The following is a 121,896-nucleotide window of genomic DNA, read 5'->3' on the forward strand; positions in this document are numbered from 1 at the left end:
CTGAATTAGAGTTGAAGACATCAGTATGAATTCATGTCAACCTTATTAGAGATACAGAAATAATTATATGTGCACACATGGGTTAGTATATATACATGCATGTCCTGGCTCTGACTGTGGAAGTGACCAACAACAGTAACACCCAACTAGCAACAAAATCACCCAGCACCCAATATTCCCCTAAATATTACCCCCTAAATAAAAATATATTTAGAATAATATTCTAAATACTATTCCCCAATAAAAGGAACCAGGATTCTGTAGAGAAATGGCTTGTTCTAAGGATGAGGCAAAGGAAAAACAAGATGAATCTGGAGTATCTTGTAGTGCCAGAGAGTAAGAAAATGTTCAAAAAATAAGAGAAAAGGACATGTCAAAGGGGCACAAGAGGCAGCTGAAGGAGCTTCCGATGGCCAAAGTTGGAACCATATGAACAGTGAGACAAATATCATAGTACTGGGTTATAATCTAAAGTAAATCATTTCATAAATAAATAAATGGTAAAGAAGGAGCAAATCTTCCTTACAGAAGAATTCCAAATAATTTATGTAGATGATATGCCCTCCCAGCGGTGGAGTTTAATCAACCATTCTCATCTTTGCCCCCACCTCCCAGACCCCAGTGTGGACTGGATTTATGACTTGATTCCAAAGATCAGAGTGTGGAAAGGGGCAGGTGGGGGTGGAGAGACAACTCAATACTGAAGAAACCAGGCAGACACTACCTTGATCAAGGTTAACACGACCCATGATGAGTCATGTTGATATTGTGTACCTTGTGATATGATGTGACAAGAATGCTTCACCTCTTTGGCATTCTTCCCCCAAACCAATAGTCCAACTTGATCATAAGAAAAACATCAGACAGAATCAAATTGAGAGTCATTTTGCAAAATACCTAACCAGTATTCCTCAAAACTGTCAAGGTGATGAAAAATACAGAAAAGCTTATACAGAACTGCTATAGACTGAATGTTTATGTCCCCCAAATTCATACGTTGAAATCCTAACCTCCATGGAGAGGGTACTAGAAGATGGGGCATATGGGAGGTGACTAGGTCATGAGCAGATCCTTCATGAATGGGATTAGTACCCTTATAAAAGAGACCCCACAGAGCTTTCTTGCCCTTCCATCATGTGAGGACACAGCAAAAAGACAGTCATCTATGAATGAGGAACTGGATCCTAACCAGATGCCAAATCTGCCAGTATCTTGACCTTGGAATTCCCAAGAACAGTGAGAAATAAATTTCTATGTATGTTATGTTACCCAGGCTATATTAATTTGTTAAAGCAGCCCGAACAGACTGAGACAAGATCAGAAGGGGACAAGATCAGAAGAATTAAATGTAATGTGGTATATCCTGGATTGGATCCTGGAACAGAAAGAGGGTATTAGTTTAAGACTAATGAGACCTGAACAATATCTAGACTTTATTTAATAGTAATGTGTCAATGCCGGTTTCCTAGTTTTGACAAATGTATCATTCTTTTTTATTAATTATTTCTTTTTTTAATATAATTTATTGTCAAATTGGTTTCCATACAACACCCAGTGTTCATCCCAACAAGTGCCCTCCTCCATGCCCATCACCTACTTTCCCTTCTCTCCCACCCCTCATCAACCCTCAGTTTGTTCTCAGTCCTTAAGAGTCTCTTATGGGGGCGCCTGGGTGGCGCAGTCGGTTAAGCGTCCGACTTCAGCCAGGTCACGATCTCGCGGTCCGTGAGTTCGAGCCCCGCGTCGGGCTCTGGGCTGATGGCTCAGAGCCTGGAGCCTGTTTCCGATTCTGTGTCTCCCTCTCTCTCTGACCCTCCCCGGTTCATGCTCTGTCTCTCTCTGTCCCAAAAATAAATAAACGTTGAAAAAAAAAATTAAAAAAAAAAAAAAAGAGTCTCTTATGGTTTGCCTCCCTCCCTCTCTGTTAACTTTTTTTCCCCTTCCCCTCCCCCATGGTCTTCTGTTAAGTTTCTCAGGATCCACATAAGAGTGAAAACATATGGTATCTGTCTTTCTCTGACTTACTTCACTTAGCATAACACTCTCCAGCTCCATCCACGTTGCTACAAAAGGCCAGATTTCATTCTTTCTCATTGCCAAGTAGTATTCCATTGTATACATACACCACATCTTCTTTCAATCGTCAGTTGATGGACATTTAGGCTCTTTCCATAATTTGGCTATTATTGAAAGTGTTGCTATAAACATTGGAATACATGTGCACCTATGTATCAGCACTCCTGTATCCCTTGGGTAAATTCCTAGCAGTGCTATTGCTGGGTCATGACAAATGTATCATTCTTATGTAAGATGTTAACAATAAAGGTAACTGGATGAGGGGTAAATGGGGACTTTCTGTATTAGTTTGGCAATTTTTCTGTAAGCCTAAATCTTTTTCAAAAGGAAAAGTTTGCTTAAAAAATCAATCCAATGTTTTTAGTTATTTTCAGAAACAGAGTTTGTCAGAATAATCCAACTAACCTTAATTTGAAAATGGAAGCCCTTCCCCCAGATATTCACATAACTGACTCCCTCATTACCTTCAGGTCTCTGCTCAAATGTCACCTAATTGAGGAACCTCTCCTTGACCACACTATTAAAAATAGCAGACCCTACCTCACTTAGTTACTCTAACCCGCTTTGTTTTTCTCCTTTGCACTTATACACCCAAAAATAGTTTATCACTAATACCCTATATATAGTTTATTGATTTATTTTCTTCCTTCCTACTTCCTCCAAACAGAATTTTTCATGAAGGAGGAACATTTTGTTCACTGTTGAATCCTCAGCACCTAGACGGGTTAGGGTACCATTAGCACCCAATAAACATTTTCAAATGAGAGAATGAATGAATGTCATCTTCTTTTAAGCCATTTCAATAGGTTTTCTATTACTTGCTGACAAAAGCACCCTAAAGCACATGTACAGTCATTTAAATTAATGGAGGGTCAGAGCTACCCTAAACAGGCAGGACCATCAAAACTTTGGGCTTCCAAGAATGAAGATTTGGTTCACCCTACTGAGAGACAAATTCCAGTCAACTGAAGTGCTAGCTGACAACAAAGAGAAGAAGGGATGGATGGTGCTGTAGAAGGGTGGTCATAACTCTCAACCTCAGCTTCATGAGTAATTTAGAAACAAGAACTATAACATCTCTCCATATCTTCTTTTCTGACATGTCAAATAAACATTCTGCATTTTAATTTTACCCTGATATCCCTCTCCCTTGCCCTCATCAACTATATAGGATTAGTAGTAGGTAGACTACAAGAATGGCTTTTATCCCAAGATCCTAAAATGGAACTAGATGTGATCATTGATGAGTATTTGAGTCAACCCTCTTTGATGGATGCATTTTCTATTGTACTACTGCTATATTATGTGAGGCTAGAGCTCTTAAATTTACATTTGGAAATATAAATATGGGAAGAAAGGTGTGTGTATATGACACTGGACAATCAAAATGGTGGACTCTGATGGACATCCAATTTTTTGGCCACACAGCATTTGAACTCCCCATCTTTATAGCTCACATTTATTGAGTGCTCATCATATGTCAGGCACTGTTTCAAATGTTTTATCTATATTAACTAATTAAATCCTCATGGCAACCCTATGAGATAGGTACTATTACTCTCCACCTTTTACAGATGAGGAAACTCAGTCACAGGGATGTTGTATAATTTAACTTAACAGTTAGTAAGTGGCAGACCCTGAATTTGTACCTAGAGAGTTTGACCCCAAAGTCCACACTTTACTACTCTCTATTGCCCTCACTCTATTAACTATATTCAGAACATTTGCCATCTTGCAGTTTCTGGTGGAAGGCAGAACCCAACTGCCATTTTAGAAGCATTTAGAAAATTTCAGAAATTTACTTCCCAGGACCCCCCTGCAGTCATGGGCACAGAATCTAGACTCTACCAATCTGAAGCACCTGCCCCAGACTTCGAGCCAGGTGTACTGTGCAAAGAAGTGAAAACCACGGAGAACTTGCCTGGAGGCAGTGGCATTGCACTGATTGAGCTCCTGAGCCACATGGCAGCCATGCTATTGCTCTATCCAAGGTCAAAAGTGTCAACCACCTACACCTGAGTGCTTGATGGTGGAGTCAGCAGTGGGAGTCACAGATAGATCTAAGGCATAATTTTGATCATGATTCCTGGTTGTATGGCCTCCAAGCCTAGTTTTCCAAACCCTTCCTCAGCCAGGGCTTCTGTGAGCTACCCAATATCTTTTTTTTTTTTGGAATTATCATTATTTTATTATTTTTATTCTTTTTTATTGAGATATAATTGACGTATTACATTATATTAGTTTTAGGTGTGCAACATAATGATTTGATATATGTATATACTGCAAAATGATCACTATAATAAGTTTAGTTAACATCCATCACCCCACATAGTTACAATTTTTTTTCTTGTGATAAGAACTTTTAAGACCTACTGTCTTAGCAATATATTCAAATATACAATACAATATTATTAACTATAGTCATTGTGCAGGAGATTATATCCCCATGACTTATTTATCTTATAACTGGAAGTTTGTACCTTTGGACAACCTTTACCCATTTCCCTCACCCCCACACCTACCCTGTGCCTCTGGCAACTACCAATCTGTTCTCTATCTTTGAGTTCTGGTTATTTCCTTTTTTCAGATTCCGCATACAAGTGAGATCTTTCAGTATTATCTTGCTCTGTCTGAGTTATTTCACTTAGCATAATTCAAGTTCCATCCATGTTTTCACAAATGACAGGACCTCCTTTTTATGGTTGAATAATATTCCAGTACACCACATCTTCTTTATCCATTCGTCCATTGATGGACGTTTAGTTTGCTTCCATGTCTTGGCTATTGCAAATAATGCTGCAAGGGACATGGAAGTTCAGGGATCTTTTTGAGCTAGTGACTGCTTTCTTTGGATAAATATCCAGGAGGAGAATTGTTGAATCATATGGTATATCTATTTTTAATTTTTTGAGAAGTCTCCATACTGCTTTATAGCGGCTGCACCAATTTACATTCCCACCAATAGTACACAAGAGTTTCCTTCCGAATATCTTTTTAATAAATGACTTTGCCACTAACATCAATCAGAATCAATTTCTGTTGCCTGCAGTTAAGAACTTTGACAGACCCAGGATGAGAGATCCTGAATGAGGATGAAAGATCCAGAAAATCCAGAAAGATTCAGGCTCTAGGCACACCTAGAAAGTTGATGGCACAGTCACACCAGAAGTCTATTAGTGCAGGAATTATATGGGCTGTGGTGCCTCTTGGAAAGAAAATTTAAGCTCTATTCTTTGCTGGACTTCATCATACCTTTTATGGCAGGCTAATGGAATGGTCACACATAATCCTCTGTGCAGGAGGACTGAAGACCTTGTGATGCTTAATTTTATGTGTCAGCCTGACTGAGTCATAGGGTATCCTGATATTTGATTAAATATTATTCTAAATTTGTCTGTGGGGGTGTTTGGTAATAAAATTAGCATCTGAATCAGCAGACTGAGTAAAGCAGATTGCTCTCCCCAATATGATGGGGGACCTCATCTGATCCACTGAGGGCCTGAATGGAACAAAAGACTGAGTAAGATTTGCTTTCTACCTGATAGTTTTCATGCTAGGACATCAGTTTTCTCATGCCTTTGGACTCAGATTTGAATTTACACCACTGACTCCTGGTTCTCAGGCCTTCGGATTGTAGATCTAGGGACTTCTCAGCCTCCATAATCATGTGAGCCAATTCTTAAATACATAAATAAATAAATAAATACATAAATAAATAAATATTCTATTTGTTTTGTTTGTCTGGAGAACCCTAATACAGACCCATTTGCCAGAGAAATGATCCTAGAAGAATAAGGAAATGTACTTGACCCAGTAAGGAATGGAAGGGCAATTCTTCAGGAGCTGTTACATTAAACTGGGACTTCTCTGACTTTGGGCATCCACAGACCACTTAACGGGCCAAATTTTAGGTCATTTCTAAAGAGAGTCATCATAATTTTAATAACAAAAATTAAATCCTTTAAAGTCAATACTGTTTGTTTCAGATCAATTGAAAGGGGTGACAATTTGAACTCTTGTACTTTTTGGCTTGATGACCTAGTTTGTGCCACCAGATTCTACATCCAATTAGTTTCTTTTATTTCCACCAAATTATAAAATACTAAGTTTCAATGATGTTATTGAGCAGGACAGCAAGACTTTGGCTCTGGCACATAGTGCTAGATATTTGGGTTGAATAGGGACACAGAAATCATGAAGAGATGAGTCACTGAAGTCTTTCAGCTCTCCATCAGATGCTAAGTCAGTAAGCATATCACACTCAAAGGCTGGATGGATGACTCTGAATTTGGGAATTGGTGCTGAATGGATTCCTAATCTACTCTTTCAAAAGTAGCTTTTCATGCTCCATTGCAGCCCTTGGAGGTAATTTTAAAATATGCCCAATAATATATCATTGATTTCTTTCTCCCTGAGAAGAAAATCAGCAAGTGCTAGAAAAAAGACAAACTTTCTGCAACTGAGCTATTTGTACCACGGACAAATTCTGATATCTTATCCTCCATATTAAAATTCATTATTATTCAACCCTTAGGCAATAGGCTCAGGCTCTAAAGACCATAAATACCTTGCTGAGATACACAGTTGAGCAAAACACTTGAAGTCTTAGAAATGGAGTTTATGACATTATCGGTGTCCTGAAGAAATGTTTTTATTTCATTCCTAATTTCAAAAGCTCTTGAGAGCTACCTTCTCTCTGACAGCTAGGGTACTTCCGTGTATAAAACGTCTTGTACTAGATGTCCATTTCTTGACATACCGTGTTGAAAAGATATACTGCCGGTGGGCATAATTCGGATGGGTTTACAACTTTCACTATTTCTATTAACCTTGAATCAAGGTCAGATTGTGTTTGAAATGTAGACTTTATTATTATTCAGGTATGGTGAAGCCAACAGAAGCCAACAGAAAATTGCCATTAAAAAGACAGATTGTTATATAGATTATACAGATACCAGGAGGTAGGAGCACACCACTTCGTGGGAGTGGGGGAGAGCACATGAGGAAGCACCAGGGTCCGTCCTGAGGCAAAGGTGAAGGAGGAGAAATGTGGGCAAGAGCCTTTATTGTGGTTTGAACGGGAAGGAAGAGGTGAAGCAGGGTAAACCAGGTAAGGATTGGCTGGTTTGGATAATTTCATCACGCTCTGGGGCACAGGGGCTGTCACTAGTGGTCTGCTATCTGGTCCTGGAGTGATTAGTAGATGGATACTGGCCCCAGGGTATGAGACCCTTATAAAGTAGGTGGAGTATGGGCTGTGGATTGGTTGGTTTGCATATGAAAGTCACACTCACATGGGGATCATTTTCTGTCTCTAAGAATTGGCCAACCCTGTGACAGGCAGTCCCTCCAGTGTTTGCAAGGACTTAGATGTCAAAGCATCAACAAACAGAAAATAAAAGACATGCTTAATACAGCATGAATACTGCTGGCCACCAACTGTTCTCAGTGAATAGGGCAATAAGTGGAAGACATTATGGAGCAAATTCTTTTCTTTGTAGAGCAATGAATGCCCCTTCTTGCTCTACACCTAGTTAAGTAAGTTCAGAGAAGATCTCAACACTTAATTTCCAATCTACACCAACACTCATGAGCTAATTAGCAACAAAATGAAAAATCTCTTCTGCAGCATGTGCTTTTCAAATGATAAGCAAGGCAAAATGTCTCAAAGCCCTTCTCCCTTATGTATATATCACACCTATACCAGAGCTATTTCATACTCTATACATCACTAGCTTCGTCCAAACTTACCTGATGGTAATTGCTCTTTCATATTGCCTATGATGTTCAACAGCATTATTTTTTTAATGAATTTTTCAATAACTTGTTATGCTTTCCTCTCCAAGCATATTTATCATCACCTTTTGGTTGGTTTTACAAACTTCCCATCAACAATGTAACTAATACCTTTTTATTGCTATGGGGATTGCAACTCTGAAAGATGCCGCTAGATTTGGCGTCTCTTTTGCTTTATGCATCAAAATCAATCAGTTGGAGGTTTACTGAAGAGGTTTCTGTGCTTCATTTGCAAAAATTTTGGTGGCTCTATACCACTACTTGACAAAGTTTCATAGCAGACAGCGTATTAGAGACGAGGGGGGAAATGGATTACCTGTCCAACAAAATCCAATTTCTAATTTATTGTAATACTTCTTACTTGCACTTCTTTTGACAAATTGTGCAGTTTTACTTGTACCAGCACATTCTACATTTGAATTGTAGTGTTTACATTATTGTTTTCACCTCTATTTTTACGCTTCATTGAACCACTTCCAAGCCATCCATTCTTCTTTGTAAACTGGGCAAATACTACACTACATTTTAAGACAAAGATTCCCTTACATGTTACTTTCGCTGTTTCCAATTGGTTTTGATATAAAAATGTTCTCCTGTTCTTCATTCCACTGGTTTTCCAGACATTACAATACAAAGTAACTGTGATGGATGCAAAATCCAACAAATGTGTACAATAACATACAAATGACGTAAATATATAGACCGAAGAACTAAACTGAAGAGCTGAATCTATTCACTGAAATGTTACAGGAGATGACATCGCAAAATACAACCCATACACAACCTTTGAGAAGGTGAACAACAATGCAGTAAAGTTTTAGTTAAAATATAATTGGGCTTCATGATCTCACATTTGTAGGTTTGAGCCCCGCATCAGGGTCTGTGCTGACAGCTCAGAGCCGGGAGCCTCCTTTGGATTCTGTGTCTCCATCTCTCTCTGCCCCTCCCCCACCCACACTCTGTCTCTCTCTGTCTCTCAAAAATAAATAAATACTTAAAAAATAAAAAAATAAAAAAATATATAATTGGGCTTATAAATTTGTAAAATGCATATGCATAATATGGCCCCATTGTTTCTACCTTTGAAAATCCCTGGTAATCCCTTGATAACTGAGCAGAGATCACAATTATCTATAGATTCAGTTCTCCTTTTGATCTTTCAGATTACTAAATCATCATGTTTGTTCCATTTTTTCAGGCATTCTGTTCACTTTTTTCAACTGAGAAAGAATTTTATATTTCTAGAAACATTTTTGGCTCTCTGACCATCCCTTTGCAATATAGTTTAATATCTCTGTAAGATTTATATAATTTTTTTAAATCTCTTGTTTCTTGCTGAGTCTTAACCAGAACCAAATCAGGTTTTAGTTAGATTTGCCTTCAAGCTACTTTCTTTGCCTACTTGCATCACTTAATACAGGTTAGGATGCTGGGCTCTTACAGGCAATGGGGAGCTGGCTGCTTAGGAAGGAATCTCTGACTCTCAGTCAGAGTCAAATGGCCTGGCATGCTGGGATCTCTTGACTGAGGCACCTGAAGAGACACCCAATTTCACAGGAACTACAGAGGGAAAAGTCGTCTCGCAATTACATGGAAAGAAAGCAGTTCAACCAGCAAAGAAGTTCCCAAGGACTGGTGGAACCAGTAGTCCATGCCCTTTGGATCAGTGGGCTCTGGCCTAGCCTTGGCCAGAAAGTCTGGCTTCCTCCCAAGTCCTTTGGCTTTTCCCCGAAATTGCAAATAATGGTGCACAAATGTAACCTTCTACTGGTCCATACCCACACTTCTCCCACTCAGAGCTCCAGATGTGTTGGGGATTCCCCTCCATGCTCCAGCAGTGAAACACAACTTTCTTATTAGTTGATGATCCCAGCAGAGAAGAGGATGGGGGACCATAAAATTGTGCGCTCCATCCAACCTCTCCAGAGTCTCTGCATCCAGTCCTATGTCCACTGAATTTATCTTTCAAATAGTCTCCAGAGGGATGTATCTAACACATAAAAACATACCTGATGAGAACCCTCTGTGATACTCCTTCACACAAAAATGAGGTGCAAGCTCTATACCAGAGTTTACTAGTTTTATTCTACCAATCACAGATGCATATTTTACACCTGAATAGGACAGAACTGCTTGTAGTTCCAACATCCATGTACACTTGCTGATGCTGCTATATCTCATTTCCAAGTTTTCTTGTTCTCAAGATAAGCTCAGGTGTCACCACCTCTAAGAAGCTGTCCCTAAACCCCTAGGTTGGGTTGAATACTCTTCATCAGTACTCTCATAGCACTTTGTGAATGCCTCTTTCATAATGTTTACCACACATTTTATTGAACTTCGGTTGCGTTGTCTCCTTCTAAGTGTTAGCTCCTCCTCAAGGTGAAGGACTTTGTCTTATTCATTTATGCATTTCTAAAGCCTAGCACAGTGCTGACCACTTGGCATGTCCACAAAATATTATTTATTGAGTTAAACAGTTTCCAACTGAACTGAAATTTCTACTTTTTTTACAATCCTTCCACAAATATTCCATAACTATTGCTATAGATTGAAAGTTTGTGTCCCCCAAAATTCATATATTTGAAACCTGATCCCCAATATAATAGCATGAGGAAGTAGGGCCTTTGGGGGGTGATAAGGTCATGAGGGTAGAGTCCTCATGAATGGAATTAGCACCCTTATTAGAGAGAGCTCAGTGAGTTTTCTTGCCCCTTCTGCCATATGGAGACGCAGCAAGAAGATGGTCACCTATTAACCAGGAAATTGGCTCTCACCAGACACTGAATCTGTTGGTGCCCGTATCTTGGACTGCTAAAAAATAATTTAAGACTGTAAAAAATAAATTTCTATTGTTTATCAGCCATCCAGTCTATGGTATTCTGTTATAGCAGCCCTGCAGGACTAAGACAATTACTTAATGAATTTAAGTATTTAAACTTTATTATCATGTGCAACTCACATGATAAATAATTTTCTATTATTTTACATGTAATACTGGATTTTAAGAGCAATTTGAGATTGGAATATTACTTGGGTTTCTGTACATGAATATTTTGGCCAAAATGATACCACACTGTATATCCAAACTTGACACTTTTGTTCATCTAGACCAGAAGAACTCATTCATACTGCCAATGTCACAAAATTCTATAATGAACCATGTGAAGAAGGCCAACATGTGCTATCGGCAGTGAATGTATGATTCTCACTCTGGTAAAAGACTTGGCTGCTTTGCCAGAGGATTTCTTCAACCAGACCGGTGTCAGTTTCTCTTTGAAGAAAGAGAAACATTTTCTGGTCCATTACAATACATTCTTTTTGAAACCCCTTTTTATCTGGCCTGATTAACAACTGCCATATATCACCACCATATAATTTCCATGCCCTACATCCTGTAGGGAATTAGATTTGGCAACAATTCTCACTGTTCACTCATGCTCTTGTTGAGTGAACACTCAACAAGTTGAGGTGAAAGCAACTTGAAAAAAAAACACTTTTGAAGAGAATACTCATTTTCTAAGTTTGAAGGAAAGGAAAGGAAAGAGAAAGAAAAAGAGAAGGAAGGAAGGAAGGAAGGAGAGTAAAGCAGCATAGACTAAATTTTAAAACGTAATAAGAAGATGGATTTTATATCAGTATGACAAAGAGCTACCACATGATTACCTGATTTTTCAAAAGATGAGGATTTAGTAATATAGACACTACTTTAATCAGCAATATAGACACCAGTACTGCAGGCCACTGTCAGAGAATATAACCTTGAATCACATACTCTGGCTCTTTTAGAAAGCCTTGTTAAGAGATGTGAGGTTTAAAGAAAGCCTAGAGTCATCTGTTGCTAACTTCAATCTACCGATTGTTCATTCAGGTCAAACCTCCAAAAGGATTTATACTTGGCCCCCATTAGCCTGAGCTACAGAAACATCTTCACTGAAGTGCACTTAAATGTTTTAACACCAACTCTTATTGCGCATCACTACAAGAGGTGGTATATGAAATGTGATTCTGCTTTTGCTAAAAATCTTGTGATTAAGGAAATTATTCAGCAGTTCCAATAATGAGGACAACAATACAAACCCTGTGTAAAGCCTGAGAAATTCACAAACCAGAGGAGACTAGAGAAACCAGATAACAAATTCAATGTGGTATTTAGGACTGAACATTAGAACAGGAAAAAAGATATTAGTGGGGAAACTGGTGAAATCCAAATTAACTCTGGAGTTTAATTAAGAATTGTGTACTGTGAAAATGAATATAGAAAACCCTATTTAAAATGGACTCAGGAGCCAGTAAGGGGAGCTCTCACAACTTTCCACATGTTACAGCCCTTTGCAGACCCAATAGGAAGAAGCCTGTGCTTACACCTCAGCAGGAGGAAGATTTTCTCTTTGCCCAGCTACAGCCCAGCCAATGAGAAACTCTTACAAATCAGCCAATGAAAAGCCAGTATACTTCAAGTTCCTAGGTTAGTCCAATGGATTTTTTTGTTTACAACACTCATCCCAACCTCCCCCTTTCCTCTGGGGAGGAGGATTCCTCTTTTGTTCTCTGGACTTGCCTATGGCTTCTCCTATAGCTTGCTTGCTCTGAATTGCAATTCCTCTGCTATTCCCAAATAAACCCACTTGGCTGGTAAAATAGCCGTATTGCTTTCAAAGTCAACATTACTTGGTGTCAGAGAATCCAGAGAAGACGCCCCAACAGCTCTGGGGCTGAAGAGCAAATAGGTGCCTGTACCCACTGATCCCATTGAGCTCACTTCTTTCTCACAGACTCTTGAGTTTGAAGGTAATTTTTCTCCTGAACTCAAGCTCTACTCTCTTTGCACATTGAGCTCTCCAGGATTTTTCTGGGACCTGTTTGGGAGGGTGGTGTTTAAAGGCTTTGTCCTTTTTGTGAGTACTCATTTGGTATTGGCCTGACTCCTTTGGAATCAGGCTGTTCCCCCTGGAACTGTGCATTTGGCCCAAATGCTTTGGAATCAGGCTGTTCCTATTTGAACTGTGCTCATTTGGCCTCACTCCTTTGCAGCCAGGCTGTTTAGTTTTTCTTTTGCTCTAGAGAAAAATCCTGGAAAACCCTAGAGAAAATCCTAGTCATCTAAATGCTCTAAGGGCAACCCCTTTCAGGAACATTGGCTGGCTTTATGTTTAAAAACTATGGTTCTTCCTCATGTTCATTTTTAACTAAATGGACCAACTTGGCTAAAGATAATTTAGAACCTCAATGGCCATTATGGGGAACTTTCAATCTCCCAAAACTTATTTTTCTCAAAATTAAATTAGAAAGCTCCAAAATTTAAATTAAAAAAAAAAAAACTTGAATGGGATGCCTATTTTAATTGATACAATGAGGCTTCCAAATGTTTTCAGGATTTTAAAATTGCCTCTTTGCAAAATACTATTTCTAAATTAACTGAGGCAAATAATCAAAAGAAGTCAAAATGACTTCTGAGGTCTCCCTCCCCCCAACCCCCTAACCTCCCACCCTGTCTCGCTTGCAGCAACCATCTTGTGCTTAAGGCCCCATCTGGTGCCATTTTCTCTGTTCCTTTTGCAGGGTCTCACTTCCTCTCCCACTCTCTCATTCTAATCCTTTTGCTCAACTTCCCTTTTCCTCCCACACTCTCCCTGCTCCCTCCTTTCCTGAACCTATTAAAACCTGTCCCTTTAAAGTTAAGTCTTCTGAGGATCCAAATAAATCCCAAACTTTGCTCCCTGGACTCAAGCTGAAGTGTAAGCCATAGTTAAAGAGTATCCTAAGGTAACTGAGGACCCCCACAGGTTTGCCGAAGAATTCAACATAGTCATTCAAATTTACCAACATGGTTTCTTAGATCATATTAATTAGTCCACATGCTTGTTTGTGAGGGTCAGGCCAAACATTGGATGAAACTTGCCCCACTGGGAATATCCTCACAAAGAGATTTAGAGAAACAGACCCCTAACTTTTAGCAAAATGCTAGAACACTCACTGGAAATCTCCACCAAGCAATTACCATAGCTTTTCCTAAGCCTGTTGGTTGAAACAAAATTCAGACTAGCATACAAAAGCCTGATGAACCTGTTCATGACTATTATAAATCTGGTCTTTCTTTAGATGTTGAATCCACTCTGGTAGCATTTAATTCTATGTTTATTAAGAGGCTAAACCAGGATCTTTCTCTTTCAGTTAAAAGGACCAGGATAGAATGGGAAACTATATCCACTCCAGATTTAGTTAACTTGGCAAATCAGCTTACCCACTCCCTAGATGATTCAACTTTTAGTTGATGATTCAACTAAAAGGAAGACCACCACAAGTCTTAAATTTCAACTCTGGAAAATGGAGGCCCCAAAATAAAACCAAAAACCTCATGGTCTCCACTATCACAAAAAGCCAGTACATTGGGAAAAATATTTTTATAAACTGAAGTGCTCCAGGAGCCTTAAGCCCCCTAACCAGCCTTTCCAGTATCCTTCTAATTGGAAGTGATGGGGCTTTGAGGAACAACAAGGACTTTTCCCAATCTTCCCTCTTAATAAGCTTGGAAAAACAACTCTCCAGACTGGGAATTGATCTCTCTCTTATCTCTTGGTGTCTTATTGCCACTGGAGCTACACTCTCAGTGCTCAACCCAGCTTCTATAAAGCAGCCCCTGCCTTGGAGTACTAAAATGGTCCAAATAGTGGGGGTCTCTAATAAACCTCAACAGGTTCCATTCTCTGAACCTATTCCCTTTGGTCTAGGCCTTTTGAGAGATACCCATCTTTTTCTCCTTAATTCCTCCTCTGCCACTATTCATTTACTGGGTCAAGATTTCTTAGAAAAATATTATGCTGGAATTTCTTTCTCCCAAAAGGGGGTAACAATTCTGGAATTTGACAGTAACAATCAAAATGGCCAACCAAATGAATTAAATGACCTCCAGACATCTTGTGTTTGTCCCACCTCTGGCAGCACTATGGCTGAGTCTAAGGATACTGATCATTTGTCCCTATTGGATCTGCTACTATCCTCTTTATGGAACAAATCTTCCACCAATACTCAGCTGATGTTTTGCCACCTCAGCAAAAGGGAAGAAGATTTTCTCCTTGGCCAGCAACAGCCCAGCCAATGAGAGACTATCACAACTCAGCCAATGAAAAGCCACTATATTTCAGACTTCTGGTTTGTACCAATGGGCTTTTTGTTTATAATAGCCCCTCCCAACTCCCTGCTTTTGCTATAGCTTGACTGTTCCAAATTGTAATTCCTCTAATTCCAACTAAACTAATTTTCCTTGTAAAATAACTAGCTGTTTTATTTTTTTTTAATTTTTTTTAACGTTTATTTATTTTTGAGACAGAGAGAGACAGAGCATGAACGGGGGAGGGTCAGAGAGAGGGAGACACAGAATCTGAAACAGGCTCCAGGCTCTGAGCTGTCAGCACAGAGCCTGACGTGGGGCTTGAGATCAAGACCTGAGCCGATGTCGGCCGCTTAACCGACTGAGCGCCCCTAGCTGCACCCAGGCGCCCCTAGCTGTTTTATTTTTAAGGTCAACAGTACTAATTCCTTACTTTGGGCAAACAGGCCATGGTTGTGTAAAATGTTAACGTTAGGAGAAACTGAGTGAGGACTCTGCAGAAACACTGTACTATCTTTGCAACTTTTCCATGAATCTAAAATTATTACAAAATTAAGTTCATTTAGAAAGAAAAGGCTTGTGTGAGAAGCTTAGAGTCATATATATATATATATATATATAATCTCCCAAGAGAGTTATGTATTATGCTTTCTTCTTTTTTAACAATAAGTACCCACAACTTATTGTCCTTTTCTTTTTACTTTTGCTGTTCAGATGCTCAGAGCCAAATGCTACACTGGATTACATCGATTTCATTAATCCTTAGAGTTCTCATATTGTTTCCTTCATTTTCCCTTATCTTGGTTTCTCTTTAATATAAGGAATAAAGCCAAACCTTGTTGCACTTTTTCTCTTGTCATCATAAACCACCTCTAATCCTTTTGGGAAGGATGCTCTGCATTAATTATAGACCCAAAAAAATGTCCAAAGGCAGGGAAGCAAGATTATGAAGTCTCAGGAAGTCATGGGTCAGAATGAACAATTAAAGGGATCAGGCTCCTTTGGGCAGAAAGATGACTCGGGGAGAAATGATGGTTGTCTTCAAATAACTGAAAGATTGCCCTTGAGAAAGCAGGGAAGACCTTGTTTGTGTGGCACCAAGATGCCAAACTCCAACCAAGGGGTGCACATCACTTGAGCAAGACTTAGATTCAGTATAAGGAAGAACTAACAAAACCAACCAATAGGGGAGTAGTTAGAACCCCTTCCCTAGTGATACTTAAAGGTATAGAGATTGTTTTAACAGGATCTCCTATTTTTAAAAATCCTATTAAAATGCAATAGTTCTGATTAAATGGGTAGCAAGACTCCAGTCTACACCATCTGTCAGGAATTCCGCCTTGAATAGGTTAAACTAGATCTCCAAAGTTTCTTCCAGCTGAATATTCTGAGATGATATAAAGGTAGTTCACGCTACAGTTCTGGAATGTGGAATGAATAAACATAACAACAGTGGGTGACATTCATTAAATGCTTACTCTGTGTTGGGAGCTGGGGTGTGAGTTTCGAACCTGTTATCTCTTAACTTTTGCACCAACTCTCCAAGCCGACTCAACAAGAAAGTTAATGTCTTCCTGGCCATGCATTTTCACACTGCTTTTGTCCATAATGGCAACATTTGTAAGCTAGCTTCAGCATGATACCCCAAAGGCAGAGTCTATGTTTGGAAAGAGGTACAGGTGAGTCAGGTGACCCATTTAGTCAACAGCCATGGCCTCAGCAATCAACATGTTGAGAAGATGCCAGGTCTATCTGTTCAGGAAGGAAATCTTCCCTTTAGCTAGCTTCAATCAGGACTTCCTTCTCTCTGTATTTGGGTTAATGCTGTGTCATGTATATAATGCAGCACCCACTAGCTGTGTGACCTTGGGCTAGTTACTAAACTTCCGTCCACCCCTCACACTTCCAGGGGGTCAGACAATTCTTCTGAGGACCCTGAATTCTAACATTATAGGTGATAAATGGAGGTTAACTAATACTTTCAACGACATCCAAAATACAAACAATGAACAAAGGATCATCTAAGTGTTTTATCTTGAAGTTTAAACTTTTATTTACCAGTGCTTGTTTGCCCACTTTTGATTGTTATCCTTAATACCCCTTGAGAAGTAATTATTGACCACTATTTTTAACATCCACAAAATGAGGCCAGGGACCTTGCCCAGTGATTCAGCCCTTCTGACCCTGATGGGTTACCATGTTGGGACAGGTAAAATGAATCTGATGTGAGATCACGCTTCTGCCACAGGAGTGGGGCTGAAAATATAATGTTATTATATATCCAAGGGAACATTGGGAGCAGAATAGCATTGGTACTATGGAGAATCAAAACCAGGACTTTGGGGAGGGGATCTTGGTCCCCTAGAGGAATAGCATGTAGGACGAGAATAAATGATTCCCACAGTTCAAGGGAGAGAGTAGTAACAGTTACAACAATTTGTCCCTGAGTCTCCAGGTACCATGTGGCGCATACAGATCAGTCAGGTGCCACTCCTGCCCTCGATTACCAGCAGTTCACAAGAAAGACAAGAAAAGAACCAATAAATAAGGCAAACTGGGTTACATGCAGTAAATAATAGTGCTAGGGTATCAGAGGAGAAAAAAAAGACAGATTCTGCCCAGAGAAGCTGGTCAGCTTTTTGGGCAAAGTGGCATCAGAAAGAGGCCTTAGGGATGGTAAGAGTTCTATAGCTGAGGTTGGGGTGGGGGAGAAAAGGAGGTTCTAATCTGGAGGACAAGCTATAAATAAGCACACAAAAGCAGCACAATTAAAATTCACTTTCTAAAAGGTCGGGGGGAGTGGGGAGACAGGACATAAGAATTAAAAAGCAAGCTAGAGGGCTTAGTGTTTGCTAAGGAAGTCAGCCACACTTGGAGGGGTTGTGGGGATGCAAAGAGGTTTTCAGCCAGAAGAGGGGATCACAGCTGTGTTTTAGTAAGACTGCTCCAGGGCACCTGGGTGGCTCAGTCGGTTAAGCATCCAACTTCGGCTCAGGTCATGATCTCATGGTCTGTGAGTTCGAGCCCAGCGTTGGGCTCTGTGCTGACGGCTCAGAGCCTGGAGCTTGCTTCGGATTCTGTGTCTTTCTCTCTCTGCCCCTCCCCCGCTCATGCATTGTCTCTCTTTCTGTCAAAAATAAACATTAAAAAAAATTTTTTTAAAGACTGCTCCAGATGCAGTGAAGGAGTCATAACCAGAAGGAGAAGAGATAGAGGCAGGAAGCCCAGGTAGGAAGCTCTTATAATAGTCCAAATTCACATTATTAATGGGCTCGATTAGGGGCAGGACAGTGAGATTGGAAATGATTCACTGTGGAGCTCTTTGGGATATTACCAGGGTTTCAGGTCCAGGTTTATAGAGTATTGGTGGCATTAAGCAAGCATTTGTGCAGCACTTTGGAGTTTCCACACCACTTTCCCTTCCCTTTTCTCATAGCTGGGTTACACCAGTCTCCCTCGGGTGCTGCTCCCCTGCAGGTCTGTCTTTTCCACACGGTGATCCATTCCCAAGAGGCTACTAGAATCACGCCGCCAATGCATGTTCCCACTGGCTCAAGAACCTGAAGTGGTTCCCACTTCAACCTCTCAGATTCCTGGCATAAAATGGAGAGGAAGGACTTCTGATTACTAACAGTCATCCTATTTCATCTATGTAGTGTGCCCCCTTGAGCCTGCTGCCAGCCAAGGTCTGTTTTCAGACATGCATGAGTGACTGGCTGGGTCCTGCTGTCAGTGTCTCTTCATGTCACTTGTCTGACTCCCCTCCATTCATCTATACCCCTCTTCTTCAATATCCAGCCAGCAACTCACCTCCAGGAAACCTGGGATTAGCTCACAGATGACCATTATCAACTGGATAAACCCCCCAATTTTGGTTCCCTAGCTCCCCTGTCACTGCTGAAGACCAGCACCATCAAAGGTGGTCCTTCTGCCAAAAGGGACCCTTTCTAGTCTCCCCAACCTGGCAGAAATCACAGCCCCCTGAACCTCTCCCCAACAGAGCTGCACACGCTGCAGAGACTTCCATTTCCCAAAGTCCCCAGGCTCCCCTTTATCCTCCACCTGTCCTCAGGGGAGTCAGGGGGCAAAATGTTCTAAGATGCCAGGCAGGGCTCCCACCTCAACCTCATTTAAACCTGACTGCCCAGAGAACTCACAGGTCCCAGAGTGACCTCCATCCTTCCTACCAGCAATCTGTCAGAAACAATGAAGGTGCCAACATTTCTTCAATGAAATGAAAGAGGATGTTCAGCCACACAGAGAAAGATAAAAACCATAGATAACTGGATGAAGCGCTTGAAATCACTCAATGGCCAGCCATCTTTTAATTACCTTGGGAACAGGAGATAAGAATAATCGAAAGCTGAAGATAATCCATTAGTTTCAAAAGAAACCTTCCACATCAAGTGTGCAATTTAAAGTTGGTGCTCACAAGACACAAAAGAGGCCAGTGACAGGTTTTCAGGAAGGAAGTAAAATCCAAAGAGGAGGGAAGACACAAAAATGTTCTCCATAAATGCTAAGGATGGCACACTGCAGTTATTAACCACAGTTCTATACTCTTTCCCATTAATGGAAAGGCTAAATCTTTTCCAAGTGTGACAAGTGGCATCTGATCACTCCCTAGGGATCCTCTGTTCTTTAGCCACTTAACAGTCACAATAAATTTTCTGTACTTCCATTTAAAACATTATTCTCCAGGGGGTATTCTAGTTTACTTTCAACAGCCTGTGACATATATCCCTAACCAACAGCAAAAATGCTTCATTCAACCCACCGTAGGAGGCAGAAAAGTCTGCCTAGCCCAGGTAACTTTGAGCTGGGAAGTGCCCTGCTTGGAGGCTGGCTCCAACTCTGGGCTCTCTCACTTTTACAGGTGGGAATGGGGAGTCCGGGGAGAGGCAAAGACACGTCTGGGGTCACACAACTAATTAGTAGCAAATCTGCACCAGGATCTGCAGCAGTTCTGGATCTCTTAAATGTGAGACTGTACCTAATTTACAATAGAAATTTCTCCCTATTTTTCTGTTCTTCCTATAACAGCCCAGGGTAGACATAGACATGCACCACCCAGACTCCCTCCCAGGAAGGACTGTGGTCCACTGTGGGAAGCCTGGTCTGCACACAGCCTACAGCTCTCCGCACCATGAGGGTCTGCCTCAATTGTAGAAGTGGACTTGTAGAAATGTCACCCAAAGTCACATCCTTCCCAGGGAGCCTGTATGCATTGACTAAATAAGCCAGGATATAAAGACCCAGACATCTCTGCCTAATAGGGGCAACACTGGCAGGCAATATTCACTCCAGAGCTTCCCACTGGGCTAGCCAGGATTTTGCCAGACCTGCATCACACTGTGACTTCTTCCTGTGCCCAGTCTTGTTTCCCTCCTTTTTCTTTCACAGATGCTGATTCCTAATAAACATCTCCCATCCCACACTCCTTAGCATCTGCTTCTGGAGCACCCTACCTGCCGTACTTGCCTCTCTGGGCTATGCCACACCCACACTCAATTGGCAACCACCTTCTCCTCAATATTGTTCATCCTTGACTTGCCCACCCTAATTCTAGGCTTGAGCCCTCATTCTAGGCCACCCATTCAGGGCAGCCTTCCTTTCTTACCCATTCCCCAAGTCACCCCCTTTACCCTCACATCCAACACTCAAGATTGTGGTCTTCCTGCCTCCCCAGCCAACAATGCAACACAGCAGAAAAGAAGCCTAGGACAGCTGGACAGTCTCCCCACAGGCCTCTGCCCATCAATCCAAACCTGTACTGTGGCCTCCACTCATATGGGATGAGCCAGGTCCCAGGAATTGATCGAGCAGTTGCATGTAAGTGTGTAGGTGCCCCTGTGACTTATACGGGGAAGCTGTAAATCACTCATACGCTGATGGCTCTCTTAACAGTTGCAGGGTTTGCTTTAAGAGGTAAGAAGTTGAATAATTATGACAGGAATTTGGTGGAAATACACAGGACATAGGTTACAATGCAGTTTGACTATGTGGATAGGGTGACCATATGTCCTGTTTACCTGGAACATTTCTGATCTATGTCCGTCATCACTGTATAATTATTAGTAGCATTGCCTTTCACTCTCAAAGTATCCCCATTTGGTATAATGTTATCACCCAGTATAGAGGATATGCAACTTCAGAGCAAGTCTGTCTGGCTGTCCATCAACCTCCCCAATCTTAGACATGCTGAGAGAATGAGATGTGGTGGTGCTGCGGGTAGTAAGAATATGGTCCCAGGACAGACTTGGGTTAGAATAACCTCTGTACCAGGCACCAGCTACAGATGAGTTCCTTACTCTCTTGCTTTATCTGAAAAAAAAAAACTGAAGTAATGAAATATGCTCAGTTTATTATACATGGCTATTGAGAATATCAAGCAAAAAAGGTAAATGATGCTTTGAAGCAATGAGGCCCCATTGAGATGTCAAGTATAGACAAAATGCCAACATAATAAATATTTGCTGAATGAATGATTGATTGAATGGAAAAGAGAGAGAGATGTTAGGTATAATTATTGCCAATATGTGGTAACGACAGTTAAGTCAATGAGCCTCCTATGAAGAGGTAGAATCTAATTCCCCTGTCCTTGTATTGGGCTGGACTTAGAGACTCACTTCTAATGAACAGAATGGGCAGAAGTGGCATTGTGTGACTTCCAAGGCTAGGTCATAAAAGATGCTCTTTCTCTCTTGGGATACTCTTCAGTCCCAGCCACCATAATGTGAGAACGCCCAGACAAAAATGGAGAAGCCAGATCCTCAGCCCCAATCTATGTCCTAACAACCAGAGAGCACTAACAGCCTTTGCAAGGACTCCAGCTCCAGTCATTATCTGATTGCAGCCTCATGAGAAACCCCAAGTGAGAACCACCTCCTAAACCCAGTTAAAAATAAAGGATTGTTTTTTTAAGAGAGAGAGAGAGATAAAGGAAGGAAGAAAAAGAAAGGGAAGGAAGGAAGCAAGGAAGGAAGGGAAGGAAAGGAGGGAGGGAGGGATGGAGGGAGGGAAGGAAGGGAGGGAGGGAGAAGGAAATTGGCATGTGTTCTGAGTTTCTCCTCTTGGTGCAGACTGACTCCTAAGAATGTAAGAAGGGCCATACTAGGTGTGATTCAGCCTAAGCAGCTAGAAATTATGGCCCTGACAATAGCTTCTAGGGGAGTACCACTCAGGGCACTTGGGTTTCTTTAATAGCCAATTATGGCTGTCATCTCCACATTTATCTTAATCTTTGAAATCACTTTTTCAGGCACTACCCCCTCTTGGGATAATGGTTCCATAAGCTTCTTCCCTACGAAACTCTTCCAGAACTGGAAAAACAAATGCATGTTCAATTCATGTACTGCACTTACCATTTCAGAACTTACAATCATATTCACTCAAACTTCACCTTTCCAAGCTGAACCGTCTAGAATTTCTCATCACATCCCCTACTGGCAAACCAGTTCAGCACCTAAAACATTCAAGGCCTATGGAGTCAGCATAAACTCCCAACGAAATGGGAAATTTATTTGTTACAATGTGTATGGTTTTCATTGGCTTTTAATTGGACGAAAGCATACGGGTTTTTACTTTGTTTAAAAGAATGAAATACATGTTGAAGGACTAGAAAATAAATACGTACGGCACTGAACTGAATATTAAGGTTCTTATGTATGATTTTTATTACATGTTCAAAGTTAAATTTTTTCCTTAGGAATAAAGCTTGACAATCATAGTAGAAAACAGCCAGAAAATGTTTGCACACATCTTGCCACCCCTGCTCAAAAGCTTTCAGAATTACTGTGCTGTGCCTTGCAGAATAGAGACCGCATTGCTCAAGTGGATGGTAGCCATCATCAGCCCCCCACTTTCCAACAAAATATCAGCTGTGATCAATCTCATCTACTCACGGACTCCCATACACACAGTGCTGTGTTGCCTCTCCCAGTTGCGTGTTTTGCCAACTCTGCCCCACACAGCTGGAAGTCCCCTTTTGTGTTTCTTTTCTGAATTCCAACTGTTTATAAGGATTGATATTTATGACTTCATCCTTTCCTAGAGGTCTTCCAAAGAACAAAAGGAGAATTTGCATTTTTTAATATGTTTATTTTTGAGAGAGAGACAGAGCATGAGCAGGGAGGGGCCGAGAGAGAGGGAGACACAGAATCCGAAGCAGGCTCCAGGCTCTGAGCTGTCAGCACAGAGCCCAACACCAGGCTAGAACTCACAAATGGTGAGATCACGACCCGAGCTGAAGTCGGATGCTTAACTGACTGAGCCATCCAGGCGCCCCTTGAATGTTTTTTAATTACACAAAACTTATTTTAGCTTGAAATCACCGTATGAACCATTTTATCGAAGGGCAATGTGTCTAAGGTGCAATGTGGGATCTTAATGATCTTATTTTTTCCTATATCTTCAAACATGTTACTGTTCCATTACCTGGAATTATTGTTACTCATCATCCCTCATCACTACTCATCAACTGTCCCCAACTATACTAAAAAATGATAATAATTATAGCTTTTAGGTGGAAGAATGATGGAATTGTCTGGAAAGATGAACCAGTAGTGAAGAAATCACTATCTTTCGGTTTTCCTATCGCTAAAAGAAATATATCATCTCTCAAGGGGCATAACAGATAACAGAAGGCGGGACATGCCATCTTTGTAGTCTGCATTCAGCCTTCATTGGAAACAAATGACAATTCAGAATTTTTCATTTTCTACTCTTAAAGGCAAAGAAAAGAAAATGAACGGGAGAAGATATCTCAAATTATTAGACAACCAGAAGATGAAATGAAAAGAGACAGACAACAGCACACTAGACCCAATTAATATGGTAAAATGTATCCCATAAATGAAATCTCAGACAGTGAGTCCTCAAATGACACTATTCTCGTGATTTTTCTCAAATTTAAGAATCAACATATGAATAATGTGCTTTTAAGGACAAAAAGGGAAGATGGCATTTTCTTCTAGTTAGTCAAAGGAAGAACTTCTTCATGCAATAGGTTGTGACAGAACCTGGCTTATCCCATTTTGCTAAAAAGACATGTGACACCATTGTTTCATTTTTGACAGTGTTTGTGCCTCAAAACTTACTTGATACAAAGACGTTTGCCTTGTTTGGATTCTTATTAAAATTATAATCAAGTTGTTTTTCATTCTCTTTATTTTCACTTCTGTATTCACAAAATGACTTCAAATATAAAAGATCAATAAATAAACCATTGAGCCTTCCTGATGGTGACTATTTTTCTTTGTGTCCTGAGAGTTCAGGTCCAGCTGGAGCTCCACCTACCTTCTAGAATCTTCCCTCCTGTTCCAGCCCACCCTGAATTTTCCTTCCAGAATTACCATCCCAAAACCCTTCTCCATACCAGGGGTCCAATGTGAGTTATGTATTTGCTTCACTTCTTACCTTAACCAAATCATAAAGCTCTTTAGGGCAAGCTTATTTAGTCAGCAAACATTTGAGCACTGTGACGGGTGCTGTAGCAGCCCATACGGACATAACAGTAGGCAAATTAGACATCATCCTTGCCTTTATGGCGCGTACTTCAGCTGCGGCAGTGCCCAAACGCAATCAAAGGAGAGTGCAGTGAAAAAAAGTCATAGCTGCAGTGTGAGACAGCCCTAGGTTTGAATTCTGCTATCACTACTTCGTATTTGCAGGAACTTAGGAAACTTTCTTTGCCTCTCAGAACCTTGTTCTCTTTGCCTGAAAGGTGGAGGTCCTATTGCCTTCCTTGAATGGGTGTGCATTGGCTTGCGCGGGCTGCCATAACAAAATACCACAGACCGGATGCCTTAAAAAGAAAATTCGATTCTGGATGAAGAGGTACAAACTTCCAGTTACAAACTAAATGAGTCACAGAGATGAACGGTACAACATAGCAAATACAGTCAATAACCCTGTAACAACGCTGCACGGTGACTTTGCTTATCTTGGTGAGCGCTGAGTGTTGCACAGAATTGTTGAATGAATATGTTGTACTCCTGAAACTAGTATTACACTGTATGTTAATTACACTTCAGTTAAAAAGAGGGTGGAGTATCTAATTATTATTAAAGTCTTTTGGCTCCCAGGTCAAATTTTTTTTTTTTTTTTACAAAACTCTTACAAGTTGAAATAACATAGCATGGTTGTTACAGCATCCATTCGTTAGACATTCTTATGACACTTTTTTCACATTGGGTCCAGCTAACCTGCACTTATTTCTTTATATGAGTCTTTCTGTGTGTGTCTCCCCTCACTCCCAACCAAAAGTATAAAGTCCTGAACAATGGGAATCATACCTTCTGTTCATTTGCTACATTAATGAATTTAACACTGCACACAGTCAGTGCTTAACAAATGATATATCCTTGCACATGCCTAATGTAGCGGTGAAAACATAATAGGTACTTAGGACGTACTTGGTGATTGACTGTATAAGGGCACCAGGTTGCTTTCACATACAAGGTTACAAGGAATAGGAGATACCCACATTTGGGGTCTGAAGAATGGATTCAAGCCTGGACCCTGCCACTTACTAGTATGCGACCTTAAGCATGTTACTTAACCTGACACTCCTTCCCGTGTGTGTAAAATGAGAACAATAGTATCTAGTTTGCATGATTGTTTTTAGGTCTAAATGAGATGATGTCTGTGAAATCAGCTATCCTGGAATGTAGTGGAAGGATCAGTAAACATTAGCTGAATTTCTGAGAGTCTTTCTGAATGTGGCTCTCCAGAGGTGAGGAGCCCAAATAAAACTGCTGTGTTCCCACCAGCATTTTCTAAGAGGTGAAACTTGGTTCAAATGAACATCAGAAGTAGATTTAAAGTGGAACGATGTGATAGAGATGTCCCAAAAGGGTAACGTGAGAAAATCTTGGTTTAGTCACTGGCCCTAGTCTTGGTGTCATGGAATATTAAACCTTCCAGATTTTTCCAGCACCCACAGGCATCCCCATTCCCACCAGACACACACACACACACACACACACACACACACACACTAACACACTCATACACAGGTAGGAAGGTTTGTTCTGTGGGGCTCTTACCCCCTACCCTACCCCTCTCCATAGCCACTGGGGTCAAAGGTGAGGGGTAACAGATTCATGTTAAGCCATTTACATTCTCTCTTTTTGTTGATTCTAGATATGGGGCAAGGAACTGCAAGATAATTCTGGAACATATTGTGCCAGAAAACACAGTGTTCAAAGATTAATAGCATCGGCTCAGGACACAAAAGCCAACTTGAAGGACTCTCACTGGCCAAATTTGGGAGCAATCTGAGTATCAAAAAAGAAAAATTACAGTAAGTGTTTCTAATACTTTGAGGTTGAGTTTTTTTTAAGATATACATTCTATAGCTCCCCTAAAGATGAGGTTGGGGGCAGGGGCAGGGGATGGAGAAAACTCTTCTTTACAAAAATGCCACTTAAAAATAAAGAAGGAATGATAGAAAATTATTATTTTGCAAACTCCAAAATACTAATTGATTCAGGCAAAGTTCATTAAAAATATTAGATAATTTTATAGGGAAACAATCTCAAAGTTATCACCCACAGATTTCTTACTGATTAGAAAGTCAAAATGTATCATTACAATGGAAAGACTTTGTAGTTACTATATTAACCAAGTAATCAAACTTAATATCACTAGGAGTTATCCCCTCATGTGATTAAATGAGCAGTACACAACATCACCTAGATAATTGATTCACCAAAAAATATATTTCATCTTAACCTAATAATGAAGAAACACCAGTCAAATCCAGAAGGAAAGACATTCTATATGACAACTGGCCAGAATGTTTCAAAACAGTCAATATCAAGAGGGGTGCCTTGTGGGCTCAGTCAGTTGAGCGTCTGATTCTTGATTTCAGCTCAGCACATGATCTTACAGTCATGAGATCAAGCCCTGCATCAGGCTCCGCACTGGTATGGAGCCTGCTTAAGGTCCTCTCCCTCCCTCCCTCTCTGCCCCTCCCCCACTGTGTATACTCACACTCTCTCAAAAAATTTTAAAAAAGAAAGAAAGAAACACAAAAGAAAGGCAGGATGACTGTTATAGATTTTTAAACGACCAAAGATATGCAATATAAAAATTTTGATTGGATCCTTGATAAAAAAAATTATAAAGGAAAATGTGGAACCCTTGGGAAATTTTAAATATATACTGGACCTTAAAATTTTATTAGGGGCACCTGAGTGGCTCAGCCAGTTAAGCGTCTGACTTCGGCTCAGGTCATGATCTGGGTTTGAGCCCGGTGTTGGGCTCTGTGCTGACAGCTCAGAACCTGGAGCCTGCTTTGGATTCTGTGTCTCCCCCTCTCTGCCTTTCCCCTGCTCATGCTCTGTCTCTCTCTCTCTCTCTCTCTCTCTCTCTCTCTCAATAATAAATAAATGTTAAAAACAATTTTAAAAAATTTCTTAATGTTTATTTATTTTTGAGAGAGAGAGAGAGATAAAGAGAGACAGAGCACAAGCGGGGGAGGTGCAGAGAAAGAGGGAGACACAGAATCTGAAGCAGGCTCCAGACTCTGAGCTGTCAACACAGAGCTGGATGCAGGGTTCGAACTCCCGAACGGCGAGGTCATGATCTGAGCCGAAATCAGATGCTTAACTGACTGAACCACCCAGGTGCCCACTATATACTGGACATTAGATGATATTGTTGAATGGTGGTTAATTTTCTTAGGTGCAATAAGGGTATAGTTGTTCAAAAGACATCTCTACCTTAGGAGATCATGCTGAAGGATTCAAGTATCATGACTTTCAAATAGTTCAGCAAAAAAAATAATGTGTGAGTGTGTATGGAGAGAGAGAAGGCACATGAACATGGAAAAATGTTAACAATTGATGAATTTCATGAAAGGTTTATTGTTCTGTTCTTTCAACTTTTCTACGGGTTTGAAATTTTTAATTCTAATAAAATCCAGCTTATCAATTCTTTCTTTCATGGACTGTTCTTTTGGTAGCATTTCTGAGATGTCATCTCCATACTCAAGGTCATCTAAGTTCTCTCTCATGTTATTTCTTGGAGTTTTATAGTTTTGTGTTTTACATTTAGGTCTACGATGGATTTTTGAGTTAATTTTTGTAAAGGGTGTAAGGTCTATGTCTACATGTATTTTTTTACATGTGGATGTCAAGTTGTTCTAGCACCATTTGTTGAAAAGACTATCTTTGTTCCATTGTATTGCCTTTGCTTCTTTGTCAAAGATCAGTTGACTATATCTCTGTGGGTTTCCAGATTTTTTATGCTTTCATTTTTATGCTTTTGGGGGGGTATAGTCTATTTTTTTGTTACAATGAGCACACATTGCTTACAGAGTCAGAAAAATAACTATTTTCATTTTGGGGGGAAAACACCATTTCCTATTCCATAAATTGTCTTTCCATCTTTGGAAATGGTGGAGATAATTATTTGTGTGATGAAATATTCATTTAGCAAATATTTCAGTGTGAGAGAATACTGAGTTGCTTGCAAAGACTCCGGATATATCTTGAATATCTTCTCATCTAAACTTAAGTGTTTTCTCCCTATTTTACCGCATAAATATTACAGCAACACATGAAACAAAATTCTGAAAAGAAGGAAAAATCACCATGTCAATGATTTCTCTCTTTCCTGTTTCCCACCAATCTATATCCATGTCATTTACCCAGCTGTAATCATCTGGCCTTCCTTTACTGCTTTCTTCCGAATCTTCTGTTCATTAATTTAAAATCCCCTGCAATCCATTCATGTTTGGCAGATATACTGCTCTGTGTTAATCCTAAATGCATTTTTCAAGCTTCAAGGGCTACGGTGTGCTGCAGCCGGGATCCTGTCTCATTGTCATCTGTGTGCCCAGCTCTTAGCACAGTGCCTGCCCACCGAGGAGGCCCACGGTCTGTGTTTGCTGAATGAATTAACCGGAATATGTAGTTATGCTGGCGGGGAGGGGATGGTCGGTGTGCGTTTAGACTGTGCACACACACGAAGCCATGGAATGCAAATAAGAATGTTTCCACCCCACCCCTGAGCCCTGACTCAGAGCCCTCTGGTGCCTTTTGTCTCCAAGCAGCAAGGAATCCAAGCAGAAAATTCACTATTAATGCTTCAATAAAACGTTCAGGTCCTGGATGCAGCCCCACGGAGGCGGCGTGGCAGCCTGGAACACAGATGTGCTACCTCGGGGGGGAGTCCCATTCTCATTTAGTCTTATCTGTCATTAGGATAGAAGCCTGAACTCCTGCGGCCTAGGGCTAGATAACTCTTCCACATTGGTGGGCAACGGGACAAAAAAAAGGCACAGCCAATGTTTGGCAAGCACCAGTTCGTTGCTGAAAAAGTTCCTCTCCTGGCGGTCTGCTCTCAGTTTTGTTATTACGTGACACAAGAGGTTAATCACCTAGCTTTCCCTCGGAGAAACAATTTCATTATCCTAACCAGCCAAGTGGCTTTGGATTTTTTTTTCTTTTAGGCGCTGTGCTCTTATGATTCAACAAGACACATTTTGCAAGTAACTCTAATGGCACCGGCTCATGCGGGTGCTGGTAAAAAGCTCTTTGATTGTAATGATGGTAGACAGAGCCGGAAGTACCAGCTGTATGTGTGTGTGTGGCCAGTAGAGACCCAGGGTGGGCAGAGGATATGCAGGAGGGAGAAGGTTACAACAAGGTTCTTAGGAAATATCTTTTAATTGAAGCAGAAAAAAATTGGACTTGGAGATCCGTTATTTTACTTTGCAAATGACTGAAATAATTTTCTTTCTCAAAAAAAAAAAAATCTGTTTTTATATTTTCCCCTTCCAGAACCATGAAATGGCTCTAGGAAGATAGTCATCTTGCATGAACAACACAATTTCGTGAAATGTCATTCTACGATTTAAGCCAGCCACTTTTTGAACAGAGGGAGGAAGAAGGGGTCCTTCTTTGCTAGGCACAGGTTCAGACTGTCCCTGGCTGTTAGGGCTCTGATCGTGATGGTGAAGAGAGGTGGGAGTTGGTCTAGAAACTGGAAATGTCAAGAGGTTAGGAGATTTTCATGTGACATTATTTGCTGAAAAAATAGGAAGCTTTCAGTGCAGTTGCTTGACTATTTGTCTATTTCTTGTGGGAGTTTGAGGCTTCAGTCATCCAAACAGAACCAGCCACAGAGACTGATGAACACCTACACAGGTGGATACTCTCCTGCTTTCTCCAATCAATAAGTACTTAGTGTCAGTCCTAGCTTCACACTCCCAAAAGACCTCCTTGAACATTTCACCCCTTGTGCAGAAATCTTCAGTCTCTTCTGATTGCCAACGTACCAATTACTGAGGCCACCATTCAAGACCTTCTATTTCTCATGCAGACCGAATGTCCAGCCCCTTCTCCTACCACTCTCTTCTGCAAAGGCTCCTCTGTTTCAGTTCACCTGTCCTGTCCACTCTCTCCTACAATCCTCCCATCTCTACTTATCCAGATACCACCCATCTTTCAAGTCCCAGCTCAAATCTTCCCTTTTGGCCAAGCCTTTCCTACCATCCCAACCAGAGGGGAATTCATCACCCTTAAATGCCCACCCATCCTGTGCTAACAGTGTAACGGCCTTATGCAGTTCACCCTTGAATGATACAGATTTGAACTGTGCAGGCCCACTCATACATGGGTCCACTTACACATGGACTTTCTACAGTACAGTACCATAAACATATTTTTCTCTTCTTTATGATTTTCTTAAAAACATTTCCTTTTTCTATAGCTTACTTTACTGAAAAGAATACTGTATGTAATACATGTAACATATAAAATACGTGTTGTTTATGCTATCAGTAAGCCTTCTGGTCAACAATAGGCTATTAGTTTTGAGGAGGTCAAAATTACACATGTATTTTCTTTTATTCTTTAAAAAAATTTTTTCAATGTTTGTTTTTGAGAGAGAGACAGAGCACAAGCAGGAGAGGGGCAGACAGAATCTGAAGCAGGCTCCAGGCTCCGAGCAGTCCACACAGAGCCCAACGCAGGTCTTGAACTCATGAATCACGAGATCATGACCTGAGCCAAAGTCGAGTGGATGTTCAACCGCCTGAGCCACCCAGGCACCCCTCCATGTATTTTCCTTTCCATGGTTGGGGGGGGGGGGCGGAGGGGGTGGTTGGCACCCCAGCCCCCACGTTGTTCAAGGGTCAACTGTACATCCTTTTTAGCTCTTGCAGTTTATCTTCCAAGCTAGACTGTGAGCTCTTTGAGTGCTGGGATTTTTATTATATTTCATTCACTCTCTTGCCTATTAATATGTTCCTTGTGCATATCAACAAATAGTTGTTGTTCAACACATGCATGTGGGATTGGTTGACTTTGGTGTGCTTGGCTCTGTGCTCAATGGAGAGAAATAGGAGAGAATATAAATTGCTTCCCTCTGGTGGTTTACAGTCTTCCTGGCCAGGCAAGATATCAACCCCCACAACCACCCCACAGAGAACAGCAGGGGCACACTATCCAATGCAAACTGCAAATCTGAATACAAAACACTGTCCAGAAAAGTGCTATGGAAGTTCAGGAAAGGAAAAGGCCAATTTTTAATTAGTTATAAGAGGTAGTGTTATGCCCAGAATTCGTGATCCCCAAAGACCACTAGGGAGCCGAGTCCGATGCAAAAGCAAAGAGCCTTTATTCGAGCTAGCTCGAGCTCAATCCCCTACCTGCACCGACGCAGCGGTGAGATACCAGGGAAAGAGAGCGAGTTTCAAAAGGACAAAGGTTTTATTGGGGCCTGGGGGCAGTTGGTGAGGTAATGGCTATGGCCTCAGCCGATTGGCTGGGGAGGGGTCCTGGGAAAGGGTCCGGCAGGTGAGGGAGGGTTTACTCAAGGGGAGGAGGTGTGGTCAAGGTGAAGGACACAGAACAAGATGGAGTCAGCTGGCGTAGGCCCGCCCTTTCATTAGTGTTACTTGAGATGGTCTTAAGGGATAATCGTTGTGTTTTCTATCTGTGAGGTAGCTCAGAGTTTTCAAACCCCTTCATTTACATTAACTGTATAAATTTTACACCACCACTGTTAGGTATTACTATGTCCCTTTTTAAAGAATAAGAGTAGGTCTGGGGCACCTGGGTGGCTCAGTCAGTTGAGCGTCCAACTTTGGCTCAGGTCATGATCTCACAGGTCATGAGTTCGAGCCCTGCATCAGGCTCTGTGCTGACAGCTCAGAGCCTGGAGCCTGCTTTGGATTCTGTGTCTCCCTCTCACTGCTCCTCTCCCGCTTGCACTCTCTCTCTCTCTCTCTCAAAACTAAATAAATGTTAAAAATTTTTTTAAAAAATGTATAAGAGTACAAGGTCCTAAAAGCAGGTGTGACTTGGCCAAAGTTACATGGCAGGAAAAGGGCTGAGACTCCAACCCAGGTCTTTAGAGTTCAAGTCCAATGGGCTCTGTAGTGCACCTCCACTATCTTCCAACCCTATCACTCTTTGCCTTTAAATTGGAATCTTGGAGCAAGGGATTGAAGAAATCTGAAAATGCTGCTTAGAAAATATTATGCAAGCTGCTGTATATAGGAGAGATTGAAGAAAGATGGAGAGCTGGAGCTCTAACAAATGGCAATAAAGATGAAATGATTACATTCGATAACACCCTGGGTACAGGATGTGGAAAGAGCAAGAAGGAAGACCGCTCAAGACAAATTTCCTGCCCACATTTCCCAGTGTCAGTCCAGTACAGAAGTGTTGGACCCCATTCTAGGGGGTTGAGAGGGGTGATACCTGTAGGTGGCCAGCAGCTTCCTAATTCTGGAGTCAGAGCAAGGCTTGAATGATAGAAGGCTCCCAAGAAACCTGCGAAGAAAAGCACTTCTGAAATACTGAAGAGCATCATCCCATATTGTAGGCCCTTTTGAACGATAGGTGTTTGGTGGCCTTGGAACATGATTTCTCGGATGATGTCTCGTCATCATTGGCATATGGTTAATAAATTGGTTGTTATTCCTAGAGTTAATAGTATTACCGAGTTGTAGTGAAATCATATTGCTAATCCTGAAGTTATTAGAGGGCTGAAAGAGCTCCTGTGAGTGGTCATGGACTCAGGTTAACTACGTGATATGCATGGGTTTGGTGGGTCATTAAGTATTGTTGTGTAAGTATAGGCTCACTAACAAGGTGAAGACATAAGCTTGAATAAGGGCTACAGCAAATTCAAGGACTGTTAGTAAGACAAGAATGATGAAGGTGATCAGAGTGATGGAGGTGCTAATACTTATTAAGGCTAAAGCAGCCCCTCCAATCAGATGGGGCCTGCAGTGATGTTGGCTATTAGTCGTACGGCTAAGGCTATTGGTTGGATGAAGAGGCTAATAGTTTCAATAATTACAAGCATAGGAATTAAAGGAAGAGGCATTCCCTGGGGTAAGAAATGAGCTAAGGATGCTTTTGTTTTATAACGGAATCCAGTAACAACAGTACCGGTTCATAGAGAGATGGCCATCCTTAGTTTTATTGATAATTGAGTGGTAGGGGTGAATGAATGTGGTAATAGGCCTAGCAGATTTCGGCAGGAGTTAGTTAAGGGGGCTATGACAATATCCTTGTGGGCATCAATGTGACATCTGGGTATGAACCTCCTGAAGGTATTGGAAATATGGCATCCAAAGCTCAAGGGGAGATGTGGACAGGAGCAGGACCTAAGAGTCCCCACAAGGGGTGGAGCTGTGGAAGAAAATGAGCTTGCACACAAAACTCATGCCTAATCTGACAGAGAAACAAGCTGGAGAGGGGTTTGTGTCTACAATGTGGAACATGCACTTATTTATAGGGAGTAATGGAATATTAGGATATCGGAGCCACCCCCTGGCATTCAGATACTGACCCCACAGAGAAAAACCGCACCATTCTACAAACTTCTCAGCAACCATGGTCTGAAGTGCCCAAAGTGGCTAGATGCCTTCTTACTCTGAGCATGGCATGTCTGAAGTTGCTCTGTTCTGCACATTCCAAGTTTCAGGATACACCTCCCAGTGGTGCTGAGACTCTTAAGACATAGCCATGAAAACTGCATGGATGGGGGGCACCTGGGTGGCTCAGTCGGTTGAGCGTCTGACTTCAACTCAGGTCATGACCTTGGGCTCTGTGAGTTCGACCCCCGCGTCAGGCTCTGTGCTGACAGCTCAGAGCCTGAAGCCTGCTTCAGATTCTGTGTTTCCCTCTCTCTGCCCCTCCCCTGCTCATGCTCTGTCTCTCTCTGTCTCGAAAATGAATAAACATTACAAAAAAAAAATTTTTTTTAATGCATGGATGTTCCAGGAACACTGTGATATGTCAAAGCGGGATGTACATTATCAGCTTGGTGTCTGGGGATACAAGTGCCTAAGCCTGTGGGCCAGAGGGTAGAAAAAATCCACTGTGCACACTAGTCACCCACTAACACATAGTGATCTTTAGTTCCCTTTCTGGAACAATTATCTAATGGCACAGTATCATTTCCCTCCTGTTATAGGCTGAACTGGGTCCTCCCCACCAAGAAAAATTCATATGCTGAAGTCCTAACCCCCAACACTTCAGAATGTGACTGTATTTGGAGACAAGGCCTCTACAGAAACGATTATGGATAAATAAGGCCATTAGGTGGGCCCTAATCCAATATGGCTGGTGTTCTTATAAGAAGAGGAGATTATGGGGTGCCCGGGTGGCTCAGTTGGTTAAGCATCCAACTTCAGCTCAGATCATGGTATCACGGTTTGTGAGTTCAAGCCCCACATCAGGCTTTTGCTGACAGCTCAGAGCCTGGAGTCTGCTTCAGATTCTGTGTCTCCCTCTCCCTCTGCTCCTCCCCCGCTTGTGCTCTCTCTCTTTCTCTCTCTCAAAAAATAAACATTTAAATAAAAAATATAATAAAAAGAGGAGATTAGGACACAGACATACAGAGGGACGACCATGTGAGGACATAGGGAGAAAATGGCCTCTCCTGCAAGCCGAGGAGAGAGGCCTCAAGAGACACCAACCCTGCGACACCTTGATTTTAGATTTCCAGCCTCCAGAACTGTGAGAAAATAAGTGCCTGTTGCTGAAGACCCAGTCCGTGGTACTTTACTATGGTAGCCAGAGCAGACTAATGTCCCTGCAGTCCTCATACTCACCCACATTGAAGCCCTGCTGTCAATTTTCTCCCACTCAGATCCTGCTGTCGATCATCTGCATCTCAACATTTCACTCAAAACAGAAGATAGACATCATGCCCTCTCTCCCTTCTCACTTGAACTTCTCTTTAACCTCTAGTCTGATCTACAATGAGCACCTTACTGTGTGCTTTCTAATTCTTTTTTTTTTTAATGTTCATTTATTTTTGAGAAAGAGACAGAGCACGAGCACGGGAGGGGCAGAGAGATTGAGAGACACAGAATCTGAAGCAGGTTCCAGGCTCTGAGCTGTCAGCACAGAGCCCGACACAGGGCTCGAACTCACGAGCTGCGAGAGAGATCATGACCTAAGTCGAAGTTGGATACTCAATGATACTCAACTGACTGAGCCACCCAGGCGCCCCTTTCTAATTCTTAAGTTGTCTGAGACACTACGTCCGAGCCACCATTCATTATCATAGATCTTGTCCGCCAGGCCAGCTTCTTGAGGCAAAGACACCTGTGTCCAGGTCCTTCTTGTTCTCACATCGCCTAGCATAGCACTCGAATAGATACTCTGAGTAGTCAAACTTACACTTGTAAAGGTCAAACTGGTTGTTTGCCTTAAAATTATATTTGACTAGCTCTTCATTTAAAACCCATCTCTTACTGATCACTAAAATTCAAGTTTCCCTCAATAGCTCAAAAATCCATTCATTGTTGGAAGCAAGGTTGTAGAGAAACATGGGTTTGTTTTAAAATTTTGTCCAAAGCAACATTTTTCTACATATGTCTCCTAAGGGGGGAAAAAAACAAGAGCAAAAATAAACTACTGGGAATACGTGCAATGGAGGAAATTATCAACAAATGAAAATATAACCTAATATATGAGAAAAGATACTTGCAAATGACATATCCAATAAGAGGGTAATATCCAGGGGCGCCTGGGTGGCGCAGTCGGTTGAGCGTCCGACTTCAGCCGGGTCACGATTTCGCGGTCCGTGAGTTCGAGCCCCGCGTCAGGCTCTGGGCTGATGGCTCGGAGCCTGGAGCCTGTTTCCGATTCTGTGTCTCCCTCTCTCTCTGCCCCTCCCCTGTTCATGCTCTGTCTCTCTCTGTCCCAAAAATAAATAAAAAATGTTAAAAAAAAAAAAGAGGGTAATATCCAAAGTATGTAAAGAACTTACACGACTCAACAACAACAAAAAAACAAATAATCCAAATAAAAATGGACAGAGAACCTGAATAGACACTTTTGTAAAGAAGACATCCAGATGACCAACAGACACATGAAAAGATGGTCAACATCACTAATAATCAGGGAGATGCCAATCAAAACCACAATGAGATGACACCTTACATTTACCAGATGGCTAGAATCAAAAAGATAAGAAATAGCAAATGCTGGTGAGGATGTGAAGAAAAAGAAACCCACATGCACTGTTGGTGAGAATGTGAATTGGTGCAACAACTGTGGAAAACAGTATGGAGTTTCCTCAAAAAGTAAAAATAGAACTACTCTATGATCCAGTAAATTCCACTACTGGGCATTTACCCAAAGAAAACAAAAACACTAATTCAAAAATATATATGCACCCTTATGTTTGTTGCAGCATTATTTACCATAACCAAGATTTGGAAGCAACACAAGTGTTGGGTTAGATAGATGAATGGAGAAAGAAGAGGTGGGATTTATATATGCTGGAATATTACTCAGCCAAAAAAAAAAAAAAAAGAATGAGATCTTGCCATTTGCAACAGCATGGGTGGACCTAGAGGGTATTATGCCAAGTGAAATAAGCCAGAGAAAGACAAATACTACATGATTTTACTTATATGTGGAATCTAAAAAAACAAATGAAGGGGCATCTGGGTGGTTCAGTCAGTTGAGCTTCCGACTCTTAATTTCAGCTCAGGTTATGATCCCAAGTTTTGTGAGATCAAGCCCCACATCAGGCTCCATGCTGAACATGAAGCCTGCTTAAGCTTCTCTCTCTCTCTTTCTCTCTCTTCCCCTCTCCCCCACTTGCAGGTTCTCTCTCTCAAATAAAAAAGTAATAAAAAAATAAAAAACAAATGAATAAACTAACAAACAAAAAGCAGAAACAGACTTATAAATACAGGGAACAAACTGGTGGTTGCCAGAGAGGAAAAGGGTACAGGGTTGGGCAAGATGGGTGAAGGGGAGTGGGAGATACAGGCTCCCAGTTATGGAATGAATAAGCCACAGGGATGAAAGGTACAGCAGAGGGAATATAATCAGTGGTATCATAATAGTATTATATGGTGACTGATGGTAGCTATACCTGTGATGAGCACGGCATAACGGACATGTTGAATCACTATGTTATACACCTGAAACTAATGTAACACTGAGTGTCAACTGTACTTTAAAAAAAAGGGGGGGGGGGAAGGAAAACAGACTTAATACTTTAAAGTTCTCTGTTGATAAGATAAAAACAGACAGGGAGGCAAACCATAAGAGACTCTTAAATACAGAGAACAAACTGAGGGTTGCTACATGTAGGGGAGGGGTGGGGGGTGGGGAGGTTAAATGGGTGATGGGCATTAAGAGGGCACTTGTTGGGATGAGCACTGGGTGTTGTAGGTAAGTGATGAATCACTGGGCTCTATTCCTGAAACCAATATTGCACTGTATGTTTGCTAACTTGGATTTAAATAATATTTTAAAAATAAGTGAAGATAAAAATGAATAAAAATAAAGTTCTCTGTTGCAACAAGCAGGGATGTTTTTCTCTAAAAAATAAACAAATAAATAAATATAATAAAAGTCTGTTTGTGTTCCAACTGGAGGTGTTTTAAAATGTGAAGAGGGTTCGCCCTCTTTGGAAATAAGAAGCAGCTTTTCCAGCTGGGACCCTGCTAGTGTGGTTACTAAGGAGACCAGTTGGCTGTAGGTGCTGTAATTAATCAGTAAACTCTGAGCAGCCAAAAACCTGATGGTGAGAGGCTCTTTACGTTGAGAGGGGAAAATTGCTGGGTGGGTGGAGGTTCCAGGAGTTCACTGTGGGAGCCTAGCTATGGCTGCCTTCTTCCCCTTATACTCTCTTTACTGAAATTTTCTGGTGGCTGTTTTAAAAGCTTCCAACGGCTGCCTCAAAACTTACCCATCTGAACAGAATGGAGTCTAATTCTTGCAGCCCCTTTGGCTTGGGTGTCTCTATTGCAAGAGGATGGCAAGATGGTACAAGCAGAAGTGAACGGCCATTGCCTCATAATCGCTAGAGATAGGCTGTGTGACCTTTCCTCACCAATGATTTTAATAAATGTACACTGTCAGAAAAGCAGAGGACAGCGTGCTCTTCAATGACCAGTTATCACACCTAAGGGAAGGCTATGGACCGGAAGGTGCCATGATTCAGGGGCAAAGTGCCCAGGAGAAAGCCTTTATGTGATTGTGAGTATACCCAATTTGCACCCTTTCCAATCTTCTCTGGCTTTTGGTTCTTATACCCCCCACAGAACAATGGTTGTAAAGTCCCGTCCTAGATTCATTCCTGCCCTTCCCCTCCGTGCATTATAGGAGACGACCCTATCAGAATATGTAGCTTCATTCAACCCAAAGAGAACTTCTGGGTCATTTGGCTCAGCTCTTTCATTTGGTATGAGGCGAGAAGAGTTCAAAGAAGCTGTGACTTCTCACTGTTGTGCTTTCTTTCCCTCAACTGCATGGGAAGAAAAGCACTTGGCTACCAAACACCCTGGGAATGACTAGGTGCTCAAAGGCAGGTATATCATTCAAGATGATTTTCTTACTGTATGTGACAGAAAATCCAAATAAGTGGCTTAAACAAAACATGGTAGATTAGAGTTATCAATGGCTCCAGTGAATAGCCTCTGTAGAGCCACCCCCTTCGCCCTATGACTTTGTAGTTTCCACCCAACCTGGCTCTGGACTGGCCTTGAGTCACTGCCTTGAGCCAGTAAATGCAGCAAAAGCAGTGGAGTGCCAGGTCTGAGCTTAGGTCTCAAGTGATACTACGTGCATCTGCTGGTTTCCTTGCTTGATTATACTTGCTTGGGCTTGCACCTCAGCCTTGCTATGAGACTATGCCAGACCAGCCTGTTGAAGGGATCCGAAAGACACATGAAGGAAAAGACAAATGGAGGAGAACCAAGGTGCCCCCGGTTAACAGCAGCCAACTTCCTGAAGCCAACACACAACTGACTGCAGATTCATGAGGAAGCCAAACTGAGATCAAAAGAATCACCCTGCCAAAAATGGCCAGTTTGCAGTATCACGAGCCACATAAAGGATTTGTTTAAGCCTCTCACTTTGGTGTGGCTTGTTATGCAGCAATAGCTAACTGAACTCTGACTGATACTTAAAATAAAAATCTCAGGTTTTTCTCTTGAAAAAAAAAAAAAAGTTGAGGTTGGAAATCCAGGATGCATATGGCACCTCCATAGTCATCAGGGACCCAGAATTCTTCTGTCTTTATGCATCACCATCTTTAGTTCATGGCTTTCATCCTCAAAGTTGTCTCATGACCCAAGATAGCTACTAGAGTTCCAGCCATCACATTTGTGTTCCAGGCAGAAAGGAAGGAGAGCAAAGAAGACGTTTTGTCTAGTTGAATTGGCCCCCTTTAAAAGAGATTTCCGGGGCGCCTGGGTGGCGCAGTCGGTTAAGCGTCCGACTTCAGCCAGGTCACGATCTCGCGGTCCGTGAGTTCGAGCCCCGTGTCAGGCTCTGGGTTGATGGCTCGGAGCCTGGAGCCTGTTTCCGATTCTGTGTCTCCCTCTCTCTCTGCCCCTCCCCCGTTCATGCTCTGTCTCTCTCTGTCCCAAAAAAATAAATAAACGTTGGGAAAAAAAAAAAAATTAAAAGAGATTTCCTGGAAGCCCCACCCAATGACTAGCAGCTTGATTCTCATTGGCTACCTTTAGCTTTGAAGAAGGCTGGGTAGCAGACCTCATTGCCACCTAGAATACAATCAAGGTTACTGTTTAGTAAGAAAGAACAGAAGAATGAGTATCAGGAAGGCAACCAGGAATATCTGCCCCATTATGTGCAAAATCAAACTCCATGTCTACATTCCAACATACATCAGGATGCAAAACTGACCACATATCATGCTAATTGTTCAGAGTTCAGAGTGGTGGCTTTGACCTGTAATAACAACAAAGTGTAAGTTTCAGGCACTAGAGATCTAAAATCAGGGTATGTTGGTCTCCTGGACCCTTTTGCTATGAATACAGATGGAAGGGAAGTTGTCTTCTTAGAACTTGTTGATCTTAACTTGGCGCAGGTGCTTCCTTGCTTGCTTTCTATTTTTTTTTATTGAGATGTAATTTACATAACATGAAATTCACTGTTTTAAAGGACATAATTCCGTGGTTTTCAGTATATCCACAATGTTGTGCAACCATCAGCACTATCTAATTCCAGAACGTTTCAATCACCCACCCCCTAAAAAAAAACCATGCCATTAGCAGTCAAAGCAGATGCTTTCTTTCATCCTTCCCCACCGTTCTTAGGTCCATGAGAGAGCCAGATTTGCCACATGAGAGGGTGCTTGAACTTCTTGAATGACATAGCCTCATGTCTTGGGATTCTGGAATATTTTTGCATCTTCTCAGGAGAGCCAAGGAGGAAGTCATGGTGCAATTCACCTAGGGCCAAAGAAAGGAGGGATCCCCAGGAATGCTGAAGATTTAAACATGGCCTGCCTGGGCTGACCATGATCTGCCTTCCCCGTGGGAAGGGAAGGAGGCTCCACACTGAGAGGCGGGGGCATCTCCAACAGCTTCTGAGACTCCAAGGCACTCGGGGGCAACGCCCAAAGGTACAGCAGCAGCTCTGAAAGTACTCTGTTGTGACACTAGCTGTTGACAGGGAATTGTCAGATTCAGTTGGTCTTATTTAACGTGAAGAGGACGAAGGGGGTGCAGCACTCATTTATTAAAGGTCTCCTATGTTCCAAATAGAATCTCATTTTTCTACTCACAATCACCCTGGGCAGTAGCATACCCATTTTACAGAAGAAGGACCTGAGGTTCTCAAAGAGAAGTAACTTGCTCTGACAGAAGCCAGAATCTCAGACACTTCACTCTGAGTTGAAAGGCTCGGCATTTTACATTGTGCCATGCTGTGGGCACCTGCAAAATGCCTCCTGACTTGACCCATCGCAGGTAGAACCACTCCCTGGAGTGGCCTCATAGTTGCCGCCCGTGGGGCATTTGCAGTAAAGGGGGCTTGGCTTAGCCCAGCTCTGGGCTTCCCTGTGCCGGTGGGAGCTTCGTGTGAGATTCCCCCTCCTTCTGCCCGCTTCCTACTCTTTACTCCTTGTGCAAAAGTGTTGTTCAAGGAGACTCCAGGATTGGGGTCTGCCTCATCACTGTCACCAGGAGTCTTTTTTTCTGACTGACTTGCCAGAGCTCCCCATCAGCCCTCGCCGTGCCTCTGGAAGCAAAGGGAAGGCAGCTGTGGGATCCTGGCTGAACAGAGTCCAGGTAAAGCAGGCTTGAGAATGGATGGATGGTGGGGGGAGGCTGGGGTGTCACAGGTCTGATCACAGAGCCAAGGGGGCGGGGAGCAGCCAGGGAGGATTGTAGGTTCTGCTATTCGCTTGATTAAGGGGGTCAGCGTGTGTATGTGTCATCGAGGTGGGCAGGGAAGGGGAGGGCTGAGCGGGTGGGGGGAGGATATATATATGCTGGTGTGGCTGATACGGCGGAACCGAGCCTCACATCCGAAGGAGCCAGGCTACTGACAGCTCTCAGGTAGGCAACTGCATGCGAACCCCAGCCCCAAGACAAACAGCTGGGAGCCCGGGGCTCTCTCCTCACCCTCTCTTTGTCCAGGGTGGATGCCGCTGGCCTCCTGGGGAATTATTTCTTCGTTCGTCTTAGTTTCAGTGCTCAGATGGGGGGTAGGAGGGGAGGGCTGAGGTTTTTATCCTGAAGAGACGCAGAAGAAGAAAGAGCTGAACTTGGAAATGAGAAAAAGTTTTGATTCCCCAGATGCGGCCCCTACTGAGAAAAGGTGGATGCAGGAGTGGGATTAGGGGAGGAGCAGGCACTGGGGCAGGGGACTTGCCTTTCAGGGCATCCTTGTGAGTGATTTTTCTCTGTGGCTGACTTCCTTTCTTTCCTTTCCCTCGTAGTGTATTCAGGCTGGTTTTCAACATACCACTGAACTTGATTTGGGTTTGAGTTTTTCTGTCCTGAGGGAACCCTTCTCCCTTATGCACTGAATAGAAATTGCTAGTAATGATCTGGGGAAAAGTGGGACCCGGGGCGCCGTGCTCGACCAGTACAGTGCTGAACACGGCCACTGTGTGTGAATCCCAAGTAGATTTCTGCAGGGATGACCTTGGACTCCCAGACCCTGAATTATGTGGCGGTTTCTTCTCTTTCTTTGCATGTTTCTCCTCCTGCCCATCTCTCCCACTAAAAGGTCTCTGAGGGTCCTGATGAATATAACGTTCAGAAGTCATCCAAACTCTTGCTCTTTCTCAGCCTCCTTTCTGTCTCCTTTGTGCGCCTCTCTCTCTCTCTCTCTCTCTCCCCCTGCCCCATGTGTGTCTCCTTCCCCTCCCTTCAGTACCCCTCCCCCCATCTCACTCTGAACATGGGCAAGTTCTGGGGGAATTTCAAGTAAAGCAGGATGATTCGGGAAATGGACTATTTAAAGCAAGCTGCTTTGGACTTGAATACCCTGATCCTGGGCTTAAACATCTGTGTTTCGCTTCCTCGAGCAGCCCATAATTGCCCCAATTATAACCAATAACATTGTTCGGCAGACTAACAAAAGATGAGCTTTGCATGGCATTTGCCAGCAAGCCTAAACCAGAGTTTTCAACATAGAAGGGGGAAAGTAACTGCCTGGCTTCTTATCAAAACCTCCCAAAGAAATTGCTGCTTTCTCATTGCCTGTGGGTGGTTGCTCCTTTTTCGCATTTATAAAGTATGGCAGGGAAATATTCAATATACTTCCACTGATGCTGTGATACCTTTAACAGAAAAGATTAGTGTTCCTTTGGGCTTGCTGAGTCCTCTGCAGGCGAGGGTGCCTGGAAAGACTGTCTTCAACCACCGCCCTAGTAAAAGAGGCAGCTTCCACCGTTCTGCATGCTGCCGTTCGAGGGCACTGTGGCCCATCCTGGGGCTGTTTTGGGGGTGCAGCTCTGTTCTCCATGGGGCACGAGCCCCTGCTTTATCAGCTGAAGGCTGAGGGTACTCCAGGATTTAGAGGATGCAGGAGATTTTGCATTGTCAATGAAGGGAGTAATTGCAGGATTAGGCTCAAACCCGTGCTCTCTGGAGCCTATGACAGGAGCTGTCACAAAGCTATTCTGTATTCAATCAATCAGGTATTTATCATCTACACTCCACCAGGCAGGGAAGTGCATGGCGGGGGCCGGTGGATTCAACAGAGGCGACAATAACAGCCTTTTCCATGCGTACAATGATTTACATCTTCACGCTTTCACACCCATTATCCCCAGCAACAGCCCTGTGAGGTAGTGTCATTATCTCCTTGTTACAGTTGAAGAAATTGAAGCTGAGAGGCTAAATAATGTGTTCAGGACTGAACTGGACTGAGCCCTGTGAGGACTGAGCCCAGCCCTCCTGGCTTCTGCACACCACCCCCTCAGGGCCCAGGGTGCTTACCAACTAAGGGGGGGGGGGGGGGCGGCGGGGGGGAAGGGGACAAACAATTAGAAGACAATGCAAGGCTGGCTGTAATTAAGTCCTAAATTGCACGGTCCAGACAGCAAGTGCTGGAGGGATTTGGAAGAAGGAACACATGCTCCAGAGATTCCAGGGGCAGGCAAGGAGGTAAAATTTGGATGGGTCAAGGGCTTTGGAGAGGGGGGTGGCAGCCAGGACAAAGGCACAGAAGGAGGGCAAAAGAATTCATTTTTATTGAAACCTACTATGTGCCAGGCAGTGAGCTAAACTTCTCTACGTGCTTATTCCTTGCTAATAAACCCTACGTTCCCTACACACAGTAGGGATGTGAGGTTTAGGGTGAGTGTTCTATGTTTTCATCAGCATGGTTCAGTGAGCCCCACCCCATAGCCCCACTGCTCCCAAAGCCCATGATGGAAACTTGCAATCTACCCATCACCCCGCATCTGGAGCTACATCCTTGGGAGGGGGTGGGCCCTTCTCAGAAAATGGAGTCATCATGACAGCATCTTGCAGTGGCTTGAATGGCTGAGAATTCATTAAGCACACTGGATTTTTCTAAACACTTTTATTTAAATGCCTATAGGTGCTCCCACTGTCTAACATGAAGGTTTCCCACTAACCACAAACCGTGAGATTTGGGGCGCATCAAATTTGGGGGCAAGCTGATTTTTTCTGGGCATTTCCCTAGATAGGCTACTATCACATTCAGTCTTGACTTTCCGTGATCCTGTGGTTTTGCAAATATTGGCTGCTGCCTCAGCATTGCAGAAACAAGTTTTGCCAGCTCTGAAGGGCCTGGCTTGGCAGGTGAAGTGCAAAGCTTGCTTCCAAGGAGTCCAAGTCCCGGTGAAAATATCAGTGAATCACCACACAGCGAAGGCTCAGAGCCAGCCTCTCCTCTTTCCCCAACCCCGCACGCCCCATTCATCATTTCATTCATTCAGCCAAGAAACATGTGATGATCCTGACAGACGCTGAGTAGTGCTAAATGCGGGAGGAAGACTGTCAAACTGTCCTCTGCCTCCTTGGAACCCACATCCATGTAGCTGAATGCTAACGAGTGTAGGCCAATGGTCTGCAAAAGGAGCATGGATGCCCAGCAACCCACTGGGCTTTGGGATATTAAATCCTTATTTTTTATGCTATTGCTCTTACTTTGCAGTGTACTGGGTTTTATAATGTATAGAACTTATAAGTTGGGAATGTGTGCTCAAAACGGATTGCTGGAGGTACAAAGTTAAAGAAGTTTGAAGATGATAGGTCTAGATTCATTGCTCTTTTGCTTATTTGTATTTTCGAATCTTTTTGAAAGACCATTAAGTGATTTTGTTATAAAAGTACATAAAAGCCTTTTAAAAATCCATTTACATTATTTTGACAGTGTATGTGGAACCGTGGGCAATTCAAAGTTACGGGAGATCAAATTTAAGAGCAATACCTTTCCAAGGGCATCTGGGTAGCTCAGTCGATTGAGCTGGACAACTCTTGATGTCTGCTCAGATCTTGATCTCAGGGTTGTGAGTTCGAGCCCTGCATTGGGCTTCAAGCAGGATGTGGAGACTGCTTAAAAAAAAAAAAAAAAAGCGTTACCTTTCTAACTTTGTGGCAGCTTTGACAGGAAATGTGTCTGTTGCCCTGCCCCCGGTCCTCTCCTGAGCCCCAGCTGTGTCCACCTCTGTCCCGTGCTGCCCCGAAGCCACTGCCTCATGAAACCCTCATCTTTCCTCCCTGTTCCCTCCTTCCTTCTTGCTTCCTCTTACCAGGAGAGCACAAATATCTGGGTATTTATAAAATAAAAAACATTAACCTTCTAACCCAATTGCCTCTTTCTAGAGAAGGGGAAACTGAGGCCCACAGAAAGAAAAGGTCTTGCTCAAGATCCCACTACAACAAGATCCCTTCTACAAAGTAGAAGTTGGAGCCCAGGCCTCTTGCTTCAAGGCACAGGGCTCTCATTCATTGTTCACCAGCACCAGGCACACTTGGTCTCTGTAGGACGGGAGACTTGCTTTGCTCTCCACCTCCTCTATGCTCACTGCCTCCTTCCAGGTGGAAGCTTAGAGCAGAAGAAGGACCTTTTGGGATGTAAGTGCATTAGTCAGAGGAGGAAAAGACATTACAGATGCCTTCCTCAGTAATAGCTGGTAAACAAGCAAAATCTCAGTGTAGGAGTCCTGTCTGCAATGGGTCAAAGAAATGGGGGGTGTAGAAGATAAACCCTGTGCCTGTAGGCAATGAAAAATTCTTCTACGAAGGGGAGGCAACAATAAGGATGTCACAATCAGAGAGGGGAAGCCTAGGGTTCAGGTCCTTAGAATGAATTCACTTACATGGAGACAGACAGCTGCAGAGATCAACAAGTAGCCTAGTGAGAGCATGAGCTTGGAAATCAGAGGGGCTTGAGGCTCACCTCTGCTGCTCCAAGTTACTTCTCTTCTTCCAGTCTCAGTTTTCTCAGCTGTAAAGTGGGGATAATAGCACTTATCCCATAGGATGGATGCTTACAAAGCAATTAGGACAGCACCTGGCACATCGTATTATGAATATAATAGTGATGGGATTACTGTTAAATACAAAGAGAGACTATTCCAGTGAGATTCCACCAGAATCTGCCAAACTTTCTGAAGCAGAATCGGAATATAGAATTTATGGTTTCCCAGAACACACAATTTGATGTTCAAACACCTGAGGTTAAGCCCTGGCTCTGCTATTTATAAGCTGGATAATCTTTGGCAAGTTGCTTAACCCCTATGAACTTATGTGCCTCTCAAAAAGAGGTATATTGGGGCGCCTGGGTGGCGCAGTCGGTTAAGCGTCCGACTTCAGCCAGGTCACGATCTCGCGGTCCGGGAGTTCGAGCCCCGCGTCAGGCTCTGGGCTGATGATGGCTCGGAGCCTGGAGCCTGTTTCCGATTCTGTGTCTCCCTCTCTCTCTGCCCCTGCCCCGTTCACGCTCTGTCTCTCTCTGTCCCAAAAATAAATAAACGTTGAAAAAAAAATTAAAAAAAAAAAAAGAGGTATATTATTTTAATTCTTTTCATGTTTATTTATTTTGAGAGAGAGTCAGAGCACGAGCAGGGGAGGGGCAGAGAGAGAGACACACACAGAATCCGAAGCAGGCTCCAGGCTCTGAGCTGTCAGCACAGAGCCCATCACGGGGCTCGAACTCACAAACTGTGATATCATGCCCTGAACCGAAGTCTGCTTAACCGACTGAGCCACCCAGGGGCCCCAAAAAGAAGTATATTATTAACCCTAGATGATAGGGTTTTATATGAATATGAAAAGCATTCGTTACCTGTAGAAGAGCAGTATCTTCACACACGGTTGATGAGAACAACATCTACACATATGTGCCTCTATCAGGAGGCCCCTCCTCCCTTCTCCACTAAAAGATCCAAAATTACAGGCTTTCTCATAGGTCACGAGACAAAACTCAATTAACTTTTCGCTTCATACGTAATCCTCCAAACAGATAAGCAACTAATTATATTGCCCTTGGAAGATTACATGCAAATAGATTAAGGCTAACACACAGTGGTATTTTGTCTTCATAAACCGTGAGTCACAATTAAATTTAGGAGGTGTCACTACTGAAATAAAAGGTAATTAAACATTTCTTTATTCAATAAGAGATGTCCAGATTATAGTATCACCACATGGACGTGTTAGCCTGAGCGTGGGTCACCAAGTGAAATACAAGTAAATACAGGTAAAATTCCAACATATTCCGGGCAGTTTTATCTTACTGACTGTCAGTACTGTGCAATAAATGACAACCACCTGTCATGATCCCCACTATGCAGGTGAGAAGACAAACACTCTCGGGGGTAAGATAATTTGTCCAGAGTCGCACAAAGAGTAAAGATGAAATATAAGTATAACCCATGAATTAACCAATTCCTCACCCTCATTTTATTTTTTTTTATTTTTTTATTTTTTTATTTGAGAGAGAGAGAGAGAGAGAGAGCATGCACACACGAGTGGGGGAGGGGCAGTGAGAGAGCATCCCAGGCAGGCTCCATGCTCACATGGAGCTTGATGTGGGGCTTGATCTCATCACCCTGGAATCATGACTTGAGCTAAAATCGAAAAGTCAGACGCTCAACCAACCGAGCCACTCAGGAGCCCCACCTGCCTTCATTGTAATTGACATGAACTTGTACACAGAGCTACAAAAAAAAGCATGTAGATGTTGTTCTGACAAATGAAAAACTTCTACTGAGTTTTTAATACAGTTCAAAATCTAACTTAACCTAGAATGCAATTGTACTAGGTGTTGTGAGGAGTATACCAAAGGGTACAAAATATGTTCCCCTTTGTAAGGATTAATTAGATTTACTGTGAGCTTTCACTTACACTGACGTCACTGAAATATCACAACCAGGATAGGCCTGAGATGGGCATATGTGGTCGGACCCATTTTAAGGATTCTTTGAATTGGAGGGAATAAATAGCTTTGTGTGTGGAAGGTTTTTGCATAAAAGGTGGAGTCACTTTTTCAAAATGAGGAGTGGGAAGGACACAGAGGGTAGGGTGGTTGGAGACTGGAAGAGCGACGGATCAGGGACCAGCCGGAGGGCCAAGCTAATGCCAAGTAAATTCGACAAGGTTTGCCAAGTGCCAAACCAAGGACAGCTCATATTTTACATGCAGGGAGGCTCTCAAACACATTTTACACGTTAAATGTCCCAGGAGCTCATCTTCTTTCTTCACCTCACCCTAAAAACCCATTTACCCGGAATTTGAGATAACAAACATCAATCAATCCACCAGGCATTTCCTGAATGTACAAGTAGCCGCAGTTAATGAGGTTCATGAAAAACCTCAGCTGGAGAGCATTTCATTAACATCTGTCACAACTTATCAGCTCAGCCTATGCAAACATTATGTATTGCAATTGTGTATTGGGAAGGAAACAGTCCCTTTTCTCCTAGCCTTCCCTTTCCTCTGTGACGTACAGGCACTGCCATCACGTGGCCATAGAGGGCACAGCCATGCCATTCTGGACAAGTTCTACACAAATGTCCCCTTAAGTAGAATGACTCAAGTGTAGTAGATTAAGGAATGTAAAGGCAAGTCTCAAGTTAAACAAAAGACATATGCAAGCAGTCCTCAAAAGAGTCTGTAAGTGTGATGAGCTTCTGTGGCTGGCGTACCAACACCTATTTAACCTGCAAATTTACCATACAACACTATTCCAACCATGCCCTCACAGCCATTTGTAACCAGTCTTCTGCCACAGCAGGCATGGGGTTCCAGATTAGGATGGCATCTTGCCTTGCTCTGGAAACAACGTGGTTCCCACCCCTCCCCGGGGGTCTTGAACTGAACAATTAGCTAATGGACATGTTGTCAGTTACACGGGTCCTGAAGTGGCTCCTGTGCCATTAGTGGGGCCGATGCTCCTAGACACTCCTCAATTCTATGGTAACTAAGAACAAAAAGTGTTCCTAAAAGTCTCCACTGTCATTTATCAGACTTTCTGAGCACCTCTTAGGTGCCTGTTCACCCTGTGCTGGGTGCTGGAAATACAGGGAACCATAGAACATGGTTTCCACCCTTTAGGAAGTCTCAGTCCAGTGGGAGAAATAAATACCTAAGTCGAAGTTTACAGTATAATGTCATAAGTGCCATGTGAGAGACAATGATAGTGTTATAAAGTGAAGGCTACGTACTGGGGCTCTTTCTTTCTTTTTCTTTCTTTCTTTCTTTCTTTCTTTCTTTCTTTCTTTCTTTTTTTTTTTTTTTTTTAAGTAGGCTTCATGCCCAGCACAGAGCCCATCATGGGGCCTGAACTCACGACCATGAGATCAAGACCTGAGCTGAGATCAAGAGTCAGACACTTAACCAACTGAGCCACCCAGGTGCCCCTGGGTATAGTTCTGATTATGTGCCAGGTGCTATTTTAACTGCTTACAAACATCAACACATTCATCATCATATGAGATAGGTACTATTATTGTCCAGTTTTTACAGATGAGGAACTGAGAGGTTGAGTTGCAGGTATGGAATCTGAACCCAGTCACTCTGCAATGATGAGCAGGTAAGAAAATCACAACTCTATCACACAGGTCTGTTGTGCCTGTTTGACAGGCCCCTGAGGCTCTGTGCCTTTCCACTGTGATATGTTTCACGATGCCATAGAAGCAGAGGAGATTCATCTAACTCAGACCAGGGGTTAGAGATGGCTTTCCAGAGGGGATAACTCTTGAGATGTGTCAGAAGTATGAGGTGGAGACAACTAGTCTGTGCAGAAAGAAGATCATTTGCCAAGATACAAATGCATTAAGGACAGGATAGAATTGGGAGCTATACATGATTCGCTAGGACCAGAAGAGACAGTAGGGTGAATGATAGGAGAGAACGCTACAAAAAGCAGGCAGGAGGAATACTAAGTCCCATTGGAGGTTACAGATTTATTTTAAGTATGAAGTGATGGCATCAGATGTGGAGATGGCTTGGTGGGAGGCCAGATCATTAGGTGGACTAATTAGGGGTCATCACAATAACCAAGGCAATAAGTCTCAATTACAGCACTGGCCCTTGGGATAGAGAAGAAAAATGCGTATGATATGTTTATTTGTATAGGTGTTTGTCTTCATTGTTCATTAGCCCTGGACATCCCATCACCTGTAGGATAAAGCCCAAACCCTTTTGATGACAAACAAGACCTGGTTCCATCTGGACCGAACCTCTCTTTTTAGCAGGAAGCTTCCCTCAGGGAGTGTGGGCAGGTGGCCCCAGTACATCGGCCTGTTTGCCTCACAGGCTGTGAGCCTGACTCTGCCTCTCCAAAGGCTATTTCTCGGGCCGCTCAGACGCCCTCTTCTTTGTCCTCTTGGAAAACTGTCATTCATTCAAAACCCATCTCAAATGTCACCTCTTTGACTTAACAAACACTAGGACGCCTGGGGGGCTCAGTTGGTTAAGTGTCCCACTGCGGCTTAGGTCATGATCTTACGGTTCATGAGTTTGAGCCCTGCATCGGGCTCTGTGCTGACAGCTCGGAGCCTGGATCCTGCTTCCGATTCTGTGTCTCCCTCTCTCCCTGCCCCTCCCTTGCTCACACTCTGTCTCTCTCTCTCAAAAATAAAGAAACATTAACAAAATAAAAAACAAAACACTGATTGAGCATCTTTTAGTGGACATCCTCTTGGTAGGAGATGCTTGGATGACACACAAGAAGGGCTGGGGGAGTCTCCCAATATGGCCATTGGGTGAATTCAACTGCAGGATCCCCTTCCTTCTCTTATTGACCCTCTCCATTCCACATCCATCTTCTCCCAGGGCTTCCCGGACTTTAGCATGTGTATGGATCCCCTGAAGATCTTGCTAAAAAGGCAGATCAAATTCAGCGGTTCTGGGTTCGTGCCTGAAATTCTGCATTTCTAGCAAGACCCCAGCTGATGTTGATGCTGGACTGCAGACTGCATTTGAGTAGCAAGGCTTATACATTTTCTTAGTTTTGTCTGATGAAAAAGCAATCAAGGCGATAATTTTTATTTCTCTACGCTGGACTCTGTTGAGGTAAAATTTACATATAGGGAAATGCACACAGGTTTTGGCAAATGTATACCCCCCCTGCGACCTATACCTCAATCAAGAACATTCACAACATTGCCAGAAAGTTCCTTTGTTCCCTTTCCATTTAATCTTCCAAATACAGATGTTTCTACAGGGACCCAAAATGATGCAGTCTAAGGAAATAGCTTTTTGATTCAGGAGGCTTGCTCACAGGATCAATTTAAAGAGGAACAGGAATGGGGCGCCTGGGTGGCGCAGTCGGTTAAGCGTCCGACTTCAGCCAGGTCACGATCTCGCGGTCCCGGAGTTCGAGCCCCCGCATCAGGCTCTGGGCTGATGGCTCGAAGCCTGAAGCCTGTTTCCAATTCTGTGTCTCCCTCTCTCTGCCCCTCCCCCATTCATGCTCTGTCTCTCTCTGTCCCAAAAATAAATAAACGTTGAAAAAAAAAAAAATTTAAAAAAAAAAAAAAAAAAAAGAGGAACAGGAAAAACCGCACATCTTTCAGGCCATCCTACATAAAAATTATACACTACTGGTCCAACTAATAATAATTTGAGCTATTATCTTAGTGTCTTTGTTCATTTTTCAATAAATAACTCCACATACCTGGTCCTGTGTTTTGGATGGCCTCGCAGGGTGGATATACTGGCCCTGTGCTCAGGAAGCAAGCTCACCTCTCGTAGGGGAAACAGACAAGGAATCTGGGAGCTTCCTGGAAGAGCAAATTCTGGGATGTGGGGCTTTCCTGGCTGAGGCAGGGAAGGCTGGGGAGGAGGAGACAAAGGACACGAGTCATCCATGAACCTCACTGCACACGTCTCACTCATGCACGGCACTTCGCCAAACCTCCTTACGGATCTCATCTCTTCGCAATGGCCCTATGACGAGACAGGTAGCACTATCCCCCTTTTACAGACATGAAAACTGAAGCTTGGAGAGGTTGTCTTACAGCCACAAGTTAGTAAGTTGCAAAGTGAGGTCTGTAGCCCCCTGGAAGTGCTTGTGCACGTCGAGGCCAGCTAGGTGACAGGAATCACAGGGGTGCTCCGCCTAGGATCCCAGACACTCACCCCTGCATGAACGGTAGGCCTAGCTGGCAGGAGCAAGCCTCTTGTATCCTTGACAACCCGCTCCCTCCTGGGAGGCGAATCTTAGGCCTGGCACCGTGCCCTCTGGTGGCATCCCCTGTGTGAGACCCCCCCAGAAAGGCTGTTCTAATTGTGGCGCACCTTCACTTCTTTTAGTATTTTAGCCCCCTGCTTCCTGCTCCTGCACCATGAAAATCCTGCTTTGTGACCTCCTGCTGCTCAGCCTCTTCTCCAGCGTGTCCAGCAGCTGCCAGAAGGACTGTCTGACCTGCAGAGAGAAGCTCCGCCCAGCTCTTGACAGCTTCAACCTTGAGGTAGGCCATGGAACGCCCTCAGTCTTCCTCTCCCTCCTTCCTCCAACCCAGAATGAGAAATTAAGGCCTTGCCCAGGGGGCATGTGACTCACCTGGTGCCACGTGGTCGATAGGAAACAGATGCTGACTTTAGCATCTTCTAAATGCAAACTCTGTCATCTTTCCCCTTTTCCACTTCAGATAAAGACCTGCCTGTGCTGCCATTTTGTTCCCATTATTAAATAATGCATACTCATTTTAGAGAATTTGGCAAATTCAGAGAAGTGTAACAGAACGTTACTTTAATCCCACCTGTCAGAGAAAGAGTCCTAGTTTTTCACTTGCTACATTATACCAGGATAATTTCCTCATGTTATTAAACATGATTTTAAGTTCTTTCTTTCTAGGAATACAGTATAATTTGTTTAACTACTCCCCTCCTGTTGAACATGTACATTGCCCTCCATTTTTGATATTATAGATAATTCTACAGTGAATATCCAAATGCTATCTTATATTTTAAATTTTGTTTATATTTTAAATTTTGTTTTGGTTTTTGGTTTTTCTAGTTTTTTTTTTTAATGTTTTATTTATTTGTGTGTGTGAGAGAGAGAGAGAGAGAGAGAGAGAGTGCAAGCAGGGGAGAGGCAGAGAGAGAGGGAGACATGGAATCCGAAGCAGGCTCCAGGCATTGAGTTGTCAGCACAGAGCCCGATGCAGGGTTCAAACTCACAAGCCATGACATCATGACCGGAGCCGAAGTTGAACACTTAACCAACTGAGCCACCCAGGAGCCCCTATATTTTAAATTTTTAATTTGAGGTTCTAATCTGGCATTAAATTTCTTTTCCTTAAATAAACTGCTTTCTCAACTGCTTTCATGTCAGCCTAAAGAGTTATTCCTCTATTAAATCCAATATAACTCAATCATTTTTTCTTTGTAGTCAAACTTCTTTCAAAAGATGTCATAATTCAAACTCCTCAACCGTTAAAAACAACCAAAAGTAACTACTGCTCCTTAAGGCAAGTGTACAAATATAGAACACATATTTACATTGGGCTAGCTCACTAATGATGAGCAGACACAGGCCCTACAGACCCAAACAGCAAGCTCTTCCCTCGCCTGCTCAGTGGGTTTCTACAGCATCATGAAGAGCATCCCCAGATGACCCATCCAAAGTTGGCCCGTCCTCATTCATCCATTTTGGTTTTCTGTATGCTGAGCACAGGGCCAGGCCAAAGGGTCCAGGAAGCAGATGGATGGAGTCTGCAACCAATGGGAGAGAAGATCCCACAATCCCTTCAAGAGGGCTTAACTACTGGGTGCTGGGGAAGCACAGACAGTGGACCCCAACCCAGACTAGAAGGACAGACGGGACTCTTGAAGGAACTGAAGTCTCTAAGGAAACCTAAAGAATGGTAGCGAAGAGGCAGAGAGAGGGTCCCAGGTGATAGAGAGAGTGGGGAGTACACGTTCAAATGCCTGTGCCAGAGGGAAGTGGCATTTACGGAACTGAGAAAAGCTGAGTTTGGCTGGAACACAGAAGGCCCACAGGCTTTTTCCGTGCAGCCCAGAGAGGCTTAAAAGCTCATCTAAAAAAACACTTTGCCCTAGTCTTAGTAAGGAGAGCGGCCAACTTGGTTTACAGGTAAACCAATGATGAGTTGATTAAGCAATAATCTGATCATCTCCACACTGCTAAATTCTCCATCTGCAGCCTAGACAAGACTGAAAGTGATGCACAATGCTGGAATCTCTAGCTTTCATGGCAATGCTTTGTTTTCCCCCATCAAAGAAAGCATTAGGACTTGAACAGATATCTGTACACCCAGAGAGTAATCTGCACTTGCAGCCCTCACCCCTTTGGGCTGCATCACTTCTTATCTGCTCTCTCAGAGGTCTGGAGCCAATTTGCAGGTTTCGTCTTCCCTGTCCTCTCCCAGTCAATCCGGTGAACTCGCCTGGTTCTCTTCCCCATTCCGATTCATTTTTTATTACCTTCTGGTGGGTTCCTGTTCCCCTCCCCACCCTCTAAACCTAAGTGATCAAGATTCAGGAATTCTTTCCTCCCCATACTCTCTCCTTCTGAGATGCCATCCCTGGACCCCAGGCCTTCAGTTCTCCCCAGGCTGTAGGGGACTCCCAAAGGTACACGCCTCACCTCCTCTCTGCTGGGCTCAATCACTTTTCATAGTTCCTGGGAAATCCCACTTTCCCTTCCCCGCCTTGCTAAGGCTTTAGGAACTTGCCCCACCATCTGGCACATGCCTCTCCCTTCATCTTAATCCAATACCCCTACTTCAAAACTCAGATTAAATTTCACCTGTGAGAACACTGTGCTGATTCTCCACCTGCCCCCAAGAGAGCCAGCCCCTCACTCCTTTGTCTTCTAACAGTTATCCGTATCTGCTACTCTCTCACCATAATGTGTGAGCTTCCTCTTCTGATTGTCCTGGGTATCCCCAGCATGCAGCACTGAGCATGGCACAGAGCAGTACTCAATAAATACGTCCCATGGAAACTGTAAAATTGCAAGACCCTTAGTCTCCTAATAGGTCCATCCACTGCAGACGCTGCCGCGTTTTCACATTGGTGTCTTTCAAAGCCATTAAAGAATTTGTTTTCATTCCTCCATAGCATCTTAAATCTCTGGGGTCCTGAAAACGCTGTCAGATACTTCTTTGAAACAAGTTAAAATATGGCCAGTTACAGCCTCATGGTTGAGGGATAAATGCTTCAAAGTGCCTGCTGACCTTCAGAGGACCTGACTGCCTGGCTGTTTTGCCTCTAGTTTGTATTCACTTTTAACCTATTTTTAAAAGTTTGATGAAATGCCTAGAATGTTGGCAACCACACCTCATTTCCAAATCTTGCAACCTTTTTCCACTCTGTGAATTATGGGGGGTGGGGGGAACTTAGATATTTCAGCAAGGGTCACCTTCCCAATCCCTCCACTAAGTTATGTATTACTGAGCGATTCCTAGGACCCCCTAAGTTCTTGGTTTTATCAAGAAGTTCTGCATTTCTCATTCCAGGTCAATGGTCCAAGTATGGCTGGCTTTTTGTTAGACTATAATTTTGGTCAGTAAATGACTCATACACTCAAACCCATTGCAATATCTTGGGCTCCTTCCACCTAATTATGAATGGCACTTACCCCCTCAGCTAAAGTAGAAAAAACAAGATTCGCTGAGTTGTTTTAGAGACAAAGGAGAAAGTAACCCTCAAGGTCTGGGGAAATTTATCTAAAACTCCCTGGAACTTGATTAATAGCAAAAGAAACTAACTTCTCGTAGTGCTTTGTATCTTCATTACACAAAAACTCTTCCTAGTTAATTTGCAGTAAGAGTTCCTAGCATGTTTTTCTTTTGCACTATTCATCTGCTTGCCAATTCGTGTTAGCCCTCAGATATTCTAGAACAACCTCCTAAAACAAATAGCTCCCAAATGTCTCTTGGTCAGAGGCGATTTGATTCTTTAGTGGCAGACGCTTGACAATATCAATGAGCTTCCTCGTTTCCTTCCAGTGGGCTCATGTGCCTATTTCCCTAATGTTTGATCTCAGATGTCCAAATGGCCCTTTGCTCAGTTTCCCCACAAACCTAGATTTACAGATCAATTTGGCACCAGTCTGAAACTTTCCAGATGCTCATCCACACTCTGGCTTAATATAGAAATGTCATCAGTGTGGGCTGCGAAAATGTGTCCAGCTCACTTAAGAGGCCATTATCCAATCTCTGGAAAGAGGCTGGTGGGTCCCTTAGACCAGAGTGTTAGGCATTAAGCTCATATGCCCATCTGGCGCCACAAATGCTGTTGTGAATTTGGATCCTCCACATTTGCCCCAAACCTTCTCCTAAATCAAGAGTCGAGATGATTTTGTTAGTACCTAATGCATCTAACAGTATGTTGAGTCTCTGTACAACCTATGCATCTGGTTTGATCATAGAATTGCATTTTCTCTGATTGACACACAATCTTATTACCATCTGGGCTTAGCAACCCAGGGGCTCACAGAAGATCTAATAGCCTCTAGGTTTAACAGCCTCCACCTGTTCTTGTAAACTGAAGGCACAGAACAGTTCAATAAGCATTTGGGGCTCCTATACTGTGAGGATTGGACCAAGTCTGCTCAAAGTCCTTGTTGGTGCCAAAATTTGACACTTCTGCTGGCTTTCCCAATACTATTCATGCTTTCCCTTTTATCCTGGAAGGTAGGATTCCTCAGACTCACCACTGTGGACATTTTAAGTTGGAGAATTATTTGTCATGTGGGGCTGTCCTGTAGGATGTCTACCAGCATCCCTGACCTCTACTCATGGGATAGCAGTAGCATCTCCCCCACCCCCACCCACCGTATGACAACCAAAAATGTCTCCAGACATTGTCAAATAGCTCCTGGGGACAAAATTGTCCCCAGAGACACCCACTGCTATACAGTAATAACCCAATAGGATTTTGATCTGAAAGAACATCCTACAAATTGGTTCTACCTAGTTTTATTCAAAATATTTCAGGAGCAGGCTAAATACAGACCCCAATAACCCTTTCTCTGAAGGAGACTCTGACCACTTCCATGATGACACCTTCCTCAGAACAAGTTCCAAAGCAGGATTTCTCACAGTCCAGCCTCCAAATCACCTGAGTGTTTGTTAAAAACACAGATTCTTGGGGCGCCTGGGTGGCGCAGTCGGTTAAGCGTCCGACTTCAGCCAGGTCACGATCTCGCAGTCTGTGAGTTCGAGCCCCGCGTCAGGCTCTGGGCTGATGGCTCGGAGCCTGGAGCCTGTTTCCGATTCTGTGTCTCCCTCTCTCTCTGCCCCTCCCCCGTTCATGCTCTGTCTCTCTCTGTCCCAAAAATAAAATAAACGTTGGAAAAAAAAAAAAATTAAAAAAAAAAAAACCACACAGATTCTTGGGCCCCACCCTTGGCTTACTAATCAGTGTCTCCAGGGGTGTAGTTTAAGAATTTACATTCTAGGGGCACCTGGATGGCTCAGTTGGTTAAGTGTCTGACTTCAGTTCAGGTCATGATCTCATAGTTCATGAGTTGGGCTCAGGTCATGACTTCACGGTTCACGAGTTCAAGTACCACATCAGACCCTGTGCTGACAGCTCAGATCCGGGAGCCTGCTTTGGATTCTGTGTGTCTCTCTCTCTCTGCCCCTCCCCTGCTCACACTCTGTCTCTCTCTCTTTCAAAAATAAATAAAAACATTAAAAAAAAAAAGATTTTGGATTCTAACAAACCAGTAGCAATTCTTAAAGAACACTCAAGTTTGCAGGTACCATTGTTTTAAACTCTGCTATCCCTACCTATGGAAGTTGTCTATCATTCTTTCATACCCAGTGACATTGTGGGTGTGAAAAAGTTGGCACTGATGATATTCGTTCTGTCAGCATCTCTGAGGAAAATCTAAATGGCAAAGACATGCTCAGAAAGCCCACGACTTGTGTATCAACAGGGACCCCTGTCACCACCTATGGCTAGCAGGGGGCTGTGGGGGAGGGCGTGGCAAAGGGTGCACCTTGGAAACCTTATCAGTGAAGAGGAGTGGCACTCCCACTGGATACTGTCTCTTTCCCTACTCTGACCCAACAGAAAATGAGCAATTTTCCCATTAGAACGTTACCTTTGGTCTCACAAGATCCTTACTCTTGCATTAATTTCCACCAATTTGTATTGCAAGCACACAGAGCTCCTGGGCTGGAACTCAAGACATTTGGTTTCTTGTTCAGGTGATACGTTGTCTAACAGTATAGTTTTGGACACATTACCGAATCTCATCATAACATGCAAACATGGACTACGTCAGTGGTTTCCAAACCCAGGCAGATATCAGAATTACCTGAGCTTTGTAAAAGTTAAGTTTTTTTTTAATGTTTATTTATTTTTGATAGAGAGAGACACACACAGAGTGTGAGTGGGGGAGGGGCAGAGAGAGAGGGAGACACAGAATCTGAAGCAGGCTCCAGGCTCTGAGCTGTCAGCACAGAGCCTGACATGAGGCTTGAACTCATGTACGGTAAGATCATGACCTAAGCCAAAGTCGGACACTCAACCAACTGAGCCACCCAGGCGCCCCTGTAAAAGTTAAGTTTTAAATGCCAGTGCTATTCCTCAGGAATTTAACTGGCTTTTGAATTCTGTCTTTTTTAAAGTTGAGATGATTTGGGGGTGCCTAGGAGGCTGTGGTTGTGTGTCCAACTTCAGCTCAGGTCAGGATCTTGCAGTTCATGAGTTTGAGCCCTGCTGCTGACAGAGCACAACTCAGAGCCTGGAGCCTGCTTCAGATTCTGTGTCTCCCTCTCTCTGTCCCTCCCCCTCCCCCCCCTCTCAAAAATAAACATTTAAAAAATATTTTTAAAGTTGAGATTATTTCGATTCACACCCAGACTAAGCAGAAGGGCAGACTTAGGGTAGTGAAAGTCTATTGGATGATTAAAAGTAATACTGGATTATTAAATCCACCTGCTAGTAAGAGAGACCTAAAGTAACAGTGGCTCAAATAAGACAGAGATTTGATTCCCTATGCAGAAGTTGGGAGGTGGGCAATACAGGGTTGGTATTGTGTAGCTCCTCCACATCACCCATGTCCCAGACTCCTTCCCTTTCTGCTTTATCTGTATATGGCTGCCACCCTCACATGGCTTCCATACCCTGAGTCACCTCATGGCTTCAAGATGGCCACTGGAGCACCAGCCAAAATGTCCACATTCTAAGCAGGAGGCTGGAAGAAGGGGAAGAAGAAGATTAAAAAAAGATGCTTTTCTCTGATAAGTCAGCCCCCTACTTTCCTCAGAAGCCTCACTTGGTCACTGCCATTTATATGTCATTGGCCACCTCTGGCTACAAAGGAGACTGAGAAACATACATGTGGCCTTGGGCAGGACAAGTGTCCTGTTAGTAAAGGTATCCAATGCGCATTGGCAGTCTCTGCCCCAGGAGGGAAGGTAGGCTTCATTCTTTACAAATTGTGTTTTAAGTGCTAGTCAGACACTTTGGTGGAGATACCAGACAGGGATCAGAGAAGTGTCTGGAGTTCGATAGATATCAGATGCTGGACATATAAACCTGGGATGCCCTAGATGAAATGACCATGATCACAGAAATGAACAGTCACCAAGAGGTAGATTATAGAGATGAGAAGAAAGAATCTTAAAGATAGAACACAGGAAGAAGGTGCATAGTCTGAGAGGTGAGTGCAATGTCAGAGAATTTGGGGGAGGGTGTGGTGCACATTGCCAAATGCTGCAAAGTCAGAGAGAATGAGGGCTAATTGGATCTGGTGACCAGAATTCACTGGTGGTCCTGAAGAAGGCAGTTAGTGGAAGATGAGGGTGGGAAGCAGATTTCAAGGACATGAGAAAAAAATTGAAGATGCTGAGATAGAAGCATGAGTGCAGACCACATCTTGGAGAAGCCTGGTGAGGACAAAAGAGAGTCAGGGTCAGGGGTGGCAAGGGGTTGCGAGAGAAGTAGGATTGGAGGAGACATTTTCTAGGGTTTGGTGGAATGGCCGTAAGGTCTGTGACATAGCTGCATGCACATCTCACTCCTCGGTTAGGGGTCAGGTTGGAAACCTTGCTCGTATTGGCATCTGTGCCTCTCTGAACACCGGGGCGAGGGTTTTGTTCCCCGGATAGGGGGTACTGGGCACACACACCAGTCTTCTGATGTCCTGTAGCTGTCCAAAGAGAAGCTGCAGTGGGATTTTCACAGAGAAGCATTTGAGGTGAAGCCAAAACAGCAAACAGTAAGAAAAATTGGAGGTAGGTGCTTCCAGAAGACCCAATCAGAGACAGGAATGTGGGAGGCAAGGCCAAGGCCAGGATCAGTTAGGAGGGACGTGGAAACAGCACGGTCAAGCTGTTGGTCTAGAGTAGAAGTGGGAGACACCTGGAGAGACAGAGCAGTGCCCGAAGTTCCCAGGGGCCTGGCAAGTCTAAAGGATTGCATCTGATGGCCCCTCTTCCCCACCTGGAACCCAATTGCCCAACCTACCTACATCTCAAAGGGTCTTGACCCTCATTCTCTAGAGCTGATGCACAGATAGTATAACTAGAGTATGTGGGATAAAAAATGAACAACACCAGGGTTCATCTTAACATGGTGGCCTTAAAATAGCCTTGTGGATTTCAGCACATGCTTTGACATCCCCAATTTCTTAAGCCAATTCAACCTCTCTCAAGCCCAAAAAGAGAACAAAATAAAATTCTTCTTTATGGGTGCCATGAGTTGTGTTTGGCTTCAAAAACTCAACGAGGGCTCTGTGTGTAGTTTGGGGCACTCATTCTGCATTAACTTTCTGTGTCACCTGGGACAAATGAATCTCACCTCTTTGAGTCCCAGGTTTCTTCCTTTGTGACATGACAGAGCTTGGCCAGATCATTTTCTGTTTCTTTATAACTTGGAAATTCTGTGAACCTAAGTAACTACTGAATGGTGACTTAATAAAGAGATGCTTCTGAAGCATTTGTATTGGTATCGATGTAAATTTCGTATACAATAAAAAGACTACTGGCACACCTGGGTGGTTCAGTCAGTTAAGCGTCCGACTTCGGCTCAGGTCATGATCTCACAGTTCGTGGGTTTGAGTCCCACATCGGGCTTTGTGCTGACAGTGCAGAACCTAGAGCCTGCTTAGGATTCCCTCTCTCTCTCTCTCTCTCTCTCTCTCTCTCTCTCTCTCTCTTTCTCTCTCCTCTCTCCTCTCTCTCTCTCTCTCTCTGCCTCCCACTCATGCTCTCTGTCTCTCAAAAATGAATAAACATTAAAAACAAGAAAAAGACTATTTCTTTGGACTAATATAATAGGCATTCCTGATCCTCCTCCCTTCTCCACCTCTGTCTTTGCAGGTGTGCATCCTTGAGTGTGAAGGGAAGGTCTTCAGCAGCCCTCTCTGGACTCCATGCACCAAGGTCATGGCCAGGGGCTCCTGGCAGCTCAGCCCTGCTGACCCAGAGCACGTGGCAGCTGCCCTTTACCAGCCAAGCGCCTCCTCCGAGATACAACTGAAGCGAATGCCTCGCATCAGGAGCCTAATCCAAGCCCAGAAAGGGACAGAGCCCGGCATGGATGAGACTGGAGAAATGGAGCAGAAGCAGCTGCAAAAGAGGTTTGGGGGCTTCACCGGGGCCCGGAAGTCGGCCCGGAAGTTGGCCAACCAGAAGCGGTTCAGTGAGTTCATGAGGCAGTACCTGGTCCTGAGCTTGCAGTCCAGCCAGCGCCGGCGCACTCTGCATCAGAATGGTAATGTGTAGCCGGAAGGGGAGCCCCTCCCAGCTGCACCATCCACTTCAACCCATGAGTGAGTTGGGCACGAATGAGCTGGGGGCCAAAGGAAACCTTATATACCCAACTGTCTTAGCCTTCCTCCTGGGCCTGGAAGCACATTAGCGCCCAGCCACATATACACACCCTACACCACCTCAAGGTGTTCAGCCTCTGGGAGGCGGGGGAAGTCAATTCACCTCCCTGCCTCCTACCCACCCTTTCTCTAGGGAGCAAAGATTTTCCTGGGATTACTCCTTAAGGCTGACCACTGCCATTTAGAGATTTGTTACCATGGGGATAATAGTAGCATGTTAAGATAACTAATTCCTCTATAGCTCTCCAGCAGCTCAGTTACTATGGGGACAGTTAAGTGGACCAATCCTCCTATCCGGTTGCCATAACAACCATTCAATTCACCTTTCCTCAGAGACTATCTCTAAGAACCAATAGCTAAACCTACCTTTAGCTATCCGCTGCCTGATTTCTGTGGCTGTGCTGTTGCTATTTCACCTTCAGAGACAGCTTAGCTATCTCGTCCTCTACCCCCTGTATCTCAAGGTGCCTGGATTCCACAGAAAGCACTACACTTTCCCACTCTCCCCCATCAAGGAGTTCTTGTTAGGACCAGGAGTTACACTTTCTGCTTTTCTTTCTTCCACTTGCCATCTGTCCATACTGCCACCTTGCCAGAGATGGACTGATTTGTTGATGTCAGTGGCATCATTACTGAGCAAGCCTTTGAGGATTTGGCCCAACTGACCCAGTAGTTTTAGAACAGAGACTAAGAGATCATCATCTTTCCTCACTTTCTTCCCAGAGGCCATTTTTGTTTTATTTTGTTTGCTTGCTTGCTTTTATTCCTCTCTCCGTCCTGGCCATTACTCCCATGGGAATGCTTATACAGGTACTAAAATACATATCAGATAATAAACATCAAAAACCCTAGTTTATTGCCCAGTCATTATAAACTCCACTTTCCTCAGCCCATCAACCTGTACATAACTTTGAATAGCATAGGAAACTAGCACAGTGAAATTTTCTGAAAATCTAAGAAAATCCCACCCATCAAGCATATGTGCCTTAATTCATATTTGGGATTCTGATTATCTTCAGAGCCTCATACCTCTTCTCAAACAGTCTAGAAACTTGCCCTAATGGAAAGAATTAACCAGTTGATCAAAAACATTCCCCAAACATTACCCAAGTTGGGGGGGGGGGGTCTTCCCTGACTCAGAAGCATAAAACAAAAAAAAATGTCTATATGTGCTGTTTTGTTTTGCTTCCCATATGTCAAAGGTAGGCAGATCATTAATAATCTTGATTCAAATGGGGCGCCTGGGTGGCTCAGTCGGTTAAGCGTCCAACTTGAGTTCAGGTCGTGATCTCACGGTTTCTGAGTTAGAGCCCCATGTTGGACTCTGTACTGACAGCTCAGAGCCTGGAGCCTGCTTCAGATTCTGTGTCTCCCTCTCTCTCTCCCCCTCTCCCATTCCTTCTCTGTCTCTCAAAAGTAAATAAATGTTAATAATCTTCATTCAAAGTATATTAATACAAATGTTAATCTTTGGCACCCACACTTCAGCATGGAGGCAGCCCACATAGCTCCTTGCAGGTAATCTGGTTTGCAACAGGCCCATTGCCAAATACAGACATATGTATTAAGTTGTGAGGAGAAGCCTGCCCTGTATATTTTAGCAGAATGACTAATTTCCGAAGGCCCTGAATTAACCCACGCCATTTTTGAAGTCATACTCTTGGATCCTTAACCAACACCCTATTTCTTCCTAAGCCATATTTGCACATTACCTAACTCAGTATATCCTTCAGAAGTGGCATGGATTGAATTCTTTCAAATCTCAGACATTTATTCTTCTTTAAAGTGGCTCTTAAGGGACACTGAGGCTCTTGTCTAATTCTGAACCACAACCGTTTTCTTTACCTAAAGACAGTTTAAAATCAATTACATTAGCAGGAATCAATTTATTTAAAAACAGAACAAAAAGAAATGATTTCAGCCCCTATTCAGGCAACTGATTTTCCTAATTTTCTATTAAGCTTCCTGCTGAGAGGCACTGAAACATAACTGGCAACTAGCCTCTGTCTGCTGCTTTGCTCAAGATACGAAGTTCTTGATGGAACCATTGGAAACGTTAACCAGTTCATGTTGGGTATTCTTGATTGCTCTCCTTCCTCTTACTGTAACGATCTCTGAATTTCCTTCTTGCACACATTCATGGTAGCTGAGTTCCAATATGGATACGTACTTATGAGTCCACAACAGGCAGCTTAAACCTTGTCTTCACTCACCTACACGTAGCCCAGCCAGCCCTACACATGCCTGAGATTTCTCCATCTTGGGGGATCCTGTTGCCAGGGCTGTTCCGGACTTCTGAGATATCCAATACTAATCTATACTTAGAAGGTTAGAGGAAGTAGGGCCACCTAACACCGAAATGGGATAAAGAGCCCTATTTAGAGTGCATAATGATGTGTTCGGAAAGAGGGACATGGCGGTCCAGTCCTAGACAGAACTGTGAAAAGGGTATCTACTTACCATCATTTTCCCTGTCCCCACACTACTATGTCTTATGCCCCCATGCCCTAACCGTTGTAGACAGTGGAAAGTGAGCAGATTCATTCATGGTGAGGAATTAGTGAAACTTGGTTTAAAGAGCCATAAATGAGAACACTATTTAGCCTCAAGAAATGAATTGAATTACTACATATGGATTCCAAATACTAGGGACAAGAGAGCTGTTTCTGGGCATGGGGCCTATGTTATGCCTTTCAAGTCCCAGCCCACAGACCTCCTCTTTATTCTGTGAGTCCTACCGGTAGACTCAAGGTGTATAGAAGTTAGGGAACCCTACTTGCTGTTTTAGTGGCTATTTATTCCATTGATAAGCTTTTTATTGCCTCCCTTCTATTGCTCAGTCACCAGGACAAATAGGATTGAAAGGTCAGGAAAACTACTGAGTTTGCCATTTTAATCATTTCTGTCTCCCCAGGTGTCCGGGTGATCCCCAAAACAGCATGTCTCCAGCCCCAGACCTGCCGGCTGGGAATCGGGATTCCTTCTTCCCCAAGACACTGAGGCAAGCTTTGCCTCCAGGTCTCCACCCCAGGGTAGAGACCCTCCCAGTCTGTCTTTCCCTCCCCACTCCCCCACCCCGCCCCCATGGCATGTTTCATGATAATCTTGTTGCTACATCAGAGTGTATTTTTGTAATTCCTCCAGCTAACATATTGACAGCCTCATCTTTCCTTCTCACTTCCCTCTTTCCTCTTCCAGGGGTGGGTCAAAGGAACAGGAAATCAAACCCGGGGTTTTGACTTGTCACTGCCATAACTTGTTTGTAAAAGAGCTGTTCTTTCTGGCTGATTGTTTTAAACAGATATTTCTCCATTAAACTACTCAGCAAACGGTTAATAAGTCGGTTGGCTGTATGTACGTCTGAGGAGTCTGAGAAGCCCAGACTCCAAACACACCATCAGTGCTGCCTCTCTTGGGAAGGAGAAGCAAAAAGCACATGGCTCTGCTTTATATAAAGCACGACGGGCAAGAACACGGAGCATAAACACTCCGATTGCACTGCATCTCTAGCAAGTGCATGAATGGATGAGCGGGGAGGGGAGAGGCAGGGTGCTCAGAACCTCCGGGTGCCTGTCAACATCACCGTTGGGGCGGGTTGCAGGTGGAGACACAGAATCCACCCCCAGTTTCTGACTCAGAAGGAATTTGCATTTTTAACAAGTTCCAAGTGATGCAGATCTTGCTGTTTTGAGACCACTGGATTAAGACATGAGGAAAAGGGCAGAGCCTAGATGAACTCACTGATGTCATGTTTATCTCCAATTTAACACGAAACATGTCAAGGTGTAACTGTCAGGCGAAGAAACATATGGTGCACCCAGACAGGGCAACTGAGGAGACTCAAATGTCTAGAGTGTATACTGGGTGATGGGAAATCAGTCAGGAGGGTAAGGAGCTCTGCTGGGGAACTGGAGAGCCCTGCTGAGCTCTCAGTAGGGAACCTTAGCCATTCAGACACTGCAGGAAGGGCTAGGTGATGCAATCCCCCAGTTTCTCTGTCCTCCAGCCCTTCAAACCCCAGTCTGTCACCTGTGGGTCAAACCCAACTAGAAGCTGGAAAGTTAGGGAGTCTGTGCATGCAGCCATAAAGGTGAGCCTGGGAAGTACAAATTGAGAATATGTAGCCCAGAGTCACAAGTGATGTAGAGGAGCTTGGGCAAACGGCAGTGGAGCAATAGATTCTACTGGGACTTTTCTTGGGAGGCAGGGGACAAGGGAAAACGGGGCAAAAGAAGCCCTGTGCTCTACCACGAGGTATGGAAAATGGCCACCCCCATACCAGCTTTACATGCTGCTGGGCTTGAGTGATGTAATCCAGCCCCTGGGTCTAGGGGCACACCACTCTCACCATCAGGGCCTTTTAGGGGTCTCCAGATCCTGCTCCCAGAGACACCTATGGTCCCGGAAGCTAAAATTGCTTAAAGCAGCCCCAGTGCACAAGGATGGGAGTTTGCTCTCTGCTTCCCACATAGGCCAGCTTTTAATTAGCCATTTGGGCCATCACAGTACGTGGAATCAAAGAACTCGGGGAGTGTCCCGTATTGTTCCCTGAAGTCAGAACCCATCCCATAAGCAGAAAAGGATTTATTTTTTTCCCAAGTCATTTGCCAACTCCTCAACCAACTCAGGGATATAGCCAAGAACACGCTCCCCACTGTCAATACAAGCAGTATATAAAATGGTTCCTACCTGGATTACAATCTTAATGCCGATATTTCACAGTTTATGACCTGGGGTAAGTTATTTGACTTCTGTGCTTCCCTCTTCTCATCTGTAAAATGGGAATAGTAGTAGTAACTCTCTCATTGGATCATTTAGGTCAGCACTTGGTTATTCATGTATGCACTTGGCCTGGACCCTGGTCCCTATCGTTATTATAAGCTAATGAATGAATGAATGAATGAATGAATGTGTACGCTTTGCCCACATGCCACCATTTGTTTAACACCAAGAACAACAGTAATCTTATCCTTTGTAGGGGGAAGGGGTAGAGGGACAGGCACACATTAAATCAGACAATGTACCATTTTATTCCTTATAAAATATATTTCATATTGTTGCTGTAAAAACATTACATTTCACATTTTTTTAAAAAAATTTTTAACAGTAAAAATAATACTTGGAAGACAGCTGGGGGAAAAGGCGCCAATAAGACAAATTCACAGATGGGATTTATCTCCCTCTTCTCTCTCTCCTTTTTTCCTTTGTTTTTGTTTTTTTTTTTTTTTCTTTTCTTTTCTTTTTTTTTTCTTTCTTATTTTTTTTTTTTTTCTTTTTGGCCCCTGGTAAAGTCAGAACCTGGGAGGTCCAGAAAGTAACAGGACAGATTTCTTCAAACAAATCAGAGTTTCCACATCCAAATTAATAATGTCCTCCAAGGAGTCAAGCTATAGGCTTAGAATCACAATGTGGCTATCACTCAAAACGCTCTCTGAAATTACAAACCTGCTTTCACAGCCAGCTTAAGAACCACATATATCCAAGCAATTTTCCTCACTGGTCCATCCATTAGCTTTGCGCCTGTGATCTCACTTGACCACAGACATCATTCACCAGACTCCGCACTGAATGAGCATAGGTACAGATTTAGTATCATTAAGGCTATTCCAAGCAGGCACCACAGACTCCAAAGGTAAATTCCAAGAAATACTTTGAATAGGGTCAACATCCCTGGAATAAATGGGTTTCCCAACATCACTTCTTTCAAAAATCAGTCCTGTTAGTTTCAAATGCACTCCTGTGGCACCTGACCTATCAGATTCTGCTGCCCAGGTGGGCTGGGAAGCAGGGAGAGACACAAAGATGTAGAGAACAGGCAAAATTGCTGATCAGTTCACAAGCCACCCCCACCCTCCGAGAAGAACAAACGGGGCAACCCCAAGGACAGACCACATGTCAAGAACACAACAGCCACAAGATGGAGCGAGAGGGCAGAGGCTAGAGGAGGCCATCACCATGGAAAAGGAGAGAGGAGCAAATACAGATAGGGGAAAGCTGCACCAAAATAAAACATTAAAAAAAAAAAAGCCACCTCAGTTTTTAAACTGTTTCATCCATTTCTTGTCTCTCCTCTTCCTTTTCTGCCCTGTGTACCAAGGACATGAGAAGCCTACCTCACTTAGAGGAAGTCTTGCTGTCCAGTTATATCGACACGGTCCAAACTGAGGGGGAAAATGAAAACAGCTTTTCTGAAGACAAGACTCAACAAGAGCCTGATTAAGAGAGGGGAGGACGCTGCTGGGCAGAGTCCTCATGTCTCAGAAGCTCCCTCCCCTCACCAAGATCTGAAGATGAACGAGGGAAGTGAGCAGTCAGGACAATCCACAACCTGCCATCAGCTTTTAATTCTCAGGGCGGCAGAAGGGACAAGAAGAAGGACACTGGGCCACCTCTTGCTGGCCTGGTTTCTAGCTTTAGGGACAGATTCCACATTTTTTTTTACTAAGTTATAAAAATATACCCCATTTCCACCAAAGACACCTATGAATGAGTGTCTTTCCCTCCATCACCAAACCCGGGTCACTATCACCCTTCACAACACCATGCTTCTAAGGTTGGCGGGTTTTCTAATACTCTGTGTGTCACAGATTGACAAGCACCTGCACAAGTCCCACATGCAGTGGCCAAAGGATCCTCAGTAGGCCAGTATCTCCACCTGGGAGTAAGAGAGGATGGCCTGGTTACAGCCAGGGGACAGATGCTGCTGCCCAGCCCCAGGATAGGTGGTCTGGTGGGATTCTTGAGCCCCCGACCTCAGGGATATAAGTGCAGTACTGGGACCCCAGACAGCTGGGCACCGAGTGGCCATGCTCATGCCGGCCTGATGAACTCCCAAACAAGTCAGGCTTAAAAGAAAGGGGAGCCCCAAAACAAAACATGACCTCCCTTGAGGTCTCAGCTTGTCTGGTCCTAGTTAAGCACTGATCAGCAGGGCCCCAAGCTCCCCGTCCACATCTCCCTCATCAACAAGAATAGTTTTGCATATTTACTTCCCAAGCAATGCAATCCAGGCTGCTCTCAGTTCTTCAGGCCTCCAGAAACAAGGGCTAAAGCACTAGGAGCTGCTAACCCAACCCCTCCTCCAGAGAGTCCTTCAGAGTTAACTTTCCCCCTCCCACCTGCAGGCAAGAAATGGTGCTCAGCAGATACCTCTGAGAAGGTCACACCACATCAAACTGACCCTCCCATTTCAGGAACTGGACCAACACTGATAAAATTCCAGAGACCTCCTGCATTGATGGCAGAGTCCTGTCCTATCACATTCTCCCAGGCCCTCTGACCCAACCTAAAACTCGGGAACCTGCCAACTCGCGCTCCAATATGGGGGCAAGCTGCCACTTACCTTTCTCTCTCCTTTTTTTATTTTTCTCTCCATCCCCCACGCCAGCCCCAACTGCAGCCTTCGGAGGGAATGGGAAAATCCCAGGTAAAGCCAGAGACAAAGAGGAACCTGCACAGGGGTGGGGGTGGGGTCTCTCACCCAAATGAAAGGGAACTTGAATCAGATAAAAGGCTTCTGAATACACTGGGAAAAGAAAACAAAGTGTTTTAAAGGTGTCACCTCCATAACTGGAGGGAGGAACATCAAGAGGGAGTTTATTCACTCAGGTAACAGCAGAGGGCTTTCACGAACACTAAAACCCTCCAATGTTTCCTCAAGGAACAGAGGAAAGAATGATCAAGGTAGTGTTTAACCGCCACATTTCAAAAAGTGAATTCGTATAGCCTTTTGGCTCAGCTATTTGGGGACAGTCTTTAAAAACCTATTAGTCTGGGCTTTAAGAAGAAGCCATACAATACTTGTTGGGATGCAACCCAACTTCAGAGAGAACCCAGATTCAAACAGTTGTCATCAAGAAAGGGTTTTCCTTTTACTTCCATAGAAGCTGCTCGGTGAGGACAGGCTCTCCCTTCTCCTGGATTCGGGTGGAGAAGAGGGGCTGGCTGCACCTTAAAAAGTGCACAGATACCCCCACTATCCCCCCCACCAACCACAGCAGGTCCTGCTCTCGGAGTCATCAGCCAGAAACTTTTTTTTCTTTTTTTTTTTTTTTTTAAGAAAAGTAAATTCATCTTGCTCACAGTCCCTTCTGGAAGAGTTGAGAAAGCAAAGAATTCACCAACTCAGCAGGAAAACAGAATGAGCTGTTCCTTCTTTTGATACATGCAAACTAATCCCCTAGACAGAGACGTGGGAAAGAGAGGGTAATTAATTCTTTGGTCTCTGGTTCACTGCAGAATACCCTTGGTCAGTTTCGGCTCTCTCCTATTTTAGGGGTGCGGGGGGAGTATTTTCCTTTCTTCTTTTAAAAACTCAAATGTTCCCAAAAGGGAGGGGGGAAATGTTTTACGTATTAAACCTTAGCCAATAGAACCCAAACTCCCAATGTCCACTCTTTAACGTTTAGGTTTCTGCAGAGGGCATGGGACGCGTCTGTCTTTCGCGGTCTGGCTGCCGGTGGGGGCAGGGAGCAGGGAGGATGAGCCGGTGGCAGGGCGGGTTCAGTCCAGGAAGCGCTGGCAGGCCTTCTTCCAGCGGCAGGCCGTGCACCACTGGTCCCGGTGCTCGATGCCATACACTTTGCGGCACTTCTTAGCCTCCCCACGGGCTTTCCTGGCAAAAAAGAGTAAGGAGGATACAGACATGCAGTGGTGGCTGCAGACCTGGACAGTGGCCAGGCGAGAGGCTGAGCAAACCAGCAGAGGCTGGAAGGGCAAGAGCCAAGGGGCCAGAGGAGCAAAGGCCTCCGCCCCTGCATCTACCCTCCCCTGCATCCACCCCCACCTCCTCACCCCCAGCCACCCTGGGGGAACTAACCCAGGAGACTAGGGTTGGTGGACTCAGAACCCACACTTATAGTGGGGACAGTGAGGACAGAAGCCAGAAGGGAGGCCACGGAGCAAACTGTCTCACCTGGCGCTGCTCTGGGCCCGGGGTGGAGAAGTAACAATCAGGTGGGATTTCATTGCAGGTGGAGGCTGCTGGGGCTCGCTGAAGCTTAGTGACCTGCTCCGGACCTGGCCATGGGGAGAGAGAGAGGCCGTAAGCACAGGCCAAGGGCATGAGGGCAGAAGCAAAAGGAGAGACAACCATCCCACCGGAAAGTCAGCCACACCCGCCAAGCCCCTCTTTGTGGCAGGAGGGCAGGAGGCCTTCCCTGGTAAGATATTCCAGGCACAGGTGAGCAGGGGCCAGGTAGGGAGGAAAGGCTGCAGAGTGAGGGACAGGCCTTTAAACCACATTTTGGAAAGAGTGAGTGCCCTGAACAGGGGAGGCTCTTGACCTGGTCTCCTGGTGGGCTGCTCCCTGCAGGTTTAGATGGAGTTACCACATGTGGGACGAGGGAGGGACTGTGCTGCCTGAAAGCCACCTTCAGGCACCCAGGTTTGACAATGTGTGATGCCTTCCTGTAGGCAATATTTAAGACCACGACCACTATGGGTGGTTCAAAAGGACATCTGATTTATTTTAGCTCAGAGGCAAGCCACCTAAGGCCACGGTCCTCCCAGTGCCCCCACTAGTACCCATCTTCTTTCATGCTCCTCCCCTCATCCTCCCCACCTCCTCCATATTCTCTGCCCTCCTCTCTCTCCACACTGAAACCTTAACGAGCACCCACCCACACTCAGAGCTCAATAGGGCACTGACTGCAGACCCGCCTGGTGACTTCCTAGGCAGTAAATTTGCTTTATCTGGCTTCTCCTCTGCAGACACACTCCTTGCACCTCCTAGGAGGGCTGTGACACACTAGGGAGGGCAAGCAAGGGGGAGAGTGTATGGGGGCCTTCAGGAAGTTTGGGCACTGGAGGCAAGTGCGGGAGATGGCCTCCAGCACTGGTAACATGCGGAGGCTTACCCCCAGGGGGGCCCACGGGCTCAGAGATAGGCACACTCACCGGAGAGAGGGAGGAGGCCGTGGAGGGGGCAGCAGCCCAGCTAATACTGGTGTAGATGTGTGGCGACACAGGAATCTGGAAAGATGGCAGAGCCTGCCAGAGACGAGAGCAGGTCAGCCTGGAGCCCAGTCAGGCAGCTAGCAAGTCCGCCCATGTTCCCTGCAACTTCACGTTCCACCACAGAGCATGGGCCTCCAGGAGGAAAAGACGGGGGTGCACGCGAATACTCTGCTCCCGGCAGAGCGAGCCCAACTCTGATACCCTCCTTAGTCCCTGGCTCCAGTTGTTTGCTGGATCCCTTCTCTGAGAGCTGGTCTTCAGGCCAGCCCCATGACTGAATCATCACAGTCGATTAGCTTCTCAGCTGGCTCACCTACCAAGAACATGCTACAGGCAGTTCCCCGAAGCAGTCCAAAACCCTTCTGAGCACAGGTGGTGTTGCTGCACCAAGTATATGATGTCCCCAGGCAACCACTGGGAAGCAGCAACACTCTCCTGGAAGCCTGGATGCAGCCGCCCTCTATAGGTCCCAACTTGCAGGGTCATCCAGCTGCCCGAAGGGCCTCCTGAAGTTGGCCAAACATAAACTAACCAGGCAGCCACTCATTCTAATGAGAAGGAGAGCTGGCTCATTTTGTGAAGGCTGTCTGACTGAGAGCACTGCTTTTTAATTACTAACGTGTAAATCACCCTAGAGTCTGATAAAACCAAGCTGAAGGCATAAAAGGATTTTAAGGGAAAAAATGCCAGAAAGCAAACTGTGTGTTCAGAGTACCTATGTGGACCATCCTACATGTAACCCCCTCCATGACAACTTTCCCAGCTACGTGGGCATAACAGCGTGATTCTTCCTGTGCCCACAGCAATTTCTCATGCCTCTCGTAAGGTACTTTGACCACTCATTATACTCAATTAAACTTACATATTCATTTCTCTCTCCAGCTAAACCATGCATTTCACAAGGTTGGTTGGGGACTATGTCTTATTCTATTTAAAAAGTTTAGCCCAATGTTTGACACACGGTAGGTATTCAAAACAAAGGGTGCTGGATTGTTTGTTAATGTAACACAATTTTAGAGAAGTTACAGATTTACTCTGGGCAACCCAACTGCACTATTCCATCCACTTTTATAACCAGTGATGTAACGATTCCCCAGTCCAAATCCATCCACCTGGTTACTCAGGGATTCAGCCAGATTCTAGTGACTACTCATGACAGCCACTGATGCAGAACTCTGGAATTCCCACATTTGTTGAGTGTGAAGTCATTTTTCTTTCCCTCTTTATAGAAGCTAGAGATCAGCAATTTAGCCAAAGGGCTCAGCCTTCGGTCAGGCTGGCCAGTGACATGTCAGACACCAAACATCCTTTACGGCCACACGGCTGAGCTCCCAATGTGCCCCAGCCTCATACCTGGTATGCATGGTCGGCCTGAATGTGCCAGAAGGAGCCAGGAGCTGACTTGCTGAGAGCACCAGAGGGCAGATAAGACTCCAGGCCAGGGTGTTCTGGGCCTGAGGACTGGGTTTTGGGAGGAGGTGGTGGGAGGAGAGCAAGGGGCGGGCTGGTCATACTGGGGGTTGGGGCTGGGTCAGCTGTGGGGGCACCAGCGGCAGCTTCCTCCTTCATCTGCACCTCTGTGTAGTAGAAATCCTCCTCCCGCTTGAACTGGTCGGAGTCCACAGTGTCTCTGTGAGGGAAGGAGATGCAGTGAGGGTCAGGAACAAGTTGCCTCGGGAAATGCATGGCAGAAGAGGGAAGAGCACTTGCCCAGGCCCACCCAATAAGTCAGGGAAGGAGCCCGCGAGAACATCCAGAAGGCCCTGTCCTGGGACGCCAGAAGGTGTCATAGAGGATTACGTGCTTGAACACGGTTTTTCCTGGCACCTCAGGCTCCTCCTCTCATAGAACGTGTCTCTCTTCCTGCAACAGTCATCTGGCTCTGCCCCGGGTCCCCTCCGGTCCCCACCTACCTGTGGTCATGCTCTCTCCACAAGGGAGAGGGCTGGGGGGTCATCTTCCACCTCCCTGAGCAGCTCTGGCTCCGGGGAGTCAGAGCTAATGGAGCCCAGCTCCCTGAGGGGAAGCAGGTGCAGAACCCGCAATGAGGTGTCGTCAAATTACCCAATTTCTACCCAGAATTCAAACATCTTGCCCCCTACAGTGAGGCAGGAAGACACGTCCACAGGATGGGCGGCGCTCCTTCCCCATGAATGGCGTCATCATTCACCATGAGAAGAGGGTCTTCCCTTCCAAGCACAGATCTCTTTCCAACAGGCTATTTTGCCAGACACAGGGGTCGGGGATAGGCACCAGGTGGTATTCTCAGCAAATCGTTTTCTCAGAACCATTCTTGGCTGTGGGTGGCAGGCTGGAGGAACACCCGAGTGGGTCTCTAGGCAAAGATGCCCCGAACTTGATACCTACCCCAGGTGGAGGGCTTTGACATGTCGTTTGATGCCCACAATTGAGCGCAGAACTTTGCCACAGTTTGGCCACAGGCACTTGTACATCACCTTCACAGAGTTCTAGGAGAAAGGAAGATGGGAGCATCGGGATGTGCCCCTCCCCTCCCCGCTCCTCACCCTCATCCAGTGGAGACTTGAGCTGCCTTTAAACACAAGCCAACAAAAGGCTCTAGGGAAGGGATTCCCTGGGACCAGAGAAACTGACAGGCAGGGGCAGAGAGCCTGGTCCCAGGATTCGGTCCCACTGCCAACACCAGTGCTTCGTGCTGTGGGTAAGACCCTGTCAGAGGCCCTTACACACAGGCCCTATGTGAGAGCAGCAATGAGGGCAGGGCTCAGGGCAGAGGTGAAAAGGAACAAGCATAAAAGAGGAGGAGTGGGCTCCTGGGGATATCATGACGGAACAGAGGAACAAAGGAAAACTGAAATGGGATGGAGCCTGAGAACACCCAGGACCTGGGGGGCCCCCCATACCCTCCAAAGCCAGCCCCAAGCTGACGTCAGCCCCACACCACATCACATACCTTTCTTTTGCGTGGAGCTGGTTCATCCAACAGGAAAGCATCCGGATCGGTCTCAAATCCGTTATCAGTTTGGGGAGAACCAAAGGCATCCCCCAAATACTTGGGGCTGGCCTGGGGGTGGGGAGGTGAGGGCGTAGAAATGCCACTGCTTGCGCTCCAGTGCCCGCTGGTGGTGCTGCTGCCACTGTCCGACACATCACCGCTTTCCTTCCAAGGATCACAGGCCGCGCGGGAAACTGACCAGAGAGAAGACAGAGGGCGCTCACACACTATCCCCAGGCAGGGGACACCTCTGGCACACCTCTGTCTACACCAGATCCAGACCAACAGCCCCAGTCAGAGACCATGAAATTCTAGTTTGCAGTCTGGGTTCCTGAATCCAATTCCTGGCTCTGGCTCTGACTGGCTTTGCCGCTCCATGGGCGGTGGGGGGACCCTAAAACCTTTCATTTCTAAGCTCCAGTAAAGGATCCCTGCTCTGCACTACTGGCCATTTCCTACCACAGCCACGTGGGTAATCATTAACCGCCATACACACACTGTAACTTCGTTTTATGTGTTGTTAATAGAAAGATAACCTAATTAAAATGTATTTCTCACTTTATATGTTAAAAAGAAAACAGGGAGAAGACTGGGGTGTGGGGAGGGAGAGCCCCTCCTCCTGCATCTAGGCCTGAAAGGGTTGATGAGAACTTGCACCACAAGCCTGCTGGATCTCATGTGGGATCCTTCCTCCAGCAGCAGAGTCAGATGGCAAGGCCAACTTAAGGGCTTCTGGGCCAGGCTTTCTTGAAAAATGCCTTTCAAGAATTTAAACACAGGAAGGCCCTCAAAACCTGCACATGAAAAAACAGTTGCACCAGCTCTTATGGCTACAAGAGGTGTGACATTTACTAGACTAGCTACAGCCTGGGTGACTCCTGCTTTTATCCACAAGCAACACATCTGGAGAAGGAAAGACGAACTCCTGAGAGTTCGTTATCTTTCTATTAATAATACATAAAACAAAGTTGCAGTGTGTGTCTGTCGGTTAATGATTACCCACGTGGCTGTGGTAAGAAATGGCCAGTAGTGTAGAGCAGGGATCCTTTTACCAGAGCTCAGAAATGAGAGGTTTTAGGGTTCCCCCTGCCCCACCATGGAGTGGCAAAGCCAGTTCAAACTAATCATGAGTTGACGGGGAGGCCCTTCCATCCAACACAGCCCCGAACCCACTCCCCTGCTCCCAGTGGTGTGTCTAGACAGGAAGAAGACCACAGGGAGACAGGTGCAATTTTCAGTTTATAAACTGCCTGTCTTGGGCGCCTGAGTGGTTCAGTTGGTTAAGCACAAGACTTCGGCTCAGGTCATGATCTCATGAGTTCAAGCCCTGCATGGGGGTCGCTGCTGTCAGAGCAGAGCCCACTTGGGATCCTCTGTCCCCCTCTCTCTCTGCCCCAAAAATAAATAAACATTTAAAACAAACAAACAAACAACTGCCTGTTGCTGCTTTAGATCCAACCTAGACTCTCCATGACTAGGCCATAAATCCAGATTAATTTATAGTACAGGAGAATGTGAAATTTTGAGACACAGAAATAGCAAGAGAAGGGGGTAGCGGGGAACTGTGACATGTGTCATATGATGGCCATGTCCCCTAAAGTCCCACCTGCTGGCATGGGTAGCCATTCCAAACAGCTGCCCTACCCTGGATTCTAAGGTCAACTACTACATCCCTTGGTCAGGATAAAAACCGTAATGCTTTTCTCTCATCTTGCTCGATTCCCAAGCTCAATTAGCCTGCTTCTAGGCTAATCTAGACATTTGAAATTCCCAGCATTCCGTGTTTCCAACGCAGGCTCTCCTCCAAATGAAGAGAATGGGATGGAGGAACTCTTCCCTCCCTAAGTATCACTGTCAAGTCTCAAAGCTATGACTTCTTGAAAACCCAGTTTGAAGCGACCCATGTCTTGAAAACATGCACATGTAGGGCTTAAAACAGGATAACCCTTCAGGGAAGAACTCAGAAGCCACCAATGGGCCAACAGGTCCAAGGCCCACACATGTATATCAGGGAGAGACAGGCCAGGGAATAGAATGCTGCATCTAGTGTGACCAGGCCTCTGGAGAAAAAGGGCAGGTCAAATGGCAGGTTCACCCTATAGTACAACAGGCTTCCACACAGGAACTGCCCAAATGGCTCAAACACTGGAACTGGCAAATTGACATACAATAGGAGAAAAACAAAAAACAAAAGAAAAATGTAGTATCATACATTAATCTCTATGTTATAAGATAAACATAAATGACTCTACCTTAGATCATAAGATCTTCTAGGGCAAGGGTAACAGATTTTCTATACCATGAAAACAAAGCGCTCCTCTGCAAATGCACAGCTATGAGAGTTTACAGTGAATTTCTCAGAAATGTGTAGAAGTCCCTCTGTTCCACACACATACACACACACACACACACACACACACACACACACACACACACACAGCCATCCCAACAGTACAGAGAACAAAGAGAATACGTGGTTTCTGTGCAAATAGTACCCGTGATTATTACAGCAAGGCATAGACCTCACCTGGCAAAATACTTCAATATAATTAGCTGCCAAGGAACCTTATTTTTCCACTGACTTCAACCATAAGATCAGAAATATATTGTAATGGAAAAAAAATCTTTAATAGACCATTAAAAATGTCTGTCAAACTGGGACTTAAGATATCAGGATCACGGCATATTATCAGTTAGATGTGTCTAATGTTGGTGCTGGGGTGTGTGTGTGAACGTGTACTTATGTATGATACACACACAAGACGCACACGACCTGATGGGAATTGGAGTCAATGATTTTCTTTGCCTTTATGACACTTTCCTGATCTTCCTCCTGGATCTCCGAAACTTGTGGAATTTCCTAAAAAACTTAAAGTTGGCTCCTTTCCTTTCCTCCCCATTTTGCCTGTGCAGCTCCCAGGCACTAACAGAGCAGGTGTGCAATGCTCAGCTTCACACATAGGTGCCGTCTGGCAGGCTCTGGGTGAAGGAAGTGAGCCTGCTTTACCACACCTTTCAATTTACCTTCTATCTAGGGAAATTCCTTATGAGGGATACTTGCAAAGGCCACTTTCCTCCTGACAAGTGTTCACAGCTAACTCATATTTTCCTGTAAGCTTTTAAGTAGCCTACAATTCAGTTAGATGTCACCAATGAAGAAAAGTTATTCCCTGGGAGTAAGTTAGGCCAGCCCTATAATGAAGTTCAAAAACAACTTCAGGTTCACTATCAGTCTGGTCAAACTACTAACATAAGGCAACCCTTCTTCCTCCCATATTACTGATCATATATATTTTAGGGGTCGCACCAGAAGGATTTTCTTTTAATTCAGGAATTTTCTGTGAAGTCATACTATTGCTCTGTGTTAAGCAATTGGATTTGTTAGACTTCAGCTCATTTATTCCAGGTCCTTGGCCTGTAGGCCCGCACTAATTTACAAGGCTGAATTAGGCACTTGGAATGGGGGCATGAATCTTCTGAGGCCACTAGGGGACCATTTAGTAAGTTTCTCTGTGAACTAAATATTCCTCTACTGGCCTTGTTCAGGCCCCCACCAAAGTGCCTCACTCACTTACTCCCATAGAAGAACTTACTCGAGTGGCCAGTGTGGCTCAGCCTCATGCTCAATCATCTTCACAATGCACCAGGAAACTCCTCCCCAGCTGAGGAAACTGAAGAAAAAGAATGGAAGCATCTAACTCAATGCCACTCAGCCAGTCTGAGATGCAAGTGAGAAGAGACTCCGGAAATCCTACTGCCAGGCAATTGGCTGGTCTAAGCAGAGGCAGTTAGTGGTGGGCCTGTGCCACACCCAGTACCCACCAGGGACCCCTTCCTCACCAGAGAAGTTGGCCTCAGCCCCAGGAGGGCTCTGCACGACTGGACTGCAGGACAGGGACGTCAGCACCATGGCCGCCATCATCTCATCCATTTCCACTGCATCCGACTTCCTGGATTGAAGTGGGTAAATGCCAAAGGTTACTTCCTGACACAGCGGGTAGCATGATCGGCTTGCACTTCTGGACTGTCCCTTCTATACCCCCATTCCACTCAGCCAGTGTGCGTGCTAACTAAAGCATGAAAGTCTCTCTCCTCATTCTTCATGAAAAATACCCAATCTGAATTGCATTTCTAGTATCAGTCAACTCCAATGCAAGCAGGTCGGTCCCCATGCCATTGCTGACACCTGGAGGCAGCGCCACTGTCCCCGAAATTCACTTTGTAACTCTAACTGTGGCTTAAAATTGAGAATTTTACTTGGGGGAAAGGAAGAAGAGCAAAAGCAATAAAATCAACCACAGGGATAAAAGACGCCTGCTGGAATTCGAAGGCACTAAAATTACCCTCCTTTCCTCATCTTCTATTGAAATTTAAGAAAGGTGCAATTACACTAACCAGTTCTTTTCCCTTCCCCTTAAGAAAAATGATGAGGTGTTCTGATAGCTCCTGAACGTAGTACACAAGCCAATGAGCAAGTAAACCAGAAACACTAAATCTCCTGGGGTAAATCTCAATGCTTAGAAACCAGAGGTCTATAAAATTTTACATGTAATTTTTTTAAATCCATATGTTAAAAAATCCATATGGACTTTTAAAAATCCATACAAACATTATGTGGAAATAAACTTAGAGCTGTCTATAAGTTACGGCCAATGTATGAAAAGTTATTCTGAAGTAAATTTCTAGGTGGCTCATCTATTTCAAAGGACTATATTAATTCTTTCTTTACAGTTCAGATCCACTGAAATCTGGGACCATGTTTGAGGCAGCTAAACCAAGACTAGTAATATAGTAAACATATTAGCATCCCCTTTTTGTGTGTGATCTTTGAATTTTTATTTCCATAGAATAACAAAACAATTTCTTTGCCAGCGTTCTACTGAATTCACAAACAAATACTATTGCTCTGGTCTGGTCTGAAGACACTGGATATGCTGTCAACAAGGGTAGTACTCACAGACAGACACAGAAATAATGGAATGGGGCTTGACTACTTGTACACCCTGAACATACGGCAATCCCCACTGGCCAATTTTCCTTCTTAGTCTTACAAGACCAATGGAATATATAATATAGAAATTAGGAGATGAGAATATATATATATATGAGAATATATATGAGATGAGAATATATATATATATGAATTACATTCATTCTTGGGGGAAAATTGTATCATAAAATTCTAGAGCAAAATAGGCATTCTTCACTCATCAGCGGTTTTGAAGATCTAAGCCAGGGGTCAGCAATCTATGGGCTGTGGGACAAACGTGCTCTGCTGCTTATTTTTATACAGCTCATAAGCTAAGAGTGGCACAATTGTTATATGGTCCTAAAAATAAAAGAATTCTCTCTTGATATGTGACACAAGAAAATTAGATAAAATTATAATCTGAGTGTCCATAGGTAACATTTTATTGGAGCACGGCCATGCCCTTTGTATACTGTCTGTGGCTGTTTTCACACTGCCACAGCAGAGCTAAGTAGTTGGGACAAAGACTGGTTGGGCCACACACTACATGATTCACTATCTGGCCCACTCAGAACAAGTTGGCTGACTCCTGATCTAAGCCATTTTTCCCGTCTTTCATCATGAAAAACTACTAATTTTAATTTAAGAATGAAGGGGCAAAAATAGCCCTTAGCCATGCCAAAGATATACCACTCATAATAGAGTTACAGGGAAGAAAAGACGCCATTCTGGGTTTGTTTGTTTGTTTGTTTGTTTGTTTGTTTGAAAGGATGCCCCCTCTCTGTATCCCATTTGTCCAGTATCTTGACAACTAGACAGCTAGGACTTTCACATTCCTTTCCCATCACAAGACATCCCACAACCCCGTACCTCACCACCCACATGACTTCCAGAGCCCAGAGCCCAAGCGCTCCCACACAAACCTCTTTGGGACATCAATGTTCCTGGAGACAGGCCTATAGGCTGGTGCCTGGGGAATGGGGCCCTGCAGCTCAGCCAGCCACACCTCCTCCGCTTTACAGCAGATTTGTAACTTCTGATCCAAAAGCCAGACAGTCACCTTGTCCTCTGCCCAACTATGTTGCTCCACTAGTCCTGTGCACTCTTGACCCCCGTACCACACATAAACCTGAGGGGGGAAAAAAAGAGCAACCAGTGGTCAGTACTTGGTAGTTCTTATGCCATATGCCCCCAGTTGTGAGAGCCAGGATCCACCTGCCACAAACTAGTTCCATGACTCATTTTTTTAATTTTTTTAACTTTTTAAATTCATTTTTGAGACAGAGAGAGATAGAGCACAAGTAATGGAGGGGCAGAAAGAGAGGGAGATACAGAATCTGAAGCAGGTTCTAGACTCTGAGCTGTCAGCACAGAGACGGACATGGGACTCAAACCCATGAACCATGATATCATGACCTGAGCTGAAGTTGGATGCTTAACCAACTGAGCCACCCAAGTGCCCCTATCTCTGACTCATTTTTAATTCAAGTACATGTTCCCAGCTCAAGTACCTGCTCCCACCTGGGCACCCAAATTAGCCACAGTGGATCAGTTCTTCCCAAAACAGATCCGTATAAACTCTCTAGATGGAGAGAGCAAACATGCCATTTTCTGGAATTATTTTCTGATCATGGAATCCATGTACAATTACAGTTAGCTTGTTATCATCTTGAAATAGACTGTGATAACCATGTTTTCTGTTAGCTTCATGGTAACCAGAAAGAAAAAAACCTCTAGTAGATACGCAAAAAATAAAAGAGAAGGGAATCGAACTATATGACTACAAAAAAATCAACAATTCATAAAAAAAAGGCAGCAAGAGGAAGAAAGGAACTACAAAACAGTCAGAAAACAATTAACAAAATCGAAGTCCTTACCTATCAATAATTACTTTAAATGTAAATGGATTAAATTCTCTAACCAAATGAATTTGGAATCTGTATCCAACCTCCTGATGTCTTACTCCGTCTTGCCTTTGAAGTCCTTTATATCTGCTGCCTATATATATTTCCAACTATTACCTTGAATTGATCACACTCTGAATTTTTCCCTTCAGAGAATTCTAAGTCTACCTGAGGACTAGATAGTAGGGGTGGAGAGGTAGGCTGACTTCTCTCAAGGGGTGCCTAGCAGTTGGCAAGTCAACTTATATCATGGGAAGAGAGGCCTGGACAACAGAAGCCTCAGCAAGGAGATAGAAGGTAGAGTCTCTATTTATGGGCCTTTGAGAAGGCAATGCATTTGGACCTGGTTATAATATCAGGTACAGGTGATGACTGAGCCCTGCCACAAGGGGAGGGAACACTAGAAAAGGAAATCCAAATGTCATCCTGACTTAACAACACCTTTGCCTCTTGAAAATGTCTAAAGGTGATTCAAAGATGAAATATTATCTGTCTCTCATGAGCCTGAGATTCTTGTTTTATCAAGCTGGAAACTGAGGCAGAGGCAGACGAGAAACTGAGCTCTTACCATGCTTTGAGCTGAGGTTTTGAGTAGGCCTAAGTCCAGAATAACAGACACCAGACAGCACTGTCATGGAGGAGCCCTGGGTCTGCTAACGATGGCTCGTTCTCTAGAGAAGCCTGCTGCCCAAGGGCTCACAGGGATACAAGTAAAAGGTCTGTGTACAAACTGGTGCCCAGAGAGTTTGTGGCCTGTCGCTCAGGGCACTGCTGGCCTGCCAGCCCCAAGCCTGGGGAGATCAGACACCTGGCCACACGTGAATCAACCTACCTTCTGCCCAGGTTGAAAGGCCACCTGCTGGAGGCCCGAGGGGCCAGGAGCCTTGAGGATCTCCTTGGGCTGCTCCCGGCAGGAAGTGTCCTTAGAGGCGAGGAAGGGCTGGGTAGCCGCCCCTTCCAGCAGCTCAGTCTGAGGCTCCGAGGATGGGGCTGCCCCAGGAGGCCCCAACACCCGGGCTCCCAGGAGGGACCGCTTACCAAGGCGCCGGGACAGCACGCTGGCCATGCTGCTGCCTTTCCTGGGGAGGCAAAGGGGACAGGGAGTCCTTTATCCACTATCTGGAGTAATCAGGAAGCTTTTTAGTACAATGCCCTACATGCAGCAGGAGTCCAGAAGTATCCATTAAAGTAGATGAAACATTTTAAAGTAACTTCTACAATTTTTCTTTTTACAAAAGTAATAGCCAGTCTAGTAGGACATTTAGAAAATATTGATAAGCACAAAGAAAAACAAACCACGCAAAACGCTGCCTCCCAGAGATGATACCCAATTTTCCTATGTAACATTCCATGCTTTCTTCTACATACATATTTACATACTTCTGTTTCTACAAATATGGGATCATGAATTCTCACTTAATAGTTTGTGTAGGTTTTACTGTATCATTAAATGCTATTCTATAAAAAATGCTTTTAGAAGCCACAAAGTATTTTCTTAGGCAGATGCCTCATTGCTAACTTAACACATCCTTTATTATCGTACCTGAGGGCTGTATCCTGCGTTGTGCTGTTTAATCTGCTCTGCCTGCAAGGAGCGTCCTCCAAGCTCAACCTCAGCACACACATACCAAGGACGCTTCCTTAGGTCAGGTCCTTATGTAGGACATTGCTAAGTCAGAGCATGAGGACATTTGTCAGAGACTCGTAGATTCTCAAGCTTAGTTGGCTTCAAAGTTGCAAAGAGCCACAGAAATGAGAAGCTAACTCTCCTTTCCTTACTTTACACTTGAGAAACTAATGCTGAGAGCTTGACTTCACAGCAGTAAAAGTGGTCAGCCTGTTCATCCCACGATAAACAGGAGCCACTGTGAAAAATGGGAAGTGTCCTTTCAGCATACTCTGAGGCATCCATGTACCCCCATTTATCATACTGCAGAAAGCAGGGAACTGGGTAGCACTGTCTTCCACATTCTAGAGAGGGAAAAGCTAGGGAGGAGACTGAAGCTAGAAACCTTGGTCTGATGTTTCACTAGTCAAAATCCTCCTGTGAGAGAGGAGGGGTTCTAATCACTGTGGCCCTCGGTGAACTCCAGGGCTGGGTGGGACCCTCAGGAGTTCTCTGGGCCCCTCCCTGACTTTCATGCACCTACACCATTCCAGAAAACAAGAACTTCATCTTCCAGATCCCTCAGTGATCTGAATCAGTCAACGAGCTTACCCTTGGGAAACCCCTCCCCTGCCCTGCAGCCTTCCTTCCCACTAAGTGAGATGCAGGGAAAACACAGATCTGCCCTCAGACCACATGGTCAGTGCCTACTCACAGCCTATTTCCTCATCTGTAAATCACAACACTAATACTCCCTTCGCCAATATGTTGGGGGAGCAAATGAGAACATTCTGTAGAAGCTCTTCACAACCTGTGAAGTATGACAGAAATACAAAGTAGCACTGTCAGAAGCTTCCTTCTTGGTTCCCCCAGCCTACTTAGGTGCCCTTCTCACCAACTCCTGATAACTGACTTCCACTGGTCACCTAACAACAGGACAGGCCTTTGCAGTCCCTTCACCACCACAAACCTGAACCCTTTGCTCCTACACAGGGTTTGAGGGGCAGGTGCCTACCAGGGGACCTACCTCTCAGGCCTGGGTCTCCTGGCAGGAGAAGAGTTAGACCCACCCCTTTTCAAACTCAGGCTGCCCTCCTTCTGCACAGCACTCATAGTTCTTTGGCTATCCTGTGGTTCATTTCCTTTGGGTTCACTAGCACATTCCTAATCTCTGCCGTTCCAGGTCCTCTGTACCCTCCTAGTCATTTATTCAGTTAATAATTAGTTGAGGAATTGCTATGTGCAAAGCACATTCCCCAGTGCTGTAGGAAGTATAAAATACAAGGATGTTCATAGACCTCTATACCAATGATATTTCATTCCCCACCAGGCTAACTCTACTGCAGTCTCTTAAGTTTGGCATTTCAAGAGACTATTCCAGCCACATTTCTCCTCCCTTCCACTCCCCCTCCCCTGGCCACACTCACACCAGAAGAAAACCATCATCACAGCTATGAATTCAAACTTATTTTGAACAGTTCCATAAACTTTTCCTACTTTGTCCCAAAGTGTCTCGGGGCTTTGTTTGGGTCCCATGCTATCTCCACATCTCCTAATCCTGGCCTCTTTCCAACCATATTCCAGCAAATTATGCTAAGCAAACATCTCTACAGTAACACAAATGGGAAAAATAAGTTTAAAAGATAACGATAAAGGTGCAGACACCGAGAAAAAGTAACTGGCTCATTTTTACAAGTATTTTACTCCAAGCTTCAGATAGCATGGTATCGGAATCAGATGGAACCAGATAGCATGGAATCTCTACCATGATTTCCCTAGAAAGCAAAGAACAGATAAGAAAAGGTCAGAGTCACAGCATCCTATAGAGTTCCTGTTTAGCTGTCTGGTGACTTCACAGTGTTACTGAATAACACTATTGGGAAGCTTTACTAGAACACTGAAAAGGAAGAAAAATGTAAGAAGTAAATTATTTACCACTACAAAAAAAAAAAGTATATCCAAGCTAAGTCAGTTCTAGGAACTCAGTCATCTACCCTCATCCTTGAAGCCTCCAGCCAGAAACAAGAACCTCTGACTTTTTAATTTCAATGGGTTCCTAAGAGCTAGAGGAAAAGCTGCAGTACCACTTGGAGACATCAGATGGCAGCACCCATCCAGGGGAAAAAAAAAAAAAGAAAGAAAAAGAAAAAGAAAAAAAAAAGGGAAAAAAAACAACCTTTTCTTGACCAAAAAACACAGTGGCCACCCCCACTTTTCCACAGCAGGAAGTTTGAGGTTTCTAGCACTGAAAATGAAGAAAGGATAATATTTCCAAAATTCCTGGGCTTCCAGTCTTCAGATGGGGCCTGAAATATTTGGCTAACAGACTCTGACGATGTTTTTGTAAGCCTTTTTCTTTTTTAATTTAAAGGATACTTTTTACTTGGTTTGTGACTCCCAAGCCCTCCAAAGCCTGCTGGATTTGTGTCAAGTTGGTGAACCTGTCCGCTTCCAGCCTGTCCCCACATGCATTTGCTTTCATTTTGTTGTGGTGGTTGTTTCGTTGCTTTTGTTGTTACTTTTAATTTTTTTTTAATTTTTCGGTTTTATTTAAATTGAAGTTAGTGTAATAATGATTTCAAGAGTAGAATTTAGTGATTCATCACTTACATACAACACCCAATGCTCATCCCAGCATTTGCTTTCATTCTCTCTGGCCTTTCTCCTTTAACTGGCCCAAATCCACTGAAATACATTTTATTATTTGATTTATTTATAGTATGCCCACATCTTAATTTTTAAAAGCAGAAGAGAAACAAGGAAGGGAAACTGCCTTGATTAAGTACCTAATAGGCACTAGCTTTCACAGATTGTACCTAATTAAATCCTCAGAAACAACTTGAGATCAACAGTCTTCTATTTCTGATGAGGAAACTGAGCCACAGAGAGGTCAGCTTGCTGAGGCTACACAAATAGGAGCCAGTGCTCCTGGGCAGGGGAAGGGAGATTTCTAGTAGGTGTGGGGTCTCTCAAAATAAAACAGTCAATTAAGCCACTTTTCATCTACATGGTATTTTTTTCCTATGTCAATGAACCTTGATAGAAAAAAATAGCTCCCTACAAGTCTCTCCATTTCTTTGTGCATTTTCTTTCCTTGAAAATCTCTTCTCCACTTGGCCTCCTACCTACAAAATAAAGGTCAGTGCTTTAGCATGACCTTGTCAAACAGTCCAAGTCACTGTTAATCATTCAGTGGTTCAGGAAGACCTTTACACACTTATTGATTGCCCTCTGAGAGGGCACAAAGAGATAATGGGACAATCCCAAAAGTTAAGGAAAATTTTCGCTAAGTTTATACTGGGGATTGATAGCATGGAAGTGAAGAATACAAGTCAGACTAAATGTAGAGCAGGCAGCATCACCAGGGGCGATCAATATGTCTCTTGTGCTCATTAGTAAACTCGTTACTTTATGGACATGGCTTTATGGACAACATCATCAACAGAGTCCTTCAGGGATTCAGAAATGAACTGCAGTACCTACAGGGGTCTATGATGCAAGTGGGTAAAGGAGCCAGGTTAACTCTGGACCTAGAGTGACTTTCTAGGATCACCTACTACTTTGCACCTTGAGTGAGGATCCTACCGTCCCTCCTTAGCATGCTTCTCTCAGTCTAACTATAGCCTCCTTCAAACCCCTCTTCCCTCATCTCTACTTCTAGTCATTCCCCATATGGATTTTCTCTTGGGAGCTATCGGTGGTCCACATAAAGAGCCATGCCTTAATTTACTATATGGGTCTAGTGCAACAAAAAGAGATCAAGAAACATCTATTTCAGGTTAACGCTAAAAGTGTTTCAACAAGTAGCCAAATCCCACTTTATGAAGTTATCTATAGAATTCTTTGAAGCATAGACTCACTCTAAAAAACAGCCTTTCCAGTTATGGACAGTTTTAAGAGGATCCTGAGTCACCTTGTGCTTCTCACCCTGCTGTTGTCACTAATGGGTGGGGTTGGCTGCCCTCATATATTGGTCAGTGTCCAAAAGGGGTTAACTCTTTTCCAGGCTCAGCAAACATATTCTGATGTGCTAATAGCCCTTAATGAGGACATCTGCCATCAGTTAAATAACTGGAACAGACAGAATAGGAAAACAAACCCTTTCTGTGGTTCTGAGTTGCAAATTGCTATTTGACATGTGACTGGTGCTGGACAACCACCTGTCTCAGCACACGTACGTGTGTGTGCATGTATTCATGCACGATGGCTGCTCTCTCCTACCACCCAAGGACACTGCAGCAAGCCAGGACATCACCTAATGGCACTTACAGGATGCAAGTCGTAAGGCAACGTGATTCAGTACACAACTAATGGGATTTCTTGGGAGTTTTTTTGTTGTTGTTGTTGTTGCTGTTTTAAGGAGAGTGAAGTTTGGAATAAGGCTCTCATTTACTAAATCCTGGGTGCTTGCTTCCTCTCTAATGAATAGTTTATGGAGCATGGTGAGGGACATCAACCCTCTGCCAAGAGTTTCAGGTCCTCTACTAAACCTCAGCTTTCTGCCTATTGTATGATCTCCACTGGGTAACCACTACCCAGAATGACAGCTTGAGTTTTCAGTTCTTTGGCTAGTATTTTGCATATCAGTCTTAAATCTTTTATCAGAAAGCTAATTTTTTCTCTTAAATTCTATAAAGTCTTAACTTAAAATTGTTTTCACTGTGATTTTTTTCTTCTAAAAAGTTTAAGTTTCTTTATTTAGAGAGAGAGAGAGAGTGCGCAAGCTGGGGAGGAGCAGAGAGAGACTCTCAAGCGGACTCTGCACTGTCAGCACAGAGCCCGATGTGGGGCTCGAACTCATGAACCGCGAGATGTGACCTGAGCTGAAAATCCAGGCGGTCGCTTAACTGACTGAGCCACCCAGGCACTCCCCACAGTGATTTTCTAAGCTCATCCAAAGGTCAAAATATTGTAGCAAAGCATATCTATTATTTTACAACAGAACTCACTGGAGAACAGGATTCCCACACAATTCATTTTCCAGCAATTCTTAGCCAGGGATGATCTCTGTCAAGAGATGCCACGTGCATTTACAGCATATTTATGACAATGTGCAAACATGTCTGTGGTCTTCATAGTTTTCAGATCACCATTTGAACCCTGGCAGAAACCAGCTATCATACTCTGTTATTACCACTGGTGGTTCTAAAGCTTTGTGTTTTTTCCTGGAGTGCCTTCTCCAGAAAAAGTAAAAACAAACTAACAAACAAAATACTGCCTTCACTGGTCATACCTCAACCTTTCTTCCCAGAGGACTCTTCCCAGCCTGGCTTTTGAAAGAAACCCCTCCAAGAGTGGCCAAGGGCCTAAGCTAAAACTTTCAGACCTCTCAAGTTATTTATCAGGCCCTATTATAGCATTTCAAAATATGTGGTGTGCATTTTAGATTTTCACAATACAAGCTTTAAGATATACAGCACTGGGCACATTAGTGATTGATTCCATACCAACATTTCTAAATCAGCTGTTCGAAAAATGACCATTTGGACTTTCAGGGCATTCTAATCATCTTCTTTTTCTGATGGTTTCAGAAAGCTAGATTACACCACATCGGTATATGATGGTTTAGACTACCAGTAAAATTAAAATTATAGACTATCAGGATTGACAGGCACCTTAAAGGCTGCCTATCCCCCATCCTCTCCACAGCATCCCCCTGTGAGTACCGAGCCTTCCCATTATTGTAATACATGTAATAGAATAATGGAAGGAAAAAATAAGGGTCCCAAATAGCACTGCTATTTTCATATTCCAGCAGATGGGCCATAGAAATAGGTCATCTGATCTAGTTACACTGAATTTTCTCCAGCAAATAATAAAGGACCCTCATCAACAAACACTTTTGTTAGTCTGACTGCACAGCGATCATTCAATCAAGTAAAAGGGACCATTCTGTTTGCACTGCCAGCAGGGAAGGAAAGCTGTTTTCACAGTTCTGCCCAGGAACAAGCACTTCCCCTTCCTTCACACCTAGCTCTCCGGGTCGCTTTCAAAACCGCTGCTGTGATGCCCTTTGTTTCGCTGCTCTGGCCTGCATACACTACTCTGTGTTACACGGGACACTTCTCAGGCCAGTGCTTGGCACATGGTCAGGCTCAGGGATCTATTTCTACCGCTGCCAGTAGGGCTGCAACTCCCTTAGACTGTAAGCCCTTTGAGGACACAGACCAAATCTCGTTTAGCCCATCAGATTTAGGATTTTTAAATGGATGATACTCCTGTGGGTGAGGAGAGTCCCAGGTTCAAAAGTAACATCATAAGAAAGAATACCTGCGGCTTGCCCTAAAAATGAAGGCAGGTTATCAAAAGCAAAGGTAGAGTTTTAGTGTTCTATTGAAAACAGGCAGAGAATTTATATGAAGTAGCAGGCATTAAGTAAAAACATGCTTGCAAATGTGCTGTGTGAGGGAGACAGTTTATGCAGCACTGTTTTTGTACATGCATGGGGGGAAGGGAGAGCACATAAGGACATATGTACGTGTGTGTGCGTGCATGCACTGTGGTTAAACCTGATCTCAACTGGGCTAAAACTATGAGCGTTCCAGAAGGAGGCGGGGAGATGAGTGATTGCTGACTCGGCATTTTACCCAGAGCCCAGTGGGAGGGAGGGAACCAGGAGCTGACTATCTCCTGGAGAACGAGCCACAGAGAACTAACAGTTCTCTCTAGCAGTTTTTAGAGTAGGCATATAAGAGATCTGCTCATTAACTCAAACCACCAAGGACTGTTCGAATGACACTTGGGTTTACACTCACTTTAATGCACACATTTGGGGTCTTCCTTTTCTTCCTGACCTCCCACCAACTCAAAAAAATATGGAAGGACAATATAATCTCCATTTTACAGCTCAGAAAACTGAGGCTCCTCAAGGTCATTTATTTGCCCAAGCTAGCAAGCTGTGGTGTTTGCAGCTTTCTTGGATCCTCTCTGATCTAGTTCTGTCTTCTGTACAAGTGGAGACCCAGCAGCAGGACAGGGGCTCAGGTTGGAGGGCTCTGGAGTTCCCAGCCCTAATGCCTTCCCATGGCCTTATCTGATCTTCATAGGACTATGAGAAAGAAAGTGTGAGTTTCACTGGGAAGAGGGATCTATCAGAAGAAGGGATCTAATAGAAGGGACCTATTACTTTTCATAGTAATGGAAAGCTCAAGCTGGCAACAAAAGAACCCCCCCAAAAATATAAAACATGGAGGTGAGGGGCACCTGGTTGGCTCAGTCGATTAAGCGTCTGACTTTGGCTCAGGTCATGATCTCACAGCTGGTGAGTTCAAGCACCACATCGGGTTCTGTGCTGACAGCTCAGAGCCTGGAGCCTGCTTCGGATTCTGGGTCTCCCTCTCTCTCTGCCCCTCCCCCACTCATGCACTGTCTCTCTCTCCCTCTCTCTCTCTCTCTCTCTCTCTCTCTCTCTCTCTCTCTCTCAAATACAAATAAACATTAAAAAGAATTTAGAAGAAAAGAATAAAACATGGAGGTGAGAATTTAAAAAGCCTACCAATCCAGAGCCCATTAGCATAAGGCCCCGAGTAGTGCACATGCCAAAAGGGAAGCCTGTGCAGTAATGACGCTCAAGGTGCCAATCCTGAGACAAAAAAAAAAAAAAAGGCAGAGAAATTCATTCTCTATTTTTTTTTTCATGTAAGTGGTTAAAGTAGAAAAAACTATTTTGGATTCAACAGTCATTTGAATGAATCATCACATTCCCTAAAGACAACCTACAGAATGGGGGAAAAAATACTTGCAAACCATATATCTGATAAGGGATTAATATCCAAAACATATAAAGAACTCATCCAATTCAACAGGAAGAAACAAACAACAAAACCTACAAATAACCCAATTAAAAGTGAGCAAAAGACCTGAACAGACATTTCTCCAAAGAAGATATATAGAAGGCCAATGGGTGCATGAAAAGATGCTCAACATCACTCATCATCAGGGAAATGCAAAGTAAAACCACAATGAGATAACACCTCACACCTGTCAGAACAGCCATCATCAAAAAGACAAAAGACAACAAGTGCTGGTGAGGATGTGGAGAAAAGGGAGCACTTGTGCACTGTCGGAGGGAATGCAAACTGGTGCAGCTGCGGTGGAAAACAGTGTGGAGGGTTCTCAAAAATTAAAACCAGCACTACCATATTAGTAATTCCACTTCTAGGAATTTACCCAAAGGTACAGAAAACCTTAAATCAGATACCTCTGCACCCCTACATTCACAGCAGCATTATTTACAATAGCTAAGAAATGGAAACAACCTAAGTGTCCATCAATGGATGAATAAAGAAGATGTATATATATACACTATGGAATGTTACTCAGCCATGAAAAACGAGTAAATCCTACCATTTACAACAACGTCGCAAACAAGCAAACAAAAACTCATAGAAAAAGAAATCAGACTTGTAGTTACCAAAGGCAGGCAGATGGCGAAGGGGGGAATCAGAGGAAGGTGGCCAGAAGACACAAACTTCCAGTGATAAGTAAGTGATGTCCCAACATGATGACTAGAGCCAACACTGCTGTGTGATCTATAGGCAAGATGTTAAGACAGTAAATCCTGAGGAACACTTTCCTCCCTTTCTTCTTTCTTTCCTTTTTATTGTATCTATATGAGAAGATAGGTATCTGTTGCGATCATCATTTCACAAAATATGTAAATCAAACCATCATGCTGTATGCTTTCAACTCGTGCAGTGATACAGGTCAATTATTTCTCAATAAAACTGGAGAAAATAATAATCGTGTTTGCCCACAATGCTAAGTAAACAGATAGTGGGGCTTGTAAGGAGGGTGTGAGCCACCCGCTGCCTTGCCTGGCTGGAATCAACAGGTAATAAAAAGGCAGCAGCCCTGTCCTGTGGCGGATGATCAGAGCGCAAAGGGGCTTCGGGTGCCCAAGAAAGGTGCCACCTTGTCTGGGGGCGGGCCAGCAGAGTGAGCCCCAAAATTAAACATAAGAAACCATGCACATGCAGACAAGACAGGTCAACTCAGAGACACCTAACCAGGAAAGATAAACAGGTAAGGAAAGGGATCAAGGTGCCCCCAATATCTCTCAGGAATCCAAGATTCATCTGGGAGGCACCGGTCTAAAAGGCAAGCTAATGGGAAGCTATAATCTCGGGAACTATAAATCACAAGAAACGTGATGTTGGCCTGGCAGAACATTCTAGTGGGTGAAAGCATTTAAATCCTGAAATAGGAGCTGGACACCAGAATTTGTTCTAAGACCGAAATGGCTGACTAGCCAATGGCTACAGACCTGTCTGGCGAGAAGGGAGGTAGCAAGCTACTACAAATCAACTTTTAATCTAACTTTTCCCTTTATCTAACTTTTAATCTAACTTTTCCTTTTAATCTAACTTTTCCCACTCCCCAATTAACTATGTGTGTTTTCTGTTTCCAAATGGGGGGCAGCTCCTCACCCTATCACTCTATCACCTTCCCCTGGGAGACTCTGCTATGCTCTGAGAGGGAAGCATTCCTCCAATACCAACGGGAATGCTTCCAATCCCCCAGGAATGCCATGGCTCAGAGAGGAAAAAAGGCTAGACACTGCTGAGGGGCTGAACCTGGCTCATCAAAATGAACACCCAGCCTGTGCAGGAGAAGCTGAGCCAAGGCACACTCCCTGCAGGGGGCACTTCTCTAGGGAAAGAACAGCTGGTAGATAGAGATTCGAACAGGTCTACCTCCACCTGTGTGACTTGTGACACTCAGTCACCATCTTGGAACCTCAATTTCCGGCCTCACCTGTGAAAACTGAGAAAAGTTCCCAGCACCAGGAAGGAACTTGACAGACATGTTTCCTTCCCCGTCCCCTTACTCCAGACCAGTGCTAGATAGCTACGTACCACAACAGGCCACTCTGAATGCTCAGTAGCCACTGTCAAGCTGGCATCTGGGAACCACGATTAGCAAAGGATATTCAACCAGAACCAGTAATACAACGACTGGCTCTAAGGGAAACCAAGAAGTAGACTGCGGGTGAGCCACTGATTAACTGAAATCACAACAAAACTGATTTCGGCAAGATAGGGGAGTCCAGCATATTCCATTTGGAGGCCTGCTGGCCACAATGAATCAACCCCAGGGATCAGGGCTTAGAGTTCAACACCAAGCCAGACAGCTTTGCCCCTGCAGTTGAAAGCCAGAGCCCCAGGCCACTGCCCGTCTCCCACATGACCTGGCCCCTGCTCACTTCACTCTCTGCACACAGGTCCCAATCCTGCTCTCCTCCCCCAAGCCAAAATCTCACTCTTGGTGCCCTGCCCAGGGTGGTTCAAGGCCTGCTGCCAAAGCTCCCTGAGGCGTAACTTGACCGGCCTCTCTGAACAACCTCCAGGGCCTGCCTCCTGCAGACACTTCAGTCTGAGATTCCAGCTGTCCCAGATCCGGATCAGGCCCACACCGGTGCAGACCCATATGGGAAACAATTCAGCACCAACTCACCAGAAACCCAGGGAAAGAAGCACCCCAGAACAGCGTTTTTAAAAACCTGCTGATATTCAACACATGTGCCAGGCTCTTACCAATGAACTGAACAGAATAATTAAGAAGCCTAAGCTTCAGACCCTGCCTTTAAAGAACTATGAGCTCCTACCTGGATCACACATCCAGCACTTGTTTATAAAAGCACTTAATATGCTCCGGAGCTACATTCATATATTTGCGCTGTATAATTAGATGAATGAATCAGAATGGGCTTCTTTCAGGAAAAGGCAAAGAACACCCAGCACTCTGACACTGAAACCTGAGAAAAAGACGGTTCTTAGCATTAAGCTCCTAAAGTTAGATGAATGTACATGTTAAAATTTTAAGTGTTTGACATAAGTTAATTAAGCTGAAATAAAGTATGTTATAAATCTATTTAGGGGTGCCTGGGTGGCGCAGCCGGTTAAGCGTCCGACTTCAGCCAGGTCACGATCTCGCGGTCCGTGAGTTCGAGCCCCGCGTCGGGCTCTGGGCTGATGGCTCAGAGCCTGGAGCCTGTTTCCGATTCTGTGTCTCCCTCTCTCTCTGCCCCTCCCCCGTTCATTCTCTGTCTCTCTCTGTCCCAAAAATAAATAAACGTTGAAAAAAAAAATTAAAAAAAAAAAAAAAAATCTGCTGGGTGCCTGGAGAGTGAGGGAGACAGACACGTTTCCCCAGAAAATAGAAAGTCGGCCTAAGTGAAAAGACTACAGACATCATAAAGGCAGACTGTTTAAATACACAGTGAAAAATGAACACAGTGGACAGGGTGCTTACCCAAAGCATGACCACTAAGGAAGTACCTTTCTCTGAAGAAGGCTGTTTAAGGCGTCTTCATGCCCCCATAACTGTGGGGCTGACGATGAGTTCAAAGACAAAACAGAGATGGAGACACTGGATGAATGAGTGGTCAGTCACCCCCATCTTGGCTCAGGATATCAGGGTGTCCACTCTTGAATGTTTCTCCTGAAATGGATAGGCTAATGGCATTGGTCAGAGAGCACTCACTGGAGAGGATGATCTAAGCCAAAATGCCAAAACAAATGTGGATCAATCACAGAGACCAGATGGCTCACGCTCCTGAGTTTTGAGACAAGTGAAGGATGAAATCAGTGTTCAGTAGGCCAAGATACACAGGCCATGGTTACGCGGCACTGGTGAGCTCCTGCCTGCCCCAAGGACAGTCAAGGAGGCCACCACCACATGGAATCTCAGCCCTGTATCAGGCTAACAGGTAGACTATACTTAGTTCAGAGGACTAGGACCTTTTGAGGGAAAAGGCACTGCCATGTGCACACACACACACACACACACACACACACACACAAAATCACATCTAACCACTTTGCTAGAACTGTTAGAGAATAAACTGACAAAAGAAAAATAGGGATCTTCTATGTAATAAACAGCCTTTCGAAGACTGATGTTCTTTCAGGAATGTTCCAAGAGCTATTATCTGCCAAAGACTTATATGCCAGTCACTTGCTGAGCATTTCATATACGGTATCACATTTCATCCCTCACGATAATCTCATGAGACAAGTACCATCATCTTTTCCTTTTTACAGATGAGATGCTGAAACTCAGAGAGGTTAAGTAATATGCCCAAGGCCACACAGCTAGACAGTGACAGAACAGACATGTGATCAAATCAGATATGTCTGACTCCAAAAGCTATGCTCTGTCTACTATCTCATGCAAGAAAACTATGCATCAGGAAGAGTAAGAGGCTAGACTAAATAGCCTCTTAAAGGCTCCTTGTTAGTAAAAACTTCGAGTCACTGAGAGGTTAATGTGGTATTGGTGGTCTGGGCCTGGAAGAGGAAATGAAATGGGCATTATGATAGCCAAGTATCAAGTGTGGGGCTAACCCAGGGTTAGGACTACAATTATCCTTATTTAACACTTTTATAAATACCCCAGAGAGAATGCACAGTGAGACTGGGTTGTAAATGAACTCTAACTTCCCAGTTATGTGACCTCAGGCAGATTATCTCACCTCTCTGTGCCTCAGTTTCCTCACTTGTAAAATGAGGAAAACATTGGCTCCTACTCAAAGGATAATTTGGAGCTTTGAGGAAGCAATGCAGCTTTTTTTCAAAGTGTCTTGGTTTTTAAGAGTCTCCACACTCCTCTTCCTAGAGATTCTGATTCCCTCGGTCTGACACAGAAGCCTAGGAAAAAAAAATGAAAAAATGCACCTCAAGTACTAAATGTTGTCCCTTCCTTGCAAATAAGTGATAGCCAAAATTAATAATAATAATAATAATAATAATAATAATAATAATAATAGAAATAAGGCACCAAACTCCGGGTAGTGATGAGCCAAACTTATGGGAAGATCACACGGGAAATTTTGAACAAATAGGGTGGAAAGCAGCCAGTAAATTTTAACAATGATAAAGGCAATGTAGTACATTTAAGGAAAAAAACATTATAACCATGTAAAGCTCTGGGGCAACAGTCAGAATGCCATAAAAAGACCTGTATGTCACTACAGATCAGACTGTCATACTACTGTGATCACAAAGGTCAAAAGACGAACAAACCAACTGTTTGTCCAGCACCAGCACCACTACAAGAGTACTAAAAACAAAAAGAAACACACCGCCCACCTACCCCCCACCCCATAAATTTAGAGATTCATCCACACTGGGGACACTGGCTGCTGCCCAACAAGAAAGAGATATTGTAAAACATAGGCTGTGTGGTGTGATGGGGAGGGCATGCTAAGACGGCCAGAAAGATCAAGGCCAGGAGGGCCTCGAGAGAATCTATCAAACGGGAGAGATAAGGTGGGTGCCAACTTTGTCCCCAAATCCTAAATGACCGAGGAGGGAATGCCTGTTAACACTCCAGGGAGACGGGAGGAGGAGATGCCTCAGTACCCCCCCCAAAAGAAGGCAATATAAATGCAATATAAATGCATTACTAGGTTTGGACAATAGTTTTAATGCCAACAGTGGGGTTCCCCTGGGGTCAGAACCAGAACTGTTTTCATTAGTATCTGCACAAGGGATCTGAAGGCAAATACATGTGAAATAATTCAGGCTGCAAAAGGGTTCCACCTCTCACCAGCAAATAGGTGACCAGCACCACCAGCATGTGCCCTCAAGAGGGACACAGCCAAGTCCTCCCTTGCCACACTGGCTCCTAAAGGCAAGGAGTTGGCTTGACATGATGAATTTTCATCATTTCTAGAGTTCTCAGAAATCCAGAGATGATGGCAAGAAGTGTGAATACAGAGAGACACACATCATCCTTCTCCAAATAAAATGAAACTGTTAATAAAAGTAACATGACAGTGTTCTAGATTTTTTTTTAAGAACACTAAAATGCTTCCAAATGTGCCTCGCCCTTGGCTTGAGCATTTAAGCTATACTTTGTATTCTAAAGATGTCATGGAAAAGAATTACAGATGCATTGAAGGTCTCCTGTTAGGAAATTAACTGGATTTAAAATTTATCATCCAGAATCCTCAGTGTGCTGCTTATCCATCCTGTGATTCTTCTCCACACAACCACAACCAACATGCAGACCAAAGTCCTTGGGGAGACCAAACAGAACAAACCATGAGGCTCAAAGGGGTTCTTCCAACACCAACCCTTCTAGCCAAGCAGCCCTGACTCGTGGGGGGCATACATCTAGCACAACCTAAATCCTGCCCTAGTCTTAGAAAACAATTGCCAGAGCAATCAGACACGAGAGGGGGGAAAAAAGGCACCCAAATTGGTAAAGAAGAAGTTAAACGGTCACTATCTGCAGATGATATAATACTATAACATAGAAAACAGTTAAAGCCCCACCAAAAAACTATTAGAAGTTATAAATAAATTCAATATAGTTGCAGGACACAAAACTAATACGTACAAATCAGTTGTATTTCTACACACTAATAATGAAATAGCAGAGAGAAAAATTAGGGAAACAATTCCATTTACAACCACACCAAAAAGAATGAAATATCTATGTATGCCACTGAAAACTATAAAACATCAATGAAGAAATTGAAGATGACACATGCTCATGGATTGGAAGAATTAATATTATTAAAATGCCCATACTACCCAAAGCAATCTACAGATTTGATGCAAACCAAAAATATCAACAGAAATTCTCACAGAACTAAAACAAATAATACTTAAATTTTTAAGGTACCACAAAAAAACCCTGACTAGCCAAACCAACCTTGAGAAAGAAGAACAAAGTTGGACATATCATAATGCCAGATTTCAAGATATGCTACAAAGCTGCAGTAAACAAAAAAGTATGGTACTGGCCCCAAAACAGACACATGGATCAAAAGAACAGAATAGATCCAGAAATAAACCCATGCTTATATGGTCAATTATTCTACGACAAGGGAGGCAAGAATATACAATGGAGAAAAGACAGTGTCTTCAATAAATGGTGCTGGGAAAATGGAACAGCTACATGCAAAAGAATGACCACTTGTTTACACGATACCCAAAAAGAAACCGAAAATGGACCAAAGAGCTAAATGTGAGACCTGAAACCATGAAAATCCTACAAGAGAACATAGGCAGTAATTTCTTTGACATTGGAAACCTTAGCAACATTTTTCAAGGCTTGCCTCCCGAGGCAAGAGAAACAAAACAAAAATAAACTATTGGGGCTACATAAAAATAAATTTTTGCACAATAAAGGAAACCAGCAACAAAATAAAAGGGCAACTCTAGTGAATGGGAGAAGATATCTGCAAATAGTATATCCAGTAAGGGGTTAGCATCCAAAATATAGGAAGAAACTATACAACTCAACACCAAAAAAAAAAAAAAAATCCAATTAAAAATGGGCAGAGAAACTGAATAGACACTTTTCTAAGAAGACATACAGATGGCCAAGAGAGAGACACATGAAAAGATGCTGAACATCACTAATTATCAGGGAGATGCAAATCAAAAGCACAGTGCGATATCACCTTACACCTGTCAGAATGCCTAAAATCAAAAAGAAATTTTAAGAATTTTAATATTAAAAAAAAGAAATCACAAGTATTGGTGAGGATGTAATGAAAAAGGAACTCTCATATACTGCTGGTGGGAATGCAAATTGGTGCAGCCAGTGTGAAAACAGCATGGAGTTTCCCCAAAAAATTAAAAATAGAAATACCATATGATTCCACTACTGGGTATTTACCCAAAGAAAATAAAAATACTAATTTTGAAAAGATATATGCACCCTTATGTTTACTGAAGGATTATTTACAATAGCCAAGATATGGAAGCAACCCAGTGTCCATGGATGGATAAATAAGATGCAGGGTATATACACAATGGAGTATTACTCAGCCATAAAAACAAGAGGTCTTGCCATTTGCAACAACATGGATGGACCTAGAGGGTATTATGCTATATGAAATAAGTCAGAGAAAGACAAATGGCCATATGATTTCACTTATATGTGAAATCTAAAAAACAAAGCAAATAAAAAAGCAGAATCAGGCTCGTAAGTACAGAGAACTGATGGTTGCCAGAGGGGACAGGGGTGGGAGGACAGCCAAAATGGGTGAAGGGGAGTGAGAGGTACAGGCTTCCAGTCATGGAATGAGTAAGTCATGGGGATGAAAGGCACAGCACAGGGAATACAGTCAGTGGTATCGTAATAGAGTTGCATGGTGACAGATGGTAGCTACACGTGTGGTATAGAATTGTTGAATCACTGCGTTGTATACCTGGAACTAATATAACATTGTGTGTCAACAAGAAAGAGAGGGAGGGAGGGGAAGGGGGGAAGGAAGGAAGGAAGGAAGGAAGGAAGGAAGGAAGGAAAGAAGGAAGGAAGGGGGGAGGGAAGGAAGGAAGGAAGCGGGGAGGGAAGGAAGGAAGGAAGAAAGGAAGGAAGGAAGGAAGGAAGGAAAGAAGGAAAGAAGGGAGGAAGGGAGGGAAGACTTTACTTCGCATGTGAGCACGCTTCAAGTATGTCCAGGCCTACATTAAGTCTAAGCTAAGAACTAGCCGTATAATGTATCTTAAGATTTCAAATTGGAGCGCCCCATTACTCAGCAATTGCTCTTTCTCTACCCTAGAGGAATACTCACCTGTGTCGCAAAGAGGCATGTGCAGCTGAGTTTATTGTAACAGGTTTTGTAACAGTAGATTTAGAAATAATTTAAATGTCCATTGCTGGGGCGCCTGGGTGGCTTGGTCGGTTGAGCGTCCGACTTCGGCTCAGGTCATGATCTCACGGTCCGTGAGTTCGAGCCCCGCGTTGGGCTCTGGGCTGATGGCTCAGAGCCTGGAGCCTGCTTCCGATTCTGTGTCTCCCTCTCTCTCTGCCCCTCCCCTGTTCATGCTCTGTCTCTCTCTGTCTCAAAAATAAATAAACGTGAAAAAAAAAAAATGTCCATTGCTTAGGAAGGTTCTTAGGAAGGCCATGCAGGAGTTAGACAAAATCAAGAAGTCCTAGACATACATACGGACAGGAAGCAATCACCAAGATGTTCTGTTGTGGAAGACAGGGAGCACAGCACAGTGCTCCTAGTGCCAGTTAAATACACTTAACTTGTTTTAAGTTCTATAGGTATAAACCCAAGTATGTAAAGCATCTGGACACCAACCAACTCCTAACAGTGGTTAACCTCTGGAGAAGGACTGGGATTAGGAGTGGTTGTCAAGGAAGATTCTGTTTCCTCTGGAAGGTTTGCATTGTTTTTTTTCCTACAGAGAATGTATTCATGTACTACTTTTGTAATGAAAGTTTCATTTAGCCATTTAAGTTTTTTAAAAAGAAAGAAACTGACCCGGTTCAATACATTTCAATAATGTGTTGGGGGCAATTTCTATCTGAATCTGACACACGCTTTCCAGGAGGCTGAGCGCTCAGCAGTGCAGAGAGTGGGTTTTGTAACACCAATCTTGTTACAATATTACAAGCCCAACGCTGTAACTCTGTGAATCCTTAAATTTATATGCTAGCTCAAGGAAGAGGCAGAAGATAGAAAGTATGTCAGGGGGCTTTCTGGGTAATCCAAGGGGATGTCCTAGGAGCAATTCCAGTTCTTCTGGCTGAGCGTTCTAGCTCTCCCAAACACAACCAACTAAACACCCTTGCCCAACCACACATATCCCACACTGGGCTGGCTGTGCCTCAGACTCTTCTACCTGGGAATCAGAATTTCTGACATTAATCTGGATGCCGTGGACTAATGAGAAGGAATCTGAATGCCCCAGCACACAAGTGCCAAAAATTATTTACTTACCAGGGCCACCTAGCCATATAGAATACTCCTCCACTTCTTCAAAGCACTACTCAGAAACACATTTTAAAATTAAGAACCTACTAAGGCAAAACTAACCCAGGGTGACAGAAATCAGAGCTGAAATACTTCTGGTTACAGGGGAGGATAATCTGGTAATGGTCATAAGGAACATGTCTGGGGTGATGGAAATGTCTTATCTCAAAATGCATTTGTCAAAACTGATTGAACAGCACACTTAAGATCTAAGCATTCCACTGTATGCAAATTATACCTCAATTAAAAAAAAAAAAAAAAGCTACTCAAACACTGTTTCTCTGCTAGCTGCAGCAGAACTTTGAGCTGTCCTATCAGACATCTGAAATCTCTGTTGTGCTATGTAAAGAGCTCGAGTACCATGGCGACAGTCACCATAAAAATAGATAACAAGATTAAAATGGATAGAGGACACATGAATTTAAGAACGGCACACCAAGAGCAATTCATTTGCAGCAGAAGAAAAATAGAAAGAGGAGAGGGAGTTTTTCATTCCACCAGCACTTTGGGAAAAGAAAAAAAAAAACAGCCACTGAATGTGGTTGTTTTTACTAAAAGAGTTTTATGGCTTCCCAATACTCAGAGGACAAAAAAGGCTGTGAGCGGTTATCTCTTATCATACTTTGCTTTAAAAAAAAAAAAAAAGCGTATGATACTCTGAGTGGTTTCCATGCCTCCTGTATGTGGCCCAAGGAACCAGTTCACAGCAATTCAACAAGCACAGATGATGTGCCGCACACTGTGAGCCCCAAATGATACTGAGATAAAGGACACCCGAGCACTTTAAGTACACAAGCATTTCCAACCACAGTTCTAAATGACCAAGTTCTGCCTATGTTTCTTACACGCAGCTAAAGTTGTCATTCCCTATTTTGTGTACCCCCAAATTCTTTTACTCTGTGCAAAAAGAGCACTTTCTTGCCAAATACTGATTTTTCAAGTGCCAAAATGTGAAGATGGACAATGGAGACAGAAACCATCTCATGATATTCTCCAAAGATGAGATAAACCTCCATTCTCTCTGCAGAGCCAAGAAACTTCTGCTATGGGATTCAGCCCTAACAGTGCCCCCAACAACAACAAAAAAGTAATCCAAAAGTAGCAGGAAGAAAATCTAAAAACTTTAAATAATCAGAGTGGATTCTAAACAAACCATATATTTAAGTAAAATTTAGACAAAATCAAATCAAATTTTCTACGTGTAAGCTATAAATAAAAATGAAAAAGTAAACATTTTTAACTCAAACCACAAACTTATTGTCTGATATAAACTAAGTATGTACATTCCTGGAAAATCCCACTCCAAAGTTTCTTTAAATTTATCCTCCCTCATTCTCTTTGTCCCTAAACCTACAAAGCCATCACGAGGCTCAGTGTTATCCCTGATGTCAGGATGGTGTTTAACGTGCAATACCTGGTGATATGTGTGCAATGTGGGAAATGAACTAGGAAGGAGATGGTCAACAGCACTCCCTGGTCCTTCCAAAGCCAAGCAGAGAATTAAGTGTTCAATTAAGGGGCCCCATCTTGATTCATTCATTATTACTGAATAAAACTGGCCAATAAACACATTGGTCTTCTACATGTTAATCTCTTTTATTAGTACTTGCCACTTCCACCCAACCACCACCTTCTTGCTTTTCGTAAAGACCAAATTCAATTTTCAGCAGCCCTGGGGCCACAACCCTAACCAACCTGGAAACGGGTCTCCTCAACCTTTCTAAAATGACCCCAAAGGTGTCTCTCAAGTGTGGAGACCCACTTAAAAACATTTTTTTAAGAAACATTTTTACAAGAGCTTACATGATGATGTTGACTCAAATACTATGCAACTAAAGGTATATCCCCTCCTCTACATTATCTTTCAGCTTTGACAAGTCACATAATAACCTGATCCTAGCAACTAGAAAGGACTTTGGAGGTCAGCCTAATTCCTGTCCTTCTCTTCTACGGCATTTCTTATCAACAGCATTCAGCCCGAATTGAATACCTCCGACAACGGGAAACTTACTATTCCATGGGCAGACATTTCCATTGTTGGACAGTTCTGCCAACCAAAAAACCCTTTTTCGTATTGAACTGACGTCTGTTCTCCCAGTATTTAGGATTAAAAGGAAACTGAGAGCTCATCAACCTGGTGTAATCATTCTACAGATAAGGAATCCTATAATGTATAATCATTCTACAGATAAGAAATCTGAAGCTAGAAAGGATAAACCAACTGTACTATCCACTGGTCATATTCCAACACCAAAAGCAACAATGAGTAAATCTACTCTTTCCTATACCCGCTAATACATGAAAATACTCAAAAGCACTATTGTGTACCCACCCCACGAGCGTCCTCACTCCAATCATTCCTGATCCTGCATCATCCTAGTGTCCCTCTTGGGGATAAAGTCATTCTTGTTCATGTTTCCTTAAATCATGTCTCCCAACCCCCTCATGGCCCAAATGTCAAATGACCGGTAGAGGTCGCTAAAACTAGATCCTTTGCTTGGAACAATGAATTTCTGATCCAGTTATTTCTGATTCTAGTTACTAACTAGATTCAATTTTTTAAAAGCCTCATCCCACTCAGGGCTCACATTAAACCATGAACAACAGAACAATCTCAAAACTTTTTCCCCACATGATTTGCCCTCTTCAGTGTGCCTACGGTACCACCCAGGCTACAGTGTGCTTGTCTATTCACAGGACGATCTCCCCCTTGCAATCAGATCATCAACGTCAGGTCAGGGACTGAGTCTTATTTTGGGACTCCAGTGCCTAATCCACTGCTTGACACATAGCAGGTAGGTACTCAAGATCAGTCACTGAATAAACCATCTACCCTTACCCTATCCTGTCCTTGAACAATAAAATGTTTTGTGTTTTTAAACACCAGTGTTCAAGGGAATGAAAAGACAAACCATAGACTGGGAAAACATATTTGCAAAAGACACATCTGATAAAGGACAATTATCCATAATATACAAAGAGCTCTTTAAACTCAACAGTAAGAAAACAACTCGATTTTTTTAAAAAAGGGGCCGGGCGCCTGGGTGGCGCAGTCGGTTAAGCGTCCGACTTCAGCCAGGTCACGATCTCGCGGTCCGTGAGTTCGAGCCCCGCGTCAGGCTCTGGGCTGATGGCTCAGAGCCTGGAGCCTGTTTCCGATTCTGTGTCTCCCTGTCTCTCTGCCCCTCTCCCGTTCATGCTCTGTCTCTCTCTGTCCCAAAAATAAATAAACGTTGGGAAAAAAAATTTTTTTAAATAAATAAATAAATAAATAAATAAATAAATAAATAAATAAATAAAAAAGGGGCCAAAGGTCTTAACAGACACCTCACCCAAGGAGATATACAGATGGCAAAACTCACATGTAGAGATGTCATCTGCATGTCACTAGGAAAATGCAAATTAGAACAAGACACCACTACACAACTACCAGAATGGCCAAAATCCAGAGCAATGACCACACCGAATGCCGGTGAGGATGTGGAGTAGCAGGAACTCTCATTCACTGCTGGGGGGTGGGGGGGGACGTAAAATGGTACAGCCACTTTGGAAAACAGTTTGGCAGTCCCTCACAAAATTAAGCATACTCTTATCATACGATCTAGCAGTCACACCTCTTGGCATTTATCCACAGGAGTTGAAAACTATGTCCACACAAAAACCTACACAGCTGCAGATGTTTACAGCAGCTTTATTCCTAAAAAGTGTTAAAACTTGGAAGCAACCAAGATGCCCTTCAGTAGGGGAATGGATAAACAAACGGTGGTACATCCAGACAATGGAATATTCTTCAATGCTAAAAAGGAATGAGCTATCAAACTATCAAAAGATAGAGAGGAAGTTTAATTGCATATTACTGAGTCGAAGAAGCCAATCTGAAAAGACTACATGCTGTATGATTCCAACTATACGGCATTCTGGAAAAAGCTAAACTGCCCACAGGAAAAAGTAAAAGTGGTTGCCAAGGATTGGGGGGAGGGACGGGTAAATAGGCAAAGCACAGAGGATTTTAGGGCAGTAAAAGTACTCTCTCCGTATGATACTGTAATAATGGTGGATACATGTCATTATACATTTGTCCAAACTCCTAGAATGTACAAGAGTAAACACTAATGTAAACTATGGTCTTTGGGTGATTAGATGGGTCAATGTAGGTTCATCAATTGCAACAGTTGTACAACTCTGGTGGGAAACTGATAGTGGGGGAGGCTATGCATGTGTCCCAGGCAAATGGGAAATCTCTGTACCTTCTCAGTTTTGCTGTAAGCCCAAAACTACTCTAGAAAATACATTTAAAAATCTATAGCAGTGTTTTCTCCCCACTATGTTATAAATACATGTTATAGAGTATATAAATAATAAATGCAAAATGTAAAAATAAGTCAGTTAACTCCATCCATCTATCCAGTGTTAGTATTTTGGTATCAGAATTACTAATATATTTACTTCCAGCCATTTTTTTTTATGTTTATTTATTTTTGAGAGACAGAGAGAGAGTGAGCGAGGGAGGGGCAGTGAGAGAGGGAGACAGGTAATCTGAAGCAGGAGCCAGGCTCCAAGCTGTCAGCACAGAGCCTAACACGGGGCTCGAACTCACAAACCATGACATCATGACCTGAGCCAAAGTCAGACACTTAATGGACTGAGCCACCCAGGTGCCCCATTTCCAGCCATTTTCTATACACTTTGTTTCTTTAAGATTTGAAATCATATTGTAGGTGCACCTTAGCTTTTAACAGAAACATTTGTCCATGTTATTTTAAAGCTATTCCTAAACATTATTTTTAATGGCTTCATAATATTCCATTATAAAGACATATCCATCAGAATCACTTATAGATGACTTCCAGCCCACTCATACCACTGAATATTTAGGCTGTTTCTAATTTTTCACTCCAGTTTAAAAAAGAAAAAAACCTCTGAATAATCTCTGTGCATAAAACATCATCTACATTTTGGATATGGTCTTAGCTGTACCTCTAGAAGTAGAACTAACTTACCAGAACGTATGAACATCTCGATACGTTACAATTCAAATTTTAAAAACGACATCAGACTTTACATTTACCCCTTACTGCATTTCTTTTTTAATTTGGGCCTTCATTCTGAATGATAGTGAACCTTGATTCATCTACTAAATAAGCAATCTGTCCCACCTCTGTGCCATCAACAAAGTTGACAAACGCACCTTCTGTATCGCCATCTGCAACACTGGAAAAAATGTTGAACAGCTCAAGGCCAAGAATAGAACCCTGTGACACTCATTTTCAGACCCCCTTCCAGGCTGACTCAGTGCCACTAATTAACAGATTTTGCATACAACTGTCAAATTAATAACACCAACCAGCACATTCTACGACTTATTTAATACAGACCATCATATGTCAAGAAACTGTTAAATACCTTACCAAAGTCACAGTGCACCATAGCTACTGCCTCATTCCTCTGTTCTAGTAACTGAACCACCACGTAAGACAGGAAATGGGTTCAGTTTGATACCATTAGGCTGACTTCTGGTTAGCCTCATGTCCTAAAGCCATGTCCTTAATACACATTTTTCAGCAAAGTGCGCTTCAGTTTTGGCTTCTGTTAATGTTACAACAGCAAAATTTTAAGTCATCAGATTGTGCAACCTGTATAAAGCAGGGTGACTACTGTTTGGTCCCTCTCACCTGTAGCTTACCTGGGGAAATGTTCTGAATCACTGGTGGCTATGGATTTCCAGGGTAAACCAAACTGTCTCTAGACCACAGAGACCTGAATTTACTCACTTCAGCTCGTCCCAAAATAAGCCTAGTTTTCAGGAGTCGTTTGCACAAACACCTGAGTTTGAGCCAATAATTCTGTGGTCATTTTGAATACTGGCTTATGAATCTCTGGATCCTAGAGGCCTACCCCCTGGGGTAATCCTAGGAGTCAGGAAATAAGAAGTGAAACAGCCCCTCTCTTTGCTGTTCCTTTATTACTGAATCACATGACCAAAGATCTAATCTAATGTCGTATGGCATTTGACAATCATGACTCACATCACACCAAATTATTACCCCAACAGCATTCTCAGAACATACATACCAGGAGCCACCATCTAATCATGCCAGCCAGAAGTAGACAATGGGAGTGTCTGAGAGATCTTGGGGTCACTAGAAACTGGCCTCACAATAAGAGAATACAGCCCAAAGCCTTCCCTAATTAGCACCATTCCAATCATCAGAAAAAGATTCTAAAGTCTTAGCCAGCAGCAACTCAGAAAGTACTGTTGACTTGCCTAAAACAAATCACTTGCACACAAATCTCTCAGATTCCATCATGTCAGACTCCCACCCAAATCCGCCAGTGGCCACCCAGAGCCTGCACAGCCATCCCAAATTCCCCCAGGTTGGCATTTAAGCCTCTTGAAAGATCAGGTCGCAAACCCAAAGTCCTGCAAGACTAAACAGGGAGTGTCGAGCGGCCACACTGATGTGACAGGGAGTCCGGAGACAGTGACAACTGAGGACCACAGGGCCCATCTCCTGTGCACAGGAGGCAGCCACTGCTCACTGCCTGATCTGCTTCTTTATAGAGTCCCAAACCAGGAGGTTTTCTGGGTTGTTCCCAATTTTTTAAAACCTTTGTGTACTGAAAATTATAACACTTCTGTAGGCTGGTTTACAACCCCTAACTTTGATCGTAACCCACCTTTCTAGACTGGTTTCCCCCCACTCTCTAACAAGAACCCTTTGATTCACTCTTACATATACTGTGCACATCCTAACTCCAAGCCTCTGTCCGTGTTACACACCCTCCTACCTGTGCGGCACCATAAGACGCCCCGAAGAGTTCATCCCAGACTCCCTTCACTATTCCCAAAAGTTTTCCCAAGCCACTCCAGCACAAGATGCTTGCCCCCTCCTATGAACCCTACAGGTACTTACTTTTCACTTTGGCATTTAATCATCTTGCCTTGCTTCTTAATCACAGGTATATCTTATCTCTCCAACTAGCCTGTAAATGTTCAATCTCTTCCTCATGCTTGCTTCCACTTACGGCACCAGTAAGGGGAGCCCTGCACCTGAGCAGCTTAATAAATACTTACTAGATGAGAAAACTCTCCTTAGCCGGTTTTCAAACCATGGGTTACATCCACTACAGAGCAGTTAAGTCACCTTAGTGAGAGACAAAAAGCATTTTTAAATGAAAAATAAAAGAATAAAAGTACCAAAGGAGATTGCACCACGCAAAAGAAGGTAGTGCTTTGTGAACTTAAAATTAAGATTCTTACATACATGATTTAGTGTACCTAGGTCATGACGTAATTTTTATTTCTTAATGTAGGTCACAGTCAAAACACCCTATTCTTAAAGAGTAAATTAGCTCAACCACTGCTCTGTGAAATTTTTTTGACCTATACCTATATATTACCTATAAAGAAAAAATATCCAATGGACACCTCTGCCCACCCAAGTCAGCTTCCCCTGCTAGTTCACTGATACTGCATTTCAGAGAAATACAGAGGCTAAGGAACTGCTATTCTATTCTCCACTCCATTCTGCAACTTTTTGCAATCATCCTTCAAACTCGCCAGCCCTCAGATGTTGCAAGTTGAGGCTTGGGGAATTTGTTCAGCAAATCACCCTAAGTCATCCTTGCAACAAGAAAGCAGAATTCAGAGCTCAGGAAAAAACCGGCACCAGCTAGCTTCCCACTGCACGTTCCTCGGGAACTGGTAATGGCACAGGTTAGGACAGACCTGGCCCTGGGAAAGGTAGTATCCCTGGGCCCCAAGTTTCCTCCTTGCTCCTTGTCACCTTGCTGCTCCCCCATCTTGTTGCTTCCCCACCCCAAACCCCCCCCACACACACACACACAGCTATGAAGGGACACCAGGACTACTAGCCTAAGGGTCTCGGTGGAGAGCAAAATTTAACTTGTTTCAAAGCCCAGCAATTTATGTGTTTAGCAAATTCCATTCTTCCCTCAAATCTCCAATCCCAACTTGCTTTGCCAACTTCAGGTTCAGTACCTGACAATGTCACAGGAATGGCAATACAGCTCAGTCTTCCAGTTCAGACTCTCAGTCCCACTCACTAGCATCCTCTATTGCTATGACCAAGCCGATGCCCCACTCTGAGGGTCTTCCTTCCCCCAGCTCAGGCAGCCTGGTTTCCCACCAGTCCCAGAGCTTCAGTGGCTTGCAGGACACCTATGTTTGGATGTCTTGGCAAATACAGGAAATCTCCGCAGCCTGAGTGTCAATTGCTTCTCTCCAAAATACACATTTCCGATTTCTCGAGTTACCAACGACAGCAGTTCCAAGGCCCTGGCGTGTAATCAATTTCCACAAAGAATTAATTTCCATTCATCTCCTTCCTTCACCCTGCCCCTGTCAACAGATTATTTCAACAGTAATGCTTCTAAAATCCACCCGCTTTTCCATTTTCAGTTATCCCAGTCCAAATTCTGAGCACTCCACAACTGTAACAGTCTACTGATTTGTCTCCTAACATTACTTTTAAAAAACCTTTCCAAATACCTTCCTGTTACGTCACTCTCTGGCTCAAAAACCTTTAATGTCTCCCCAGCACACACAGGGTAAAGTGCAATTCCCCAGCCTGGCTTTCTAGGACTTTCACAATCCTAACCATTGTTCCTCTCCATCTTTATCTCCTGCTCAGGAAACGTTCCCTGGTCTGGCCAAGCCCACCTCCTGTCTCTCAGGAAAGCCATGTTCAATCACACCTCATGACCCATCTCAAGGGTCTCATCCTCCAGGAATGAAGTCCTGGTGATTCCTGCCCATAGCACTCTTCTCTGAGCTCCAGCAGCACCTCTCCTATACCTTGCATTTCGACAGTTAATTGTGCCTTATCTTGAGGTCTTATTTCACGTGCTTAAGTGTTTCTGTCTCCTCCCTGAGACTAAGTCCTGGACGGAATCCTCTCCTGTATCTTTTGTATCCTCCCTCACTGAAATAACTGTTCAGACCTATTCTCCTCTGGCAGTACCTCTGCTACCTCTGGCACCTGTAGTTTCTCCCTCTCTTGCCTTTGGGCCTTGGCCAGCAAGTTATTCTCCAAGTGCTGACTTACTTCATGACTTAGTACCATAAATCCATCCCCCAACTGTAACCTTTCCTTCCATATTCCTCCTCCCACCCCAGCATTTACAGTGCCTCAGGCAGCCATAGCACATTAATTTGAACTGGAGCTCTCAAATCACTTCCACCAATGGGATTTCTGAGGCCTTAGATTTCTTGTGTGCCTCTTATCATCGTTCCCTGAGAGCCTGGCATAATGCTGAGAACACAGCAGCCCCTCAAAAGTGCCTGTGGAGTTTAACTTAATTCCCGTGTTCCCCTGTGTTTCAAGTTCCTTGAGACCTGGAACCTCTGTTTACACAACACCTTAGGAGGGCGTCACAAAAGCCTGCGATACCTGTTGATCACTCACTTTCAGGCAAACTGCACCAGAGACACTTTTCTAGAAAGAGGAGTGTAAAGAAGATAGTGGTGGCCTGTACGTAACCCTGCGCCTGGCGGCCTGACATCATGAAAACGCCTGCCTGGTGGAAATGTTCCAAAGCTCCCGAAAACTGCCTAGGACTGCCTGATATCAAGGAGGCGGTGGCACCCCCACCGCCTGGCAGGTGGGCTTCTTTAGATTTCTGAGTCATTCCTAAAGTGAAGGCGCTGAGCCCTGAACTCCAAGACAGGGAAGAAAAATCTGCCTTTGAAATTGTTTGCACATGACAAACTCCCAGCCCAGGCCCCCACCCGAGCACCCCACTTGCCCACAGTGCCAGTTCCAAGGAGGGCCAGGGGACACCGGTGAGGAGAGGCAGGATTAAACCGCATGTAAGGAAGTGGGGGTGGACAAAAGGGGCCAGAAAGGGAAGGGGGCAACCCCCGAGGTGGAGGGTGTGTCGCGCCGCGCGTCCCGCAGCCCGGCACTCGCCCGCTCGCTCGCTCGGTGGAGTGGGCAGGAACGCGCGAGGCGCCGGGAGGGTTGGGCTGGCGGCCCAGCCGGAAAGGGTCAGGGAGGGGGCAGTTCAGTCTCCGTCGGAGAGGCGACTCCGGACAACCGCTCAAAGTTGGGGAGGGGGTTCCTCTGCGAGCGCCCGCGGCGGGCGAGATAAACAAGGCGGCGCACGGGAGAGCGGGCGGCCACCCCCCACCCGGCCAGCGCGGGCACTGGCACTGCCGCAGCGCCCCCGCGCCCCGACCGGCCGCTGCCCCGGCGGCGCCCGCCTCCCGGGCCCCCAGGCCGCCGGCCCGGCCCCCGCGGGCGCGCGGAGCGTGGGAAGTTCCCGGGCCGCCCCAGTCCCCGGTCTGCAGCGCCGCGAGGTCCCCGCGCAGCTCACCTCGCCCCGCCACGAGCAGCAGCGCGGGCCGGGCAGCTCCCGCTCGGACAGCTCGGCTTGGCTCGGGGCTGCAGCTGCCGCGGCCCCAGCCCGCCCACCCGGCGCGGCCCACCGCCCCGCTCCGCTCCGGCCGCCCGCCCGCCGAGGCTCCGTTCGCGCCCACCTGGCCGGCCTGCCCTCCCTCTCCGGGACACTGCGCTCACGTACGCGGCCGCGGCCACAACCCGGCCCGGATTCCCCGCCCGGGAAGGGAGCGGAGGAGCGCGCCAGCCAGCGAGCGAAAGAGCGAGCCTCGGGGACACACCCCCCCGCCCGCCCCCCTCCCCAGCCACAGGCGCCGCGCGCGTGCACGCGGCCCGCGCGCCCCCGCCGGCCACGCGCGCACGCGCCCTCCCCGCACACCCACAGCGCGCCGGGGATACACACCCCCGGCGGTTCGTAGACAGTGGGCGCTCAATAAGTGCCCGAGCGACTCCACGCGCACATGCGCACTTGAACCTGACCGAGTTGTGACACCTCCCCCCACCCCCACCCCAAAATCGGAACCGGCGGCTGCAGCCCCGAACCAAACTTGAGTGTTTGCCTTGTTTCACTGAACCGCAAACCGAGCCAAAGTTTCTTGCTGTTGTTTTTCCAGGCCTGGCTCCGGGACGGGCTTCTCCGCGAGAGGCCGAGCTCGCCCCAGGGCGGGAAAGGAAGCCAGAAAGCTCGAGGCGCCAAGGACGGGAGCTTGGCGGGGGCGATAGAGTCCGAGGCCGCGCAGCCGGCACCCGCCCGGAGCGCAAACGAAAGCGTGAGAGGGAGGGAGCGTCGGAGCCAACCTTTCCATTTTCCTTTTGGGTTAATGTTTTCTTCTCCATTTTATGACATTTTACTCGATTTTACCCGTTTGTAGTTGTAAAGTAAGGCGGTATTTACTCTTTCTGGAATTAAATGAGAGAAAGTTAACTATTAGCTCTCGAGCCCTTATGTAAACGACACCAGTTGCTTTTGGCACCGTTAGGCTCTGGCTTTTGTATAATTTGTAACAAGGAGAATTGAAGCTATTCCATTGTGTTGCTCTATGTTTTTCAGAGATAAGACCAGAGTTACAACGGTAGTGAGGGGCCCCTGTGTCGATAGGTATGGGCAATATACAGTTATATTCAAGTAAGTTTAAGGAATAGAAGCAATATAATTCCCCTCCCCCAAAAAGTTTTAAATATTTTTGAACATACTTGTTGCACTTCTTCAACTTGAGGTATGCTGTTTTTCTTGCAGAGAGGCAGTGGGGTGTGTGCTGGAAAGGACTAAACTTTGCAGTCAGACAAGACTGGTTTGCAATCCTGACTTTCCTGCTTTATCTTTATGATCTTCAGCAGATTTTTATGTCTCTGAACCTCAGCTTCTCTACCTGTAAGATGAAATAGAAAACATAGGTGTAGTGCCTAGCCCACATCAAGTAGGCAATAAATAATAGTTTCCCATCCCCTTTCTCCCACCATTTGTCACATTAGAAAAATATCTAAATAGGGGCGCCTGGGTGGCTCAGTCGGTTAAGCGGCCGACTTCGGCTCAGGTCATGATCTCGTGGTCCGTGAGTTCGGGCCCCGCGTCGGGCTCTGTGCTGACAGCTCGGAGTCCGGAGCCTGTTTCAGATTCTGTGTCTCCCTCTCTCTGACCCTCCCCCTTTCATGCTCTGTCTCTGTCTCAAAAATAAATAAATGTTAAAAAAAAAAAAAAAGGAAAGAAAAAGAAAAATATCTAAATAGAACAAAATTCCTATAGGACATGTGTTCTCAACTGGGGGTGATTTTGCCCTCCGGAGACGGTAGCAATGTCGGCACACAACGGAGGTGGGGGTGGGGGACACGTAGGAGGAGGGGAGTGCTACCAGCATCTAATTAGTATAGGCCAATGATGCTGCTAAACATCCTGCAACACACAGGACAGCCCCACACAACAAAGAATTACCTGGTGTCAAATGTCAATAGTGCCACTGTTGAGAAATCCTGCTTAGGATAATACTGCTATCCAGTAGTTCACCAAAGACTGATTGCACCTTTCGACTCTCATCCTCAAGGAAACATTCTGGTTTTGCATTAAAAAGAGCCAGAATGAAGCCACTGTGAGGATCATAGCAATTCTATTAATGCACAAAACCTTTCTTTTTTTTTTTTTTTTTTAAATTTTTTTTTCAACGTTTATTTATTTTTGGGACAGAGAGAGACAGAGCATGAACGGGGGAGGGGCAGAGAGAGAGGGAGACACAGTATCGGAAACAGGCTCCTGGCTCTGAGCCATCAGCCCAGAGCCCGACGCGGGGCTCGAACTCACGGACCGCGAGATCGTGACCTGGCTGAAGTCGGACGCTTAACCGACTGCGCCACCCAGGCGCCCCACAAAACCTTTCTTTAACAGGAAAATGCAGATTCGAATTTTACATTTTATTATTACAAGAATATTTTCGTTAATTAACAATAATGTATGTTCCCTTATTAAGGTATCGTATATGTTATGTAGTACTACAGTTTACAAATAGTTTCATGTTTTTTCCCTTTTTTCTCAAACAGCGGGTGTTTATTGACTGTATATTCACCTTTGCTAAGTTCCTCGCCTATTTCTGAAGTTTGCAATATAGTCCCTGCCCCCAAGGAACAGACAGCCTAGTTGAAGTGGATTCATGCACATGCAACAATTAAGGAACAATACAAGATAGCATATAATTAAGCTTTAATTGCAGCACCCAGACTAAGGTGGCTCAGAGGAGAGGGAAATGAGTTCCGGCAGCAACAGCCCGGTGCTGCCTACGTGGCTGAGGTGTTCAGTAAATGTTTGTCGAACAAAATGAAATAGTGAAAGCTTTTTACACAAGGTAGGACTCCAACTAGAATAAACTCCATTACAGTACGTAAACTGCCAGATTTTGTAAATGGATGTTGGTGCTGGGCTGTGAGTTTATTTTTCTTAAAACATCTAGTTCCTGCTTGTAACCAAACCTATAAATTCCCCCCCCCCAAAACGATTGAACTTTAATAAAACAGGAACAATCATTCATTTGACAAATATGTGAGTTCCCGCTGGGTGCAAAGTGAACCAAAAGAGTCTCTAAGTTTGAACAGAACCCGTAGTTTATGCTGTTTGAGACTGTCTTGTGAACACAGGCCAGAAAAAGGCCTGTGCTCTCTCACAGCATGTACTGCGCGCATACCCCTTTCCACTGCAGGTATGTACTTGTACAGTTTGCATTCCAGAGTTTTGCACATTAACAGAGACTCAAAGAGAACTTCCCATCACAAACATCCAGTACCAAACACACACCCAGCACTCAGCCTCTTCACACAGAATCCAGGCCCTGTCCTAAAGACGCACCGAATAGCACACACATTACCCAAAGCAAACTGTAGAAAGACTTTAACTTGTTGCTTTGCGATCTTGGCTCCCCCCACCGCCAGCCAGCGACTAAAGCTTGCCCTTCCTGGAGGCTGTCCCTCCACCTTGCTTCCTCCCATACCCTAGCCCCCCATTACAATGCAAGCATCTTGTATCTCTTTTCCATCACAGTAATTATCTTCTTGGAAAGCATCTCCCATTAGCTAAGGTTAAGCAAAGCAGCCCCAGGCTCTGCCTCATATCATATGGGTATATTTATAGGTGATTTTTAGGGCAATATGAGTCTGAGATTGCCACTATCCCCAAACCCCTGATGTAACTGCTTCCAGCCTTGCCTCCCTCCAATTCACTCTTTACTACGGCCTCTTCCCTCTGCCTTGCAACTCCTCAAAGGCTTTCTTCCCATAGCTTTATAATAAAGTCCTGGCAAAGCTCATTTAGATCCCTCGTGGTGTGACTCCTAATTAATTCTCCAGCTACTACCTGCCCTTCTGTTTCAACCCCCTTCACACTGCACTCCAGACATGCTAAACGGAATTTTTGTCCTTTGCCTGAACAGACTTTTTCTTTACTTGATACATGCTCTTTTCTCTGCCTAGAACACTCTCCAGCCCTCTCTCTCACCTCTTTACCTGACTATCCCTACTCATTCTTCAGGAGTCGGCTGGCTTCCATAGCACTTTCTCTAGCACTTTTCTCAAGCCTCCAAGACTGGATTACGTGCCTCTCCCTTGTGTCCAATAGTATCCCATACTTACCCCACTGCACTGTCCTGAGAGCTTCCTTCTCTTGTCCTAATCCCCTGTAAGACTAAACATTTTATGAGGACGAGGAACGTCTCTTATTCTCCACTGAATACCCAACATTTGGTACAGTGCCAGCACGTAGTAGGCACTTGATAAACATTGATTAACAATGAATTGCTAGTTGGACTGGGGGACTGATAGAGCTATTCCATCCATGATCTGGGCAATCCCTGGTTCAAAATATGTCTCAGATGCTCAGTTAGATTCCAGGGTTGGTGAAGACTTTCTAACCATTTATTTAGAACAGGATGAGGCCTATGGAATGAACTGAGTCCTCAGGTTCCACTTCCACCAGAGCCTGATTTTATACCTACCCTGGCCCCCTGAGCTCCAGATTCTTGTCACCAATCAACTACCTCTTTGACATCTCCACTTGGGTGTCCAATCACATCTCAAATGTACCATGTCCAAAACCAGACTTCTGATTTCCCTCCAGAATTCTGCTTCTCTGCCTCTCAGTAAATGCCAATTCCATTTTTGTAGTTGCTCAGGAAACAGACAAACAAAAACTTGGAGTCATCCTTAACTCCTTACTTTTTCTTATAATCCATGTCCAATCCACCAGAAAATCCTGTTGGTTCTATCTATGAAGTAGTGGGAAAGTAGTGGAAATGGGGGGGGGGGGTGATTTCCACTACTTTTCCATGACTTTCCTGCCCAGACCACTGCCTCCCTGACCTGGACTTCCATAAGAGGTTCCTAACTGGTCTCCCTGCTTTTTCCGTTGCCTCCATATTCAACAACATGGCAGTCACAATGATCCTTTTAAAACCTAAGTCAGTTCATATCACTATTCTGCTCAAAACCTTCAGTGGCTTCCCACCTCCCTCACCAGAAGGTCCTACCTAGTCTTGCCCCAGTCAACTCTCTGACCCCACTGCCTGCCACACTTCCCTGGTTCACCCAGTGCCAGCCACTTTGGCTCCCTTGCTATTCTCAGACCCAGTTCCAAAGGCTGGGTTGGCCAACCCAACTCAGCCTTTCCAAGGCTGTTCCTTTAAGTTGGAATGCTCTTCCTCCAGATTCCCACATGACTTCTCCATCTCTTGATTCAGGTCTCTGCTCAAAGGCATCCTTTTGAGAAAGACATTCTCTTGCTAATCTATCTAAAATAGCACCACCCAACCATCCCTTGGCTCTGCTTTAGGTTTCTTCCTAGCACTTATCATCACCTGCCAGCCTGTCTTCATCCACTCAACTATAGGTTCAAGGATAACAGAAACTATTTTTTATTTCCTGCTGTATCCCCAGCTTCTAGAATAGTGTCCAGCATAGAATAGGCATTCAAGAAATAATCATGAATCAAGGGTCTGGTTAGACCACCAGAACATTACCCCTGTACTGGGTCCCTATCCACCGCTTTAGTCCCAAATAATCCCTCCAGAATTTAGCTCTCCTACACTAGGGCATCAAGGTCCCAATTGTCCAATTGCTTGCCACCCGTCTCTCATCCACTTACACTCAGGACTTGTGTTATCAGAGATGCCACACAGTTCTAAACACAGCCTCAAACTGGGCTACGGTTTCAAGTGAAAAGGATAATACCACTAAGTCTGCATTTGCAACATACTTTTTGCTTTTCTTTTGGTTGAGAAAAAGCACAATATATCCTACTGGACAAAACAGGCCCAGCACCTATTTTAAGCTTTTGCATTCTAAAAGGCACAAGACTCTGAAACTCTCAAGAGAAAGGAGTATTCAAGTATGCCTGGGGCAAATGGTGTCTTCTCTCTGATCTGCTCAATCTGTAAGGCTTTCCTGGAGAAGGTGGGCTTTGCATTTCATTAAAGAGAAAGGATTGATAGATTGCAAGTAGGTTGTTCAAAGCTTAAGGGTATCCTTGGAATAGATTGCTTGGCTCAGCACAGCCATGCTTTCAAGCAAACAAGTCCTCACATGTGTTAAGATACCCACAGATACACCCCACTGCATAAACACCCAGATCCGTGCCTGCTTCCTCCCAGCTCTAAAACTCTGTGAATATGGACAACAGTACATAATCGAAAGGGGAAAAAATGAGCTGGCTTTGGGAACATGGACCATAAAGCCCTATGACTCTGGGTATGAAAGAATGTGTAAGCCCAGGCAGGCTCTCTGCGCACATCTGGTTTTTCCTTTTATGCTTCTGTGATTTCTATGACACAGGAAATCCATTCTGGAACAACCCTGTCTGCTTTCTAGTGAGTGCATTAAAAATGGGGATTAAAAGTATGTTTATCTCGCTGGTCAGAGCAGAAAGATAAAATCCAGAACAGAACCATTTTGAGGGTGGACCAACTCCAGCTTCATCCTACACTGTGCCCCGGGGGAGGTGCTAGTAACTGAGACCAGAGGAGTGCAAGTCCGAGGAAATAATTTTTGCACAGGCTTAAGACTATCTAGACATGGATTTCACTCTGAAACATACCAGGTACAGGAAAATACCACGTGGTGAAAATACCAATTCACCTCAACTCAACAAATACTATTAAATACTAAATACTAACAGAGCCCTTCTCTACAAGGTTTCCACAGTATAACCTCTGTGATAATAATCTTCTCATAGGAAGTCCTTAAAATGGGCTGATGTAGCCAGCTTTTCCCACCCATTGGAGAGATAACACCGAGCTATTTAAGAGATAAGCAACATTAAATAAGGTGGGAAAGGACAAGAAACATTAGACTGTGAAATTAAAGAGGACTGGGTTACGCTTGGGGTTGCAGGGAGCCTGAAGTCACCTCGGCCCCTAGATTACAAATGTTACTCAAAAAATAGATTGGGGGCTATCAAAAGAGAGAGAGGAGAGATCAAGCAAAGGCAGGACAACCAGTCAGAAGCACAGAATTGCCAGAAAAGTATACACTGTGAATGCCCACCCAGCCATCCTTTATTTTATTTTCTTGGGTTCCAATCAACAGTAATAATTAACTTTTCTGCCCCCTGTTTCGTTCATGTAACTCTGCCCTTACAGCTTTCCTACTTTCCCTGTAATGGCAGAAGGGGCTGCTGGCCTAGTGAAGTTACCAGAGTTTCATTTTTGTCAAGCTGTTAAACTTCATCCCCTCAAATATATTCCATTTTGTTCACTAGCCTCACATAAGCATTCTCCCATTCTTCCTTATTCTTCTATAGGACCAAACTCCTGCCAAGGCAGGTATGCCTGCCACAACCCAGACCACCCAGATGTCAAGAATGGCCCAGCGGCACCTGGGTGACTCGGTTCAGCGTCAGACTTCTGCTCAGGTCATTATCTCATGGCTCCCGAGTTCAAGCCCTGCGAGTCCTACCAGCCCCCTATCAGGCTGTCCGCTGTCAGCACAGAGCCTGCTTCAGATCCTCTGTCCCCCTCTCCCTGCCCCTCTCCTGTTCACCCTCTTTCTCTCTTTCTCTCTCAAAAAATAAACATTTAAAAAAAAAAAAGAATGTTTCAAACTCTGTTTAACTCCAAGTGTGCAAGAGTACCATACTTCTTGACAAGCTAAACACAATGGGCACAGGATGATTTGCACCCACTCTCTAGACCGTCGGATGGCAGCACCATCAACACCAGGAAATACTTAAAATTTCCACAGGGCCACACCAGTGTTGGGCCAGCTAACCACTGCCCAGGATTTGGGGCTGATCAACTGGATGACTTTTTGACAAACAAAATAAAAAGATTTTTCTAAAACTCCGTAAACCCATAAGCCAATCAGACAAAAGCGTGTTTCTAAAGGCATTTTAAATGCTGCCAATTATTTTATGACAATTTCTGGCTCTTATGAATCGAACATCAGGGACTGTTCCCTATTTGTACCAAACATTTCATTGTATTTGCAGTTAGCACAATTTCTTACATCTATCATAGGCTAGCCTCCATCACCATCCAGGGGGATATTCCACTGCACAAGACCAATTTGTAAGATGCTAGAAGCAAAAAGGGATTGACACACATCATCTAATTCCCTTTTGTGTTTCAGTACAGATAGCAAGGTCTGAAACTTAGATTCTCCTTCAAATTTAATTTTTCCAAGTTCAAATCATTTAGTCACAAAAGCTTCTCTTGGCACAGACCAGCCTAAATTAATTTAGATGAAAAGAATGGGACTTCCTGATCTTTAGTCTTCTGGAGAAAGTCAATCAAACACTTACCCATAATCTTACCTTGATAACATATCCAGTTCCACACAGATTTTCTTAATCTACAATTCAGCTAGCTTTAGGCCACATCCTGGGTCAATTATCCTTATAATACATTGAAGTACAAATCATGTGAATTAGTAAATTCCTGTTCAATTACCTTTTTATATTATCCACCTGGGAGCACTCTGATTTTCTCATCCCGGCTTCAGACATGACCAATCTCATAATCTTCTCATAAACTGTTGAATCACCAAATCTCAACCAGCTCCTTCTGACAGTATAATTGATTGCCTCTCAGGTTCCCCCAACAAGCTTGCAATGATTCCTGAGGGCAAGAGAAATGGCTAGCAACTGGGTTTTCAGCCATTTAGCACCCAGCCATGGGAGTGAAGATCTGCCATATACGAAAACCAGATTTCTATCCACTCCCAGACCATTCTAGGTTGTTATTTCTTGGACATTTCTACTCTTCCCTCATGGTTTACCTCCTGATCTAAACTAATCAAGAGAATCTTTGAAATCCACTAGCCAATAATCTGCCAGGCTTCTTTGACATGAATACTAAGAGTCAAAATGGCTGGAAAATCATTACTATCATGTACTTCAGCTTCCACTGGCACCATTGCCAGTATGCTAACCCACCACTTGATAAATGGAAGTTATTATTGTCACTCTGGTTTCTTCCATGTGTTGGGAAAAGGTGCAGGAGGTGAGATGTGATAGCACCTTCAGTTAGCTGGAGGAGTTTCAAAATGCTGATGGCAGACCTGCGAGGTCTGGGTGACAGAGCCAGGAGAAAAGCAAATTCAATTCAAAAATGCCTTGAAAATAATGTGAGTTTTTGTTGAGATTCTCTTTAGGAGGAATCCAAGGAAGAATTTTATCTCACCACACCCAACAAAGCTCCTGGGAATCCTCTTTTCGAATTTCTGCCCCCTACCTCCCACCAACAGCTGTTTCTCTCCCCTCCTCCTCTCTTCCACTGTCTTCAACCTTGTTCTCTTTGCTTCCTTACTACCCCTTCTCCCTCTTTCCTCCCTCCTCAAGTGGAGAAATAAACCTGCTCCTGACTTCTGTCTCTTAATTTTGTCAAAGACCTAGCAGGTGAGTGAGCCAGCCAAGAATCCTTCCTCTGGAAGTCAAGGAATGGGAAGGGACTGGTATTGTACACATTTAAATTTTAATTTTTTTTCCTTCTCATGACAGCAGTATCAGACCAGATCCAGTCTCCCTGCTGAGTTCCCAAGGAACACACACAGGGCCTCTACAGTTTTATCCCCATACCCTTAGAACAGCAGACAAAGGATGTGAAGGACCATTCTTCGCTGCTCTCCTTGGACCATTGACCACCTTTTGCTTGGTGACCTAGCTAGCTGTCCATCACCAGAATCATTCAGGAGGAAGAAGAATGATCTGTCAGGGACTCCTTCTGTGTCTGTGATTCTAAATGCCCCTGCTCCTTGCAGTTCAATGCCCTGTCCTCATTACTTCTATAAACTGACTGCTCACCTTTCTATCCTTTAGCCGATAGCATACAGTTGACCCTTGAACAACACAGTTTGAAACTGCGTGGGTCCACTGATGAGCAGATTTTTTTTTAAAGACACATACAGTATCATAAATGTATTTTCTCTTCCTTGTGATTTTCTTAAGTTTTTTAAAGTTTTCTTTTTTAAAAGTTTCTTTTTAAAAATGTATTTATTTTTGAGAGAAACAGAGAGAGAGAGAGAGAGAGAGAGAGAGAGAGAGAGAGAATCCTAAGCAGGCTCTACACCGTCAGCACAGAGTCCAACAAGGGACTCGAACTCAAAAAACCAGGAGATCATGACCTGAGCAGAAATCAAGAGTAGGACTGCAGTTGACTCAGAACAACGTGAGGGTTAAGAGAGCCCCCCACCCCTTATGATATTCTTAATAACATTTTCCTTTCTCTAGCTTACTTTATTGTAAGAATCCACTACATAACACATATAACATACAAAATATGTGTTAATCAACTGTTTGTATTACCAGTAAGGCTTGCTAGGCATTAGTTTTCAGAAAGTCAAAAGTTATGCATGGATTTTTGACTTCCAGAGGCATTGGGTGGGGGATAGGGGTGGGCACTCTTAACCCTCACTCATGTTGTTCCAACTGCAGTTGTTATCA

The 121,896-nt window shown here is 44.1% G+C and overlaps 2 protein-coding genes across 4 annotated transcripts; one reads left to right on the top strand and one right to left on the bottom strand.

The window, feature by feature from the left end:
* The first annotated feature begins 52,513 nt into the window (after positions 1 to 52,513).
* Positions 52,514 to 61,882, top strand: PNOC (prepronociceptin). Its single transcript, XM_047857539.1, has 2 exons — positions 52,514 to 52,639; positions 61,478 to 61,882. Exons 1-2 carry the CDS (start codon positions 52,514 to 52,516, stop codon positions 61,880 to 61,882), a joined length of 531 nt encoding a protein of 176 aa, XP_047713495.1.
* A 5,118-nt stretch (positions 61,883 to 67,000) lies between these two features.
* On the bottom strand, positions 67,001 to 111,652 carry ZNF395 (zinc finger protein 395). 3 transcript variants are annotated; one of them, XM_047855911.1, is made up of 11 exons: positions 111,469 to 111,609; positions 94,679 to 94,841; positions 82,626 to 82,872; positions 80,813 to 81,018; positions 78,761 to 78,870; positions 74,879 to 75,114; positions 74,314 to 74,414; positions 73,300 to 73,576; positions 71,887 to 71,979; positions 70,904 to 71,007; positions 67,001 to 70,603 (listed from the first exon to the last, which is right to left on the bottom strand). In XM_047855911.1, exons 3-11 carry the CDS (start codon positions 82,857 to 82,859, stop codon positions 70,492 to 70,494), a joined length of 1,473 nt encoding a protein of 490 aa, XP_047711867.1. In that variant the 5' UTR covers positions 82,860 to 82,872; positions 94,679 to 94,841; positions 111,469 to 111,609; the 3' UTR covers positions 67,001 to 70,491. The 3 variants fall into 3 exon arrangements, with proteins under 3 accessions (XP_047711867.1, XP_047711868.1, XP_047711866.1); XM_047855912.1 differs by lacking the exons at positions 94,679 to 94,841; positions 111,469 to 111,609 and adding an exon at positions 111,632 to 111,652; XM_047855910.1 differs by lacking the exon at positions 94,679 to 94,841 and having other exon boundaries at positions 111,469 to 111,613.
* Between the last annotated feature and the right edge of the window lie 10,244 nt (positions 111,653 to 121,896).

Source organism: Prionailurus viverrinus, chromosome B1, assembly GCF_022837055.1.
Source record: "Prionailurus viverrinus isolate Anna chromosome B1, UM_Priviv_1.0, whole genome shotgun sequence".
Taxonomy (NCBI): Eukaryota; Metazoa; Chordata; class Mammalia; order Carnivora; family Felidae; genus Prionailurus; species Prionailurus viverrinus.

What these genes read in the sequence shown, in the direction of transcription:
- ZNF395 (XM_047855912.1), bottom strand. Translation starts at nt 82,859, where the DNA reads ATGGCCAGCGTGCTGTCCCGGCGCCTTGGTAAGCGGTCCCTCCTGGGA. An exon ending in CAGCTCCACGCAAAAGAAAG is followed by an intron (nt 74,415 to 74,878) that starts GTATGTGATGTG and finishes CCTTTCTCCTAG; the next exon opens with AACTCTGTGAAGGTGATGTA. An exon ending in CGGCCTCCTCCCTCTCTCCG is followed by an intron (nt 71,008 to 71,886) that starts GTGAGTGTGCCT and finishes CCCCATGGCCAG; the next exon opens with GTCCGGAGCAGGTCACTAAG.
- PNOC (XM_047857539.1), top strand. Translation starts at nt 52,514, where the DNA reads ATGAAAATCCTGCTTTGTGACCTCCTGCTGCTCAGCCTCTTCTCCAGC. An exon ending in TTGACAGCTTCAACCTTGAG is followed by an intron (nt 52,640 to 61,477) that starts GTAGGCCATGGA and finishes CTGTCTTTGCAG; the next exon opens with GTGTGCATCCTTGAGTGTGA.